This window comes from Perca flavescens, chromosome 9, assembly GCF_004354835.1.
Source record: "Perca flavescens isolate YP-PL-M2 chromosome 9, PFLA_1.0, whole genome shotgun sequence".
NCBI lineage: Eukaryota > Metazoa > Chordata > Actinopteri > Perciformes > Percidae > Perca > Perca flavescens.
The window spans coordinates 20424458-20568636 of record NC_041339.1 but is presented as its reverse complement, the minus strand read 5'-3'; the positions used below and the strand labels follow the sequence as shown (position 1 = coordinate 20568636).

Here is a 144179-nt window from a genome sequence, read left to right as displayed (position 1 = left end):
GATGTAAAAATGTTTGCATGAAGTAAATGTTGATCAAACATGACAACCAAGCAGAGAATATCAACATCAATCTCTTTACCTACTCTGTAGTTTACTATTTTTGAATTTTAAAGGTGCAAAAGCATTTACTCAAGAAATTCCACTTAAGCACTAAATTGTGGTTGAGCATGAGATTGGATTTCATTCAGCATAGATTTCCTCTCAGGTAATGTAGCATGGTTCAGCCCTACTTAAGAGCACAGTTAACACAACTTGGTGTGTGGCTGAGGTTTGTGTTTATGTGCTCAGACAAGGTACGGTTTGTGGTGCCTCCTAAAGGAGGCTCAGCACTGTGGATTATAAGCAAGGCCATTTAGCTGCCACCACAGAAAACATGACTCGTAAGCTCTAAAGAGCTGCATATGTCTGCATCATAAGTCCATTTGTGATATGACAACATGACCTTTGGATTCAGACCCATTTTGCCTCAAATGTTTACATAAGAGCGAAGAAGTGCTTTGTATTTGCAGAGACTGGAGGTTTAGAAAACATGCTCCACAAACAAACCATTTTAAATAAATGTTGTCCTCAGTTCTGGCTGTAACAAGCAGTGAACTCAAGAACTGTCACTATTAGAAAGCTGCATCACACTTTTTCCCGATGTGTTTGTTATTCCTACATTGTTACATCATAACACTTAACACTTCCAGTATAGTTTTTCTCTCAGAATAATGCTGGATTGAAATGATGGCCATGAATGCAGTGAGGAAGTCATTGTGATCCAAATTATATTTGTTCATTTCAAAGGACAGCAATGTTGGAAATTAATTTTAAACCTGCATTAACTTTATTTGACACTTTCAAACACAACCCTGTACAGTTACCTATTTACACATCCAGCAGACACGGAGCGTTGGTATTCATTTAGAATTGTGTTTCAGTTCACCTGGTGAATCTAAGTCTAATAGTTACTCCTCTTTAAGCTATGTTTTTGTCTTCACCAATTTCCTTAAGTAAATATCTGGCTCTGGCAGCTAAATGCTCAGCTAGGCGCTAACTTGTCTGTCTGCAGTTTAGTGCTGGGCAGGAAGCGTACAATGGATTTCTGAGAGCATTTATGAGTCCATAATCAAAGGTAACGTGTAAGAAAGCTGCGCAAAGTGTAGCTCGACCTTTTGTTTTTGCACAATTTGGAAATGTTCAATTGAAAATCTTTAGATAACACAAAGCTAAGCTTTCTGTACTCCAAAACAAACTCCTCTCTCCTCACTCATCTTCCACACTATAAACATCCATGGCTCCACACCACTGTCCTCTGGCAAGTCACCTCGTGAGAAGACAAAACCAGACTTCATCATCTCTCCATAATCTAATCTGACACTTATATTAACAATCTGAGCCTGTCTGTGGCAAAAACAAGCACTTTTAGTGGACGGACATTAACAGTCACTATTGCCCCATAGGATTACATTGCAGCCCGGTTTACGGCTTCCGGTTCCAGCGTTCTTGCTCAATACTGGACCAATTTCATAGACTTTTGTTCACATCAGTCACTTAGACACAAATGTACGGGAAAATAGGGTTGAAAAATACTGAAATTCTCCATTAACTCCTGTGAATGATCTTTTAATAATCCGATGGTTTTAACATTAATCTTAGAATTCTGAATAATCTCCATTCATTCTCCCTCCGTCACATGACTCTTACATCACAAATGAGTTCAACAAATGAAAAGAGAATTTTTTAATCAAGCTACAGTAAATGAATAAGTTGCACATTTGTCATACTTTTCTCTTCTCCTTGCCTTGATGTCCACCAAGCCCCCATGTGCTTTTTCGAAATAAATGGCCCAAACAAAATCAACAGACATCAACTATTCTAATTAGAATTACGGTCTCTGTGGATCAAGTATAAAATTGCTTTCTCCTCCTCTGTGTTGACTGGCAGGCCAGGTCATTACTGTAATTCCATTGTGAACATATTTGGCTGCAAATCAACTTAGAAACTGTGGAAATTAACAAATGAGTGTTATATGAAGAGTACAAAGATTGTCTAAAACAAATGATAATTAAGGTGAAGCCAACCAATAAGCCTGAAAAAAAGGTTACAGTCTAATTTTATTCCACATAAAAAATACCCTTTTACTGCTTGTTACTGCCATCACTGCTTGCTACTGTTTACCTACAATATGCGTATCATGTAACACAAAGAACAGTATATATTACATTATTTAAAAGCAGTCAGTCCAATCTTCCAGATGGGGTCTGTGTATCGTCCTTGTTTTGACATTTGACATAAAGACTACACAAATTAAAGCCTTGTATATCACTCATTAGCACCATTAATCAAACGTGTAAAAAGGTTTAAATATACAACACTGCTGACATGTGAAACTAGCTGTTGACATAGCTCAGATACATTAGGCCCTTAAACAAACCATTCCTTGGGAAATCATCTGTTAACGTCATGCTTTTGGCAGAAATGTGCTTGTGTTTTTAGTGTCAGAGGGTGCTCTGCTGTTAAATCAATTCGTGACCATCATTATTCTTAACTATGCTAAAAGGGAACGATATTTGTTCTTGCCAGATGTGTATATATTTCTCATAAACCACAGCAAAAAAAATGTATTCAAATTTTTCATCCTGAAGAGTTTTGTAGTAAATGATTTCACATTTACCACCTCATTTTCTGATTTGTTAGCATCCATTTAAGCTTGATATTGCCATAACACTATAAAACAGTAGTTAACTTTCCCATTCCTTTTCAGAGATATTTTAAGTTTATGCTTTGAAATGCACAGCAACACTAAGACAATAACAGTTAATCAGCCAGCAGAAGCTGCCTCCCACTGACAAACATCTCAACAAGTAGTAGAATGGCAAACAAACCTGCAAGGAGCCCATCCTGCTATATCACTGGCTTGTCAGTCGGAGTCATCACAGTTTATGTGTAACGTTTATCTTACTGAGGAAACTGATAAGTAAATAAGTCACAGGGGAACAAGTCCTCTGATAATGTAGGAGAAGGACTGGTAATGGTTTTGAATCCTTATTGGATAGTTTGTTTTTGGCCAGGAAGTGGCCCCCGTCCTGGAGAAATTTGACCTGGGCATGGGGGTCAGCAGCTTGTCGCAATTATCCTAGAGGTCCTTTAACTTCCAGATTGGGAAGAGAGAAAAAAAGAGGTGGTGTCTCGCAGAGCTCTGGCCAATCAGGAATGTCACAGGAAAGGAAGAATCCACTTGGCAAAACCTTTATCAGGCCATCAGCACCACTGCATGACATGGGAAAACAGCCAGACATTCTTCTCACAGGAGATCCGTTTCTTTGCTCTGCCTGTGTTTAAGTAGGTCCTCTGCCACTTTACTGTTGCTGATAGTAACCCATTTGGCAGCCAGACATGACTCGGCTGCTTGGAGGATGGCTGAGGTGGAGGCAATAAGCAGACCCAGTCACTGTAAACTTCTCTGAAGTCTTTCTAGGAATGTTCTTTACATCTCTCTGAGAGATGATGTAGAGCTATGCATTTTAACAGAGGGATCAGAAGGTTCAGTGTGTTAGCTGAAGGACACTGTGTGAGAGGGTGCCATTGCTTCTGCCGGGTGCTGTCACTGCCAAGTTAGATAGGTGTAAACAAAGAACAAATTCATGGTAAATCCTGGCTTTACTGTGAGTATTTCTACCTCGAATCTAGCACATCAATTTCTTAGAATTCATTAAACTAAGGTACTTAAACTAAGCTACAATCTAAAGTATAGCAAATATGTGATGAATTTAACACGTGAATGTAAATATTGTTAGTATCTTAAGGAAATAAGTGGGTTGGTTTCTCTTGTGTAAGTTTGGGTTTTAGATATCTGATATGAGAGCATCATAGAAAATTTTTTTGTATTTATATTTTTCTTTATCCCTACAGGATTTCTTTGCATCTTTTTTCAAATCTATATTATTTTGCCTACTGAGTACAGATATTTCACAGATATATATTCACATAGGAGGGGCTGTTGCTCAGGTGGTAGAGTGGTGGTTCAATTCCTTAAATTTTAAATTTAAATGTGGATGAATGTTTATCTGATGAGCGGGTGGCACCTTGTATGGCCCTATGACTGTATTGAACTGTACTGTGTACTGTTAAAAGTGCTTTATGTAATTAAAGCTAGAAAAGCCCTAATAAATGCAGTCTATTTACATAATGCTAAACTAGACTGGGTAAACCCAGCCCGATCTGCCGGCGATTTGATTTCACCCTGCAGCTCAGGCTGGAAACCTGTACGTTTATCTATCCTGCTTCCGTTACAATTTTTGCAGGGACCAATCACAAACTGGCTTATCCACCTGGCGCACTATTGGCGGGTTTAACACGATGACGATAGAGAAGCGACCAAGCACTTTTTGTTTACATTCAACATAGCGGCCACCAAACCGCAGCAACCTGTTGATGCCGCTGTCGCTGTTACGTCACCCGGATTGTTGGTCTTATTGGTTGAAGGACTTTCCAATTGCGTACGGAGTTATTTGAACTATGCCCATTGATCACGCCTCTTGTGCAGTAGAAAATACGCAGCAGACTCCCCAGACTAATGTTCAATCTTAGAAGATTGAGCTTGGTCTGGTGATAGCCAGACTAATGCAAAACAATACTTTTTATTGCTTTTGATACACTGATTTTAAAGGATCTACTGATTTCTTTCTACAGTAATTGATTAATCATTTGGTCTATAAAAGCTCAAATTTCAAGACATACTTTCCAGTGGTGAATAAATGTGTAGAACACTTTTCAAACACACATCAGTTTCTTGAAATAAGAATGTAAGTGAGATGACCTCTGCCAAAATACTGACATTTCTACCAAGCTATTTCCCACTTTGTAGCGAATAAGCCAACAAGTGATCAATAGTCATTCACTTAACAATAAAGTATTTCTACGAGCTTTCTGTTATATGAAGTGGGTCACACATGAAGCACATCATTCACTCTCTGACAAGGCCATGAGTATGCATGGCACAGCACTCAATCATTGTTAATCAATTGAAAATGTGAAACAATGATAATTGTTTAATTGTGGGTAATGCATATGATGTGATATCTGTCTGAATTTTCTTTTTTACGCAGGTCACGTCAGTTTTTTACCATGCAGCATCTGTTCAATGCATGCTGGGAACGATCCAGGCAGGTAATGGAGATATTGACTCTTTACTTATTGCTTTATTTGAATGAATGACTGTGTGTGTCTGTGTGTGAGCGAGAGAAAGAGAGAAATTGACTAAAAAGACTATACAAACATACATATATCAGGATGGGGCCTAGTGCCAAGAGTTTAAGTCTTTGTTCTTGTTTGTTCTTTTTTTCACCATGGGCTTGAGCAGGATTTGTCACGTCCAAAACCTGTTTGCTGGTTCAAAGCCTCAATCCAGCAAAGTACATCTCATTTTAATTTCCACCTATTTGCAACCATTGACCACTAATCAATAGACTTTTGCCATTTTTCATGGGAGTGGCAGCAGTTTCCTTTGAGGATGCAGTTGAGGCATTTAGAAAATCAGCACTTTGTTTGCTTAACAATTTGTGGGCAGCCTTTGTTTATATGCACTCGTGTGAGTAAGGGAGCTGTTTGCTACTGTGATTGGTCTGGATCAGTTTAGACCGAGGATGGGAGTCTTACTGGTCCAGACCACAATGAAGTTTAGAAAGCTGTCTCAAAGACAAATGTACCAGTCTAATGAATCACAGCATACAAATCGCTGGCTATGTCAAATGAGTGAATAACAATTAGGAGGGGAGATTCAGTGTACCTCTTCCACCCTGCTCTACCTCTGTGTCTCTCTTGGCTTCACTTAGCCACCATATTGTTGTTCCTCTGCCACTCTGCTGCAGCTCCAGTGCCATCCTGCATCCTGCCTCTTTCCACTTCTCTGTCAGTGAAGTAATTATAGCCAGAATGGTGGGAGGGAGTCAGTGCTGGAGTGTTAGCCTCGGACCTTTGAGCCACATCACCTTCTCCATGTCCAGGGCTTTATAAATGACCCTGCCACTGGTCTTTTAAAAACAATGGAACAACCCAAAAGTGTGCCAAAGTGCCACGTCACAAGCTGTAAAATGAATATTTCTCTGAGCACCAAATGTTGTAATTGGCTCGAATAGTAAGTCATTTGCCTAATTTTCTCCTTGGATGTTTTTTTTTTTTTAATTGTAAGTAAAAATGAACTAAAATGCATTATTGTGCAGTTTTCCCAAGAAAGACAACCTGAGTGTTTAAAAGAGCAAATGTCAAAGCTTCATTAACTGGATATATGTAGGTAGAATTACTAATATGTTATGTAATTTCCTGATAGACTGCAGCTAAATTCAGTTATATGAGAATTTCACAAATTATTTGTTTGCCTCGCATCAGGTGATTGTGGGTGAAATCTCGGAAGCCATCGGCTGACGACGATTTAGTCTTTAGGAGCAACGAACTGACAATATTTTGGGGGTTCCAGCATAGCCAGCAGATATCCCGGCCAAGACTTCCTCTCCTCTGTGCACCAGTCATTGTTAACAGTCTGATTACCAACCAGATCTAGGTCAAGACGACATTTCAGCTAATCTCTTTAAACGTATGTCTGCATATGAATGAAGATGAATGTAAAAAAAAGCTAAAACCTAAATCGTCATCAGACAATGGCCAGTGGGTTCCGAGATTGCATTTCGGAATGACTTCCGCCTCTTTTGCTCTCTACGCAGACTGTTTACTTGCATGCAACCAAAGACCGCTCAAACGTGATTGGACAATACTACTCGGACTACAAACGGAAACCAGAACGCTTCTGGTTTCAAAGGAACCAAAATCTTGTCCCAATGTCTACAGATTCTCTTTTCATATGCAGATATCTGTTCATAGAGATTATTTTGGGTGTTAAATCATTCCCCATACATTTTATAGTGCTGTGATTAATAAACCATTCAACAATATGGAGATTTTTTTAATCAGCATTTTTATGTGCAAAGAATGTTCTAGGTAGTAGTGCAGGCAAAGTGGTAGATGCTTTAACAAAACTAGTAAAAATACTGAATCCTTTCACTATTTGCGAGATATCCTTATTCTGATTCAAAATTGATTGTCTTTTATGAAGACAAACAATACAATAATAGGAATAGAAATAAACAAAAATAGTAGTGAAATGATTGCTGCACTACTTTGCTCAGTGGCAGATATATCCAATATTGTGTGAAAATTGCACTGTTATGGTCTAGCAGTCCCAGGATTTAGTTACATAGCAAATTGGACAAAACCAAGCTAATAATTTTAAAGGTAAAATAATATTAAAGACAGAATCAGTATTTTGTCATTATTTAAATATATTTGAGCAGTAAAATGAAACAGGAAGGAAGGGAATGTTTACCTATTTCAACTTTAATTGAGGACAAAATCCATTAATTCTTGTCCCCACAGAACCAAGGTACTATAATGTTCTGCTACTTTCATGACAAGTTTAGATCCGGGGCCTCTAGATCTTAAACCAATATATAGCTTATTAATAAAATTTATGTGCCATATACCGTCTTTTCAGGGACAGGCTGCCTAATTATCCCACAAGCTGAATGATATTGGTGTGCTTTATTAATGTTCCATGGTATTGCCAGGGACAACCAATAAATTCGGCACTGGGGATTCCACCAAATGAAATGGGAATATTTCAGTCTTTTAATGAAGCACTGTCAATACCCACCACAAATAGGCCTACCCTTATTTAAATATGCACATGATCCTTCAAAGACGTATTATACAAAGGATGAGTAAGTGATGGTAGCTGACTTGCCTTTAACAACCGAAGAGCTGCTTTGAACCGCCTTGGGTCTTTCCTCATAAGAAAAACAACAGCATAGCATACAGATAAGATTCACCGCATCCTTTTTATTATTATGATATTGCTTGCTAGGTGGACTTAATGAGCACCTCGGGGGGCTGGCATGTCTTCTTTTTTAGGGCATCTAATCCTGTTGGAACTAATGGGAAAAGTTTACATTATGGACATGGGCATTTACAGCAGTGGGTCAGGACATCAAAGTACCAGCCTTTGTTTCTTTCACCTTTCATTGCAACATAATGGAAAATCAAACATCATTATCAGCACATCGAGCCATAAAAGACAAATGTGTGTGTTACTGCTCACACTCTGTTTTCCTCAGTGTTTTATGTGCTCCCTTAGGAGATGTTAAGGCCGGTTGCAGATCAACTATAAATCCCAAACTTAGTCTTTTTTTTATCGCAAAGGCAGGTTGCTGTGTGGCTGAAGATTGACCATGGCTCAGGGCTGGATAGAGACCTATATGACAGGCCCCACTGAGGACTGAATGGACAGCAGTGTCTGATGAATTGCCTGCCTCCTTCTTAATCACAAAGCACTCGCACCAAGTGAGACACCAACAAAGGCGAGTGTGGCAGCGCTAGGCAAGGTTCTTAATATACCTTTGTTGACACACTCAACCCTTTTTGTAATATATCAACATAGCAGTCAGTTTAACAACTGGCAAAGTTGTTGGCTGATAATATTAAAAAATTCTTATTAAAATTTCTTCTTAATTTCTTATTGTCAAAAAGTCCCATGAAAGCACCAAAACCATAGGCCTCTATTGTTGTCTAAAAACTATTTTCAAAAACAAAACATAATGAGCTACACCTGGTTCCTTGCGATGAACATGGGCACTGTAGTGTCTTTTGAGTCAGTTCCACACAAAGTACACCGCCACGCTGCTGTAAATACTCTCTAAAAGCACCAAATGTGTATTAATCCACTTCTGAAAATAGTCCCCAACAAATGCATGTTTTATTTATAATGTTTGCTATAAGCTACAGTGACCAGCTGGTTTAGGAAATACCTTTTTTTACTGTTTTTTTTAGATAAAAAGTATATTTGTTTACTTCTTCAATAGAAAGGCTAACACGTTTTTGGTTTTGGTCTTTTCACGAGATTTGTTGACATTAAGAATATAGACTTACGGTGTGAACTAAATTTCAGAAAAAACATACAGTATGTGTTATTTCTTCCACCAAAGTATGTTTTATGTATTATGAGTCCCAATTGCAAAACGTAAATCCTAAAAGTCAGAATAAAGGCTTGTGTCACTGGAAAAAGGTGACCCTAAATACATCCCTCGCTGTCTGCACATTGATGAGTGGAAGGAAGCAAAATTGTCCTTCAGATTATTATTTGAGCAAGCTATTGCAATGCACGGTGCACAGTGAGCCTGGAGCATAGGTTGCATTTTGCTGTACACTCCACTGCAAAATGAGACTAGTCAAGCCCTAATGTAACCAGCAAAAGCTGGATAAAATCTATAGAAACTCAATTATGAATCAATTTGAGTTTGTGTCAGACAGTCTGGTGCCAACAGAGTGGATTTTTTATTAACTTATGGTCTGGGAAGAATGAAACACTTTTCATTTGTGTACTTCAGTATGTTGCTTCATGATTCAGAGGAAGGGTGTTCACACTTTGTCTTAGAGGGACTTACCTCTCATGGTGGACCGGGGTTGCGAGGCACGGCGTTTTGTGTCCTAATTGTGAAATTTGTTTTTTAGTTTGTTACTTCACTGCTCAAGAATGTCAAATTATAAAGATGTAAAGAGATAGAGAACCCCTTTTGCAAAGCAGAAGGTAGCTCAACAGTTGATTGAGTAATTAAAATGAAATCCCTCCCACATTGATTCGTATTAACACATTGCTGTAGTACATTTGAGTTCAGATTTTTTTTTTCCTGCACCCCACTGTCCTGCTCTAGCGTATCAAACTAGGTCACAGGCTTGAATATTCATGATCCTCTATGACAACTCCCCACTATTCCATGTCAAGACCTATGTTAATTCTGAGATTTGCACATTTGAGCCTGCTTGAAACTCTTTAACTTCACTACCTTAGATTTTGAGTACTCAGAGAGCCAGTTTGACAACCTTAAAGAAAAAAAAAATACTGTGCTGCAAAAAGACTCATCTAATATACCTTATATACATCCAGAGTTTGGTGTACATTTAAGCAAGTTGATATTTTTTTCCTTTACTGGACATATGGCTGCCATTTTGAAGGGTCACTCAGGATACAGCTGTGATAGCTTGAGATGTTATTGATTTGAACAAGATAGCCATGTGGCCAATGGGATTTCCAGAGAATGCTATTGTTTTGCACATTGATAGATTGTGCTCCAGTTCTCATGTGTCACTGGAGAAATGACAGTTGCTACTTGAATATTCTGAAATTGTAATGGTCAGTTAGACCCACCGCTCATCAGCATTACAATCCATCTGTCAATCATTGTCCGTCACGTCGTTATCATCAGCCAGTTGCCGTCTCTATTATAATGTCATGTGTGTGCGAACATGCAGGGACAAAGCATTCGCGTGTGCACATAAACACTCACGGGTCCCATTGGTTCCATTAAAAGTTGCCCTACAGTAGTTTGTCCTTTTTTGCCCCTAACTCATACACCTGACACTTGCCAGGAATACCTGGTCTGTCCCTTAAGGTCAATAAAGCACTAATGAATTGCCCAACAGAAATGACAGCATTTCCCCCTGACATTTACACCCAGTGTGTGATGACCTCTCATTAGTAAGAAAGTGGGTTGTATAGGATCTAGTAGTTATCAATTCCTGAGTGAGAAACGGAAGCTGTGTATACTTCCTCTTGGGAAATAAAACAACCCTCTTGGTAGTCATTTACTACTTTGCTGCCAAGAGCAGCATCATTAATTGGAAATGGTGTGGAATGCTTGGCATGGTCCTTTTCTAACAAGTTGACTGAGAACTGAGGCTTTCACAGCCAAACTGTGGGTGCGTTCAGCACAGAACCAGTAGGGAGGAAGGCAAATGTAATGGGATCATGCAATGTTTGATGAAAAAGGAAACATGTTTCAAGGAAAGATAGTTAGGAGAACCATAATTCTACATACAGTAGCTAGCTGTCTTGAAATATACTGTCCTGTTATCTCCTTGCTTTTTTTTTCTAGCTTTGCTTTTTTTCATGTGTCTCTTCATGTGTCTCTTCATGTGTGTCGTCCCCCCCACCCCACCAGTCGTTCAAAATTACAACCACCCTGTTGATGTATCTTGAAAATGATTATCCACTGAGATTGGGCTTCTGTAGCTGAACACGCCCAGGGGAGCCTCATCACCCCTGCTGTAATAGACAAGAACAAAAGGAGTGGAGAGGAAAGGAGAGGAGAGAGGCAAGAATTCCACTGAGCTACAACAAAGAACACAGTCAAATCTTCACCCCACTCACACCGTCTACGGCAGCCGCTCAACCTGCTTGCCGTGAAGATAGCTCGATCCTCGTCTCACCCTGGGAGAGAGATGAGGCATATTGATCATAGTCTGCTTACAGCTGTCATTAATTCAGACAACTCTGAGCTTAATGAGAAGTTTTCTGCATTCTGAGTTCCTTTGTTACTCAGTGGCATTAGATGCCCCCTCCCCTCCCCAACCCCCATCCTACTTAGTGACATAGATGCTGCCCCTCTCCACCACCCCTGCCAAATCCAACATTCAAAGATTTATCTCTTAAATGAGAACCTGTGGTAAACAGGCTAATCTGTTTGGCAGCACTCACGGTCATGGCTGAATAAAACATTTGACAACGCTAAGCTCCTGAATCTTCCTATCTCTCTCTGGCAAAAGGCCTCTCTCTGCCTCCCTTCAGGGCTCCTTTATTGTTAATCCTACGGATCGCATTCTTCTAGCTTTTTGCCTGTGCTGCAGGGGTGTGGCCGGACTTTTGTCTCGTCTGACAGAGAGTTCATTATGTGATTGGCGAGGAGCTAATGCAATAACGCTCATCACGTGCCGCTACCGGGGCCAAGTCCAGCCATTCAAGCAGCACTCTGTTCTTCTTCCTCTCCTCTCTCCCCTTGTCTTGTGGAGGCAGCCTGTTACCTCTCCTGTGGTGACAGGTTCCCTCTGAGGCATTTAACCACTTGTCTTGCAAAACCTCTTTTAATTGAAATTACCCATTGGCTGATAAGCTTCTAAAGCCTTATCAGGGAGGAGATATAGTGGTTAGGGTCTTTCATGCTGGAAGGTTCTGCTGTTGCGCTTCTCGCTCTTTTTCTTTTTGTTTTTCTCCCTCTTCAGTTCTTACCTTCGGTCTGTCTCTCTTTTTTGTTTTTCCAAATGGACAATCTTTTATTTCTGTTTATTTTCTATCTGTTGCTCACTTTGTTTCCTGCTTTTTGCTTCTTCACCTTTTCCAGGTTTGAAAGGTGCCCAGTCAAGCATCCTGTCTTAAGTGCTGTTGTTGTGGCTTCGTAGCATGCAATACACTACATGATCCAGTAAGCACTTTGGTTCTTATCTGACGTATACAGACCTATGAACCACAATGACACGCCTCCCCTGTTGTGAGCTGTGAGGAGTCGCCGGTTGACAAAGCTAATGCTGCTCTAGCCAAAGTCACTATCCTTGTGTGTTTCCAAATCGAAAAGCTTTGCAGCAGTCTCATCAGTCACCACAGAAACTGCTAATTTATCATTCTACTGGTTCAGGCACATTACACACAAATGCAGAAGTACCATAATTAGGTCAGTGACAATCTGTTATTTAAATTCTGTCACAGTCAAAACTTTACAACTTCCCTCCCACACTCCTAGTGAGACAGCAGAATCAGCAGCAGATATAGCTTCTTCTTTTTAAAAGTGACAGGGGGAATTTAGTGATGACATCATTTCTATTAAACAACTCATCGTGTTTTTTCTTTTTCATACGGCTTCTGCCTGGCTGAAGCCGTCTCTAAACAATGATCTTCTTGGATTGGGTACCGTGGAGCATGCAGACTTCTTTTGTATAGCAAATAGAAAGAAGAATGATGTTATCACGTCAAAGACTGCTACAGTCCGTTGGCTTGCCAATAGAAAAATGCACAATAGCTTGGTTCAGTATCCTCTTTTTTCTAGTTGTAGCACAGCACACTGCACTTTTGAATGGGCTCCAACTCAGCAGGCTAAATTCAATATGAAAATGCAATTGGCATAAAGCAAGGTAAACAACCACAAACGTATCCTTACTTTTACAATGATGTCTTGAATACATGCACGGCAGGACAGGCTTATGAGTACACAGCTCAAATGGCTTCATGTATGTTTAACAAAACACATCGCAGCTACCTGGAAAGGATATTTTTAGTTTGTTTGATATTCAAATACATTTCTTGTGAGTCAGTAAATAAACTTCAGCCTCGGCCCTGTTGAATACAATTTAAAGGCTATGCCCTGCCGAATCTAATTTGATGAGTACTTACTATGCTGAAACCCACATCACTTTTCAGGCATGACACAAATGAGTAATTCAGTGGTCATTTATTATGAAGAGGCTGTTTTTATCACAACTCTTGCTATGAACAAATCAATGTGACACCAGTGTTACATCTGAATAATTCATCAGTGGTTATTAGGCCCTTTAATTTACATGTACTAATTGGAAGTACTGCTGCACACGGGCCTGTATGATAATAGTTATGCTTAAGCTGTCAAGTGCATATAAAGACCAATATATCTCTCATCCTTTTTGCTCAACTATTTGATTGCTGAAAAGATGTATCCAAGTAGAGGATGTTTGATTAGCAAGCAACACATGGCTAATATAATAATAATGGTTTTTCTTTTCTTTCAGATTTCTTCCACTTTCTTTCAGAACATTACATACAAACTTGATTCAGCTTGAGTTAAGTCAATCTCAAGACTACTCTGACAATGAATATATATATATATATATATATATATATATATATATATATATATATATATATAAGAATTGCACAATTTAGATGTAGAGATATAAGAACCTCCAGTTTCTCACACATCATGGGGTTGCCTGGTCTCATAGAAATTATGTTATATAAAACTAATTTGCAACAGCAAATATGTTTTGACAGAAATTAATGATTACATCTTCTATCAGCACAAGGAGGAAAATGTTGTTAAATAGCATATTTGAACTGTTATTACTGAATGTATAAGCAAAGTGTTCACTGACAATGTATTTCAGTTTTTTCCCTATAGAACTTTATTAACATTTAACAAAGCTATATATCCTAGCCTTAACCGAAGTGTTTGTTTCTCCTCAAAACCTAAGTATTTAACAGTATATAAACATTATTTCTAAAAGACAGTTGCTCTGGTTACATGGAGAATATTTCTTTAACCCGAATGAAATCACTCGATTAGAGATTACAACTAAACTGTTTACATGGGCACTAAATAAATTGATCTGATTAGATGTGCTCATAGGGTTTTTGAACCATTCTTTGTCTGGCTCCTCACCTGAGACCACTTTGCCTTGGGAGACACTACCAGGAGCACAAAGCTCCAGACAACACAGCCCTCAGGTTCATAGGGACACACAAACCTCTCCACCACGATAAAGTGATGGTTCCAGGAGAGGAAAAACCCTATGAGTGACCGAGGAAGAGATAGAGTGACCCTGCCCGGAGGAAGCCCAGGGCCCCTGTCTGGAGCCAGGCCCAGATGGAGGGCTTTGTCAGCGAGCGTCTGGTGGCCGGGTTTGCCACGGAGCCCGGCCGGGCACAGCCCGAAAAAGCTACATGGCACCTATCTCTCCATCCCATGGGCCCACCACCTGTGGGACGAACCGCTGGGGTTGGGTGCGCTGCCACACGGGTGGCAGTGAAGGTCAGGGGCCTCAACGGACCAACAGACGCTGGCTCTGGTGATGTGGAATGTCACCTCTCTGTGGGGGAAGGAGCCGGAACTGGTGCGGGAGGTGGAGCGCTACTTGTTAGATCTGGTGGGGCTTACCTCTACGCACAGTCTCGGTTCTGGAACCTTACTCCTGGATAGGGGTTGGACTCTTTTCTTCTCCGGAGTTGCCCAGGGTGTGAGGCACCGGCGGGTGTGGGGATACTCACAAGCTCCCGGCTGAGCGCCACTACGTTGGAGTTTACCCCGGTGGACGAGAGGGTCGCCTCCCTACGCCTGCGGGTTGTGGGGGGGAAAACTCTGACTGTTGTTTGTGCATATGCACCAAACAAGAGTTTGGAGTATTCGGCCTTCTTGGAGACCTTGAGTGGAGTCCTGCATGGGGCTCCAGTGGGGGACTCCATAGTTCTGCTGGGGGTCTTCAACGCGCACATGGGCAATGATGGAGACACATGGTGAGGCGTGATTGGGAGGAACGGCCTCCCTGATCTAAACCAGAGTGATTGTTTTTTGTTGGACTTCTGTGCTAGTCATGGATTGTCTATAATGAACACCATGTTCGAACATAGGGATGCTCATAAGTGTACTTGGTACCAGAGCACCCTAGGCCAAAGGTCAATGATCGATTTTATAATCGTTTCATCTGATCTGAGGCTGTGTGTTTTGGACACTCGGGTGAAGAGAGGGGCGGAGCTGTCAATCGATCAGCATCTGGTGGTGAGTTGGGTCAGGGGGTGGGGGAAGACTCTGGACAGACCTGGTGAGCCCAAACGGGTAGTGCGGGTAAATTGGGAACGTCTGGAGGAGGCCCCTGTCCGACAGACTTTCAATTCACACCTCCGGCAGAGCTTTTCGTGCATCCCTGTGGAGGCTGGGGGCATTGAACCCGAGTGGACAATGTTCAAAGTTTCCATTGCTGAAGCTGCGGTGAGGAGCTGTGGTCTTAGGTGCCTCAAGGGGCGGTAACCCACAAACACCGTGGTGGACACTGGTGATCAGCGAAGCCGTCCGACTGAAGAATGAGTCTTTCCGGGATATGTTATCCCAGAGGACTCCGGAGGCGGTTGCAGGGTACCGAAGGGCCCAAAGGGCTGCAGCCTCTGCCGTGAAAGAGGCAAAGCAGCGGGTGTGGGAGAAGTTTGGAGAAGACATGGAGAAGGACTTTCGGTCGGCGCCAAGGTGCTTCTGGAAAACCGTTCACCACCTAAGGAGGGGGAAGCCGGGAACCATCCAAGCTGTGTACAGTAAGGATGGGACACTGTTGACCTCAACTGAGGAGGTAATAGGGCGGTGGAAGGAGCACTTTGAGGAACTCCTGAATCCGACTAATACGCCCTCTATGTTAGAGGCAGAGCTGGAGGATGATGGGGGATTGTTGTCAATTTCCCAGGTGGAAGTCACTGATGTAGTCAAACAACTCCACAGTGGCAAAGCCCCTGGGATTGATGAGATCTGTCCAGAAATGCTCAAGGCTCTGGGTGTGGAGGGGCTGTCTTGGTTGACACACCTCTTAAACATTGCGTGGAAGTCTGGGACGGTGCCAAAGAAGTGGCAGACTGGGGTGGTGGTTCCCCTTTTCAAAAAGGGGGACCAGAGGGTGTGTGCCAATTACAGGGGTATCACACTTCTCAGCCTCCCTGGTAAAGTCTACTCCAAGGTGCTGGAAAGGAGGGTTCGGCCAATAGTCAAATCTCAGATTGCAGAGGAACAATGTGGATTCCGTCTTGGTCATGGAACAATGGACCAGATCTTCACTCTCACAAGGATCCTGGAGGGAGCCTGGGAGTATGCCCATCCGGTCTACGTGTGTTTCGTGGATTTGGAGAAGGCGTATGACCGGGTCCCCCGGAAGATACTGTGGGAGGTGCTTCGGGAGTATGGGGTGAGGGGGTCTCTTCTCAGGGCTATCCAATCTCTGTATGACCAAAGTGAGAGCTGTGTCCGGGTTCTCGGCAGTAAGTTGGACTCGTTTCAGGTGAGGGTTGGCCTCCGCCAGGGCTGCGCTTTGTCACCAATCCTGTTTGTAATATTTATGGACAGGATATCAAGGCGTAGTCGGGGTGGGGAGGGGTTGCAATTTGGTGGGCTGGGGATCTCATCGCTGCTCTTTGCAGATGATGTGGTCCTGATGGCATCATCGGCCTGTGACCTTCAGCACTCACTGGATCGGTTTGCAGCCCAGTGTGAAGTGGCTGGGATGAGGATCCGCACCTCTAAATCTGAGGCCATGGTTCTCAGCAGGAAACCGATGGAGTGCCTACTCCAGGTAGGGAATGAGTCCTTACCCCAAGTGAAGGAGTTAAAATACCTTTGTGTCTTGTTCGTGAGTGAGGGGACAATGGAGCGGGAGATTGGTCGGAGAATTGGCGCAGCAGGTGCGGTATTACATTAAATTTATCACACCGTTGTGACGAAAAGAGAGCTGAGCCAGAAGGCAAAGCTCTCGATCTACCGGTCAGTTTTCGTTCCTACCCTCAATAATCGTCATGAAGGCTGGGTCATGACCGAAAGAACGAGATCCAGGGTACAAGCGGACAAAATGGGTTTCCTCAGGAGAGTGGCTGGCGTCTCCCTTAGAGATAGGGTGAGAAGCTCAGTCAGCCGTGAGGAGCTCGGAGTAGAGCCGCTGCTCCTTCACGTCGAAAGGAGCCAGTTGAGGTGGTTCGGCCATCTGGTAAGGATGCCCCCTGGGCGCCTCCCTAGGGAGGTGTTCCAGGCACGTCCAGCTGGGAGGAGGCCTCGGGGAAGACCCAGGACTAGGTGGAGGGATTATATCTCCAACCTGGCCTGGGAACGCCTCGGGATCCCCCAGTCGGAGCTGGTTAATGTGGCTCGGGAAAGGGAAGTTTGGGGTCCCGCTGCTGGAGCTGCTCCCCCCGCAACCTGACACCAGATAAGTGGACAAAGATGGATGGATGGATGATTAGATGTGTGTTTACATTCCCCAACGCATTTCATCAGAATATAACGTTTTTGACTTGTGCAAAGTGGTTCCGCCCAATGTGAAGCATCTAATCTGCCGTAAATGTAACAGAATACGTTTTTTTCCCTAACTTCATTGAGATGATTCGGTGGATTCCAGCTTTTCTTTATTTATTTCTAATGTCTTTCTTTATTAGCAAATTAAATTGTAATCTTTATTTTGCATTTTGAAAAGCCAATAAATCATAGATTTTCCTAGTTACTTGTGTTTTCGAACCATGAAAAACACAAGTAACTAGCAGTTTTAGTTTTAGGCTACTTTTATAACTAGTAGCAAGTGTAAAAGGTTGGATCATAAATCAATGACTAAGGATCATAAAATTAAATATCCTGTTAAGGTTTTATGACTAATCAGGGTTTTCCCATTAGGAGGAGCAGCTTGTTACTAACAAGACCCAAGCTGTTTGCTAAAGTAAAGGGGGTTAGCCACGGACCTAGCAACAGGTTCAGCTCAAGCTTACAAACTTAAGATGGGCTGGCTTTAAGGTGGACCAGCTATTCTCATTTAAGTGACCGTTTTATACAGTCTATGCTTCAACCTTGCAAGTATTGCATCCTGCAATTCTTGTCTTTTTTTCACCATGAAAAACCTCCAGACCACAGACATTACATTGTCTTCAGCATGCAAATCCTGTGCTGCATGACAAACTCTGCGTTGCCAAAAAAATTAAAAACAACCCACACACACACACCAGCAATGCCCTGACACACACGACAGCTAGGAAGAAATAATTATTGGTTGTTCACATCGGACTAGTTTTGCTCATCAGACCGATGACCAACATCATCTGTACCGATATGATTGGCAATATATCGTGCATCCCTAAGTAATTTATCAACAGGAGCCATTTTTCTGCAGAACTGCTTTTACTTTTGATAATTTAAGTACATTTTGCTGATAATAACATGGTAGTTTTACTTAAGTAAGATATTGAATGCAATTGTAATGGAGTATTTTTACTTTTTCGATTCTTACTGTTACTTAAGAATATTATCTGAATACTTCTTCTACCACTGAATATATCGCACCACATATTTAAAAATCAGATTCTGTATTTTCTACCTGACTTGCATACAGCATAGTTGAAGCTGCAGTGGAAAACAGTATTTTTGGGTGTGACCAACAAGCTAAATGAAAGCCTTGGGTTATTCATATTTGAGCCCAACTCAAGAGTTTAGGAGGGTAAAATGAGCAGATTAAAGAGGCTAGTAAATACAGGGAAAGAGAGGGAGCACTGTGCAGCAGATGGAGTGTGGAAAAGTGCCAGTGCTCCGGACGGGCGTGACCTGAGAAACACCATGTGGAGGTAGAAGGGCCTGCTGGAGCCACCTGAGCCTTGACTCTGTCTGAAACAGGAGTGCTTCGTTGACAAGCCATCACTCAGAGACTCCGACAGGGCTTTCAGCAGACCCCCGTCCTCCCTGGCCCTTCTACCCTCACCAGCCCTCTGACACACACGCTCGAACCCTACACCACAATGTATGTCAGCACTGTCATTAGGGTAATTGCTGATTATGTGCACAATTGTCTCACCCAACTCTGCCAGACGTCCATCAGTCCACAACTAGGTTTTTGTCTGAAAGAAGATTGTTCAGGATGTTTACTTCTTATTTCTCTAACAAACTGTGTCCTGGAGAAATTTCTCTTTTTATGGACATCATTTCTGACTCAGTTTTAGTCTAATATTTACACTCTTTTGTCTCTTACAGACCGAACAGTCGAGTGAGATATGACTGGCCAGACGGCACAGGCACAAGATGAAAACTCACGGCAAATGCTTTCGTTTTGAGGCCTGCTGATGGATAAGTGGACAATGTGTCACAGACAGGTAGCTGTGAAAAATTGCCCTTGTTATGCCTGTAGACATTGAAGGTATCAGTGGAATTCAAAGTGTTGAAAGTGCTTGTAGGCTTTTTTGACAGTCTGTCCCCCTTAGTGGAGGTAACATTTATATATATTAAGTGTGCTGTTTTTTTGTTTATTTTTTACATGCACTATCATAGTCTGAACTGTCAGAGAACAACCAACTGTCCAATCGTAAATCAATCTCCTTTTTACAGCCCTAATATCAAATTGGTCAAACTACAATTTTATTTATATCTTTATTTTGTTCCTGAATCCATTTTAAAATGTTTAAACCAGAGCTTTGTCGAGGCTTAGTGTTGAATGATTGGGATTAAAATCATAAGAGCCCCTGTTCAATCAAACTACAGTTGTACATGTACATTTACGGCTGATGCTTATGCATTGAGACTTACAGCTAAGAAGCAAGTAGAAATGCTGTGCCTTTCTAAAGGAAACTTTGAAAGAACAAGTTTTGGGATTGCATGCATATGTGACCTTACTATTACAGGACAATCTCTTCTCATGAAGTCCTCTCTTATGGAGAAAAGGTTTGCCTGTGGAATTAAAACAGCAGCTGCTTACACTCCCAAAACCAAAATATCTTTTTTTAAGGCTGGCGCAGACATACTGATGAATATTTCAATTTGTATTTGAAGACTAAAATCAGCTCTCCTTGTTAAAAATGCATGATTTCATAACAGCTCCATCATAACAATATTAACCCATTCAAACAAAGGCCCACCTTTGCAATTACACCAATCAGGAGTAATATCAAAGAGAGGGCATGCTGATGCTGGCCCTCTGTATTCAGGTGACGTCTCCATTTCCTTATCATGTTAGATTTCAGGTGATCACACTGAGTTTCCTTCAAATGTGTTATTTATGGCTGTTTGTGAACATTACTTGAGTAGAAAATTGCTCCTGCCTCATACCTTGGGCTCGTCTGTGTGGCAAGGACATAAACTGGTGGACGTGGTGAGGGCGGACAGATAGAGATGGCGGTTTAGGTGAGTGGCCCTCCATCAGTACCAGGTGATGAGTTTATGCGTCCTCACTCCCCAGAGGCCCCGATGCCATGACCTGCCATCCATCCCCTTACGCTCTCATTCATTTCACTTTCATAAGCACCAGTAATGACTTCGCTCCAGTGAAAGGGAGAGAGAGGAGGCTGAGACACTTGTTGGGGAGTGGAATCTTCTTCCTGCAATGGCAATTGGTTGTGCTCTTAGAAAATGCTGCTAGGGGATATATAGCTATTACTGAGGTCACGTAAGACTCAAACAACAATCATTTTCGCCTTCTCATGTATACACGCTGCTTTATGCAGCTGGCACTCAAACAGATTGACACATGCCTAAACGTACACATGCATGCACATAGACTGATAGCACACAGTCACACACACACTCACACAGTGGCTGATGGGCCGTCGGCTCTGTGCATTGTAATATGCTTGGGAGCCTGTACAGGGATTAGCAGCTCATTTCTGTGGCTGCACAGTTGGCCTTCACAGTCTCCCAGAGGAGGGAGACAGCTGAGGGGGGGTGCTGTTTGGAGAGCGGTTAGTGTGTGTGTGTGTGTGTGTGTGTGTGTGTGTGTGTGTGTGTGTGTGTGCGTGCGTGTGTGTGTGTGTGAGGGGGGGACACCAAGGGGCAAATTTGAGATGGTCCAATACCAGCTTAACCAATACACACCACTGCACTTAACTGAAATGGGACCAAGCAGCTGACTCCCAACTCTCGGGAGATGTCTTATCATATTGCTCCTCACTTTAAACAAACTACAAGTTTGTGAGGATTTAGAAAGGCTTCAGCACAGGCATGTGATGAAGCATGAACTCATGTGTAAGAGAGGATTTGTGATGATTAAAAAAAAAGACCCTCTGAGATCCAAGTTAATTTTAAAGTCGGTTCCAGCTAATTCGAAAAGATAAACACAAACATTGGTTTCTTTTTACATCCAAGTACTCAGGGCGCAGAAGGCCCCAACTTTGTTGTGATAATTACAAACCACTAACTTTAATTACATTTTGCCCAGACAAACTGCTCTGGTGATGGTATCCAGGTGGACCTTGTTATGAAAATGTAAGAAAGGTCTTAAGTGATGAGGGGTCATGTGAAGATGTGCAGTTGTGATCTCACACAAGCCTTGTCTCTGCAGACACCAACAGTAAATGCAAATAAATATCTAAGTGGAAGTTAGCTCGCCTTTCAGCTGGAGACTAGGTTTCTTGACTTGGCGAGGTGTGAATTCTTGGATTTGATGACTTGCACGTGAGCCTCTTTGGCTCTTCCTGAACCCATTCTCTTTGTTTATGTAGCTTCTTTTTGCAATATTTGCATTCCATGTCTGTTTTTAAAGCCATGCATTGGACAATACTGCTACAAAATACTTTCGTGATGAGGTTTAAAGACAAGTTTAAACTGCCAAAATGTTTGTAGCATTCATGGGCCAGGTTGTCATTGTTCCCATTAGTGTAAATGCTGATCATAGCGACTTTGTTGTTACAGGTTAAGATTTCATGCCTGCTGGTGGGTCGGCTTCCGTAATCCTAAAACATCAACTGTCAGCTCCAAAGCAAACACCGCTGACTCCAGGACGGAAAGGAAAAAGGAAACAGAGAACGAATCCAGAGTTCAGCGCTCCAAGACAACCTCTCGCAGAGTAATACACTATCACATGAGTCAGGGACTCGCTCCTCTGGTTATTTCCCAGGCGCTGTGAGAGCTTTTACAAAAGTGAACAAAAAAAGAAAAAGATCACACCAACTGATGTCACTGTCTGTAATTTTGCAGACAAAGGAACCTTTTACTGTGTTTTATCCATTCTATTATGGAGAGCACCATGAACTGTTGTGGCATTTACATGAGAAATGGGACTGGTGGTGAACCTGGGCTCCATCTCACAGTTAGTTGTCTCTCTAATCCAATCTAGTGCAATGATGTTGGCATTGCAGTACTAAGGCTGCAGCAGCAGGGGACTGCTTTGTGAAGAGAGGAAGGGTGTTATAATTTTGAGACCCCCAAACCATGGAGAGGTCACTGGCTTTGCTTTTCTGGCTTCCTCTTACTGTGTCGACATGAGGCGAGTGGGATTTTGAATTAAAAAGCAAGGTAAGCTTTGACTCACTTGAGATATCCAGATGGGAAATAAGACTAGCAACTAAAAATATAAAATAGTAAAATTGGATTGTGTACTTTGTCCAACAAAAAAGAAACAATTTCATGCATTGGACAAGTGGACGCCTTTTCAAAAAAGACTTTCCCGTTTCTAATATCTCTCAAACTAGTCCTGGGTGGTATGTACATTTGTATCACAGTATTTTTTTAGGATTCTGGCGGCTTCAAGTGTATCACTATATTCTTTTTTTTTTTTTTTTTTTGCATGACGCCTTATTCTAGGTTTATAGTGTCTTATTCTACTGTCAGAAGAAAATAGAATATAAAAACATGGCGTTCAGCGGTGTAATTTTGTAAATGTACAATTATTAGTGTTAGAATTGTTTGTGTGTCACACATTGTTGTGTGCCATGGTGTTTTAAGAGAGTTAGTTGTAAGTTATTAATTGTGTGTCAAAAGTAATAACCAGTAGTAAGAAAGGTATGCAGTTAATAGGGGCACATCTTGCAACGCGCTTTGCGGTGAACAATATTATAGATTTTGCTGCCTATTGAAGAGTTACAGCAATTGTTTCAGCTACGCACCGGTATGGCGGTATATGAAACGTTCATATTATACAGAAAATTAAAACTGGTATATGCCCAGTACTATCTCAAAATTGAACACAAAAACTTATAAATATTTACTTAGTCCCTTAGAGACAAAGTTAAGATAAAATGATCCCCTCCACCCACACACACACACACACACACACACACACACACACACACACACACACACACACACACACACACACACACTACAGCACATCTTCTGCTGAGGTTTTGGTGTTTGGGTGCTGTAGAGGTTTGAGAAGAGTCCCAGCTTTATTGTTCCTAACACAACAGCTGTGACTTAATGAGTCCATTCCAGAGTACTCACCCTTTGCCCAAGTCTGAGCTGCTTCCACTGCTGCCTCCTCATTGACCACATGACCATTGTCTCCATGTATTCACTGGGTCTTAATGGTAAGACACACAAGAATGCAGCAGTGGCTGAGCCTTTGCCACCTCAGAGCGATGGTGGGAAAGCTCCTGAACTCAATTCCAACGGCTTATGTTTACCATGACAAACCAGTGACCTATGGGTTCACTCTAGTAATTTGGGGAGAACCTCCCACATACACAAACACAGACATACCCATCTCTCTCTCTGCAGCTCCATCTGCCTCGCTGTGTTTCTGTCTCTGTATCCTAACGAGGTTCATTTTGAGAGATAAACGTATCTGAAATGTAAAATTCAACATTCACAAATAATAAGAAAGACATTTTTGGCTCTTTTTCTGTCAATGACATAATATCCTTACCTGAAAAACGCACTGGTTTGTAATTGAAACCAGGTCTTTTGTGATCTTAGCGGCGGCAGTTTGTGTGAAGCTGAAAAGGAGCAAGACGTGATGTATAAACCTGCATCCTGGCAAGGGAAGTTAGGATGTTGCCATAGCAATTGAGATGAAGCAGCCATAATATTAAAATTCCATCAGTAGACTATTCTTGTGGAACCATGCAAGCATATTCATTTTACTTCCACACTGAGGCGATTTGACCAGGACTGCTTAAAACAAGCTTTTTATGAATGAATCATTCACACGTGATGATCTTGGCTCATAGCATAGTTTCAAAAAAAGTCTTACGTGACCATGAACCCTTCTTACTGTCTTTTATTTCACATTCACTGAGTTATACTTATGTTACGAGGCTAATAACATTCACTGAGTTATACTTATGTTAGGAGACTAATCATGTTGAGTGTTTGGTTCCTGTTTATCCTGGAGGAGGGAAAGAGTGGCTGTCAGTCCGCCGCAAATGCATACAGAGTGGTGTGCTTCTTTAATAAGGACTATACAAACAAGGCTGAATTAAGAGCTGTGAGCAAAGATGGTGCTGAAGAGCCTGGAGTTACACACCCTTAACCCCAGGAATAACACAGCATGGAGCTGTCATTCCAGTCAGGTATCATTATCGCGGCAGGTCTGAGTTCTTAGTGAAGGCTGACAGCTTTATGATTTGATTCACTTGTGCTGTGAAGTAATTAAAAAGGAGGGTAGCATTGGAAACTTGAATGTGTGCCTTGAATCTGTTCTGTTACACCTCCCTAACAGCATGCTTAAACAATATTCATAATTACATTTTTATTAACCTCTTCTAGCACCGCTATCATTTGAGATCATGCTGTGAATTGAATTCCAGCCATGTGTCCTCCAAACACAACTCTGAATCAGCCGGGCCAGAAGTCAGGGTGTTTGACCCTGGACATGAACCTCAGGGAGAAAAACCTTGTTGAAAACCAGACGGGAAAAATTCATGATAACCTTTCCGACCCCCACCCCACCGAGGTTGTGATAGTGAGGTACTTCTCCCCCTTCTCCTCCGCCCGTCTCCGGGACATGCCATGCAAAGTGAATGGCATGATATTAAAGCACTTCCTCATCAAGTTTGAAAGGCGTACATTCTTTTTTTGCCTCCAAGCAGTCAATTATTTGACAAGTACACATAATGAACAATGCAAGACTAGTCAAATTTAATCAAAAGGCAGAGACAGGGGCTCAGTGCAGATGGGAAATGATTAACACAGTTAATCAAACATCCCAGCGCTAGGTTAAACATGGCAAGCCTATCCCATCATCTGAAAAAAGGATGGGATCCATTGCACATTTCCATTTTTCCATTTCCTTTTGCCTCTGGAACATGCATTGCATTTGTTATGTTGATCCCTATTTATTCAGCTTCTTTCATAAAGGTATTTTATGTTAGTCCTGGTATCTTTGTCTAATTTCCTCTCTTTGGTGAAGCCTAATGCAGAAGAATTTGAGGTAGCTAGCTTTCAAGAGCTTGACAAATGCAGTCTAATCCAAGTGGTATTTATGTAGAGGTTATTTTGTTGGGTTGCTATTGAGCAAATGTTGAGAAAAATCCAATGCACCAAGCAGGTCAAAGCATAATTGTTAGAAACTGCACAGACTCTAAGACATTTGTCGTTGAGCCATAGTTTTTCTTATATATATATATATATATATATATATATATATATATATATATATATATATATATCATAATAGAAACTTATAACAAAAAGGGGTCATCTTTGTCTGATGAGCCAAAAACTCATTTATCTCGTCACTTTTTCACACTGGCTGTGGTTTGACTGCAAGTTCATATACCATACACTCAAGTACACATTTGAGGGACTTGTACTTTACTTGTGTGTTTCCATTTCTTGCTACTTTATACTTTATATCCACTGTTTTAGTTACTAATTAGAATACTTTACAAATTTTACACACAACATATGATCCTAAAGAAGAAGACATACACTTGTAATGATCCCCAAGGGGAAATTACATTTTTACACACTGTTGTTACATTACAGACAGGCAAACATGCACAAACAGGACCTTATACATGCACTAAGTGGAGAGATGTCAGAGTGAGGGGGTTGCCCATTTAAGGCACCCCGAGCAGTTGGGGGTTCAGTGCCTTGCTCAAGGGCACATCAGCAGTACCCAGGAGGTGAACTGGCACCTCTCCAGCTACCAGTCCACACTGCGTACTTGGTCCGTATGGTAAATGCTGTTTTATATAATAGTATATTAAATAGTCCAACACCACAATCAACTCCAACGATAAATGCCATTTACATGTTAATGGATCAGTAAGAACACAGGAGTCCTTTTACTTTTGATACTTTAATATTTTGCTACTAATAATTGTGTACTTTATCTTCTCCATGCAGGGCCCTTACATGTAATGAAGTGTTTTATATTGCAGTATTGCCACTAGTTCTTAAGTAAAGCATGTGATAATACTTCCTCCACCACTGCACACAGGTATATTTAATCTGTACTAATGAATGTGTGTCTGACAAACTCCTGAGGGAGAACTGTGTGCAGTGTGTTTGTAATATTAAAGGTTGAGTAAAATTAACAAATCAATAGATCTGTTTTTAAATGTTTCAAATTTGATCTCAAAGCCCCTCATGTGTTTGACTTCTTTTTAATTGCGTACTGTCTGTTGGGTCAATTATAAAAGTCTTGGGGCCTTCAGGGGGGACCGACTATAGCAGCATTTTTGGACAGACGGAGTGATTAAATAACTGAAATTTGAGCAGAATGATGAGATCACTCATTGGGACTTGATTTGATCATATTTTACTTGGTGTGCCAGCTCATAGCATACATTGATTTACGTTTAGACTGAAGTTGACTGCTTGGGCTGCCCATCTTAAGTCACACAGGTATATTTAATCTGTACTAATGAATGTGTGTCTGACAAACTCCTGAGGTAGAACTGTGTGCAGTGTTTTTGTAAAGGTTGAGTAAAATAAACAAATCAATAGAGTAGAGTTTTGAATTGTGTACTCTGCAGTGTTGAACTTGTCTCAGGTGTGCAGTAATGGAACATTGTACATTTGCAAAATATAGTTCTTAATTTTGCAAACTCGTGGAAAGTCTGGAACAACGACTATTGTTCCTTTCCCACTTTACCATGCAACAGTAATTAGCTGTGATTACAAAGTATCTCTTGAGAAATTGGGACAGAACAATTTAGTTCATTGTCCTCAGAATTGGAGTCTCCCTTCCTTTCCTTGTCTTTTCCCCTTATTGGATTCATCTGTACTTCAGTGTGCCAGAAACTACACACCACTAATCAAGCAAACTATTTGATTGGCTTAAAAAGATTTCATTCAGACTAATTTGGCTTAATACATAGTTTTGTCAAATGATTTGGACGAGTGCAATTCCAGACCTATTAAAGGATGTGTATTAAATAATGTGCTTTTGGTATTGGCGGTATTTACATACGACCTTGCACATTTGCAAAAGCATTTGCTTCCTGAGGCTTGTGACTGGAAACACACCTTTAACATTAAAAAAAAGTAATCAGCCCTCAGGAACAAGTTGTTTAGTCATATGTGCAAGTTTTGACAAATTGAAAGACCTTCAAAGATTGTTGTTGACTTGGTAATAAGCATCTGCAGCAATAGCCAGCATAAATTTGACCGTTTTTTATGCCTTGGTGAGCAGCCTCTGTATTTAGAACAGTAATGTTTTATGGAAATAAGCTATATGTATTTAAAACTTATAATTGTGTTCCTTTATACTGGCACAAAGCGGTTACTTTTAAATTAGTGGAATTATCGGAATGCAAAATTGAAGGGAGGAATGTCTGTCCACAATGATGAATGCTTAAGTAAGATTTTGCTTCAATTAAAATTTCAGGCAATTATTGTAAAAGATTATTGACCTCTAAAGGGACTGGTGGGGTCACATATTTCCCTCTGTCTTTGCGGTATAGTATTCATCTTCATTAGAGAGAACAATTGAAGGCGTTTTCCTCTCGTACTAGAGGGTATTAACGCAGACAGATTATCCTCTGCACACTTCACTAATAAAGTTGATTTCTATTATTGTCTGTCCAGGTGAAGGCAGATTTTGAAGCATTGTCTTCTTCACACTGACCTGCTCCGCCTCTTCATCAGTGCTTTGGAGACTTCCTTGTCCTTTCAGCAGGCTTAGGAAAGTCATTTTTGTTTTGATTACCTGTATAGTTGTTGTTTTGTCATTGGGATTCAGACTGGGAACTTTGTTAGAGGCCAAATCCATGTATCTGCATGCATTCAAATGCTGTCTTGGTTTAATATGAGTTGATGTTGGGTTCCATTCAAAATATGTGAAACTTAATAATGCTTTGAAGCCTTATTTTCACTTTTATTTTAACTGGAGAACCAGATATATTTGTTTCATTTTAAAAATAAAAAAATAACGACGATGCAAAAAAAAAATGTTAGCTTATTATTTCAGAGTTCCTTGAAAAATTTCAAAGTGAAAAAAATATCACAGATGTTCTCTGTTGCCAAACAACTCTGTTTTCGGATTATAATTCATCAACTTGATGAATTATAATTGTGATAACATTGCGCTTGACAGAAAACCTCTTTAGTTTCAAATGTGTTGCGATCATGAATAAATGGATCTGTCTTTCAACCCAGTCATTTCGAAGTATACTGAGCATTCACTTGGTTTACAGTGAAAATGCCACATCTTTTGTTTAAAAAAAATATGTCCACATTTACACAACACAGAGCACAACGCGGCAAAGTGAAGCAAATTGGAACCGTTGGCCTCTGCTGAACTTTATTACTTCTGACCATATATCATTTTTTTATAGGTCACAAGTGAGGCACATCTGTTTCCACTTGGCTAAGTTTCCATACAAAACATTTGAATAGAGATTCTTCACCTATAGTTGCTCCCCTTTGCTCATTTAAACCAACATGTGTCTCATGCATCAAACCTCAGAAAGAGCAAAAGTCTGTTTTGTACCAGAAAGTGTATATCTGAAAATGGTTTGATTATAGAACACCCTTTAGAAGATTCTTTAATGTTTACTCCGTGACACAGTTTTCTTTAAAGGATTTGTTTATGTAGCGTGGTCTTTTAACACTCAACTTATTTGACAGTTGTGCAAACCAGAGCCCAACATGCCCACACTGGACCTTGCTTTTTTCAAATTTGATCTCAAAGCCCCTCATGTGTTTGACTTCTTTTTAATTGCTTCCTGTCTGCTGGGTCAATTATAAAAGTCTTGGGGCCTTCAGGGGGGACCGACTATAGCAGCATTTTTGGACAGACGGAGTGATTAAATAACTGAAATTTGAGCAGAATGATGAGATCACTCATTGGGACTTGATTTGATCATATTTTACTTGGTGTGCCAGCTCACAGCATACACATGTTGATTTACGTTTCGACTGAAGTTGACTGCTTGGGCTGCCCATCTTAAGTCGGTTTAATGAGAAACAAAGGGAGACAAATGAAGACAATCTAACTCTATTATCCCTTATTGATTATAGGTCAGGTGTATGCTGGAGTAAATACCCCAATGATATTGAATTTAACTCAAAAATGAGCCTTGAGAAAAACGCTCAAAAGATTAACCAGTAGTCAGCCAGCAAATCAAAAACACATAAAACAGGTTTTCATTAACATATGGTAATCCATTCATTTTTAATTAACCCCAAAAGCAAAGTAATGTCAGTGTCAACCTGTACTGTCTAGTTTCACATACTTCTGAAAAGGGTTGATGATAATAGTTTCAATACAGCTCAGATAACATTCTCTTAGAATACAACTGGTAACATATTCATGTCAAAGTATTAAAAGTCTCCATTAATAAAGCCTATTGAATGAAGGTCGTATTCAGATGTCAAAATCCATATTTATAAGAATGACAAAGAATCAAATTAGAGTAGAGAGCTTCAAATTCTATAGTATTTATTGCCAGCCACAGGTTGAAATTCAACACCCTCATACAAAACTTACAGAAAAACGTTGGTAGTATTCAAACTTCCAAAAATAACATTATGCACAATGATACCTCTTTTTCTTTAATAAGCCCCATTGCTTCTCTCAATTAGCTCTGTGCCCAGTTCAACCAGTGCAGCAACAGGGCCGTGCCTCGAGGTGCTGCAGAAGTGAGGTAAAAACTCCATGCTGCATGGTTGCCCATGGCTACATAAATATTAACCAAGTGTCCACTGTGTAGAGAGGCCTTCTTTGATTATGACTACTCCAAGAGTTTGATATCCAAGGAGACCACCACAGCCAGCTTGACTAAATTGATGAGAGAATACGGAGTGAGTCGGTGTAGTTGTGATGTTGCGGCGTTTCACTCGGTTCGCAACAGATCAAGCTGCTGGATTTCATGAAAAAAAGAAGCAGGGAAAGAAACATTACTAGTTCGCAGTTCACATACTCGAAGCTTCACTTTGAACTTTTGCTCTGGTGGCTGGGAAAGATGTGACAAGAGGAAAATAGGAAAAGTGGATTCTCTGCGATTTGCACAGTACAGTTGAGTAAACCGTAAGCTTAAACAACATGAATTACAGTTCAACACATTTTGATTACTTCGGTCACGTCAATAACATAAGTACATGACACAAGCGAACTCTGTCTGTGTATGGCTAGGTCAAAGCCCAGTAAAATGTAACGGAACTTCAAAATAAAGTTCAAAAACACTTAATGAACAAATGATTGAGTGATCAAGTTTGACATGGCTTTGTTAATTGTGCTCTGAAGCATACAACCTGGCCAAATCTTTGTCCGTCATCAAGCGAAAGGATGATTTGTTGGAGGTCAGCAACAGTCCTGTGACTGGTCATGTGTGCCTGAAATGTCAATCATGTGCAAATATTTTGGGAAGGAACCAATAAGCATTGTTAGGCGAACAATTGAAGGGTAAGAGGCAGGCTCAGAGCCACATGGGAAATGGGGAGACATGTTTGCTCTCACCATGGATGATTGAGGTCTGTCCAAAGCATCTGCCATCCTTTTTAACTGATATGAAAACAGAAAAACACTGCGGTAACATCTTTACTGCCCTCAAACACACATTTGAAATGGTAAAAATGTTGGAGTATATATTTACTTTAAATGCTGCCATTATTTCTGTCCTTGTTTTTCACCTTCTGAATGTTTTTCGGGCTGCGCAAAGGAGCCAGCATTTGTCATGCACCATTTGGTAAGTGATTACGTGCAATAATGTACCGCCTTTGCAAGATATGATATCACAGTTTATCATAAACACTTGCACATAAACAATTTATGTGCCACTGCTGTGACTCGTCAAAGAAATGACTGCACAAGCCGGGGTCACACACACACAAGGTGGCCTTTAATTAGCAAAATAATTGTAATCACTGAACTGATATCGCTGTCTTCACCTGTTTATATTGAATGTGCCTATGAATTTTACAGTTTACTGTTTTTAGTTCATTCAGAAGAATGGCAATACAAGTCTAATGCCCTCTGTTGACAATCTGAGGAAGCAGATTCAAATGAATTCATGCAAAATGGCAGTTTAAGCTGTTCAACGCTGCAGCCATAGAGACACCACATGTGTTTTTAGTCTCGGCTTATAAATAAACATTTCTCCAGATATGGATGCCTGCCACTGGGTGACCTTTTATTACATCTGTTTTCTCTTTTTTGTCCCTTGCAAAATCTGTATTATTATGTAAAATTATGCTTATGAAAACATAAGTCTGCCCCTCTGCTGCGTTCACCTTCACCTGGCAAGCATGACTCAACTTCACATTTCCACATCGTGAGTAAAAGACAGTTTTTATTGAAGCCAGGTGTGTACCCACGTCCTGCCTGATAATGTTTCTGGACAGAATTCCTCAACTAGATCCTAACATGCTCCAAGTCTTTACCAAATACAGAAAGAAACCTGCATGGTTTGTTTATTTCTAGATATTCTGATTTTAAAGATAGAGGCCCCAATGAATATATGGAGAGAAAAAAAAAGCAGCTGTGTTGAAAATGAGATTTCTAACTTGGAGAAAAATACTTCATGAGGGTTTTATAAAACTTTAAACCATATATTACAACTGGGAATGTCCCGTCGAAATCTTACCCAGTGCACGTACAGTGAATATGAATTGTGGACCACCAACATAACATGCAGCTTACAGTAATGAGTCAAAGGGTCAAATCCACAGCAGCCTGACAAAAATCCCCTTGACTGCCGAATAGTGTCATGAATCATGTAGAAGAAAAGTGCAGGGGGGAAAAATACACACACACACACACACCCACAATTGAGGAGAAATTCTCAGTTTGAAAAACATACACTTGGTTCCACACACCAGCAGCAGCTTGACCGCTGCTGTCCGGGCCAGTGTGTTACCCTGTGGGTCCAGTTGGGGTGAGGAGAGGTGGGGGGGAGGTCTGTGTGTACTTCAAGCTTGTTCCTTTTGATGCTTGATAGTATTACAGTAGAATAAGTCCTCTGTCATTGGTTGAATAGGCTGGACTGCCTACTGTGACAGTGTGGGCCTTGCATACCCAAAAGGAAGGCAGTGTTGCATCTCTAAGCAGAAAGGGGTTAAAAACGAGGGCACATATATTGGTAACCTTTCTTTCTATATGACGTAGCTGAATCTTCTGTTAGTTTATAAAAAAAAAAAAAAAAAAAAAAAGGCTGAGCTGATTCCTGTCGGGCATGATAATAAGTTGATGTGATTAGTCTCCTGCAAAGAACTCGACTCCGAGTCAGCGCGGATGCGGAGTCCATGTCAGGTTTTAGTGGAGCCCTCCGCTCAGACAGCTCGTGCAGACGGCAGCCTGCTCTCCGCTGCACCGGCGCTGTTTACTGGAAGCTCGCTCCGCGCTGCTTCCACCAACTGGCTCAACACTGTGAGCGCTGTCTTTCTCCAGAGGCGAGCCGCTGAAACTTGCCCAGTCTTCCCAGTCTCATTCAGAGGAGCCGGGAGAGCAGCGCAGTCGGTCAAAGTGGCGGAGATCGGTCTTCTCCCCTTCAACAGACACTGAAAGCCCCACACTCTGTCCCTCTCAGTCACTCTTGTCTTTTCTTTCTTCTTTTTCTTCGGGTCCCCGAGCTCCGCTCCGCTTCTCTTCTCTTCTTGTTTGTTGTCGCTGCGTCGGGGAGTGAAAGGCGCCCAGGAGAGCCGAGAATAGACGAGCCGCTCCGAGGTGCACGAGGTGTTGATGAGTCAGGACAGCGCAGAGCAACACCTTGCTGGCCATGGAAGTGTGTGTCCGGTGCAGGGGAATGTACGGGCTGAGAGGGGGACCTGCCGCCTGATAGCCAGCCTCTCTCCCAGATAAGGGGAGCATGCAGCAGACCTGCAGACTCATTCTCTTCGCTGCAGAGGAGTTCTCATCAGACCGCCTTTCCACAATCTGACTTTTTATTTTTTTATTTTGCAATTCACATCCATACTGACTTCATTTCAGCCAGTTTGTTGCTTCACTGCTTTTTTAACAAAGGTAAGAGTAGTTTGTTCTTTCTTTTGCAATTTATTAGTCTCATCATCCCTTTTTATAAATACGACCCTAAGCAGTATTTTGACATGTTGTGGAGGAGTGTAAGAACTTTTCTTCATTGCCCGGTCACTTCAGAGCCTTGCATTTGCTTTCGCCACTGGTTTTTAAATAATACCGAGACATTACTCAAGTCTCGCAGTGTAGTTCAGCTACTTTTTAAAAGTAGGAAAGGTCAGATTTCATACGGAGAAAAATAATTTGGTTTGATCAATGGTTAAGGCTTTAAAGCGCGACACCTGTTTTTGTAGTAAATTAAAAGGTCCGAGATGTACCGTGGTTAATTGAAAAATGGTTAATTAAAACATAACCAGATGTGGATTGATTTGTTCAGTTGCCGAGTTTGGCTGAATGGAAACTATTAAAAAGTGGGGGAGCAGCGCATATATGCGAACCAGAACATGTAACGCACCATTTAATTGGAATTTATGCCTCCAGAGTTTAGTTTGTTGGTGGTGCTGGTCACCGAGGCTTTTTATTGTAATCCACTGATGGTCTTGTTGGTTTGAATAGGGATTTATGCTGGAAGCTGTGACCTGAAAGGCGACGTGTGATTCTTGAGAGCATTCACAAGCTAATCCATTATAATTGGGACTAGGCTATTTGTCCAAAGAAAGAAAAGAAACAAGAAAACCAGTCAAGGCTCGCCTACCAATGTAATAATTAGGCTACTTTTAGTCAAAAAAGAGAGTTTGTGATGCAACGGGGGTACACGTATAGGACATGAAATGGAAATCAATCAAAGGGAGAAATCGAAATGAAATGGAAACATACAAAAAAGGGGGATATTTGGCTGCTTAGACTTAACTCAAACCCAGTTGGCGCAGAGTGGCAGTAAAATTAGATCCTTTTACTGCGCATTTATTATTTAGGCCTACCTTCCGAACGCGACTTGTCAACCATGTGTTAAAGAGGAGGCAGCAGGAGCGCACATGCGGTGCGGTGTGTGTGTGTATGTCTCATGGCCCGAGAAACGCACCTCGGCCAGCCGGTGATGCATGGCAGCCCGGAGCACAACAGTAATCTTCAGTGATCGCCCTCCCTTATCTTTTTTTTTGTTGGTTGTGTCTGATTTTAAGAGAGAGGGAGCTACGAATTCCTGTCTGGATTACAGTCCATGAATGTGTCTCATTGGTCTCTAATATCTCTGTAGAACACATTCATCATAGCTGTTCGTCAGAGGAATATACATTTACTGTTAAATGTGACATTTCTTTAATCAAATATGAATTTAGATGCAGGCCAGTTGGAATGGTCACAATCTTAGAAGATAGAAAACAAAAGATTGGTGTGTGGAGTCTAAAGTGGCTTTATCTCCCTAGCCATACATAAAAACTGAAGTGACATTCACCTAAATACAAAGGTGGCCTATTTCTGAGTAAGTTTTGAGATTTCAGGAATGGGTTAGAAATAAGCTAATACACGCTTTAATCAGGCTTCAGGAGCTACACTTCTTATTCAAGCCTCTTCAGGGGAATAGGGAACTCTATTTTCATGTGATTTTGCATTTAAAAAAAAGTTTGAATTAATGAAAGTGCAAATTCCAGCTGTTTGGAAGGAACACATTAGCATATCAAAGTGGTCAGAGGAGCCCTTACACAATGGAAGGAGTCGTATTTTCTGCCACTGGTTTTGGCTGAGCCTGAAAGGCTTGAGAATGAGTGTGTGAGCTGGTAAAAGTGAAAGACTTGTGTATCTCCACCTTTTCTTGTAAGTATGACATCTTGTGTATAACATAATCTCACTTGTATTTGTTGGTGTGTGCTGTGTGGTATAACATAATCTTACTTGTATTTGTTGGTGTGAGAGAATATGTCAAAGCTTTCACACAACAGGATAATTATACAGTGACTCAAAATCGTAAGTAGTGCAATGTTTGGGAAAGAACCATTTGGAGCTTAGAGGAAAAATAGATTCTTAAACATATTGAAAAGTGAAACATTTTTGAATTCTTAATTAATACAGTAGCACATTTTTTAGTTTGTCAGCGCCTGTAAAAACAGATACTCATTGGAAATAATACAACTTGTATGTAGAGTAACTTGAATGCAGATTTAAAAAGGAAACTATCTTCTCGGATGTCTCAGTATTTGATATCTTCAGCTTGAGCATACCATTATGAGCATTTTACCGTTGAGTCTAGAGAGAGTAGCTTTTTCAGTCTTTAGCCTTGTTTCAGTGGAAGTGCGTCCGGTTTCAAAGAACTGCAGCTGCTCTTGATCTGCCAAAGCACCAGATTGCCCCTCTTTGCTTCTGTTTTCACCTCTCCTCGTAGATCAATACAGCCCAGCACACTTCTATATGAGTTTGGGGGAGACAGAGTGCTATATATAACTCTATTCGCAACTCTTTATGTGACACTCTCGCAGCACATGAGACTCCTAAGGCTCAGTGAGTGTGATTGGGTGAGTGGGTTTTGAACGCATCAAAATTTGTGACATTATGGACTGTTGCTACATTTTCTGCTGCCATAATTTTCCCCAACCAGAACTGCAGCTGAGGTTTTTTTTTTGTGCTATCTACGGATATCTGACTGGTGCATTAAACAGATCATAATGCTGCTTTCATAGTTAAATTATAACAACAAGTCAGGCACTTCCACCCTGGCTTTATTAAGGTAATTTGTTATTGATTTCATTCAATAAGAGCGCGCGCACACACTGACCAGTGGCAATTCACTTTGTTTTTGTCTCGCACTCTCTCACAAGCATAGATATCTGCCTGTTGTCTTTGTCTGAGCAGCGATGGCAAGTCCATATGACTGATTTAAAGGTTGTACTGTGGCTGAATGGATTGTCTGTGCTAGCGTTACACTATAGGGATGTGGTGCCTTTATTCACGGTGAACACCACCCTAGCTACTCCATTGAAAAATCAAGCAAATGATGTAGGGTTGTGAATACGTCAGAAGTAGAGGACTGCAGGGAGCTAAAGCATATAGATTTCCATCCAATTGCTTATTTGGCGTATAAATTGTGGGTTTGTGTTTTTTTAGATGCAATTTTTGCTGTTGCTAAACCACCTACATGGAGCCATACTGTGCGGATAACTGCTCGCCATTAAAGGGAAGAAACAAGGCTGTAAAAGAAAACTATGACAAATTTAATATAACGTGCAGGCCTTTGGTGGGCCAAGAAACCTCCCCTTTCATGACTGATTTTATTTTATGATTGGCAATCAGTAAAACGCTGTGCGCCAGCGTGTTCCCCTCCCTGCCATTTTGTGAAACATTTGTTTCCACTTGCCAAAGGCCTCTGGTGCAGCGGGGGATTTGGTGCCCCTGAAATGGCAGGTGAAACTTTCTGCTTGCCTAAATAATTTCCTAGCAGAACATTACACTGCAAGGACATAGGCGGTGGAACGTGAGGGTCAATTCAAGAAACAACATGGATATTAGCCGATGGCTCTCACATAGCTTCTGTGCACTGGTTAAGTGGCAGCCTCCCTGAGCCTATCTGGCATCTCGTTTTTGTGCTTCACTCATTTTGCGCTTCTTTAAAAGATATTGAGAAGAAAAGGAAGTGCAAAGTGCAAAACTGGGTCGTAAAAACTGTCCTCTGGTCATAAAACGATTGGTTGCAACATACTGGCCTGGTTTCTCATTGTAGCTCGTGTATTTTGTTATCATGTTGAAATATCGGATAAGATATGCTGTGTGCTATTAGCAGACTGTGTTTAGGTCACTCCCAATACATCTGTCAATAAAGCGCAAAAATATGTTTTTTTACATATTATTATTTTACAGATTAAAATTAGAGAAGTCACATCGGTTATAATTAGTTTGTACCGCTTGGATAATAAGGAATTTACAAAACATTTGTAATTATTGAAACATTTTATAATTATTTTTCATAATTTTGTATAATTATATTTTATACATGATAGGTGTTTTTTTGCTCCCATGTAATTTGTCACATTTATTCTTTTTATAATTAAGACTAACAATACACACACACACACACACACACACACACACACACACACACACACACACGCACGTATACACAATGACCCTGTCTCATTCTTTGTGCTATGTGAACAGAACTTATCTGTGCACAGCTGCAACACTATTTGGGAAAATATTCAATTTCTGTGTGACAGAGGAGAACCTAGGAGGCAAGGCTCTGAGCAAACAGCAGTTATTGCGGCTCTGCCATAGCAGCCGAGAGCAAGGCCTGGCTGGGAGAGAGGGGGATCTGCGGACGTCTGCCAGGGGAAGGAGTAATGTCTCTGCTGGATTATAGGAGAGCGAAGCACTTCCACACTTAAAAGCCCCTTTTTTCAACACGACAGGGCTGTTATTTAGGGATGGTGTAGGTAAACACACCAGAGCAATATATATTCTCTATATAGGCTGCTGTTGTCCTTGACAATTGTGACTCAATGCAAGTGAGATAAGATTTACTCCTTATGCTTTTTTTTTCTTCTTTTATTTAAAAAAAAATAATTTCATTTTGGGCTGTGGGCAATCTTCCGTATGTTGAGACTGACATTGTTCCAGTGACGTGCAAAACTGGTAAGCAGTGTTCTACATTAGAATATCATTTTACTTTTGTTATTTTTCATAATTCATGTTTCATTTGTCTTTACCGGTCCTGTACTGCTGTCTATCAAATGATTTACATATCTATTGTGTTGAGTTACTATTTAGCAATTAAGTGGACTATGACACTCTACCAGAATACTGAATGCAAAAGGAGGAAGTAGCAACGACCAACTAAATCTATTAAAAACAAAACAATAAAACATCAGTAGTATGTCTTCCAATGGGTGACATTGAAACGGGCTATGGTTTGCTAGTTCCTCTTATGTGTATGCATATTGATGTACTGAGAGCGCTTTAATTCAGAACGCTACAGTAGATGCCCATTGCCCGCCTATATTGAAGACTAGATATTGAAATGCCGATTTCAAAAAAACTTTTTGAATGATCAAATACACCAAACAGTAAAGTCAAACTGTAAGAAAAAAATATGATACAGGCAAGTAAATGCAGTGTCTACTTTGCAGTTGATATCCTGCCAGATGCATATTACATCTAACATTTGTGCTCGCTTTTTTAAGTGTATGCATCGCCGCTTATTTCATTCTATATGCTTATTTAGTTATTTGGTTAGTTTGGAAGTCTGAGGCTTTGATAAATGATATTTTACTGTACAGTGTTTAGTTGTGGGAGTGTGGAAGCTTTGTTCTTGTACTGTAGTTGCCAAGTCAGATGGAGTTGAGCGTCTGGTCTGGGAGTTTCAGAGGAATATCACAGGCATGGTAAGTTGCTAAAAACTAAGCTAATCAACAAAATAATTGTCTGTTCAATTGCTACCATGCCAGAGACATCAAACACAGCCGAGGTTGAAAAAAACAATCAAATTATCTCCTAATGATTGCTCACGCTGACAGATGAGTGCTTGTGAGTTGGTTTTGTTTGTATGCGACATATGTGAGGAAAAATGAACTTTGTGGTCGCTTGCTCATAAATTCTCTGCGCATTTTCATAATCTCCATGGATATCCATCATCACCTGTAATGAAAACAATTTTATCTTATTGTGTGGTTTTGGGCATTGGTACAGAGAGAACTGTATTAGTCTATTAATTTCCTGCAGTTAATCATGAATCCTGCTGCTTTTATCCTTGCAGTACCCTCCATGTGTGGTCCACAAAAAAAATATTTTCCGCTTCCTCTACAGACTAAAGTTTGGCCCCCATGTCTACTCTCGTATCTCTCTCTCTTTCTCTTTCTTTCTATCCCTCCCTCCCTCCCTCCCTCTCTCTTCCCCCCTCTCTCTTTCTCTTTCTTTCTCTCTCTGCGTAGATAATGTCTCTGCAAATGATTTAACCGCCCTCGTTGAGGCTCCTTCCAGTAATTGAACAAGTAGAGACTGGGTGCTTTACAGGAAAACAATGGTCATATTATCTCAGATCTCCACTACTCTGAGATTTAACAAAACACTACCTTGGATTGGACTTTGCGGACTACTTTGAGGGCCTGAATTGAAGAGAGGAATCAGGTTTGCTTTCTCTCCCTATACACACAAAAAAATACAAATGGATGCCATTCATTCTCTGTAGGCGCGATGTATTGAAAGTGTCGCATGATTGGAATGCATGTCTTGCAAGATGCACCTGGGGGTGAAGTGCATTCTTGGGTGTGAGTCGGTTGACTTAAGAAGCCTGCGCGTGAGAGAGGCTTGGTAATAATTAACCACAAATTTGTTTTTGACAAACAGTGACAATGCTTGTAGCAATAATTAGTACAGAAATGTGTGCTAATTATATAATTATATATTATTGGAATTATTAGATCATTTTAAATAAACACATTATGCGGCATTTACACACAACTATTATTATTATTATTAATATTATTATGCTTTGGACAGACAAATCACTTTACACGGAAATATGGCTCAAACCGCCATATATTTCAGCACAATTGATCCAGGTTGGAATTTGTTTTGTTTTTTGGCAGAGCAAGGGGGGCTTTGATTGTGTTGCTGTGGAGCAGAATTGACCTTGTGTGTCAGAATGAGGTTTTTCTACGCCTTGTTTCATACAGAGCAGTCTTAGACTGAAATGGCCTTAGGAGGAGCTGTTCTTGACAGAGATGCATTGTTTCAGGCAGCCAATAAACCACTGCACTGAGTGGCTACATCTGTGAACCTCATCTTGACTACAGTGTGGGGCTAGCAACAACACGGCAACTGTCACAGCTGCACCTGCTGCTGTCTCAGTACAGAGCCTCCCTCTCTGTTGCCCATACAACCGCATCACTCTCCTCTCTGTGACAAGCCAGAGGCAATGGTCTCAGTTTGGGTCAACTGGAGAGAAGCTTCTTGGGAAAACATTTCAAAACAGGGGACGGAATGTCAGTTCCGAAAAGAGATGTTAAAATAAAATTTCTGCCCCGAGGGCCAGGATTTGGTTCAGTTGGAGCTTGGGTATAAAATTTCTGTCTGTGAAACATAGTGGGGGTTTAAGTGCGCTGGCTCAGTAAAAACCTGACCACCACTTGAGTGTTCATTCTCCAGCGCATTTGTCCAGCTACAGTAACAGTCTGGGGTTAGATATGACAGCAAGTTGTCTCTCCCTAATATTGTAAATGATGAATAGAGATTAATGGAGCGGACTCTTCTGTACACAAACCGCTCTGCTTGTGTATTGAGGCCATTCAGAAGATGATCTGATCAGCTAAGAAGAGATTCAGTAGCATTAAAGGCTTTTAAATCTCATATGGACTCATATTTGCTATGCTGCTGTTAGAAGTCACAGAGCTAGGATCTAGTATTGGAATTACTAAACCTCCATTTTTGCACACACTTTATTTGGTTCAGTGAATACCTGAAAGAGAAAACAAGAAATATCTTGCAGGAAAAAAAGACTATTGAAATGTCATGCTGTCTAAGAAAAATATTATTAGAGGAGAACAATGCCGAGAGCATTTTTAGCCAGCTGAGTGATGCAACATGTCTACTTTCCTGCCAAATTGAACTTAAAAGTGTGAAAAGCAATGCAGGGACACGAGGAGTGGGGCTGACGTGAATGCAGATAGTGTGGGATTAACACAGGGGAAGATTGAGCGACAGTGGCCGCTGACGTCTTTTTACAGCTTTGCTTGTACAGCTGTGCCAGGCCTGGCATTCACTGCTGCCTGTTGGATGCAACTCCTCCTGCATCAGGTTAGGTAATGAACATCTTAAATACTGCAGATAAGTTGAGCTCCTGTATGTGTGTGTGTCGATGGAGACATCAAATTATTCATGTGTTATAATGTTTAAAATTGACACATATTATTTGATCTTATTGGCATTTACACAGGAAAAATACCATATACCAGCAGCCCTATTAATTCATTATGCCTTTTTCTAAATGAGGTGTGAGGCGGCTCTTCTGTGTGAATTCTGCCATAAATCACACATACCCTGACTGCTTTATCCATTAGACCGACCCGTTTGTCTAACTCAGCTACTCAGTCCCTCGCTAACTGGTTTTAGTAATTAAGACGGGTGTGAGAACTGCCGCTTCTACATCACACCTGATATGTTACATAGATGTAGAGAAGTAAGAAAAAATGGAATTGGACACAAAATGACAATGCAGTTGAGTATAAGCTTCATTATGGATTCCACCAAATCAGGGCTCAAATCATTATGGTTATTATTTTTAAGTATTGAATCGCTGGTCACCTTTATTTAAAGTAATGGTAAGAATTTAAATGATATTCAATATCATTATTGCGTCAATATCCTATGAAGACCACGTATCTCCAAAACCTTTCTTTGAAAAGTGACAATGCATTTTTTCAGCTAAACCAATCCAATTACGGTAAATGGTTTTGTTTTCAGTCCATAAAGGAAACTTTGCTTTATCTGAAAATGTCAAAATCTATATCTCTAAAAAATAAATATTTAGAGATATAGTTTTCCTTGGACAGCTTCCTTGGATTTTTTTTTTTAGCTCATCACCGTTTATCAAACTATTATTAATAATGATTTTAGGTGGCCCGGATAGAGCGGGCGCACATATACAGAGGTTCATGCCTCGACGCAGAAGGTCGAGGTTTCGAGTCTGACCTGGGATGATTTCCTGCATGTCTCCCCCCTCTTTCTCCCCCTTTCGTTGCTATTTTCCTATCATTAACGGCGGAAAAATGCCCCAAAAATAATCTTTAAAAAAAAAGATTTTAGGTTTGTAATTGCCGCGCTACGCCGTGACCCATCTATTTAGCAATAGACAAAGTTCCTGGATTTACTCGGACTGTGAGAGTGTAATTGTAGTTTGTTTAAAAAGAGTCAGGTTTTACGGACTGTTTAATGTAGCTGACTACAACTACATAAAAACAGTCCATAAAACCCAAAATAACCTTCTGAAGAACCTTCCTAATTTGGAGATAGATGACACTGATTGGCCGACATTAATAAATCAAATCACATAAATCACAAACCGAAAAACCAAAATCGGCAAGCAAATATAATTTATATATATTCATAATATTCATGTTTATGCTCTCATAAGAAACAACAGAGCATTAAGCCAGACATGTCCCCTCACACGCGCCCTCCCCCCATGGATCACACGGTGATAAAATAAAAGCAAGGTTAAATGATGACCAGACAGAAAACTCTGAACAAGCTGCACAAATTCTCAAGTACTGCATCTATGCCTGGCAACACATGTTTCATTTTTAGCTTCAGCCTCAGCAGCTGAACCAATGTGATGAGTGCTATTCTGTAGTAGTTGATGGAAATAGAAAAAAAAAAGCAGCGTAAAGAGGACAGTCAAATGGGGGACAGAAACGGTTGCAAAAAGTGGAGCCAGTGGCAGTTCCATCATTCATCAGCCCGAGCTGATTACTAGTGAGTCTTGAGTGAGCTGACAGGATGCGGATCCTGCAGCCATCAACGTCACAAATAGGTCCAGCAGGCCCAGGGGTAGGCGTGGAGCTGCAGCTCCAAGAGGCCGAGACCGGCCTCAAGGATGGAAAAGTTTGCCACGTTTTCCCTGATAACATCGATCTACTCATTTTGTTAGGATATTTAGCATGGATCTAAAAGTTTAGTCGATGATGAGCCCCGGGAACCTTTGCTTCCTTAAACGGTGGTGTTGAAATGGAGAGTCTAACAATCAGCAAGAGATGGTGAATGTTGCGGACACCGCAACGCCTACTCACTTTACTGCAAAGGCGAAAAATGAGAAAAACTTTTATTGTCTCACCTGAAAGGGCTCGTAGGCTCCTGTGCATAATGGAAGCAGTGTAGCAAAGGGACGAGTGTGCTGACATCACTCTGGGACAATATTCTAGAAGTTGCTGCAACAAGACTCTCTCAGCTGAATACTTTTTAACAGCAGTTAAGCAGTTTTGTGCCAGGACAGACATGTAATGGAGCTTTCATAACACAATTCATACAACTGGAGCATGCAGTGATAGCCCCAAACAAAAGTGCTAATTGACACTGAAGATATTTTGGTATATAAAACATTGAAGAATGACCGAGATGGAAAACATTCACAGGACAGGGCTGTATAATTATTAGCTAGACAAGAATATCTCCTTTTGAAGTTACAGTAAATCACTGTTTTCAACCTGTGGTTGTTATTCACACGCTTTTTTTTGTTAAGTCACATTTTAGTAAAATTTGTGGAATGCAAATCAAGACATTGCTTTTAAGTGAATCATTAGTGTATGCATTTGTGTTAGAGAGTATAGTAATACACCTAACAATGACACTTAACAAGCTGGTGCTTTTCTGTGTTTTGCAATGATATATATTTTTTAAAGGGATACACTACCGTTTGTTGAAATAGGGCTTATCACGGTCTCCCCTAGCTGTAGATAGGTGGACCAATGCATTTTTTTAGTCCTGTGCAATACTGGCAGCGCCGCCGCTAGTTAGCTTAGCGTAGTGAATGGAATCCTATGTTGCCGGTTAGCATGTTGTGAGTAAAAGTTAGCCAACAAAAGACAAAAAAACAACCTAATTACTTGCACTGAGACAAAAAATGCGTTGGCCCACGTATATACAGCCAGGGTAGACCGTGATAAGTCCTATTTCAACAAACGGTGGCCTATTCCTTTAAATGTTGCAGCAGAGGGCAGCGATGGCAACACATTCAAATCTAAGGCTGCATTCAAACCAAATTAGGCATTGTGGGGATTAGCGCACAGCACAGGGCGGCGGTGTGGGAGTGTCACCTAATTGGTCCATTTGTGTCTCCGTTGTGTTCCCCACTCCATTGTGTTTTGTCTGATTGTCGGTAGGTTACAGGATTGGTCACTGCAGTGGGACATCAGGTTACGTTTCAACTTTTTGCTGCAGGGGCGCTGTGTTTTTTTTTCCGGCATCGCCGGTCGGTTTTATGCTGTTTCATACTCTGATCACGACAGCTTATACAGGACAATAATTGTTTATTATGTTGTGCAATATGTACAGAAAGAGGTCAAGAAAAGGTAAAAAATATTCTATTATATAATCTACCAGCCATTTTTGTCAAATAAAACATATTTTATCTACACTCTCTGAATAGTACATAATGTTAGGGAAACCACCTCACAGAGACGCTTGTTGTTGTTCAAAGAAGAGTTTTTCTCCCCAGCAAGAGCCCTTGTCAAAGTATTACCTTCTCTCCCGACATGGGACTTTGTTATCACACTCACTTCATATTCTCCTGTCATTATTTTGTGTAACATAGAGCTGTAGCAATTACACTTCAGTGGATTACCTATGCAGAGATACAGAGATTAAAATCTCTGCTGCATACTACCTCCAGCGCGGCGGTTCAAAGGTGCGACCCGTACTGCAATCCGCTATCGTTTGGCAGAGCACGAAATTGGTCAACCTTTCAGAGTTTGTTTGGGAATTTGAATCCCTTTGGTATTCAAAACAGGAGAGCCTTATGACAGGGAGATAATTTCCTAGTGAATGTTTTATCGCAGTCCGCTTGACAGTCTCCTGTATCTGTCTGCATGCTCTCTCTCTCCTTGTGTTTTTAGTTTCCCTGACTTTGGTCCAGCTAATCAGAGAGAGAAAAAAAGAACAAAAAAAGAAAACCCTGTTTGTTTCCCCCCTCCTCCTGTTTTGTTATCACAAAAGAGCAAACACATATTAAACACACACAAGGTGTAGAAGCAGTGATTGCTGTATCTGCTGTCCTACTGTGGGTTGGCAGGGGACGATAACATAAGCCACATCCCATTTACATACAGTATATTTTTTAATCATGTCCAGCCTGAATCATGTTCAGCTGGAACCAGGGCATATTCTTAAAAAGAGATCTTTTTGCCTATAATTAACAAACCATTACATTTTTTTTAACCTACTGTTTTAATCATCTTTCTCCTGTGGTATGCCGTAGATTTGTGAAAAGGCAAAATACAGCAGCTCTTATATATTGAATGCAAGCTAAGTGTTTGCTTGATAACATCTCTGACATCCAAATTGAAGTTTGAGACTTTCTCTTTGTCTCAGTCCCAAAGAGGCTAATCCATTGTACAGTGAGCAGGCAGGAGTGAGATCCTGTAACACCTTAGTTATTATAAGAGGGGTTTGGAATGAGCCAATCTGAGCTTGTTTGCATCACAATCCCCCACACAGCGATGATGTTATGCTAATGAACCCTGTGGAGAAGGCTCAGCCCTAAAACTGTCCTCTCTCTTTCACAGCTGAAAGTGGGGAGAGGGCAGTGACACTGAAACTGCACGAGGAAATCTAATGATGCAGCCTAAAAATTCAAAGCAACTTAAATGATTCTATTTTCTCATGTTGCTGTGTATAAATGTGGAATTAGATTTTTTTTTTTACCTTTTTTTCGTTGAAAAAAATACGTTTCATGTTATTGTGCGGCTGAGCGTGTAAAGCATTCATTTCTGAGCAGCAGGTAAATGCCTTTTAGACATTTACTCTGTCTTTGAAAAAAAACAATGCCAATATAGCATCATCAGGTTGAACAAGGACCATTACCTGTCAGGGCAGTACTGAGTGAAGATTTAGGGCTGACAAGTGATTGCATTCAAGAAAAGACTACACCCACTTCTTTTGTCTGCGCTTCCTGACGAGACACAGTGCTTTACCTTGTTTTAGGTTGACATACGCCGCTTCCCCTGTCTGACAAAAGGCATTCATGCCATCTTTTAGATTGAAAATAGATACGGCAGCGCTGGGATAGAAATGTGCTAGGATGAAGTAGGCTACAGTAGATCCACTTCACTGCGGAAATAATTTGTGTAGTATTGCTTCTGCTGTAAGGGTAAGGTCCTTGTGCTGTTTTCTATTTTGGTGAGGACTGAGATTATGTGGTGTCCCTTATTTTGGCTGTGTTTGTCCTTCCTCTGAGCCACAGAAAGGTTAAAAGCCTCAATTAGACACTGAGCCAAGGTCGGCCACATAATGCTTGTGCCTCTAATCTGAAAGAATTAGCACCCTTCAAAAATCAAAATATCCAGCACTTTAGAAAACGCAATGACTGTTTTCCAAGCTTTCACATGTTAAGCATTCCCGAGTGATTTAAAGACGGAGCCTCTTTCTTGATGCTTTCTTAAGCAAATGTGTATCGAAAGAAAAATATATTACGGGTGCTCAATCGCAATGATGTGAATCCAGGTAAAAGCTAGTATTTAGCCATTGTTAAATATACCAGTCACAAAGGAGGAGATATAGCTCAACAAGCATGGCAAATAAAGTAGAGAAGGAGCTTTTAGACAATTGAGATGTGGATTGTGCAAAATAGACTATGACTCAATATTGGGATTGTGCATTCTGTGTAAACCAGGGATTTACTTAATAACACATCTTTAATTCAAGGTGGAGTTAAAACACGTTTGGTCCCAGAGATAATTGCTCCCTTTCTTTTTTGTTTCTCATTTCTACAACGAGTAAAGACATGAGTAAATGGCTTGTTTTTCTTCTTGCTCCGCTCCCATTTCAAACGTGTCTCTCACACGTCATCTTCTCTGTTACCTTCATGTTGTGTGTTGCTGCCCACTACCTTAAAAATTAATCATCCTGTTTAATAACGCCTCACGATCACAGTGCATTATTGATGGTGAGGTCCTTAATAGAAGGATGGAGCAGGGTTTTAACCATTCAGCTGCTCACTTTGAAGGGAGGGGAAGAAAGGAGGCTCACAAAAGCTGCTTAGTGGTGCGTATCTGAGTAAATACAGCACATTATTATTATAAACCAAAACCAGGCCCTGTGCATCCAAAAGGACTCTGCCCTTTTTCTGCAAACAAACATGTTGTTTTTAGATGAGTGGCAACACTAAAAGTAAATAAGTGACACAAGCTGCCCTACTAAATAACAGTGTTCAATGAATGTGACCTCAATGAGCAAATCTCTGACCTCAACTGTTTATTTGCTCACCAGTTTCAAGCATGCAAGCAACATGAATGACTCGGACACTTTTTACCGGACACTTGTTAGTTGTGTTTTGCTGTGAATGTGCAGTTGTTCATTGTCCCCACTGCTTGACTTTGCCGGGCCGCATTGTATTATTTTTGCATAAACGCAACACTGATCATACTCGTGCTGAAATCGAGAAGATGATTTTGGGAGTCTGTGTGGGCCAACTGCCGTGCTCATTTTGTATAATCCCTGATTTGTTTTGACTAATTTAGCCATGGCAAACTGGATCACACAACAAATGTTTCTTTTCTGGTGTCCAAATGTGCTCTCCCCGACCAACAACCCTGCAAAGTATTTTTGTGCACGTACTAATTAGATTGGGTTTCTGGACTGGGGAGTATACACACTACATATTGCATGCGCTCAGTGTATTGCAAGGTGAACCGTGCCGTGTCAAGGACTTATTGGACTTGATTGGCAGGTACTATCACCATGAGATGCCCATATAATGGCAGGGCTCCCATTCCTGACCTTCCTATTTATCTAGCTGTATTAATGTCAGCCTATTAATTCCTAAGCGGAGGAACATTTGGCAAAGACACCGTTTAACAGCCCAGGCTGAATCATTCTTATCTCAGCAGACCTGAAACGAATAGTTTTGTGCTATCAGCAAGTGGAAATGACATTTTGAAATTTCATTTGAGATAATCCACTTCACTTCCCAGTAAAACATCAAAATTACAACTAAAAATGTATGGAACCTGTATTAAAACTTTGTTACCGGGGCAAATCATCTGGCTATAATACATGTGGACAGACAGGTGTCGGTATCTTTCAACGCTAATAGGATTTTTGTGCATTGCTAAAGTGATTATGAGGCTATGGATTTAATATACATTCAGGAAGAGGGCAATGTAGCACTGAGCGCCTAGGGATACAGTTGAAATCACATGTAAGACTTTAAAAAAAACACATTATATATTGACATTTTAAAATTAGTGAATACTCACTGATAAACGTTTTTTTTTTTTTACAATGCTTCTATCTTTGTCTCCATAACTCTATGATGAGTTGGAGTGTTCCAGCGTTTGGCTTGTGATTACTTTATTTAGTAGCCATATGTCCTGACCAGTGGGGAGTACTCTAATCGATTAATTGAGTGGCTCATAAAAATGATTAATGGTGCAAACACTAAGAGCAATGAGCATGACAAGCGCCACGCTTACTGTATGTCACACGCTCCGGCTCCCTTGCATGCTACTGTATGTTCTGTGGAATTGTGGCTTGCATAAGATCTAGCTATTGATAATTTATTCCACACATTATGATCTACAGATTCAAAAAAAATGTTTATGTAGTCTCAGATGATGAAATGGGTTGGGTAATACATGAAAATGAGTGAGCCTGCAATACAGTGTAACTACAAGGGATGTTTGCCCTAATCTCTGGCCATACTATGTTTAAACTATCTGAGATATTATTTTTTGCAGATGATGTTCTGATAAAATGTTATGTAACAGCTTTAACAGAGAAGCCCTCCAACCAGATAAACCCCTCATGCAAAGCTTTGTTTGCCTCTTCTCCGTCCTTTACCCCCTACATTACCTGAGCCCTCAGCTCCCCTCACCCCCCCCAAACTAGCTGTGCCATGCTGTTGCGCACCATGCATGTTTGACCTGGTATTTCTCTGGCTGAGCTCCCTTCAGGGTCAGGGTCTGCATTTGGGGCACCAGCAGTCACACAGTTTGGTTGGGTGTCATTCAGCTCCTCTTGGCCTGTGCTGCTCTCAATCATTCCCTCAGCAGAGGGGTCTCCCTGCCCCACATCTGACTCAGTGGGGCTCCATGCTCATCCGATCACAAGCCCAATCTCTCCCCTCTGGAGTGCGAATTTTCTGATTTACGCTTGCAAATTGTACATCTTCAGCAGTGTCAAAGCAGGAGCACAATTTCTTTTGGGAATATATTTCTTCCACAGCTGAGGCTGTGTGTTCTGCGACTGAGCCCTGTGTCCCCAGGTATTTCAGTTTTCTCCTTTTAAAGTGGGTAAAAGAAACACGGATAAGAGGAGTCTTATAGTATGTATGAATTCATGTATGAGGATGCTGTTGGGAAAACCCAATAGGAACCAAATGTGTTCCCTCCATTCAACATGTGGTGGTCTGTTGGTTCTGATTTACATTTCAGTGAATCTCCGGCCCCATATTTCCCTTTCTTTGCATCCCTGTGATGTTCCATGACAATTAACATCCCAACTCTTTCTTGAGGTTTGTTGAAAGCTCAGGGGCTAATTCAAGGGTCAAGCAAGACTTGCAAGCTGTCAATCTTTCATTGTAACTGGACGCCCCCTCCCCCACTCAGGTTCTTTATTCTTGTCCCCCCCCCCTCCATTCCCTCGGACCTTGTTTTATAGAATGGCCCAACTCTTCTTCTATTCTCCTGTGGCCTTCTAACAGCTAGAGAGGGACAACCAGGAGCTTTGTCTAAGGAGCCCGGCATTCTTTGACATCTGCCTCTTGTTTTCAGACCCCCTCTGCATTCAAATTTCAAACTGTCCTTTTCAATCAGCCCCCCTCCCCTCCCCTCCATTCTAATAACCCCCTTCCTCCCAGCTCCTAAGCCTTTTTTTCTTTTCTTAAGAAGGCCAACTGGGATCCTGCAATGCACAATTTTGTCACTCAGTTGTCGATTTATAAAGCATTCTGTTGTATTGTGAATATATCAAACACACATATGTTTAAAGCCCCTGGGCCCATGCCCCTGTGGCTTCCCATTTCTCAGAGTACTTAAACACATGTCTGCAATGACTTCATATTTAGTCGAAACAGTGCGATGCCTGTTGACATTTAAGCAATCTGTGCTTAACAATCACAGAAAATTGCCTGTGTCTGGTTCATTAGAAGCAGCCATGTTGATCATGACGCTCTTCATCATCTATCCACCCCCACCGTATAAACTCTAAACCCCAGCACAACAACACTTCGTAGCAGATGCTAAAACCTGTTCTGAGATCACACCCAAGTCGAGGGCTATTTAAGAAAACATTCAAGGTATGATCGCCGTCGGTTTCTGTTTCAAGGCGGAGAGAGAAAAGAAACCCCCAGCTGAGAGGGGAGACCTCAGCACATTTAATGAGAACGGCAGCCTCCCTCTACTCTGCGCCTTTGGTGTCTCAGCATGTTAAACACTCACAGCATGATACAAAATATATTAAAGTATAGGACTGTTATCATCGATTTACAGAACACCCATCCCCATGTACTAGGGATCTACATTCTAGTTTTTTTTTCGTGGCAGGGGATCTCGACTGCCTTGGAGGCAAAACTGTAAATTCTGTCTTTGTCTCCACATTCTGACACAGGAGGTCTGTTGAGCATGCTGCCTCTTTTTTTACAGTAAGCAATGATGACAGGGAAGCAAGAATAATCATATTGATTCAACACTGTTATCTCAGGCTCTGAGACTTATAATATTTTTTTTACATATGCAAGCAAAAGCACCTGCAGCCACTAAAAAGACACAAATGTACTGAAATTCACACGCTTAACCTGTTCCAGATACGTAATTAATGTTGTACTCAGGTATATGGTATTTCATTTGCAAAACTGAGGACTAAAATACAACCCTGTGTTAATTGTTTTGGGGTTAAGGAGACAATGTGGTTTGACAGAATACTTTTAAGTGTTTAACAGGTTTTGGGTCCAGCACTTAATCCACTGCATTAATCTGAATTGGGACAATCAGTGTGTGCCTGTGCACTCCAATCATTAGATTACAACCAAAGTAAGGCAACACACCAATTATTGCAACTACCATGTAAAGACCATAACCAGGTTATCTTACTTGCGCCAAGGTCGTAAGCCGAGTAGGCATGGCATCAGTCTTTAAAATTGCACTTGGCAGGTGTATCCCATAGTGTCTGTGTTTTGATTCTGTGCACGCACCACAGAGGTCACGGAGTGAACCAGATGTAAAGTGGTACTATATTTGATAAATAAGTGACAAGGCTAGGGATGGTGGGAAAATAAAACTAATATTTTTGAGTGACAGTGAAACGAATTTAATGCTGCAACTCACACCTCAAGTGATAGTGCCTGTGGGAATCTGCTTTGTAAAAATTTCATGTTAAAACAATTATCACCAAAGATGTCTCTCCATTTTTGGCTATATTACTATTACTGGGGAAATTGGGTTGAACCACACAAAAACCATTGTCAAACTGTTACTTTAAACTGATTGTTTACAGTAAATTATTTTGTGCATGACAATATAATGATTGAATGGGATTAGCATCACTCATATGTAAATGTGTGTGTGATCAAAGTATTGTCTGTCTCACTAAGAGGACAAAACAGTAAGAGCTGAGACTGAAGCCTATATGCTTACTATACAGCTTTATTGTGAAGACAATCTGCTTAAGGCCTTATAATACTGTATGGACCTTGAGTTTAGGCTGATTATTTGTAGCCACTTGCCCGTATAAACTTAATTGGTGCCACATATACTGATCAGCTCAAAGACAAGGGTTAGGGTTTTATTGGAATCCAATATGTTTGGTCTCCATGATCAACTTTTGTTTGTCGAGTCTCATGACTGCATATTATTCCATTGAAACTAAATACACTGTGGCTGTGTGTAGTCTGCTCCTGTTAACCTCTTTTAAATGGCTCTAAAATTAGAGGTCTCAGGTGAAGCGTAATGTCATACTAGATGAGCTGATTATGGCTGGCTTAATTATAACTTTGTTGGCTAATGTGTGCGCTCCGCATGTTTTCTCTGGGATGAATTATTACACTGTCTGAGAACTCAGACAAAACAGATCAAAGACTCTTCAGGCTGTGGATACTCTCCAGAGTGGAGAAGCAAGCCGAAGCTGATTTGTGCAGCTCTGACTGTATGTGACACAACAGAATTCTTCACTGTCTTTTCAGAGTTCTCTTGTTAGCTGCTGGTATGATGGATAACACTCTGTTCCTTGAATCTTAACAAACAATTGCAGGCTGTCTATGCAGAAGAAAATGGCATGTTGTTTTTGAATGTCTTAAAAAAGAAAAGAAAAAGGTTTTCTAATGGGCTCCTATGTGCCTTGTTGCCACAGTGATGCCGTGTCCCATGGTGAATGTGCTAATGGTTCATGGGAGTGAGAGGACTGAGTTTAGCCCAGCAGTGTAAACACACAGACAAAAGGGAGCCGTTAGTAGTGTGAAACGCATGCCTGGGCGCACAGGTAGGCATTAGGTTTCACCCTACACGGCCCCAGCACTGTATCCATGACAGGGAGGAGGCCATTTTCTTTTGTAGCGAAAAGAGAGCAAAAACAAACATTCAAACCGACTAGTACTAGAGGGACAGGTACGGATGAGGTGGGGAGACAGGAATTTGTAGAGATGTAAGGGAGGGGGTGAGGAGAGAAGGGGTGAGGGAGATAAGGCTGTTTGTGGTCAGTCACAGCAGAGAGACATGACCATTTGCTCGGTAGTGTTTCTTTATTTGTTTGTTTGGCTAGGGCGCGGGGGTGGAAAGAGTCACAAAACATCAGTGAAATAGAAGTACTGTTACATTTGAACCTCTGCTGAACTAGAAGTGAAACGGCAGTGGGAGGACATTCTACATAAAAAACACTGTAATGTAGCTAATAAAAATGTGGGCATTCTAAAAATAACTAAACTACTGAAATGACATCCCTATATGACCAAACAAGACATAGTTTACATCCACCTCTATTATAAAATAGTTTTTCCATGTATTACTCAGACACCAACCAAGCTAATGCAAACCAATATGACCTTAGCAGGATGAAAAGCTTTTTGGCTAATGTTCACCACGCTATTACCATGGATATTTTTAGTATTTAATGTTACTGTCAGTTAATTTAACATTTCCGCCATGTGGTTGCAGAGTTTTAATGCCGTGTCAATTTACAGTTGGTCGGTTTCTGATGCAACTCTTCTGGAGAATTAACAGAAGTTTTTTTTTTTATTGTAGGGCGGATTAGAATTTTCAATCTGTGGAAAGTTTTGTTCCACAACAGAGTGAATCTTTAGAAATGACAAGTCTCAGCACAAAAGGTTTATAAATATGTTCTTTGTAATAGGTACAGAAAATATAATTTGACACAGCACTGATAAGGTTAGCAATCACGAGGAGATGGACAGGGTGGGCCTTATCTGATTGATGACAGCGCTGGTCCCACCCCTCCCTAACAGTGAAATGGTTAGCATTCAGCAGCCATTAAGGGATTTCCCTTCTCAGGATTATTGACCTTTTGGACCTTTTATTTTTAGTGGCTTTGCGTGGTTTCGTAGCATTTCACAGCTTAAGGTTTGTCACATTTCTGCTGTGGAATGTAAATGCAGCTTCAAGTGTCTTGTGGCAAGAGTGTGACAGGGTGAATTTTCCTGTGAAATCACACAGGGACAGAGCTCACGTGGAATACATTTCATCCCTGAACTGAACATCTCTCTTGGTGTGCTCCACAGGTGAGATGATCAATGATGAGCATCTCTGAGACCAGTTGGCTTGGACTTTTTTAATCAGAACCTTTTTAGTCACAACACAAACCTGCCACAAACCATCAACACTGGGCGCCATGGCATGCTCCCTGCGGAAACTTCACACCTTCTGCTGGTTTCTCATCACACTAGCCCAAGTGCACTCCACAGAGGGTAAGTACAAATGAAACAGTCGTCTTTGTTTTCTCTAAAAACTGATTTATTCTCATGCCAGTATTCTTATAGCATATTTTCTGATTCAGGAATAAAGCATGAGCAGTGACATTGTGACTTAAGCCAAAGCTACTCCTCTGAGTGCAGGCAGTGCTTGTTTAAGTAATGCAGCTCTGAGGACAGTGGGCACAGGCGGATGGGGGATAATCTTGAGTGGTTTCATTAGTTGGTAAATTGTGATTTGTCTGAGATTTTCTGCTTGAGAGCGTCTGTTGTTCCCAGTGGCATCAGAGCTGGATCCATTTGTAAATTCCCCGCTAAAATGTTCTGTCTCATGGCAGACACACACAGATTTCACACCTCAAAAAATATAAAGCTTGAATGTGTTTTAATCATAGTGCATTTAGTTTTGATTAAATCACTCTCAGCTGTCTCGTAATTACAAGAATTTATGCATCCAAACCGTATCTCATAAACTGTATCCTGTACATGTTAGTGTTTAATCATGTGAATAGAAGTGCATCAATTTTGATGTTTGATGATTGGAATTAGAATAAACTGAAGTTGGCATCTTTGCAGTGCAATATATCAAAAGAGCCACTGCAGATTTTGTTTGTTGGTGCCAACTGTAGCCAACTATTCACTATACCTGCTTTACTGATTTTTAAAACACTCAATAATGTAGGATTAGTAGTATTCAAGTTTGGAAGGTAATGATATATCAAGATGCTTAATTTACACTGTACCGAGTCACACAACCACAACATATGTTATCATGTGTGTTGCTCATGTATCATCTGGCTTGGATTTGATCTCATAAGAAGTGTGAGCGTGTGTTCTCTAGAGGCTGATAGTCAAAGAAAATCCCTTTAAAAGTGGCTACACATAATCATATGTCTTCCGTATATAATGGATCTCTGACATAGCGTTTCAGAAACCTCATGCAAAGATAAGAGTTTGCAATTTCAAGGCTTATGTTATAGAAGTAAACCTATTCAGGGGATGGGAAAGATAGTCCCCACCCCAGAGAGTTTCTGTTACCCTGTTAACCCTGGTTGCGGTGAATCTGGTTTTACCAGGCGCACCACAGAACTCAGTAATGTGTTTGAAAGGTGGGAAGCTTAGTAAGGGATCTTGATGCTCCGCTACCAACTGCTAATAGTTGGTCAGGCTGCATCTGCCAAAGGGAATATAATAAAGGGAATCTTATGCCGTGTTCTCCCTGCATGGCACAGCTCTGCTTGACTACTCTTTTGCTACCAGTGCTCTTCTCTTTTCATTTTCCACTGCTGATAGTACTCCCTCAGTGTAGGCCAGATTCTCAGCTGATCACTGGCTGAATCCTTTCATCGACAACCCAACAGAATGTCTGTAGTTTTGCGCGCTGCCATATAAAAAAATAAAAATCTGAGTAAAGTGAATTCAAAAAATGCAGTCGTTATTGCCGGTAGCTTAGTTTTTAAATATTGCGAGTTAGTGCAAGATGTCCCATGTGACCCAGTGACGGTTATCTCTGACCAACCAGTGGTCTGCAGTGTTTCAACTTAACCCTTTAGCATCGGCTCAGCTCACTTGGAACACCGACCGAGATGGTACCAAAAAAAGTACCAGGGAACATTTGCTAATGGAAAACCAAAAAAGAGTGAGTCGACTTGAGTAGAGCCTTACCATGCAGTGGAAAAGCAGCATTAGTACATGTTATGACTCTTGCTGACAGGTGACCCAATGTGATTCGGAGGTGACACTCCCCAGGCAAACAGAGAGAGTAAGCAGTGACTGTAGATTAGGTTCAGCTTTATTGACATTGCACAGAGTACAGGTAGTACATGAGGAAAGGCTTATTCCAAATCAGGTAAAGAAGGAGTGAATGCAACACAGGAATACACCCATTTAATGATGATATTTGTCATTCACCTTTTTCTTTTGTTGTTTCCTCTCTGCCCTCACCTCCCTCCCATTTCCCATCCCAACTGCACAGATCAGACCAGAAACAGTTCATTACAAACAATATCCCCAAGTAAACATGCTTCATTAAACTGCGTCTACCCCTAATATCTTTTTAATGCATTTTTATAATTGAATTAAATGGGTTAGTGGAATGCTGTAAATAGTCTTAAGTTTGGTTCCTTTTCCCCTTATATTTGTGTGTTTGAAGGAAGCAATACCCACAGCCAAGATTGAAACTGTAGCTGTGGGGCTGTGTGACCTCCTTCTGCACAATACATGTTCCATCCTCCACATTTTACACCATCAGTTCCACAAGTATACATAACTGTGATCTGTATTTGGTCCGCTGACTCACTGCCATTCCAGGCCTTTCATCTCACATTTCCCTTATTTCATTCACATCTGAAAAAATAGTTTGTATGCATCCACAACCCCAGTAGCCTAGTCAGTGACATTACTTTCTGAAATTGATTTGGCTTATTATTTTAATTATGCTATATATATATGGCCTAGTGTTATACATATCAAAGGAGCCCTATGGCCTAGCGCTTCCAACCTAATGACATGGATATAGAATTAACCATGCTATACTTGAGATATCTTTTTTTTTTTTTTTTTTTTTTTCTTTTGTGAACAGCTTCTCTTTAAGTGCAGTCTTGTTTACAGTCATGGTACAACTGCTAAAACTATAATTATATAATAATTATTTTGTTATAATACAGGTAGTTTTATACACTGATTGTTTTACGATCTTGGAACAAACATTTGAGCCAGTGCTCTTGAAGTATGTCCATAATTCTACAAAAACCCAGGAGGGCCTTGTTGTGACATAGATACTGTAATCAATATCAATATCAGTATGGACATAAGGATATCAGACTAAAAATCATCTGGGATTTTAACATAAAGCTTTATGCCTAGTTTTAAAGGGTCAAGTTCAGTTTACTCCTGACATGGAGTTCCACCCAGCCTGTTAAAACAGTTGCATCATGTCTTCTGTGGCTCTGGAGTGAGCTTTTCAAAGTCTGATGATGCCATCAGGGGTTATCTCAACTTGGTCTTGAGACTTGATTTTTTTTGAGGCTCTTTTCTTGGCCATTTTTGTAACCAAGTTAAATCTGCATTGCAAACTGGGAATGTGGAGTTGGAAAGAAATGGGTATTTACCAGCAAGCAGGGTCTAACAAAAGATATTAATGAGCTGCATTAGGGAAGGGGTAGGAGCCTGTGATGGAAGAGCTGACCCGTATTAGGGACTAAAAGACACAATGTCTTGGCCTCTGCTGCACCTTCTTCTTTTTTTAAACCGTGTCAAGCTTCTCAAATTTATGGATGTGAAATGGAAAAAAAAATTGCTGATCTCAGTACACAGTATTCATGTATTGAGTGATTTTGAACACACATTTTAAGGTAGGTGAGGGAAGTGCCAGACATCTCTGTCTTTCATTTTAATCAGTATCCTTTCCTCTGACCTTACCTCCTTTTTTCCTATTGGTGTCCTCTGCGGATGCCACCATAGCAACCCACCAGAAATGAGATATGAAGTAATAATGTTTTTTTGCTAAATGTAAAAAACTTTGATTCCCCCCTTGCAACACATGGGTTAAATTGGCTCACATGTCTTCCAAAATAATTTAGTCAAGTCTGGTGGGGTTGAAGGGATTTGTCTGTATCAGCGACAGAATAACAATTCACACCTAGCTCAGCCACAAGGCTTTGCCGAAGAGTGTTAGAATTACAGTGCGCCAGAATTAGAGAGCAGAGCAAAGATTCTGTGTCAAGAGGTAGGAACGGCAAAGTTTGCAACATGCAAGACAGAGTGGCAAGTATATATCGGTAGAAAATGTGTCGGTTACATTTTCTGGATTTGATGCACACCACCTTATTGTGATCAACTGTTTTGAAATGGCCAATGTTAAGTAGGTCATGGAGACTTTATGTAACAATGATTTTACAACGGTTGTGTGGTCTCCAGATGTTATCATTCCATTACTATGGGGCCTGTGGTGGTTGTGTCTGTGAGGTTAAGGGTACATAAAGAGTTGGCAATGATGTAAATGCTGCGTTTCACTGGCAGAACTTGTTTGAACAAGTCTGACACAGAGAATTTCTGTTCCCTCCGTACACCCTGAAACCACACTATTGTTTCTCCTCAAAGCTTGAAATGTTTGAAGTACTTGAGATTTCTCAAGGGCAACAGGGAAGGGCACCTTTAAAAGTCGTCTTTTTGTACCATGTGAAAGGAAAAGAGAAAAGACTTAAAGCCTTCATCTCAAAGTGAATGGAGTGAAATAGACAATCAAGGTGTTCTGAAATGTAATTATTGGAAGTAAAAGCCCAGGGCTTATTGTGAGACAGGAACTACAAGAACAGGATCCATCACCTCCCAGTGCTGTGCCACCACCTATTTGCTCCGGTTAACCTCTTTTTGTAACCATGAAAGCATATTTATATAATTTTAAAAATTTCTGAAAATGGCCATTCCTTCTTTTCTTTTTTACACACTTTTCCTGCCCTCATGTCACACTTAACTCTATTGGGGCAGGCTGTTAGGGCCCATGGGAAGAAGATTAGTATCTAGCAGGTAAATCCAATCAGATAAACATTTGTTGTTTGTGCATGTTATCTTAAAAAGAAAAACATCAAAATACTATCTGTCAATGTGTGAAGCCACGGACAGTAGGCCTGTTCTTTTGAAGTACTAATTTGTTGCAGAGTTGTGTCCGTGGAAAATATTAGTACCCCACTGTGGCGCCGCACTCCAGTTCCCTGACCACTTAATTTGATAATTAAGATACTTTGAAAAGGCCGGCCCATAGCTAATTTGTTAAAAGAAACAAATAATTTCTTAGGTAATTACTATATGAAACACTTATTTGCCTATTAAGCTTGGTTTTTACAGCTTCCAATTTATTTCATGTTTGAGACAGCACTAAAACAGTTAAGGCTAAAGGGGCGAATCTATCCTTTGTCTCGTGTGTCTTTTGTAAACAACTTCTGTCGGTTTTGTCTTTCCACCTCGCGCTTGATGTCATCCTGGTTGTTTGCGGCAGACTGTGGAATCTGGCTTCCCATGGAGCCAGGCAGGCGTGGGGCCTGTGTACGAAGGCCCACCATGCTGTCATGTCTCTTTCATCGCCAGCCAGGCTTGGCCAATAAGGAGATAAGGAGACAATGACTGGGAGAGCAAGCAGTGGCAAGGTGTAACCACAGCCCCTGGGTCTCCTCCCTGCCGAGCACTTCAAATCCTCATTAGGATTTTCAGCAAAGGAAGGAGGGATTTTCTGGATTAGGGCTGTGTCACCGGTGGCTCCAGGTTGGTGTTTGTCATGCAAGAGCATAGCGGAGCTCCTGACATCTTGCCACCCTCCTCCCTCCACCCAAACACAGACCCTTCCTTCACCTGGCTACTGAGGCATTTAAAAGATGTTCCACTAACCCAGAATGAATGAAGCTCATAATTATTAACTCACTGCCCTTGCCAAAGGTTTTTAACACCATCCTAGTGGCCTATGTTAGGTGTCTGTGGGTTTGGGCTGCTGCATCAGCATTCTTTTTATTGGTTATTTATGCAGAAATAACCTTGAGAAGCATCATTAGTTTGTTGTGTGCTGTCGCCGTCCATAACTCATGCTGGGATCTCGGCCGTGACACCGATGCGGCAGTTCAGACAGGAGACACGGTGCGTTGTTTAAACTCCACTTGCTCTCCTCCATGTTTTAGTTATAGCAGGGACACTGTATATAGTATTTGATGAGGCTATTTATCCCTTAACTTCTAACCTCTTTAAGGTTCCTGAGCTGTATGTTTTTTTTTTTTCTCTTGCAAGGATGTGACTATTCGTTTAATTAAGTCATGAGTCTTGCAGACTTCTCATACAAAACAACAGGACTGTGTTGCTTGACATGGTGCTCAACCTCTAACATGGTCCTTAATTGAGTTTCAGACATGTCTAGGAGAGTGGTTCAGCGTGACAGAGCCTCAGACTTAGTGTGAAACCTACCTTCTCCCATCATTCTCGGTGCTGATCTTTGTGGATAATGGGCATTCACATGGATCTCACGAGGCCCTTGCTGGGTGGGATCTCAGGCACCCTAGATTAGTCATCTACCCACATGTCCCTGTCTGCCTTGTATTTTACCGTCATGCTTTGTCTCACTTTGTTCTTGCTCAGGTAAAAACATGTGGGCCCCTAACAAGTATATCCCAAACAATCTACAAAATATGTTCTGATAACCCATCGAGTCTCTTCTCTGAATCACAAATACGGGAAAACTTATCAATCTCCAGTTCAGTGGTCTATAACCAAAGACCTAATATTCATGGAACATTTATTGTGTTGTTCTTTTGTTGGGTGTCTCTGATCGGGCCATGGCAGATGCGACTAGCAGTATGTGGGCATCTTTGTATAAGAGGCTTCAATTTGTCAGAGATATGCCTCCAGTTTTAAAGTTGTAGTTTGCTTCTGTGTGTAGCGCAAAAGGCATGTGGATTGAGAATATACAATACCTGTATGAAAACAGAAATAGCACAGGCTCTTTAGTTGTGTAATATTTTTATGTTGCTAAAGCCTGTGTAGTGGACATCAAGGACTGCAGACAGACCTCACGCAAGGACTGCTGATGAAGTCTGCAAGTGGCAGACGAGGAGAATGTTTTTGATTATCCAGTGTAGATGGTATTTCAAACAGGAACCAGCATGGGCACCTCGCGCCAGACGAATGAGCCAGCTCAGCCGGTCAAAGGGCAAATGTAGCCTGGTTTCCTGTTTGCTACTGTAATACTGTGGAATTTTAAGGTGATTAGACTGCAGCGTTCAGGTCACATGGAGTGCAGCATTGCAGTATTTACTAGTTACCTAAATAGGCCTCAGCTTTTTCTGTGAATTAAACTAGAGACTGATGTCAACTGTTATGAATGAACTGTTACTGTGCATGCCGTGTCATACTGTGAATTACATGTTTTTAACAATGTGAGCAATTTAGTCCCTCTGCACCATCTGATTTGAGCAATAGGAGCAACCAAGGGATGAATGCATTGAAGCGGTCTTATGAGAACAGCTATTTATGAAACCATTGACTCATGCCTGTGAGTTTTCCATCCCATATCAGGTGAAATACCTTATGTAAACAACAACAATCTGCAGGTGTTCAAGGGGTATGTAATCACGTTTTCATTGTGAGGATGCTGTTGAAAGGCATGTTCACTGAAGCACAGGAATGTGTGGTTATAGTTCGGATGTCATGCAATGAAAACTGATTGCAGAACTAGTAATGACAGATTCTGTTAAGAGAACTTAATTTATCCAAAGGCTTAAGATTTCACAGATTTTACAGTTCACGCCCGAGAGTCAGATGCAAGATATCCCTGCTTGCCCTTAGCAGAATCCTCTTTGTCCTCTTGCTTTCAGTCCTGATTTAGAGCAGCTATAAATCCTGAAGAGGCTCCTGTAAACGAGGGGTGGTGAAACTACGCCCATAAATAAAAAGGATTTAGAACCATGGCCTTTTTAAGGAACTCTGAGTGCCCATTTATGAAGCTTGTTAACTTACAGAGTTTCACTGGTACATTTAGTGTTTTCCCCTTTTGTTCAAACTTCTTATAGCCTTTTCTTTATTGTTGATTGTCCAAAACCTGCTTGACCAAAACCAGGCTGCTAAAATATGCTTTGAGTCAATAATAAAGTTGTTTTGGCTCATTAGGTCATTAGAGCGAAGAAGTCATTAAGTGCGGGTTTACTTGGCTATCAAACATAACACACGTCAGGTCAGGCCATCTGTGCTCTGGTAGATCACTACAACTTGACCGCGTGTGGCTCGGCTTTTGACCTTCTGAGTCATAATGACCCCTGAGTGCATCCGTATGTCAAGGGTGTGGGCCTCTGCTCTTAAGTCCCCCCTCTCAAGGGAATGATGGGCTGAGGAAAATAGTCACCAAAGACAGATTTCCCACGTGGAGAGGTTGCAAATCAAACATTAAATGACATAAGTCATTTTGAATCAACCCCAGCGTTCTTTATAATACTGACTCAGCCCATTGGACCATTGCCTCTTGCTTAATAGTTGCTCTTGTACCCTAATTTCCATCACACACATACACTCAAACCAACAAGTCCCCAAATTGTTTTTAAATAGCCAACAAGCAATAATTAAGGCTGAGATGCATGAGAGACATCTGATAAATCCTTAAGTGAGAACTTCAAAGTGCCCCTGCTGTGACATGTAAGGGCTGGAAACAGATGGAGGAGTGAAGCAGTCTGTGGACTTGATTCAAAGGAGGTTAATCCAAATTTGTAAGTTTCTAGTAAAAGAAAATGTTGGGGGGGAACCTTCTTTTGAATGTTATAACAATCCGTTCACTGAAGGGGAAAAAAAGTGCATAGGAGATGGAAGGTCATCGAGATAATATTCAGCTCTAGATTATAATGAATAGCAGCCAATAAATCCTTGATGAATTGAAACAAGAGTAAAATTCAATTTTCGCTTGGCCAGCTTTCTCTTATAAGATTGAATCCTTGAATAGCAGGAAATCTAAAGATAATAGTAAAAATAAATAAATAAATAAATAAATACTACTGTTTCCTTTGTGTTGCATTTGTCAGAGAAGTACTCTGTAGGTGTGCAGAATATGTGCATAACCTTGAGTGAGTGTGCTGAAGAGACAAAAGCCTTGGAGGCCAGTGTGAGTAAAATAGCATTCTGCCACATAACAATCCACCTAACCAAGAAGCCGGCAAGTCTGCATTCTAGTCTGAATAAGAGCTGCATAAAGAATTCAGTTGGAGCAGCAGTCGTGTCATCAGGGCATGACTACCCGGTTGGTCAGGGAATTTAAATGCCAGGTGGGGGTCAGTTGAAGCACTAGCTGAATAATGTGGCACAAATGCATACACATGAGAGCCGAGTCTCGGGAAGAGGAACCACTGCTGTGGTCTGCTTGAGGAAGTGCACTTTGGGAATGCAAACCAAGCAGATGGACCCTTCCCATTTGTGTGTGTACTGCCACTGGTGACCCAGTGGGAAATGCTTCCTTATTGAATCGAGGAGCATCAAACGCTTCATTGGAGCAGAGAAGGAAGTCTATCAAATGTATCTGAGTCCATCTTTTTTTCATTGTTTGTAATGGAAGCTGTGAACATAATATGGACCAAAGGAAGAGCTGACAAGCACATAGCAAATCCAGTCTGAAATGTCTTTGGCAACAAAAAAAATATGACTCACATTTTCATCATGTTTAAATTCTGGATCATTTGATATCTTCTGAAAAAAGGTCACTGATAAGGCTGAGTAATGAGGTCCAAAGAGCTCACTGTGGCTAAAAGGCGCCGTGACTCTTAGCAGGGACTGCACTTTATCAATTCTCCTTGGTAATGACTCACAGGATCAGTCTACTACTAATTAAACAAAACACATTTAAAGTGCAGCCAGCCCACTTTCAATTTGCAGAATTTAAACTGTAGGGTTATATAATTTCTTAATTTAGTGTGGGTTTGAAAGATGCTCACTTCCTGAATTTTTGGATAGGGACCAAATTTACCCCAATGCTGTTATAATGAAATGAGCACAAAGCCTTGACCTATCCTTGAAAATTTGAAAATGTATTGTAATTTAAGTCTCAAATCTACCAGTGACTATTTGTTAAGAACAGAATTTACTGTTTGATGGTGATTGCAGCCATTTCATTACCAGAATATGTCCTTGCTTTTTTGTGTGACCTAAAAAAAAAAGCACTCCCCCATTCTCTCTCTCACATACACAAATACACACACACGCCGCCTAGCCCCAGGGCTATCCGATATTAGACAGTGAGATGACATTGTGTGCTTGTGCGAGTGCAGTCAGCCGACATGTGCAGATGATATGAAGTCAATAATGCATTATGAAAAAAAAGTGGATTTATGACCTTGATGAGCCCCATAGAGCTTAATTAGGCCTTAAGGTTGATTTACATACAAGTGTACATGGAATTTGATGAGGCTGTGTTTTCCTGCTGGTGCAGTGCATTTTCATTTTGTCTTGCGGCACCACTTGATGCCTTGTATTTGTTCAAATTTTTCCAGATTAGAAAGACAAAACATAAACCTTTCTTGGCTAGTAGACTTTTCTTGTGTCCATGTTTTTTTGTTTTTTCTGAACACAGTAAAATCAAGTACTAAGCTACTGGATCATATTTCTTTTCTGTGCGGTGATGGCATTTTCTGTGCAGTCTTATGTGTCTACAAGTGCTGGTTGAGGATGAGGAATAGAGTGAAGGTTAAAAAAAAGTCTCTGACAGGGTGAAAAAGGCTTTAAGAAGCTCTCTTTTATACCAAAAGGCTGGAATAAAATCTCCTTTTTTATGCTGTCTATTCAGAGAGAAATGACAAGATCTTTTCCAGTCATGTACCTATATCAAAGATGCTCCTGATAGCCCCCCTGCTGTTGCTATGGAAGTAGCGGAGATGTAAATGAACTGGAGTGAATTGGATGGTGGAGAATACAAATGAGGTTGGAATGCTCATTCCCCTGCTGCTCTTTGCCTCTTCTTCTCCCAATATCTCTCTCTCTCTCTCTCTCTCTCTCTCTCTCTCTCTCTCTCTCTCTCTCTCTCTCTGTTCCTGTCTCCCTGTCTCTGTGCAATTTGGTTTCAAAGACCTAACATTAACAAGTATTCCACATATTGTGACACAACATAATGATATGGGATCTTCTTTATTTATGTCTTTTTTTTAATGGCTTCAGATCATTTTCCTTTTAAAAAAATGTTTCAAGCAAGACCTCTATGGCTTTGTCCAAATTCCTTTTTTTCAGTCTGGCACTGTGCATCGTGCCGATGGATGGATGAAATAAGAACAGAAAAATCTATTGTTTTTCCCTACAGAATAACTTTTCCCCTACAGAATAACTCACTGATCATCTCTGATGTAAATACAAGCTAAGATGTCATGTCAGTGTAATCAGCACCACATAAGTCATAGTTTCAACATCAGTTGTCAAAGAGTTTAATAATCTACAGATGTTATGGGCTGAATTACAGAGGAGAAACAAACCTCTACATAAGTGACTGTCGTATGCTGTTAGCCATGGCCAAAAAATGACATCAGCTTTCAACACACAAAGTGGAAAAAAAAATAGAAACACAGGCTTCAGTTAAAGTTAAAGTTAAGAAATTCAAAAGAATAATATCTGTCAAACCAGTAGTGTAATTCTTTTTCAGAATGGCCACACAAAGTCAGCAGTCTACCTCGTACCCTGCTGTTTGCAGGATATATGCAATATTTTCTTTCTTCTCCTCCTCTGTGTGGACCCGACTTCTTAAGAATACATGCTGTCGTAAAGGATATCTCTGGATTATAGAATCAGCACTGTGGGAAGAGTCTTGACTTAAAGGTTTCTTTTCCTTCACAGACTTCCTTTGCTTGTACCATAGCGAGGAGGGGGAAGGGCTGGGGGTGGCAGAACCTGGAAGACTCGAGCTGCGTTTCCTGTGGCTCCAAGCTAATGCTATAGGCCACACTTTTCTTTCACCCTAAATCCCCCCCAGCAAGCGACCTTGTCGGCTCAGGAGTGCATAATAATGGCGGGCCAAACAGAGATGCTAGCTCATTTACAAGCAGCTGTTTAGTTCTCGTCAGAACAAAGGAAAATCAAAGGTGTGCGTTAATAGTAGTCGACAAGCATCGGGAGCGTCCCCGTCACATTTCTCATCAGCTCTCGACAGAAAAATTATCTGGTTTCACATCAAAATAATCTGGAGACCTCTTTTGTGCTCTGGCCACAATGATGGCAGCATGAGTGGCTGAATAGGCCTTTTGATCAGCCTCTGCTTTGCCCCTGGACTAACTCTGGAAGATGTGTAACTCAAGTTACAAAGAGTCATTTTAATATGAAAGCCATTTACTGGAGGCAAGACAGTTCTGATGAAAAGCAGAATAGTTTTTTATGCTGCATAATCAGCCCTAGACAACAGTGAAGTACTTTTATTTAATTGAGAAAGACTCAAGGTTGTTTCCCTCATTAAACATACAGCTGCATTTAGTTGTGTATACTCTACATTTTCTTTATGTCTGTAGTGTATGTTACTTTGTGGTTTGATCATGGTAATGGCTAGTTTCATGGGACTACATGGGAGAAGCTCCCTACCTACATGGCTCATGAAGATCCTAATGACTCCTCGTTTGTGTGAAATAGGAAGACATTTTGTTCATTACCTCTGCTTCAGTGGCACTCATATCCTACCAGATGGTCACTTTCCAATTGATTTGGCTCATCTGTGGAAAAAAATGAATTAAAACATTACAGCACCAAAGAGACGGTGCATAATGGATCCACTTTACATATGGGAGTTTCTTGCAGTTCTTCAGCTGCAGATACTGTATGGGCCTAATGTAATCACAAAGGTTACGTATGGTAGTAAATGCCAGTCTGGGAAGCCTTGAATAGAGGTTCCTCATTGGTGTAATAAAGTGTTATAACCCATGGAAATAGAGGTCCTGTGCACCAATCAATGTCAATTACGAGCACGTGATAACAGCATGTACAAGAAACATGTGTCAAAAGGTTGAGTAATAATGTGCTTTAAAGAAACCAAACCGCTGCTTTCTAGTGGACAAAACAAAAATTGGCTCTAATTCTAATTTCAGTGTGTAGGTTGTAAAATATGCAGTGTTTTCTTTCAATGTAATTTTAGTCTGTGGGTGGAAAGAAAGAAAATGGGCCTGACTGCTTTGCTATTGTGCAATGGCACTGATCATTGCTCAGCTCAATGCTTGATACATAGCTGATGAAGAGGAATTTAAATGCGTTTCTGGTGGTAATGGTGATAGTGGGTGGGATGGGTGACCAGAATGCCTGATAAGTGTCAGTATGGCCATGATAAGGATCTGACCAGTAATGTCTCCGTTGCACCATGTTGCCATTTTCACAAGATTGAGCTTTCCACATGATATTTTATTGACCATGCCCTGATCTTTTGATCCCTGGCGTTTAATTAGTGCAGAGAATGTACAACTCCTTTTCTGGGTGTTTGATTGATACGCATCTGTCTTTCCAGGCCTCATCATTGGTTTGGATATACCATCACAGAGTGAAGGTATATCAAAGCTTGTAAAATAACATCCCATATTTCGAGGAGGTGTCTGAAGTATGTGCTACCTGCGACGAGGAGGGTGCTGAATTTCCCTTTGAGTCCATGTGTATGTGTGAGACAACCTCAAACGAACACAAGTAAAAAATCCTCTCAGTTGCAGGCATGTGATTCTGTTTTTGCACCCATGTGTGGTGCCATTTTGTTTGCTCAGCAGCCTTTTCCCAATGGTAGAAGTAAAAAAGCTCCTTGAAACACGATATAGCAACAAGAGCTCCAAAAAACTGTTGAGATCTTTCTCTGGGAGATTTTATAAGACTTATCAGAAAAAGGGAAAAGGAACATCCAGCACATATTGATATTCTCGACATGGTTTATTGTTACCATATGGAAAGCAAATAATTTTCATATCATGCATTCCCTAAATAATTATGCTCATGACGCCATGAGCATGATAATGATTACTTTTCTGGCTCATCTGAATAATGAATTTATGTAGTTAACTGAGACAGTAAACATTGAATTTTGTCTATGTTAGATTCACTGTGATCACATTATTCTGTTGTAATTGCAATGCATCACCGTGCCAGAACATGATCAATGGTGTTTTGGTGGCTTCATAATATCTTAATGGCAACTGAGGAAGAGGATTTATTTGAAGTGGTCACATAAACCACTCCATTATACGCACATTATAAAAGAGTTTATACAAAAAGCTGATTTTGATTTGTCAGTATAGCAGTGTAAATCATTCTTTTCTTTAGCCTGTTTTGACCAATGGATATGTCTGTACGTGAATGTTGCAGATGAAACAAAATTTGTTGGGTATCACAAAATATTTTCTGATCAATCTGCAAAATGAAATTGAATACTTGTACAAAACATTAGAGAAAACACCCAAACATTGCTGACCGAATTGTAGACATTGAAATAAGGACTTGCATCTATTGTTTGCTGGACTATTGTGTGTCCCTGTATAGATTTGTCTGTCACTCATCTCACCATGTACCAAAAATACCATCTGACACCAGGGTGAAAAGTAGTCCAGCCTCGGGCCTAATCAATGGAGAGAGGCTTTTTGGAGGTTGTTTACGAGTGTGCTTTTGGTCCATGATGCACAAACCCAGCTGGCAAATAAAGTGTGCTAAGAGGATGGCAATTTAGTTTGATTTCCAGATATTTTACCATGAAAATGTACCGTATTACATGGTCTGTCATCAGCATGGTTGAAAAATTGCTAGTGCATTTCAGTAGGAGTCTTACAGTATTCTTGAGCATACATTTATCTCCTCATTGCTCCAGTATCTGTTTTCTATTAAGCAGAGAGACTGCATCAGTTCTAAATCATAAAACCAGAAACTGAGATTGTAAAGACTCTGCAGAGGGATTTCAGTGTTATAACAGTGTTCCTGGGACACAGAGCATCAGTGGGGTTGGCTGTGGATTTGGAGATCAAACCAGTTTACTTCCAGCCACAAAATAGGCCAGTGCAAGAAAATGTATCCCACCTAGCCATACGTAACGGCTACCCAATTGATCCATGTGAGGTCTATTTTTCCTCTATAGTAAGTCAAGCTCGGATTCAGATGATTTAAAGAAATGTACATTTTTTCAAGAGTTGAAGATACTCGTATATGAATAATATATGCAATGGATGTGTCTCCATTATAAGTCTGCCATTTTCACGTCATGTTTTGAGAATATAAATTTTAATGTGGCATTGACATTAATGTGTTTTACATAGATTCTTATAGCTAATACACATTGTATGGCTGACTTTTGATGGAGATATGCTGAAGTGCACTGACATGAACTCAAGATTGGTTGTCAAGTCCTGTTCCTAACGTGCCATGTTTTCATTTTTTTCCCCCCACTTGGGCTTTTTCTTTCAAGCCAACATCACTGATAAATTGTTTATCACCTTAAGCATTTCTTTTTGACTCCAGAGAGAAAAGGGTCTGCAAAAATGAAATATAGCTGAAACCTATCATAATTTAAAGCCTTTCCTTTTTCATGCTTATTGGTCACATGAGAAAGTTTGCTGTCAAAAAGAGCAAGTAGAGGAAAAAAGATCCATCCCTGGTGATTGTATGCACCCAAACAACTAAAGTCTTATTATAGAGGTTAGATGGGCAAGCTGCCCTCCTCCATACAGATATTTCCTTTGTTTACCCTGAGCTCCTAAGAAGTCAGACTTTCACCTGATTGGTGCACAAACGGAGGATCAGGCAATACAAACTGACATTTATCTTTCTTTGTAAAATACCACAGAAGTATTTGCTGGCGAGGCACACAATACAGAATGCTAATTTCTTGCCATTATAGCATAGCATTTAATCAGACAAAGATAATTATATTGGTAGTTAATTGATGAAGCGTCCAATAGGGTAAAATGAACTTGGCTTTTCAAGGCCAATTTAGCAGAGCTGATGTCAATGGCTTTAAGTAAACCGTTGCCACACAAAGAATATCTCACAGGATGACTCATAAAAAGAAAAAGTGCTTTGTAATTATAAACAACTCTGCATATGGATTGGTCCGACTTGTCCAGTTGCCAAACAAATTAGCGCATGAAAAGTAGGAGCGACACACTTTTTTTTCTTCTTTCTCCTGTGACTGTGAACTAAACCTCATTAGGGAAGTAGAGGCTTTGGAAACACTAACAACAGCCATCAACCAAGTTGCAGGTAGCAACACCATTATTTAAGAGGCTCAAAGAGGTGACAGAGTGAGCACTGCATGCAAGGAAGCTGTGGTTATTATTCAGTGCCGCCAGTGGTTTAGTCAAAGTCCTCAGAGAGGCAGCTGGCAATATTTTTAAGCTCTATCCTCTATGCCGTTCTTGCCAATACTTGCCATGTCGCTCTGACCAAAAATATCCCGTATTGGGATTGCTAAAGTCTATATATGTAGTTCACTTTACTTTTGGCATCGCAGAAAGCCACAATATTGATTTATTTTCTATTTTTCCTACCCCCACACCCCCCTGACAGACACACACCCTCCTTGACACACACACACACACACACACACACACACACACACACACACACACACACACACACACACACACACACACACACACACACACACACGCACGCACAGACGCACATGCACACACACTCCCTCACTCACTCACTCACTCCCCCCCCAGCCTCTCAATAGCCCGCCCTTTGATTGTCAGTACTGTAAAGTGGATTAAATTACAGTTATGTTGTACAGATGCTTGTTGTACTTTTTATTTTGGTTAGAAAAATGAGTCACCACAAGGCGCTAGTGATAGACTGTTCCTATACTGAAATAATACACAGGACAGCAGTATGACAAAGAAAAAACTAAAAAGCATTACAAAATGAGTCCTTAATGGAGTTATATTTTTTACCATCACATCAGCTGTTGGGTTTGGTGTTTAGTGTATCAGTGTGCTTACTGTACCTAGACAGTCATGGGGGGTTACCATGCTCCAGACATTTTAGCTGACAAACTAGACTTTTATGACAATTATCGATTTTCTGCAGGACCGGTTAGGCATGGGGATGACATACTAACACCATTAGCCCACTGGTGCGGTGGAGATCTGAAATGTTCACTCAATATACTGATCTATGTCAGGATAGTAGTCCAATCCTCAATTCACTATCCACATATCAGTGTGATTCATCTTGCTAAACAGTTACAGATTTTTCAATAAAACGGAATGAACATGCACATAAATGCTGCTTTTATGTATATCCAGCACATCCAGCTCTGATATCCTGTGTCTTCTGCCTTCATACTGTCTTCCTCTGTGTCAGCTCATCTACACATCTCCCTTCGATTTGAACTGATAGAGCTCTTTCTGTTTCTCTTCTCCCTCAGGGTTTAGTCGAGCCGCCCTGCCATTTGGCTTAGTACGGAGAGAGCTGTCTTGTGAGGGTTACCCCATCGATCTGCGGTGTCCAGGAAGTGATGTCATAATGATCGAAAGTGCCAACTATGGCCGAACAGATGATAAGATCTGCGACGCTGACCCTTTCCAGATGGAGAACATCAACTGCTATCTTCCGGATGCCTACAAGATCATGTCACAAAGGTAAAACTGCAGACATCTCTGTGCAACACCAAAACAAACGATTACAAAATGAGGTTGCCAGGGCTCAATAGTAGCAGTTGCCAAGTTGCCCTGAGCAACCAGATATACACCTCTGTCAACCATTTCAGTTTTTTTTGGTTGCCCCTGTTGGCACCTATTTTTCTTGTGCTTAAAAAAATCCTGTGCATCCCTTGGCTTTGGACTAAAATCTTTCACCAAGGAGAATAACACGGGCTGCCGTCGGATTGATTTACTCCATCGAATGTAGCAAAAGTGAATCTAAGTGTGGAGCAAAAGAGAGAAAAAGGCAATAGTAGCCTGTCAGCATCAATAACCTACATTACATTAATGTAAGCACCTACTGAGACAGCCAAACCTGAACAAAAGAAAATGAGAAACTTCACCAGAACTTGGGAGGTAAGCAAGGCTGATAAATAGAAGAAATTAAGAAAACTAAAGTAAGCAGGGTCAGAGAGCAAAGCAAAAAGCTCACTATGGACACCAAATTCATATTACAAAATGTGAAAATAACAAATTAACCTTTCAGTGACATTCACAAAAACAAAAAACTGACTGACAAACTGCAGATCTGATCCGGCTTGCGGAGGGAATTATTTTATCTATTGTAATTTACTCTGTTGAATACATTACCTTGCAAACGTGCATTCTAGATTAAGTACGTATGCTAACATTAAACTATCACTGTTAGCTTTGCTTTGCCTTATTAGAGAAGCTGAGCCACTTGCTCCTACCAAAATCCATTTTGTGTGTGTGTGTGTGTGTGTGTGTGATCATAAATTATTATAATACAGCAACCATCCTCTCAAATTTGGCCACCATAAACTAATGGCGGTGTGCCATCTGCATATACCTTCTGGATTCTGATATAAAAAGTTGACTTATTGTGGTCATGTTGAAAGGATAGGTGGCAATCTGCTATAGTTTTTATAGATTAGGAGATCAAACTCAGAGGAATACATTTTAGGCATTGTCTTGTTTAATGCAGAACATTTACAAAAAATAAGTTTTATTAAACATCAACTATTTGGATTCCAGATGCAGTGTCATACCTACATCTTGCCGTTCAGTGCAAAATGTGCTTCCATCAGAGCATTTCCCTGTGGTGGTAAATAATAATTACAATCATAAGTACATTGACTCAAATACTGTAGATAAGTACAATTTTAAGTAATTTTACCGTTACTCCACGACAATTCAGTATTCAAGTATTTTACTTTTTCCTATTAATTATTTAAAAGCTATAGTTCTTTTTCTTGTTTAGATTTTACTTACAAACCTTTGGATCATTTTATAAAATACATTGCACTGTTAAAGATTAAACTACCCTGCAGTGTATAAAATAATAATAATAAACTTGCTCCAGCTTGACCGACTACAACATTAGTTGTGTTACCGCTTACATGTTAATGCATTAATTATAATATGTAATGATATGATGTAATAATTATTTTAAAATAAAGCAAATGACTACTTTTAAATTTGAGACTTCAAGTAAATGATGTTGAGAAAACTTCTGTACTTTTACTTAAGTCAAATGTTGAATGCAGTACTTGATTGAGTACTTTTATCCTGTTGTATTGCTACTTTTATTTAAGTAAAAATCTGAATACTTCTTCCACTACTGGCATTTTCTTAACTTTAAGATACTTAACCTTTGGTAAATCCTGTGGTCAGATTAGGGGAAGGCCTGATTTAGAGATTGATCACTGTCACTGACCACCGAGATGTCAGAGACATTTTAAAGCCACTGTCTCTGTAGCTATCATCCATTTGCAAAGAAGGATGATTTATTGTGGAAAACAAACCCACACAGGTGCACGGCACACACACAACTCGGTAGGGTTCCACTGGTAACACCGTATACATGAGACCAGTTGTCACATAGGGATGCCATGTGAGCTGGTGCAGTGTACGGGATGGAATGACATATGAATGCCACAGAGAGAGAAATTGGATGGTATGAGACCGTCAGCAACTCTGGCAAGCCGCCTTGGGAAATAAAAAAAATAATGAAATAAAACAGTAGAGCCCTTGTATTCAGGGGGTTTATTGTCAAGCCCTGTTTGATGAAGTCAGATAGCTGACTCACATTGTCTGTCTTGAAAGGCTGCAGCCTGCCTGCTCCCCCGCTTGTGGCCCTGTGTATTACGCTGCCCTCAGCCTCGCTCGTACAAAAACAGTCCACTGGAGCACAAATACTGACCCAGCAGGAGCCACCTGACAACAATCCAAAACAGTCTCGTAGACACGCACTCCACCAGCGTCTGTAGAGGACTCTGGTTCATTCCTCATATGCATATCCTGAGAGTGCCAGAAGCCATAGTTCAGATGTTATTTTAAATGTGTTTTTAGCATTTCAGTCACTGCTGAGCTATTGTACTCAGAGCAAAGAGAGAAATGTGTGTGTTCCAAGAAAATGTCTTTTGTGATACAAAAGTCAGACGTGTGGGTTAAAAAATCAAACAAAAAAGAACCTCACAAGAGTTCACATTTGATACCGCAGAAAGAAATCCAAAAGACATCTACTGATAAAAAAAAAGTGATTGGCATATATTTACATAAAGTGGCAAACATAGATAATTTCTTTGTCAGTGTAAAAGTTCTTGTGAAATATCTCACCAAGTGTGAGAGCAGATTAATGTTATTATTGATGTGAACTTATAGATGTTAGATATTTTACATATATAATATATAGATATGTTATGTATCTATATCATAAAAACAGTGTTTGTGTAATCAGTGCAGAAATTTAAAACGGTCCACTGTCATGGAAATAGATTCAAGGACAGTTTGACAAATGTCCAAGATTGCATATGGGACTAATTAGTGATTTTTTTCATCATCTCTTGTCTATTTATTTACAGAAATAGACTAAATAGGAAGCAAATGTAATACCTCTGCTGCCAAAAATAATTATCCTCCAACGAGAAATGTGGTGAACTTTTTTGTGTGTCTACTTGGAATGTAATGTTTGTCTCAAGGTCTGAGCCCTTCACTTCTCCACAAGACTCATGGTCTGCACTCTGGCTGCTGCTGAGGCTAACCCAGCTGAAAATTTCCATATGTGTGGCAACCCACTACACACCCTATGCAAGGAGAGAAAAAAAAGTATTTCCTCCTGTACAGTCCACTAAGATAAGATTGAAGAGACAAAATTATTTGTTGCCCTAATTAGCCTGTCCTACTAATTTAAGTGTGTGGGGAAAAATCACATTAGCACTTGGGTGGAAAACTGCTCACTTTTTAAACATCCGAAATTAATGTGATCCTCAAGTGTGGAGAATTGGATTGAGGCTTCACTGAGTTTGATAGATCCTGTTGGCACTCCAAATTGTTTTTATATCTGGCTGGCATTTTATATTCATGAGCACAATGATTTTATGAAAATAGCCTTAGGATTGTTGTGGCTCAATTAGAACATTCAGCTGCAAGCAATTAGTCGACTCAAGTGGGTGATAATCTGTACAGGAATTTTTCACATGGACACCTCTCCAGCAGATGTGAAACTGCATGGCAGTACAGTTTGAAATAATTAATTAATTGATAATATCCAGTGAGTTTTTTTTTTATTTTCTTCAGGAATGTATTTCTTAATAATTACATTTCGTCATCTGCACTGATGATAATGATGACGATTGCAACCACAACAATTACCACACGTGACATCTTCGTTAAAACTGTAATTTAAATCACATTTCAATAATATTGTGTAATACATTTAGTTGTACATGCACTAGTAACCATCTGGTGCTTACTTGCTATTGATTTAAATCTGACCACCATTCCTTATCACAGTAGCTTGAGGAGTAGTAAGACACATCTTGACCAATCATTGTCACAAAAAGAACATATTAAGATATGCAGTATGAATAAGTGGCTTACATCTATTGATTTGTCCTTGACTAATGAGCTTCATTGTAAGTATTTGATAACAAGGTCATTGATTGCTGTAACATAACATGGCTGGGCCCTGCCGTGCATGTGGATCATGGGTTTTCCAAGGAGCACATCATTGACAAGAAAGCAGATAGCTCTCTAACAGACGATGTGAAATTCATTAGTGGTGGGATTAGAGGACAGCTAGTTAGTTAATAATTATCATTAAAATGATCATCACCCTTGGGTATTTGAAAGTTTTTATTTTGTAATGACATAATCAGCTTGACTGTGGCAGATTTTTTTACAAACATTATTAAGTTAATAGAGTTGTTAACAGCTGATTTGTAATGTTAAAATGACCCAGCAATATTAGCATGCAATTGTCAATAAATGTGAGGCAGTTCTGGAGACTAAATGATGCTGCTCACACTATTTATATCAGTGACAGGACTGCTTGCAAGGCTCTCCGAGGAGCTCCATTGCTGCCGCCTGACAGCACACTGCCTTGTTCTTCCTCTACAGAGTTGGTGTTTATTTAAAGCGCAGCAGATTAAGATGTCATAAAGATCACGATTCAGCTTGGGGTGTACATGAGTTCATAAGCCACGAAACTGCTCTCTACTCAAGACTATGTTGGTAATGATGTGCCAAATTTAAAAGTGTATCAACTGTCATATTGGTTGTCATTAGCCAAACAGCTGTTTATACCAACAAATACAAATGCTATGAAGTAATATAAATAAAACCCTTTTTCTCTTATTAAAATGTGGGGAAATGGATTTTGGTTGGCTTACCAACAGTCATACCATACTTGCCATAGCTTATTTACCGTGGTAGCTATCATTTTAACAATTCTGGATGTACTAGACCATTGTGGGCAAAGTCAGTGTGCAGGACTGCTTTATGGTCATATTATATTTTTGCATCAATGTGATAATTTACCTAGATTTGTCAGATTTTAATTTAATTGACTAGATTTGCCCAAAACAGACACTTCTGTGTGGTTATTTGTATCCATAAACTCATTTAAGTTTCCTAACAATTTGTCATGATATAAATCAATATCGTAATACAAAACATGTGCTATGACATTTTTTAACCATACGTCCCACCCATATTTAACAATATTAATAGTATTAATAATGTAGGCCTATGTGAGATGCAATTTCTTTCACCAATGTTTTAAGTAATACCCTTTTAAAACTTTGAATTTCAGATGAATCAAACATGTAAAATCATTATTTAAATGTCCTCAATCCTGCCCGTCTTATAAAAAGGTCCCATATAGTATTTGTCTAAAGTATTAACCCCCTTTGGAGTTTTCATGTTTTATTGTTTTCAAATTAGATTTGATTTGGCTTATTTTGTTTTTACATCTGATCAACAGAAAATGATGATTTCATGTCAAAGTGAAAACAGATCTCTACAAATTGATCTGAATTAATAACAAACATAAACTGTTAAATATGTGTTGGCATAAGCATTCACCCCTTTCATGTCAGTTTTTAATGGATGCACCTTTAGCAGCAATTACACTCTTGAGTCTCCATGTCAGCTTTGGTCAATTTTCCCCCATTCTTCTTCGCTAAACTGCTCAAGCTCTGTCCGTTTGCATGAGGATCATTAGCACCCAGCCTTTTTTAAATCCAGCCACAAGTTCTTGATCTGGAATCTGACTCGGCCACTCCAGGACAATAAAACAGTTGTTTTTAAGCCTTCTAGCTTTATGCGTGGGTGTGGTAGCATTGCATTCTGCCGTCTTATAAAGGTCATATTTAGACCTGCAAAATGTCACAATAGTATTTCCATTGACTTTAGTGCATGGCAATGTACCTTTGTTGGTTTAAAAATCAATAGGTGAGATGGACGGATGTGAGTCAGACAGCCTTCCTCCTGAGTCTGTAAGAGCCTGGAATCCCCCCGTTGAGCACCATTGGCAGCTCCAGTAAATATAGCATAAACACAAGCATATGACAGTAATTACAAGTTTCTGGGATGTCTTATCCGGATATTGGGTCAGACCTGAAGTTGAAAGCAGGAGGCTAATGGTTAATTTATAACGACCTATTTCCTGAAACATTATTGGGCCACCCCTTTAGAAAATGGTCTAAATATACTGATATTGGAGGTGATTATACATCCAGCATGTGTGTGTTTTTGCAACAGATTGTTTCTTTCGCTGCCATTTTGTGGCCCTGGAAATTATTTAATTTTTCAATGGCCTGTCTGCTATCAACAGGCTTGCCTCTTGAGAAAGATGTCTGCCTTGATAATTGTGCCATGAACCTCATCAGCATTTCAGATGAAATGGAGCTAGACGGGTCACTTTGAGTTTAAGAGACACTAATTTGATTGAAATTCAAACTGGGAGCATCAGGAAGTAGATTGTGCCTTTTCTGTAATATGCTCCCCTCACTCATGTCGCTTTTCTCCTCCAGTTACACGTCGATTGTTTTCTCGCTGCTGATGCTATTTTTTATATTCTGAATTACAAATGGCTGCTTAGGCTTCCTGAACGCTATGGAGTGTTGAGGGATAGCAAATTGAGCAGTGGGGGCAAAACAATTTAAGGATTCAGCAATTAAGGAGCATCTTGCCCGGAGTCTAAACTGGCCGTGCCACATGAGCAGTGCATGACGTGTCACATCATGAGAGACTGTCTGCACTACATCAATTTAAAAGCAGTGTTTTCAAACGTATAAAGACAAGACTACATTATTCTCAATGATTATTTTGTAAAGTACCAACCCTTGCCTTGGTAGACCAAGCCTATTGCCTACTAAAGGATATTTAGCCTGAGTTTTGAGGCCAAAACTGATATTGATATTTGAGAGTTTTAAAATTCAATAGATACATGTTTATATTGGCCAATTCTAACCAAGATGTGTACTGAGCATTTTACAGAAATATAATACATATATGAGATATAAAAAACTGGTGGGCAAACCATGTAATGGTGACACTGTTTCTAAATTCAGATTCCTCAAACATATATTTTACCTGACATATCTGCTGATAACAATATATTTGTGATAAACTAATACTCACCAGTGTGGCTGCTTCACTAAATAATGTACATTTGTTCATTTTTGTTAAATGTAGGGAGGTGCATATAGAGTAATTGTAAATGAAATATATTTCAAGCTTAAATTTACACAGGTTTGTCTGTCCAAGCAAAGCTGATCTGTACACAGCAGCATTTGTTAAAATGACATTATTTGTATCCATTCTTGGACATGGATTAGTAAAAAACAAATTACAGTCTTTTATGGTTTAGGCAGGCTTTAGACTTCAGTAACGGCTTTTACTACATTTGTTAGTGGAAACAGAGTTTGTAGAATTCTACTCAAGTCAATTTATTATTCATTTAGCACATTATCTTCATGTCCAATTATTCCTCTGACATACTTTATGATGGCAGTGGAAGAGGTTAAATTGCATTGTGGATACATGGTATCAGGAGTGCTATCACTTACACCTTGTTGGCATCTTATTGCACCCCTTCCCGCTGTCAGCAGGGAGTGCTCATTTTTAAAGGAGATTTGCATCAAATCTAAGAAGCATTTTCTGTGACATTCTAATTGTACTGATATCTGCCTCTCCCAAAAGGTCAGAGATGTGATGGGATTACATTTGGGATACTTCAGTGTGATTAACTGGCTGGTAGAGGGAATGGAGGCAATCAGCGCAGAAAGTAGCTCCATCCTTCCCTTATTTTAAATAAAAAAAAGAAAATTGGCTATTTTTGAAACTGAAAAATCTGACTATAGTTTAATTTTAAATAAATGAATCTTAAAGCAATTGATGGGTAGATATAGCTTTAGAATTTAAAACTCCAGTGAAATTCGAAGTGTAGAGTTCTGGAAACCATAGCTGTTTTTGTTGCTTTTTAAACTGGACAACTCATTGTTAAATCATACCACAAATGTGTTAAACATGGTTGTACCAGTTTGTAAAAAAATAAAAATAGTGCACTATATTTTTCGTTGATATAAGCCAATACAGAAACATTACCAAACAACTGGGTAATGTCGCTCCTAAAAAAGGCACCTCGCCTCTTTACTTTATATAGATCCCTTTTCCAAATGGCTAATTATTTTTTCTATTGCATTACAAGATAAAATAAATTAGCACTCTTTCCACTTTTTCTTCAGTAAAATTCTGTTGAGCAGTCAAGGTATTTATAGAGATAGAATGTTTCACTCTGGAGGAAAGTGGAGAAAAGCTTCCTTTAACTTAATATTCATTATGTACATGATTAATTACTATATAGCCTCAGACTATCAAAAGATAGTCAGAGATATCATATTTTACATGTATTTAATTAGTGTGCACTTTGAGACCTGTGCCCTGGTAGGCCCAAATACTGAACTTTTTATGGGAGGAATTTCAATTACACGCTCTCTCTCAAATTGAGGGCTAGGACTATGCATAGAAGAAGTCATTAGGGCTTTTTCAATTGGTCTCAGGAGATGCCCGAGGTTTCACAGATGAGAAGGAATCAGAGTCACACAATCCCATAGATCAGGGTGCTCCTGCTACACAGCTCTAAAATTAGGGCAATATATCAGAAAGAGCTATCAACACTTATGTCAACATTGTTTCAAAAGAAATATGAGGTGTTTTTTTCCCAAGTGCTTATGTCCTGTTGTTAAATACATTTGCCTGAGAAACGATGGCAGGTCTATGTCTCATTGGTGTCATGAATTTTATTTTTGATATCATTCTGTTCCATATGCCTAATATAAACCAGGCAGTCATTTCCTGGTCTCATTGGAATCTGTTAGATAAAGTGCTGTAATATATATTGCTCCTGCATGATATGCTTATGCATGAGCAAGGGGACAGAATCATCAAAGTGACCATATAATATATGGAAAGTGCTGCAGAGTCATGAAATATTACCCACAAAAACAAGCAGCGTATTATGGGCCCAGCATGAGGTGCATGTTTTAATTCTAAAACAGTAATTCATTTCCATAAAAACAAATACAATATGCTGCGATTTTCATAGGTTATTATCACACATGAAGGTCATTAATAAAGTGAAATGCCCCTTGAGACCTCCACTAAACACAGATATAGACCCAAATATGTGTCATTATGGCTCTGTGATATAAAACACTGCTCCAACATTGGAAAAAGTAAAAAAAAAAAATCCCTTTTATTTATTTTGGTGGGGGGAAAAAAGTGTGTCTGAAGTATTTTAATTGGCATGCATGCTAAGGAGAAATAAAACAAGAGGAAGAGGGAGATATTTGTGCTTGAAAAAAAGAAAAAAGTAATGACTAATTCTGTACTGTACAGTACTGCCGTTATTGTGATTTATTGGTTTTTTTAAGGAACCATTTGTTTAAGTTGCTGAATAATGTTTTTTGTGCTGTAAACTATAAAACCCTGCAGCTACATGGTATGCAGCTAAAATGTGTGTTGTTTTTCAATCTGAAACCTAAACAATTCCCTCACCTGCATCTGTTCAATGCTATACATCCCGACGGTAAGCAACTCTCCACTGTTTTACTGCGCTACATAATATTATATTAATAACATTTGGACACAGAGCAGTGATTACCTCAGTGGCCCAAAACAAAACTAAAGCACAATGCAATGCAACCAGTAATACATTTTCCAATGATCTGCTGTAAATGGGCGCACTGGTCTGTGATAAGAAGAAAGAAAATATTATCTCTGGTCCTTGCTAAATCAGCAGAACAGAGTTATTGATCTGGACCCGCACGTTGCCAATATAATTTGAAGTCCCCTTGGTAGCAAAGCTGGCTTGCTGGGGGTATAGATGTCATTATCATGATTTCAGTACAGTGAAAGGGCGGTCACCTGCAATTCCCCGGGCTTCAGAGCACACCACAGGCTCAATTAGAATGTCTGCTCTCCAGATGTTAAAGGCAGTGACTGAAATAACCTTTTATACTGCTTTGCATGGCTGGTGAAATAGAAAACAAAATGTATATATGTGATAGCTAATAATCCTTAGGTCCTCCATGTGATTTCTCATAATTATATTTAGGGTTGGTTCTTAATGTGTAAAAAAAAAAAAAAAAAAAAAAAAAAAAAAAGCTAAATGCATTTAGCTATGCACAGAACTCATTCTGGTCATTTAAAAAATGTTTGTGGAAAGATGCATTAATTAGTATTTTGGTATTTCTGTTTCCGGTTCAAGAATTGGAGGCTGAAGTAGAAATCATTAATGAGACCTTTTATGGCATTTTAGTTGCAAATTCAAGAGCCTCATCTAGCCACTCAGCATGTAGACCCATTCAGAGAAGGAGCAAGCTCAAATCAATAAGTCGGGACATTTGAATGAAACACAGATTGTTTATTCCGTCCAAATGCGCCCCACCAAATAGATGTGGGGGGTCAAATTCCCAAATCACACGAGGTCCCCATGCAATTGTAGTCTGATGTGAATAAGTCATCTCTTATACAAAGATATTTGTCGTATTGATTCCTGCTGTTCATGTACATTTCAATTTAATTTCACATTTTATTTTATTCACAGATTTCCAATTGCAAGAGAGTAGTTACATCTACAACAATGCGCACACGCACACACACACACACACACACACACACACACACACACACACACACACACACACACACACACACACACACACACACACTATCAGGGACGAAATTAAAGAACTGTATTACTGCGAGATTCATTCAGTAAACCAGGAATGTAATACACTTTTGGCCAGTTATTGACTAGACAGGTAATATTTCATTATGGCAAAGTCTTTTGTGGAATCTTTCATTGGCCTTAACACATTCAAACACACAGCTCTTAAAAAAGACACACAGAATAGCACAGCGCACAAAGGACCTCTTTTGCATTATACACATAGCGGAGAAGACCCAGACATGTATACAGTACTAGAGACCCAGACTTGAGTAAAAGTACAAGTGCTCTATCAAAAAAGTGACTTGAGTAGAAGTTGAAGTGCTCTTTAAACCTACATTGTGTAATTTTTTGAGTTGATTCTTAGCAACAACCCATTTGTTCTTTCACAAATATGTGCTCATTCATGTGTAATTACTTCCACCAACTAATCAAAGTATTCTTGTAAGCATAGAATCTGCCATTTAGAATCATTCAGAATACATACGAGCGAGTCGCTCGAATGACGGCAGCCATGTTGCACCTCCATCTTTAAAATACATTAGCCAAAGAGGGACATACATCCGCCTTTTGCGCTTTTCCCGGTAGATGTTTTGGTCACACTCCGCCGCTGATCACACCTATTCTCTTTCTCGAGGACAAGTAACGGAGTTGCCAAGGAAGCGAAAAAGAGAATTAAAACGACAACGCCACAGGCAAAGCAACATGATCAAAGTTCATATTGGAGTGGCTAGAACAACTGTGTGTAAGGCGCTGACACACTTACCCGATAATCGGCCGTTGGACAGTCTGGCGAGGTTGGTGACTCGAGTCTGTTCCGTGTGTTCCATGCCGTCGTCCGTCTGAGGGGCCGTCGGCCTTCATTTTGGCCGACCTGACATGTTCAGTCGGAGACAGGGCAGTCGGGACTCACCCGGAAATGGCGAGCGGAATGAGCGTGACTAGAGTCTCTCAAAATCTGACGGACCTTTGTTGATCTGAAATGAAGACAGATTCAGCAACTGCATGGCCTATTTCTTGCTTAAAATGTTTTTAGAACCACGTTTCAGTGAACTATTTTAGTACAATATGATATACCGCCTGCTGTTATGGAGATGTATTACGTCTCGTCTCTTCAGTTTGTTCTGTGACACTTTTTGGACCAACTCCGGGAGACTGATCAGTCCAACTGGCTTTTCTGCATACGGTTGGCTGTCTGGTTGGTGTGTAACTGCCTTAAACGATGGAGATACTAAGAGCTCATTTCGGGTTCGGCCACCGTAGGAGTTAAAACGCGCTCGGAATGGAAGGGCTAGAAAGTAATATTCAATTGGTTGTCATATACAATTTCACCGCTAGATGGGAGAAATTTTTACGCAATGTAGCTTTAAGCACCACACTTAAGTGGAAGTACTAAAGTATTAAAAAAATGTTGACGTAGCGGTAACTAACGTAGTGGTAACTAACGTAGTGGTAACTAACTTAGCCGTAACTAACATAGTTGTAACTACACACACTGTAACCTACAGTCTCCGTAGCGTGAGGAATTCACAACAGCAACGAGTAACGATGCAGTACATAAAAAATTTATCGGAGTAAAAGTATTAATCTCGTCGAAAATATGTACTGAAGTAAAAGTGGAAGTAGGAGAAAAAAATAATACTCCAGTAGAGTACAGCCTTTTAGTACTTGAGTACAGTAGTGAAGAAGTTCTACTTCGTAACTATACAGCTCAGAGAAGACCTAATAGGCAAGCACTGAGTGAAAAGCAATGGAGTTGGTCATTGAATAGCATTGCTATGTGGTAACGGCAGTACTTCTTTGTTGGGGAATTTTGAATATTTTCCATCCTGAGCATGAGTCAAGAACAGATGTTTTTGCATTTCTGTGCGCCACTATCACACTCCACTGTGTTTTAACATTTATGCATTTAATTTCTGTGACTATTTTCTTTGTTTAAAAAAAAGACTAGCATGGATGTATTTAGGCAAATTATTCATTGTTGCTAAATTAGTTTCCATCTCTTTGTTTCCCCCTTGTCAGATGCAACAATCGGACCCAGTGCATTGTGATCACGGGTTCTGATGTCTTCCCTGACCCCTGTCCAGGGACCTACAAGTACCTGGAGGTCCAGTATGAGTGTGTGCCCTACAGTAAGTCTGACCCTTCTGCCAGGAATTGAAAACTCCCCCTCCCCCCCACGCTTCCATCCCCTTCTATCCCCTCTCTTCTCTTCTGTTTCATACCATAGCCTGTCTCATTTCTTCTTCTTGCCTTGTCCGGACAGTCTGTTCTTTTTGTGTGCAACACCTTCCAGCACCATTTTCCTCAATCTCTTCTTCCATCTGTGTCACACCATGAACTTTTCATGAAATATGACCTGTAAAACCCTTTGGTCTTCTTTCTGTACTGCCTTTATTATTGATGGTTCACCGTGTTTCCACCCGTTCGACGAGTCTGGTTATGAGGTAACAAAATAGAGGGAGGGTAGAGGAAGTCATGCTGACTCTCCATAATGGGAAGCAAGTGTTTCATTACTCAAGTCTATCAGACGCAAAACACCGCTCACCTTGATGGCTTAATATACATCCATACAACAGGTGTTGAAATATGTTAACAGATGCTTCATTATGTAACAGAACAGAAGGTAATATTTCATCTAAAGAGATAGTGTTAACATTTTGTCTGTTCCTTGGATGCTAAAATATTCATTGCTCCCTAACAATCTTTAGATTGCCCTTTGAATATAAATTCCCCATTTGTTCTTTAAGCCATGTTCATTTGCAATTTGTGAAGGAAATTCCGCCACATAACCTTTACTAACTGATTAATGAGAAAGATTTAGATGAATTGCCAGAATCACTAATCAGGTGGAACTGCAATAATTAGAGTGGGAGTGATGGTAAGATAGTATTTGCCAGCTCTAGATTCAAATTAGTATTTTGTACACTGATGTTTTTAGATTTGTTTCACTTTTGAATCAACTCAAAAGGGAAGTTTAGCCATAAATATATATAATTCATCTTTATTCTACAGTACTTTTTATATTCAACATATTTCTTCGACATTGCTCATTACCAGTATACCTGTCCGAGCTGTTTCCCTCAGTGTTGAATCCGAATGCATTAGTGAACATCATTAGATGGTGAAACTCATTACAACTTAAAGGTTAACCTCTCCGAGGCTTTGAGGACCTGCAATTAAAAATGAAATAAGCAATAATGAGTATTTGAGTCCGCCTTATTGAGCAAAGCCAAATCCTATAGTTTTTTACCCTAAACTGCTTGTATTGTTTTTTGTTTTTATTCAGCTTATAGTCAAGTGACATATTGATCCCATGTCTTGCTGTGTTACCTCAAACCGCAATAGTAGGATTAGCCTCATGGTGCACTCATGTCCACCCACTGTTATGATTGTCTTTTGCCTCCTTCTTGCAACAAGGAAAGACTGGCTTGATGTGGTAAAAAATAAATTTCTACCCAAGAACTCTCAGTTCTGGCAAAGTCTATCTAACAGAAATTCCAAATGGGTCCTTTACTCTAAGCAGTTTCAAACATGCATGTCTGTAGCCCCATCTTTTTGCTTCTCAAGGTCCATGCCCAACCAGAATAGGACCAAGAACACAGAATGTGTCCTATCGCAACTGCCCTGGTAAGTGCTTAGTGTTCTCCCAGTCTGACCCAGTCCACACAAGCCCAGCCCAGCCTTTCCCACTCAAATCCTGTTGTAAAATGTGATAGATTGTGATTTATAGGCAAGTTTCTTGTTATGTTTTTTCCCTCTTACCAGTCCTTTGTCTGCTCTTCCCCAAAACAAAATCCATATACCCTATAGATCATTTTGTAGAGTCAGAGAAAGGCAATCATAGGAGGACATTTACTGAGCTGTTCCACACCAGAGCAAACCCTTACTAGAGTTTTCAGATGGGATAGCAAAGACTTTACCACAGTTTTCTAGTTTTTAGATAGAATAGATCATATGCCAAATACCAAGATTTGTGATTAAAAACCATTGCAGTGGTTCAGGAGCTTAGGATCCCATGGATTTGCTGGGATACAAGACTTGAGAAGTTGTTTTGCAAGACAACGTATTAAATCCCCATTAAGCGGATCAGCGACGGGACCGCAGACAGTGTCCTCATTTTGACCAGTAACTGCTGCCCCTCAAAGTCTATCTGTGCCATGGAAATATAACCAGCAGTTTAATAACATAATATGATAAAAAGTTGTTTTCCGTCTCAATCATTGACTGAATGTAATGTGGTACTTAATTAATTTGTTCTGTTGTCTAAGTCTTTGCATTTTTTTGCACACAAGCAATTTGGGATTTTTCACTTCTGTGCAAGTGGCCTTTGCAACAAGTTGCCTACATTTCCACCATTTTCATCCTTTTGGCTTCATAATTTGGTTCTTGTCACAAACTGCCCTCATTAGCAACTTTTCTTCATGTTCCAGCCAAGGATGTAAATTGTTCCTTCACCTGGCAATGAGTCACCCTCTGAATTGGCACTAGTAATTGCTTGAATCAGGCAACATAAAAGCAGACATTTCTTTATTAAGACTGCTTTGTGCAAACTATTTTGAAAAAAGCTAGAGAAAAAAGAAAGAAAGAATTCTACACTTGCAAAACTGTAGAGTTGCAGTGGGCATAAACAGTCTTCAATGCTAATATTTTCATATTTTTTATTTCATCTAATTCCAGTAAACCCCCTGCTCCACGTGACACTGATGGCCAGATTATGAAAATTGAAGTTAAGCTGTAACAGCATGATTTTGGGTCCCCTTTGGTGCTTTTGTTTTTGTGTTCAGTTGTTCCCCCTTATTTATTCAGTGTAGCTTACATGATGCTTTGATTTAAATTAAACACTGGACCCACTCGCTCGGTCTGCTCTTGATAGCAGACATCCATTCATATCAAGATGGAACACCTGATTATTAATAGTCATTACGATTTGATTAGTGATAGTTCATAGAAAGCAGGAATTCTCTAGAAAGCCTGTAAAGTCTAGTGGAGACAGTTTAGGATGTTTGGGGTTAGTGTGGGTTGGCATGTGTCTCGTGTTTGTTGGTTTTAATGTTGCTATATTAAAAGTGACTGACTCTCTTCCCTTCCCCTGTGCAATCTGCAGGAAACCTCATCGGCTATCTGACTCACTCTCTTCATCCACTGACTGATTTCTGATCACACTGATTGCTATTTCTATTTTTTACATTTCTACTAACGTCATCAGGGGTTCCGTCATGTGTTCTTCCGTCATGTGTTCTTCTTTTCTTTCCAGGTTTCCTTCACGCCATCTCTCTCTCTCTCTCTCTCTCTCTCTCTCTCTCTCTCTCTCTCTCTCTCTCTCTCTCTCTCTCTCTCTCTCTCTCTCTCTCTCTCTCTCTCCCCTTCTCTACTCCTCTGTTTTATGTGGCTGAGGTGGCTTCTGAGACCTCAACTGTTGTTAATTTGTTTGCTTCCTACCCGTGTTCGATCTCTTAGTTAGCTGCAACACAATTGAATTTCTTCCGCAGAATGGCGTGCATTCATTTACGGATTTTTCTGATTATCTAGTTTCCACTGCTTTTTTTTGTTGCCACTGAAGCCTAGATCAGACTCAACAATTATAGCATGTTCAGACTGTAATATGAACCTGCACTAATTGGAGCTGGATGGTTGCAGGAATCAAGGCAAACATAGTTTATGATTGCTATACATTATCCCACAGTGCAAACTGGCCCAAAATGAGTTCATTTAGTATTCCAACATTGATCCTCAGGCCCTCTGTGTTTGAGCCTTTGTATTGTGAAGCCACCTGAGACTGAAACCTGAGAAAGACAAAAACCAATAGAAGTGTAGATCAAGGGCAAAAGAATTGATGCATGCAGTCTGTACTTGGAAGATTAACATCTCCATTAGTAAACAGTTGCTATGTTGTTGAAAGAATACATTTGAAATTATATTATATATAATATTTAAAATCAATCAGCCTGAATCAGTCAAACTTAATAGAAATTACTCTTTTAAGTAAAAAAAAAGTTAGCTGTAGCTTCAGTACCATATAATAAGCAGTGGTTGAGCATTTTGCTGAGCTTTTCTGGACACAGTTAGAGAAAGTCTCTTTGAATGACTGTATTTTTCTTTTCTTTGATGCCCTTCTTTGTCCCCTCACATTTGGCCAACGACCTCCTGATTGAACAGGAAGCGGTTTATCTGAACTGTCCCAGTTGGGAAATGCATGACTTGAACAGTCTTATAGTCTGACCTAGGCTTTAGACTGAGAAATGTCTTTTCTAAAGAATTTATGTAAATTTGTTATCAATATGTCAGTCTTGTTGTTGCAGTTTAAACTAAGCTAGTGATTTTCATGCAATGCAAGTCCCATGATATGTTTCATAAATCAGCTATTGGACTGGGTAATGCTTCTTAGCCCAGGTGCCTTGTTTGAATGTGCACATATTGGCAAATTTATAGCAGACTTTTATCGGAAAGCACAAAATAACAAATTAAGTGCAGTGTTGTTTTGTAGAATTAAATACATGTTTCAACAGTGAGTGCACAAAAGCTATATCAATGTATTTTGCACCAGTGACTTACACTGAATACCTGCTTTCTTGATAAGGCCACAGTACGTTTGTTTTCTGTGTACATATGGTTTCATAATTGTAAAAGTGGTGAAGTAAGATTAGAGTGTTACGCAGAGACTTTTGTTATTGAGGTATAAGTTAGGTGTAACATTGTCCAGAATGGTAAAATTACATCTTAATTGTATTCAAATCTACATGGATTTTAAAGATATAGCAAAGGGTTATCTACTACTCTATATTTAACTTTCTTTAGAAAAATAAAAGACACCTTTTCTTTTTTGTGGATTTGGGTTTGGTTTATGGTGGTGGGTGGATTAAAACAGACCACAGCAACAAAAACCAAATTATAATTAACATAAATCAATAAATAGATGCCATTAATGACACTTTTCTGTATAGTATCCACAGGATGGCTTTATTAACGTATTTTTACAGGGTTTCCACGGGGTCTTAAAAAGTCTAAAATTTCAAAATCAAAATTTTAGGCCTTAAAAAGTCTTAAATTCATTGAAGTATTGTGTTCTACCTCTTTTTGAATTCCGTGATGTTGTAGTTCTTTCTTTTGCTTGTCCAAATATAATTTCGCTGTATTATGATTACAAATGAGACCAACATGCAAATTTTATTGCAGCCAATCAGCTTTCGTGTTATTGGCGCAAGTCTCTTTTGGATTGTACCACAGACATAAAACAGATTTTATTCTTCAGCTATGGGGAAGTGCAAGTTTAACAATACTAGAGTTGAAAAAACTGAATTTAGGAATTTAATTGATGTTATGATAAAGGCCTTAAATTTCATTCATAATGGTCTTAAATTGGTCTTAAAAAGTCTTAAATTTGACTTGGTAAAACCTGCAGAAACTAAAGGGAGATCATTCTCAATATGTCATTTATTTTCAATGTGAATCTCAAAATGTCTTACTATGTGGCAAACAACAAATCTAAGATTTTTTACTGAGTGTCATTAGTTATGCCATTTGCAATAGCACATACTTACAGGCAGTTGACAGTCTGTCAAAGATAAAATCCATCCACCACTATGCCTTATACCAATTGTGACGATTGGTCATTTTCGATGTTCTAATCCAACTCCTTTTCTAAGACAGGACCTTGACGGCTGTATGTCACTTTTCTCACAACTTTCCTGTTTTCTCTGAATAGGTCTACCCGTTTTTGTCAATGTCTCATAATGTGTTTCTGCATATGTAATCATAGCGATGCCAGTTAATTCATATTAATCTCTTTTTTTCCCCTTGCACCCCTTTCATTCTCTCTTCCAACGCTTAAAATAGAAGTGGAGCAAAAAGGTAAATAACAGACACGATCCAAACCCTAGCTCCTTGTTTTGTGGCATCTGGTTGTAAACTACCTATTTTTCCATGGTGGCCTCTACAAACCCATCGCAGACGTTATCTTCAGGAATCTCCCACCCCCTAACTGTAATGTTAACGGCCAGTGTTGTGCAATAAGGGGAGTGAGGCTGGCCATAAAAAAAAAAAAACTGCACACAAGCAGCCAAAAGATGTAAATGGGGGCGTATTGGCTGCAGTCAATAGGGGCTTCCTCTCCCCATTCTCCCTGGGTGCTTTTGCTACTCAGCAGAATCTCATATTGCCTGGCTTCCGAACCCTTTTCCATAGCATGCCATGGTAACAGTGTTTCTTGGCCCTTTTTTTAAAGCTATTGCTTACAACTGTCCATTTTATCTCTGAGCCCTCCCCTCTCTCACTCTTCTTGCCATTATTCTCACCTGACCACTTGCTGCTCTTTTCTCTGTTGATTCTTATGCCTCGTATGCCTCAGAGCACCAACCAAAACACCTCAAGAGACCCTTACTAAAAAGTTTTTTTTAAATTTTAATGGTTGTGACATTTGCACCACTTCGTAATGACAAGCCTCTCAGGAATATACCGTAGAATAGGTGGTGTAAGTGAGATACGTCTAAGTACACACAAACATTTTGCAGACTGTGCTGACTCCTGCTCTCTCATAACCTCTCCCGTCTGTTGCCAAGTGACTTTAGTTGGCTGCATTTTTTTTGTTTACAGGACCAATTGTTTCGTTAAGTTTTGTTTCTGTTCTATTTCCCCTCATTTGTGTTCTACTCCCAACAGTAAATGTGTCTGTGAGGCCAAGCTTCTTTTTGTTTCAGACTACTTTATATATTTAAACATTATGCTTAATAACTTTCCTATTTCTTTTTTTCTTTCTATGCACAAAACCAAAATCCTTATATTGCTTGTGAATATTGGCTATAGCTGTTAGTTGTGTTTTGGCCACTCTTTAATGTATGTCTGCCTCCACTCCTTGTGGACAATTTGTAAAACAAAACGAAGACACTAGAGATTCTATGGATATTACATATAGTTTTTTTATGGTTTTATTTTTCACATGTTAACCTGTGTCTGTTTCTTATTCTACTCTTCTCCCATTACTAGTTTTTCTTTGTCCTGGGACTCTGAAAGCTGTCGGTGATCCTTCCTTTCTATTTGAAGCGGAGCAACAAGCTGGTGCCTGGTGCAAAGACCCACTGCAAGCTGGTGACAAAATCTACTTCATGCCTTGGACTCCTTATAGGACAGACACTCTCATTGAGTATTCCTCCCTGGATGACTTCCAAAATGCCCGGCAAACCATCACCTACAAGCTGCCCCACCGGGTGGATGGGACTGGATTTGTGGTCTACGACGGGGCCGTGTTTTTCAACAAGGAGCGTACCCGCAACATTGTGAAGTTTGACCTGCGGACTCGAATCAAAAGTGGTGAGGCGATCATCAATAATGCCAACTACCATGACACGTCGCCCTACAAGTGGGGTGGTAAAACAGACATTGACCTGGCGGTAGACGAGAATGGGCTGTGGGTGATCTACGCCACTGAGCAGAACAACGGCATGATCGTAATCAGCCAGTTGAACCCCTACACTCTACGATTTGAGGCTACCTGGGACACCACCTATGATAAGCGCTCAGCCTCCAATGCCTTCATGGTTTGTGGAGTACTCTATGTGGTCCGCTCCACCTATGAAGACAATGAAAGCGAGGTCAGCAAGAGCCTGATCGATTACATTTACAATACCAAACAGAACCGTGGGGAATACGTTGATATCCACTTTCCCAACCAGTACCAGTACATTGCAGCTGTGGAATACAATCCGCGAGATAACCAGCTCTATGTGTGGAATAATTTTTACATCCTGAGATACAACCTAGAGTTTGGCCCACCTGATCCAGCACATGGTAAGGAACCCCCCCATCCCCGCCCCCCCCACACACACACAATCATTTCCTCTCCAGACAATATTTTTTAAACTGCATTGCTGAAATTGTGATTTTAGTTGCTGTCAAGTGCACTTTGATATTCCTTTGGTATTCCCAATCTATGTATCAAGTGTCACAGCTGACTGATTTTTAATTTAGAATCTAATATGTGCTAGATATGTTACGGAAGCTTTGGAGTGTAGGAAAGCATCTCGGGGGGGGGGAGAGAGAGTAGGGCTCTGTGGTAAACAACACCTCGAAGCCAGTTACCATATCATAAGGGATCAGTATCTAGGGGATTTGGGGAGGTTTACCATCCGGGCGTTCCCTGAGTCCCTAGTGCTAAGGCTCAAGGGACCTCTGCTAGCATAACCCTTTTTCTTTTTTTTAGAGAGAGTATGACAGGGAGAGAGAGATATACTTTCACCCCTGGAAACATACATGCCCGGACAGGTGCAAAGTCTTGCCTGGGGCAAGGTTAGATCATTCCCCAAGTGATGCTGAAACTCCAAATCTCCATTGGCCTTTAAAAGCAACTACTTCCCACCCTGCCTACAGAGTGTGAGGATTCAATGTTCTGTCTAAGAAAGAAAGAGATGGTAGACACAAGGGAGAAGGATCAATGACCCAGGGTCACATCAGTAGCGTATGTTTTTAATTTAGCTGTCAAGAGCTGAGGGGAAGCTAGCCTAGGCCTGCGATAGTCCTTACACCGAGAATATAATAACCGTAATTATCCTAATCCCCTGCACACCCAGAGTCCTAAGTCCACGTAATGCTCAACGCAGTCAGTGATGAGCCACCGAGGTCAAGCAACTTTTCCACAGATTATCCGAGAGCTCAATATTTATTAATGTCTTTGCTCGTCCACTTTTGTATTGATAGGACATGAGCTGGGGCTGCTAAATTGGGTTCAGCCAGTGGAACAGCATCAATCTAGCCTGACCAAGGCAAGTCTCATTGTAACAAAGAAAGTAGTCCAGGTTGGAAAGCAAAATTAATATGCAGAGGGGGGGATTGAGTAGAATACTGCAACAATCATGGGGAACAAGATAAAACACTTTTTTATTTTTTTATTTTTCCAACTCTGAATAACATGTTTGAAGTTTCTCCATTGCTAATAAGACAGATACCAGACAGATTTTTTTAAATTAAATATTTGCATATCACAAGTACATTCAGAGCAATTGAGGAATATGCTACAGCCAAAAGGTGTTTCCTAATTTTAGTCATGCCCGAAACATTATGTTGCACGGTGAGAATTCAAATGAGCTGATTCTAAGCAGTGCCTTGCATTTGCAGACAGCTGCTATAAAAGTGGCCATGATATCACCCCTTCTGCTATCTAATCAAAACAAATTGGAGCATGTCTTTACATACCATCATGTGTTTATATACAGTGAACTGATTATTAAGCAGTCGAGCAACAGCCTCCACAACAGCCTTTATTTTCAGCTTAACTGTTATGGATTCTTGGAATAAACTGTTTATAGACAGGCTGCATGCTCAATTGATTTATTCATTTGCTGAATGGACACTGATTACTGATAGAGAAATCAGAGGCTTTAACAGGATCCGCCTAGCCTGACAAGCCAGACCCACATCAAGATGTTGGGTCTGGGAACTCACCATTGACAGGGCTCAATCCGAGGGGCGAGATAAACAGTTGTCTTTCAAATTCCTTCTGCACGCAATAGGATAGCGCTACAACCAGGCAGAGCAACGAAGAAAGTAGCAGAGCTAGTTAATAGATTAAACTTTTGCCGTATCTGGTTGGTAAAACTCCGAACACATTTTCCTTTTTTAAGAATGACTTCAGTGCCGTTCTTTGTTTATTTCTCAAAGAAAAGTTTAACTCCAAGTCTTCCAGAGTCACGGCCAAAGCCAATTCGACAGCAGCAGCAGCCATAAGCCCGCCCACCGACTCTATACACAATGTGATTGGCCCGGCCAGAGTTTGTTTTTTCCAGCTCGCAAGCTAACGGAGAGTTGCTAGACCCCCTGGCTGCAAATTACATTTGCTGCCGCTAAGGTGCATCTAGATTTCTAGGCTAGGATCCGCCCTGAAATAAGACTACACGTGTGTGTGTGTGTGTGTGTGTGTGTGTGTGTGTGTGTGTGTGTGTGTGTGTGTGTGTGTGTGTGTGTCTGTCTGTCTGTCTGTCTGTCTGTCTGTCTGTCTGTCTGTCTGTCTGTCTGTCTGTCTGTCTGTCTGTCTGTCTGTCTGTCTGTCTGTCTGTCTTTATTCACACAGTCAGACCTCCCAAGCAACCAAAGGAACTCTTCATGTAGATTATGTTTAGAAACATACGCTGCCTGACATACTGTATGTGCTCCTCGGGGCTTCCGTATTCACACATCTTTATTTTAACGCCAACAAGGACTCCGTTCTTTCTTCTTGACAAATGAGACATAAGCCTGGCCCTGCTGCTGTGCTGACTAATGTATGTTGAGTTCCAGTCGATGAGTGCATGGCAGAATGGTCCAGGATGATCATCAAGATGTCAATAAACTTGTCCTCCCACATGGCTGATGTTGACACATAAATGATGGCACTTTTTTCTGGCAGTCACTAGATGCCCTCTCTGGGATATCTTGATGCTTGTTTCAATGCCTCACCGGGCACTGAAACAAGCCATCAGAATGCTTTTGTAGTGTTAAAGGTTGAAGGTACGTGTTTTGAGCAGCACTTGGCGAAAGAAAAATGAAAAACACAAAACGGCTTTGCTCAAATAATTGCAAGCATGAAAGCTTAGCACATGCTGAAAGCATCGTTTGTACAACAGAGAGATCTAATATACAACAGTACATGTGGCTGTCCACTGCAGATGATGCTCCCAACCCCCCCCACCCCAAAATTTCTCAAGTGCGCAAACAACTCTGTCACATGATTCGCTCCGTCATGAATTGCAATCACATCAAAGTGATGTTGGGACCCTGTGTGGCAGACAGTTGGGTTCCTGTCAAGTCCAATAACGTTGCTCGTGTCGAGGCAAGATCATCTCTTGTAGGATTATGGGGGAGTGGATGGGGTCACATCCAACATGCGGCTCCAATGAAAGTGGACATTAAATGGGTCAGTAAGTCCCACTTTTGGCTTTGACCACCAGCACCATAATCCACTCATTTAACCACGGCTGAATGCCTGTTCTCCTTTTTACATATAGGAGCTCATAAAAAGACATATTCCTTTGTCCCATCTTGTAAGTGAGATGATTAAATTGATTTAAATGAGGTATTCCCAGAGAAAACTCATTATGCACCCATTTCTATGGACCGTTTATTTATGCCAAGCATCTGATATTTGGCCTCAAACCACTGAGTAAGCATATCAAAATCTTTTTCTTACCAGAAGTATGCACAGACAGACTCTATTCACTGCCACAATGGTACAGAGGTGAGCCTTGGAAACCTTTTATTTATCCCCTGTCGCAAAATTAAATTCTGAATCACTTCCGTATAAAAGCCCCCGACGCTGCAGTTAACACCCACACAAAATCTAGACCTGCTTTTTAATTGTTGAAATGTCAATACATTTGCATACAATTTCAATCTTTGCTGCACCCTCAAATTATAAATTTGCGAGTGGGGATCGTAAGGAAGCAAACGACCCAATTTGTTTGAAATTATAAGGTAGGGCTCACTGACACGACTTGCCAATTAGCTTACAAAACTCTGCATGTGGTCAAAACAATGCCCTGTAGTTTGTGTGTTATGAAAGTGCTTTGCAATGCAAAAATGCTCAGCTGTTACAGATGCTCGTGAGTCATATGCATTAGCAGTCACCCCAGAGAACCTACCTCTTATAGTCTGATAAATATACAGCTCACTAATAAGCACCACTATGATTCATTCCTGTCTTCTGCAGTGCTTACATAGAGGTCAACTTGTGCATGGCATCATTTAGAGAGGCAGGGAACACAGAGAGAGGAGGAGAGGTAGGATATTTTAAACGTCAACATCAAGTTTTCACAGCCATCTGAGGTGCTGGGGTAAAGCAGCAGAGACTTTGTCCTCCTATATGCTCACCAGTGGTGCAGGAGCTGGGATCAGGATGTGTTAAAAACGGCCAATTTGTTTGTTTGCCTTGACAACAACTCCCCCCCCCCACTCCCTCTCCTCAACCCCCTGTCAGCTGTCCAAGTGGACACAGCAGTGTGAAAAGAGACTGTATTGATGTGGAAAATCACCCTTTTTGTTTTGTTTTTCTGTCCTCCTGTCATATTATCGTTGTTTCTTTCCCTGTCTGCCTCCAATCTTATTGTCTCTCTCTTTCATTATCTCTCTATTGCATTCAGTCTTGCTGCTTGCGTGTCTGTCTTGCCCTCTCTCTCTCTCTCTCTCTCTCTCTCTCTTTTCTCTCTCTCTCTCTTTCTCTCTCTCTCTCTCTCTCTCTCTCTCTCTCTCTCTCGTATTTTTATCATTTTTTTTTTACTCTTCATCTGCCTGTAGACTTTAGTCGTCGTCCTCCATTATCATCCATGAACTCTGCCTTACATCTGGATATTTGCATTTGTGTGCATTCCGGTCTGCACATATAGTACATACGTCTGTTTGGCTTCTCTCCTAAAGTCAAGCTAAAGACTGTTCAAATCATGCCCAACGAGAGCAGTGCACACTTAATGACAGGATTTGAGTAAATCCTTAGCTGTGCCTTCTGGGAAACTGTACAGTAAACAGGACGAAGACAGCCATCAAGATCAGGGATCACTCGCTACCCAGTTTTGTTATTTAGAAATATGTGTTCACTAGGGAAACAGTTTATAACAGTGTTTAGATTTAAGTGACATTATTCCATTTAAATATTTAGCATTAAGCTTATTTTAAGTTGTGATTACACACATTTATAATTGATCCAGATCCTACTACTAAACTACCTATTTAAGTGAAAGTTGATGTGTTAAGCAACTTCTCTCTGGTTCTTTCTCACGTTCATTCCTGTTGACTCCTGTTGGATTCACACTGGTGTTAACTGACTATACAATCCTGGCCAGCCAGAACCAGGCCAAATCTAACACCTCACTGAACACAACAATCTGCAGAAAACAGCCCAGAATTTGTGCAGAAATCCCCTAAAGTGACATGTAGCCTTAAATCTGTGTATTGGTAGCAGTGATGGGTTAATTCAACAAGACCCTTATGTTTTATAGCACCTAAAGGCGTGCCTAAATCCCAGAATTATGTCAATTTTACTGATAATGTTTTGAACTGTGTAAACTGGGAGAATTTCTGGGATGTTAGGGCACTTTTGGGGAGTGTATCTTTAGCAAAAGGCCTCCTTCTTTACTGCCGGACTACAGAATCTCCGTATATGCCAGTTTCCATTCTTTATTCCTCCCATGTAACCACCATTTTATGACACACTGTGACGTTATTCCATCTACATCGTGACCCACTGGTCTCATTCTTGGTTACGATATGAGGGTGAATTTAACTGGGGGGAAATCCCACGACGGGGATTTACAGTCTTGTTCACAACGTCTCTGATATTACATTGTGGGATTATACCTAACCACCCAGTGTCTGGTGGCAGTAAAGGCCATACAGCACATGAGGTCAGGAAGTCACCTGTTTTTCTTCTGAAATCTGATCACGATCTCTGCTGCTCCTTGTAAGACACAAGGACCAGTTGTTGCCAGAGAAGGAGGAGCATTTAACCCCTTATCCAAAAACACACCTCAAGATAATGTTTTCTCATATTCCCAAACTGCTTGTCACCGCTTCTACTGGAATGTCTTACCCGCTGATGTAAAACTACTGCACACAACGCGGCCAAATGATTTTCACTGACAGCGTGCAACTATGTGGGCAACAGCAAACCCGGGGTTATGATTTAAAATGTCACAAAGAGTTGTTTTACATAAAAGAGAATGGGGTGTGTGGGGGGGGGGGGGGTGATTATGGTTACACTGAGCCCTATAGCCAAGGGGACCCACAGTCTCTTGTTTGATTACAGTCTGACTGTGAAACAAGGCGTATTAAAAGAATTATTACTCCGACATCACAATGGTCTCCCATCACTCCCTGACACACGCCTTTGAGGAGATTTATTTCACACAGGCCTGATTATTGTGTCTATGTGTGTTTCTCTAATCTGTGTATATGCGGGTATGCTTGCTTTTCACGTGACACAGCTGTGTGCATGCTTATGTATGTGTGTGTGTGTGTGTGTGTGTGTGTGTGTGTGTGTGTGTGTGTGTGTGTGTGCGTGTGTGTGTGTTTATACGAACATCTCTGTAACAGACATCCTCCTGTGCGCATGGCATTAAATATCAGTCTGCTTGGCACACTTAGAGTTAATGGTTGAAATTTGAGGCACGTACAGTACAGAGAAAGCTGCAAGGAGGAAAAAAAGCAGGCTGTAGTCTGGCAGCTGCTGTGTCTGTTCTCTATACTTTGGTGTCATTCTGTGTGTCAGGGTGTATATGAATGGGTACATGTGTTTATAAGCGTGTCTGTGCTTGTGCGTGTGTGCGTGTGTGTGTGTGTGTGTGCACTCTGCCTGCATGCCTGTGTCCATATGAGCCAATGCGTTTGTATTGTGGGAAAGAGAAATATTGGAGACAGCAGTAAATAACGTAATCCAGCTATTAGGTTCCGTTCCCTAAGACATGGACGTATACTGTACACATCCTCACAAAGACATGACTCATGGGAAATTATAAGAATTTTCACTCATCTTTCTTCACATTTACTGCTGATACACAACCAATCATACGGCATGTTCCCCTCCACAGCTACAAATGCAGCGCAGAGTGAAAGACGTGTAATCCAATTTCCTTTGTGTATTATTGTTATTATTGGTAGATATCAAAATGCATCACACACGTGTAATAAATAATCACACTATTTCATACTCCAGAACAGCTCCATTTCCATATGAACTCAGAAGCAAGGCCACATCTAGAGAGGAATGAGTAAAATGCATGTTTGAAAATGAGATATTTCAACGGCAGCATTAGCACAGAAAATAATTTACGCTTAGTTTTTTCACAGTTCGACACCTTATTTCAATTAATCTACACTTTGTGCCGAACGAATTAAAAGCTGATGGGTTATTCATTTATTTTCCATCCACTAAATTCTCTTGGACCCCTGAGCGTGGCCCCCTTCTGATGGCAGAAACAGACTAAATTGTTTGAGGCTCGACTGACTTGTTAACTTTTGCGATTCCTCTTCCATTAGGAGGCGATTACCACCCAGGAGCCACATTTCACAGTGTACAAAAGACAAAATTCGTTTTACCTTAGCAAGGAGTAGGTCTCCTACTAAATGGGAACAAAGAGGTGAATCTCCTAAGCAGTCTCGTTTCACATCGTTATGAGATTAGTGTGAGATCTAATATTTCTTTGAACTTTTTTATGTGGCAAATTAGCTGAAACACATGCTAAATGTTTGTTCCTTTACCCTTTTTCCCTAACACCGCAAGATAAACAGCACCTGCTAATGTCTATGAAACATTACCCTGATGAACAACCATGCGGTGCCTACTGAAAGTGAAGCCATTAAGCATAATAAAAAAGACACACGCTGTCGGTTTTCATTTGTCACCACGGCCTGACTACGGAGGTCTGGTAAAGTCGTGTGTGTGTGTGTGTGTGTGTGTGTGTGTGTGTGTGTGTGTGTGTGTGTGTGTGTGTGTGTGTGTGTGTGTGTGTGTGTGTGTGTGTGTGTGTGTGTGTGTGTGTGTGTGTGTGTGTGTGTGTGTGTGTATTTTGTATTTGTATTTATTATAAGGATCCCCATTGGCTGACGCCTAGACGACCAGCTAGTCTTCCTGGGGTCCAAAACAACATTTAATCAGACAACATATACTGAAAATAAAAAATAAAATAAAAAAACAACTAAATACCACAATATCTGATTACAAAACTAAATAACAAAGAAGAAAAATTACAATTAAAATTAAATGAAAACAATAACAAACCAAGCAAATAAAGAAATATCTTGAAAACGAAGTTATATATTGCAGTATGTTACATGGCAAACATTAATATGTGTGTGTGTGTGTGTGTGTGTGTGTGTGTGTGTGTGTGTGTGTGTGTGTGTGTGTGTGTGTGTGTGTGTGTGTGTGTGTGTGTGTTCCTGAGTGCTTACATGTATGCATATGCTCTGAAAAACACTTGGCACGCCGTGCTCCCTTTGCCTTTTCCTCTTCTGGATTCCTGTCTCATTGTCTGTCATCAATCCCGGACCTATAACCCCAGCGGTGATAACAGAGCCACTGAGATACATTCAAGAGCAACAATGTGTGGGCGACGAATCACACAAAGAGGTTATGAATAAGTCTGCCCCGACTATTGGCGGTACTTTGGAGAATATCACTCCACACGCTCACACTCTGTGACAGCTAATTGAAGGTTCCCCTTGGGCTGAGTGCAGCAGAGACAAAATAATCAGGGATCCTGTCCTGGTTTTGCTATATAACCCAAGCGTGGGATTTGCTTCTCATAATCAAAGGAATATTGCACAGGGAAGGTATTCAGTGGTGTCAGGTGCGTGTTGCCACAGTGCAAAACAGAAATATTTGGTCCACTCCATGCTATAAATCACAAAAGGTTTGGAAAAGGCTGCTGCAGCACTACCAACAGATCAATACCCATCCCTCACAGTGGCTGCTTAAAAACTTATCCACTTAGACATCTCTGTGAAGAAGTGACTGCCTGAGAGGAGTGTCCATTTTAATACCTATGGGTTAATTCCTCCCAGCTTTCATTGGATCAAATTAAATCAAGCTATGGCATAAAGGTAATAAGATTATTGTGTCTCTGGCAGGATTACAGGCTGACACGCTATGTACACAGGAACAGCAGTGGTCAGAGAGGCTGCATTGTTTATGCACAAATTTCCCTGGGAAGTATAGCCTACATTCACATTAGCCTCTTTTTCACACAGGAAAGAGGATTAGTGTGCATCATAGACATGAAATGAAACCTCCCAACAGGATTATTTTAGCCCTTTTACTTGTGTCCTTTTCATAATATTTCTTGTTAATGAAGCTCTTTAATATATTGCTGTATTCTATGACGGTGCTCGCTGACATTTTTGTTTTAGCAATGCCAGCACAGCTTTTCTGTATCGCGCAGCTCAGCAAATCCAGCTCACACCACTTTCCCAAAGCCAAACCTATCCAGTTTGCTACGGAGCAGTCCCTCTCCAATGGAACGCTTTAGGAAAGCCAAACACATTAGTTCTATATAAACTACACCTAACATTAATTACCCCCACAGTTTCACCACTGATTGCAGGTAGCAACAAAATAAATAAAAAAACTTCAAATAGATTTAATTTTAAATGTTGTAAGTAGAGCATGGAGCTCAACATCCCAGCGAGCCATGACTTGAGTAAGGGGTGTAGTCAAGATACAGTTGTTAGTTGACATGCTAAAGGAATGTGCTTGGATTTCAGCAGATGCCTCTTTGATTTATTGGCTGTAGTTGCGAGCCTTTTTTTAATCTTAAATCATGCTGTCGAGCAGCAATTCATTTTCATTTTATTTCTGTCTGCATTCTAAACTCCCCATCCACGGAGACTGGGATCTTATCTTTATCATCTTTCATACTTTAGAAATAAGAAACTTATAAAGGGCCCCAAAGTTTCTTGAGAAGAATCTTCTGGAAGTTTGCCAAGCAACCCAGACCCAGATGTTTAAAAAGACACAATGATAATTATTTACACACTATGTCGACACATATTCATTATCTTTAGGCCAAGCTGCAACATTACATACTGGAGTGTCTAAACTTAACTGAAAAAATGCTAAGCATTTTTTTTTTTTTCACGGTGGCTATTACTCTCACCTTTGTGAGACTTCTCAGTGAGTCATGAAAAAACAAGGGCTATAGCAATAAAAGGGTATTGGTGCAGAATAGAGAATAGAGTCATTTCTCCTAGCCAGCTAAATGCTAGTGCTGAAAGGACACTAAGCACAGGTTGTCTCTCAACCGCTGTGACAGGCCGTGCAGCCGTGAATTTCACTGTTGAGTAAAAGGATACAGGTAGGGAAGGAGGGACAAGAGAGAGGAGGCTGAGGTGAAGCTAGCCAGCCAGATCTGCCTTCAGCTCAGTGTCAAAACTGTGTGTGTGTGTGTGTGTGTGTGTGTGTGTGGAGTTCTAAAGCCCCCAACAGGAGGGAGCACAGAGTCATCTCCTCTGGTCAATAGAGCCTAATTCGCCACATGTAGCAGCCAGCCTCAAAGGTGATTTCCCTTCAGCTGAACTGTGCTGAAGCCTCTCATCCACACCATGGGGCCTATTGGTGATAGTAGGGGTGGTGTGTGTGTGTGTGTGTGTGTGTGTGTGTGTGTGTGTGTGTGTGTGTGTGTGTGTGTGTGTGTGTGTGTGTGTGTGTGTGTGTGTGTGTGTGTGTGTGTGTTTGCCTCCGTTATCCAATGGAGGCAATAGTTATGGAGGTGTTGCTGCCATTTCTCCCTCAATTCACTGGAAGACAGAAACTTTCTTTTACTTCTCCAGCTTAGCCCCATTGTTTCTGAATCTTCCTGTCATCATCTTCTATGCGTGCCTCTATTTTCCGCCATCATCCCCCCTCTCTCTTTATTTCCCCTGTCCTGCCTCAGACTCCCTACTCTCTTTCACTCTGTTGCTCTGTCTCGGATGTCTCTCAGTACTGGTTTACTACTGAGTACGACTCAGCTCAAGCAGTGTAACAGCACCTCTTCACATTCTCTGCATGCTCTACAGGCAGCCTAATGGAGGAAATCAAAGTACTCAAATGCGATTAGATTCAGTATGCACATTGCATTCCAATCAGAGGTCCTTTAAAATTCAACCAACAAATACTTTCTTCAGAGGGGGTTTATGTTTTCTTTTTGTACTTGGAGATCTGGAGCAGATTTATATCTAATAGTTAGTGTTTATCAACATTTCATCGATTAAACTTTTATGTTCGACTTTTATGAAATGTAATTACAGTGCTACCTACACTTCTCTGGTGTATCACATGAAAAATGTCTTCATAGTTTTTCCTTAGTGGCTCATGTTAAATGTAAGGAGTGCACTATTTTCTGCTTTCCCGGGACTGAAACATATTGTTTTTGCCCGAGGCGTTGCATGAGTTACTGCACACCTGCTTTATCAGAGTATGAGTTGTAGCAAGAAACAACTACAAAATGAATGCTCAGGCACCATGGCTACATATACAGGTTTTGTGTTACTCTAGTGAAATTTAATCAGCCATGCCACAAAATCTCCAAGGCAAGAATGATTGCCAGGCAGGAGGATGTTACTGTAATTATTGTCTTATTCACTGCAGAGTGCCTTGGATAAGCCTTAGTCAACGGGACTGCAACACGCTTGTTGCACAAAGCACTTAGCAGCAATTCACACAACAGGACACTTGGATGTATAAGCATGACAATATTGAACATGTTGGGGATTTTTTTTTTTTTAGGAATGTTAGTTACAGGGGACACCGTTAAGGTTTAGAGGTACATGAGGGCATCTGCCCACCAGAAGGTCAAGGTTCGTATAACTGACAAAGTATTCTTAGCAAAAAACACAATACTATAGTCGACATTATGCTCCCTGGGGTTGCCACACTAATTAGCAAACTTCACACTGCAACCGCAGGTCAAACTATAATTTGGTTTGTATTTCTATGTTTGAATCCACAGCACTGCATCAATATTTTTCATAAAGACTGAAAATAAATTAAAAAAATGTGCACTAGTGAGAATCACACTCCATAAATCATGGAGGCGATAATGTTTTCCTCACTGGGCTGCACACCATCACATATCAGTGGCCCACCCTAAACATAATGCCTCTGTACCCTCTGTCTCTTCACAGCTCCACCACTGTCAGAAGTCACCACGTACCCTCAGCCTCAGAAATCGACAACCACCACCACAACAACCACAGTGCACTGGGGTGTGGCCAACACTACCACCACAACAGGGCTCAAGGAGGGCAGCAGGGGAACGCCCAAGCCGCCTCCTGTGATTCCACAGACTACTTCCCCTCCGCCCCTCGAGTCCTTCCCTTTACCCGAGCGCTTCTGCGCGGCCACAGAGAACAGAGACATAACGTGGCCTCAGACCCAGAGGGGCATGCTCGTGGAGCGCCCTTGCCCCAAGGGAACACGAGGTAAACAGGACTCCCTCTCACCTCAGGGCCATGTGCTTGCTGCTTTCAATGTGACCTAAAGCATGACCTTTTTTTTTTTTTTTTTTTATCTATAAAGAGCATCAGTTGAAGTAGGTGTTCAGAGAATCAGTGAAGGCAGTTGATAATGGTGTTTTAGCTGTGTCATTCCAGGTTGAAGCATGATTATAATGGCTGGGTTGCAGAGGATCCGGCTCAGCTGTTTCTCCTGCAGCTTGCATCGAGACGTGCATCCCTCATTTGATTGTGTGTGAAATTGTGTTAGCACTCAGAGTTCATCAGACGCAGGGATAATTAGGACAGGGAAAAAACAGGAGCCAGCTGTTGATAATATTTTCAAAAATTATTTTCAAAATTGGCAACTTTATATGTTTGGGGTTTACTGTATTGAACTATTTCAGTTTAATTTGTCCTTTGACAGCATAAAAAACAAACTTCATGGCTGATATTTCTGTGTGCACACACAAGCAGACATTTTCTGGCTTCGTATTTGTATGAATTTGCATGTTTGTAAATGTCTTGTTTGTGTGCTCTTATTGTATCAGTGCCCTTGTCCTTTGTTGCCTTGTAAAGGACTTACTGGGAAAATACATTTGATTTGACTTGATTAAACTTGACTATTCTGTTCTTGTTTTCCCTGTTAGGCACAGCCTCTTATTTATGTGTCCTATCCACTGGGGCCTGGCACCCGAAGGGCCCTGATCTCAGCAACTGTACCTCCCACTGGGTCAACCAAGTAGCCCAAAAGGTTTGTATGAGCTCTGCCTCACTGTTTTCCTTCTAAGTGGAATGTGTTTCTTAAAAACATAGAGGAGGTAGACAAAATAATGGAAATGTCCTCGTTACAAAGATGGCTGCAAAGCTGGGTGAAATTAGCTGGAAAGCTGCATTTGTAAGCTACAAAAGAGGTATGGAAATGAGGACTTTGATAAGTGTTTTCTGAAAACAAAAAACAAAACAAAAAACTGCAAAGTTGAAGACTGTTAAAATTGCGGGTGCATCATTCAAAATAATTGCAATATGATACGTAAGGGGAAATTATGACGGACAAATCAGCACAAATAAGGTATAGCATAAAGCACAGACAGAGATACGACAGGTATAAACTGTGTATATTTGTCAAAGCAAGCATTTGTTACTGTGTGGCACACAGTAAAAAAACTGCCACCATGGCAACTTCTCCCACGTGAAGAAAACCTTTTCATAACTGGCATTTCAAGGACTCATTGGAGTGTGTGATATCAAAAACCGGGCTGTAAAGAAACCCTCCAAGTCTGTCTTCTTGCATTCTTGTGAACATTATTCACTCTCTTTCCCCCTGCAGATCCGCAGCGGTGAAAATGCAGCTAACTTGGCCAACGAGTTAGCCAAGCACACCAAAGGCCCCATCTATGCAGGGGACGTCAGCTCCTCGGTGCGCCTGATGGAGCAGCTGGTTGACATCCTGGATGCTCAGCTGCAGGAGCTCAGACCCAGCGAGAAGGATTCTGCAGGACGGAGCTTCAACAAGGTAACCACATTGACCAGAAAAAAAAAATCCTGTATCACCTAAGGCACTATATATTTAACATATATACTGGAAGCATTTTTCACCATTTCTCTCTTGTTGCATCACTTTTCACTGACACGTTAATAATGACCAATGCAGAAGGGATTACAGTGTTTCCCAAAATAATGCAGGGATATGTACAGTAGTTGTTATTTTTTGTCAAGCGCAGTCCATCTTTCCTTCTCTTTCTTTTGAAGTGCAGGAAAGCTGGCATGTACCAGAGATCTGTATTCATGGCAGTGTTTGTACATTTATGTTATTGGCCAAAATGTGTCTCTGCCAAGCGTGCTACTTCTATGATGTGTCAGGAGGCTTTGAGGGGAAAATACAGCATCATAAATGTGAGCTGAAGCACTTTACACTTTGACCTCCAGGTAAGCAGGTCAATGGCACGAGATAGGGAATGGATGGATCAGTCTTTCAGTAGTTACTTTGTATATTGACCACTCAGTCAGGGCCTTGTTTCTAGAAAGCCTTTGGTTTAGCTCATGAACATGTGCAAATTATGTGTCTCTATTTTTTATCTGTTCTTTTTCTTTTCTAATAAAAAAGCTTCAAAAACGAGAAAGGACATGCAGGGCATACATGAAGGTACTGGAGCAATGCCTCTGTCCACTCTGCTTGCTGCCGTCCCCTCCTCTATCCTTGTGCTACAACTGTATATGCCCCAGCCCAAGTTCAGCAGCATGTAACCTCTGCACTGTCATGTACTCCCTCCTCCCTGTGCTTTCTGCTTTTTGAGTAATTGCCTTACACACAGACACAATCGTACCCAAAGTGCTTTCTAAAGTCAAAGAGAAGTCATCTCCAATTACCGAGGTGGCTTCTTTACGTGGATGTGTCTCTGTGTTTTGTTCCCCCCCCCTTTATGCGTTGATAGCGATGGTGTATTTTGTTTTTCATCCTGTTTTCCCTATTGTATGTTTTCTAAGTGTTTACTCAAGATTGCACGTCTGGATGCATAACACCACAACTCAAACAAAAATCCTGCTCTTACATTCCTCTCATTATTCATTTGCTAAAAGGATTTGCTGCTTTGTGACATTTTTTGCTTTTTATACGAGAGCTCCACGACATATAAAACCCTACTGAATATTGCATCAAACACAGTTCACTTGTGATTTATTTCAATCTTTTTCAAGGACCATCACCCGACCTTTCACCGCATGTAAAGTAAAAACTGTAGCTCTTGCTTCACAAGGACACAGGTTTTAGGTCATAGAAGTCATTTGTTTCATAAATTAAAAGAGCAAATCTTCAGCTCTATCTAGTTAATAGGGTTAGCCAGGTCAAACCATTTTTTTTCCCTTTCTTTGAATGCTATCAGGTTGGGGTCATACATCAAAGTATTTTGGCCACATATATCCCTCAACCATTAGGGAGATCAGTGTCCTCCACCTGCCACCAAAGTCACCCCCCGCAATCCAAATCTCTCCTTCGGGAGGGTATTAAAATGGATCGAGCTAATTAGCCAGTCAATGGCCGTGCGCTCATAAAAAGAAAGGAGGAAAAAAAAAAAAAAAATGTATGTATGTAGTTACTCCACCTCCCCAAAAATGCATCATCATTTGTTTTTTTAATGTCACAACATGTAGATGTTGAAGGAAGCGACCGTGTTAGAGAAGTTTTGTCTTGATGTAAATTACATAATTTATTCGACTAATGACAGCATAAGAGGATTTGGGACAGAGCTCGTTGAGTCTGCAGTATCTGAGATCTGCCACACTTGACGTAACATCACTATAGCTGCCCCCCAACCTTTCCACCATGTCGCCAGCATTGATTACCTGATTAGAAACATTGATTTGATTATTTCCTGAAGAAAACTCGCGTCATATGCATCCCACGCCCAATTTATCTGCTGTCTGTTCTGAGCTGTTCAGGTGGCAGAAAGTGTGAAGCTGGAAAAATATATAAGGATACAATTTTATTACACTGTTTAACATATCATAATCATTCTATTCCTTAGTAATACTAAGTGCTTTTTGCAGGGTGACTGCATGACTTATTGTACAGTCCAGTATTTTAACTAGAGGACAAGTTGACTGCAGGTCAAAAGATAAAGAAAAATAAAGATTTTACATGCAGAAACTTTGCAATAGAGACTTTTAATTGAGGACAGCTTTTGTTACTTTGACTTTAATCAGGCCAACACTTGATATCCTGCTATTGGACAGACCTGATAGGCTCAATACACTCACCCTGTGTGAAGTGTCTGCCCTGATGCAGCGTCCTTGACAAAGAAACTGAATCCGCACCATCTCCAGTGATGCTCCTGTTCCTCTCGACCCTCTGCAGTTTATCCTTCATGATCAATACAATTGCAAAAACAATGTCTTTCTTATTCTGTAAATGTCTGTAATTAATCAATCTTGTCATATATGCAACCAAAATATAGATTACCACCCCCCCCCCAATCATTTTAATTTTAATCCTCACAGATGTGATGCTTCAGCACAGCATTTCATCCATTTCAGTGTCTGCATGCCACTGCTAATGCTTGCAAACAAATCCAATTTTTTTTTCTGAGTTACTCAAGTACCTTTTGTTTTTGTCTGTGTGTGTGTGTGTGTGTGTGTGTGTGTGTGTGTGTGTGTGTGTGTGTGTGTGTGTGTATGTATCTGTGTGTCTGCTTCAACACAGGCCATTGTGGACACGGTAGATAACCTTCTGCGACCAGCGGCCTTGAAGTCCTGGCAAGACATGAACAGCACAGAGCAAACACATGCAGCCACCATGTTACTGGATACTTTGGAGGAAGGGGCCTTTGTCCTCGCCGACAACCTCATGGAACCTGCCATTGTCAAAGTTCCCGCAGACAATATAAGTAAGTAAAACAAGAGTTTGTGGTGAGCAAATGACAAGAGTTTGTGATTGATGTGAGCTCAGTTAATTTGATTACTTTCAATTCATTGAGAGAGGAACTCTGTGATAGGAAAACAAGGCCGCCACATAAAAAAGGACTTTGTTTTCATAATAAGCGTTTAAACCTCGGGGGAAAAGAAAAACAACGCATATTAGGTTTAACGAGTCGCTTACTGACAAAGTGATGAATATCAGACAATTAAATAGACTGGATTCTCTGATTGCGCACGCTTAGTTTATAAATGTATGCGTCTAGACCTTGTAACTCTATACATTAATGTGAACATTAGCCTGCTGTGGAGTCAGAAAAAGTACATTGTTTATTCACAGCCTCATTCTCTCATTTTCTTCTGCTGTTAGACCATATAAGGAAGGCTTCTCCTTAGTTGTTCTATGTTTCCTCTGCAGTGTTGTTTTATTCATATTAGTAAGAGTCTCACAGGGATTAAATGATTCCTTTGTAACTGGCGTTTTTTATTGTGCAGCCCATTGTCACAAAGATGTAGCGTTTGAGTCATTGATATGTCGTTTGGTCTGTGCCAACAGTTTGTGTAGAAATGTCAGGAAGAAAGCTTTGGGATCAATATTGTCCACTGTTTTGTTTGTAGGCCCTTGTGTTTCAGTTAAACAGCCTGCAATGACCATTGTCTCATTCTCTTGTCCTTTCTCTTTTCCCTTTGAACCAATCCTCTGCCTTTCTGCACCGGGCAGTCCTGGATGTGTATGTACTCAGCACCGATGGCCAGGTGCAGGATTTTAAATTTCCACAATCCAGCGAAGGCAGTATCTCAATCCAGCTGTCGGCCAACACCGTCAAACTCAACAGTCGGAATGGTAAGCTCTCTTAAACCTAGCAGGAGAAATGAGAGACACTTGTCAAGATCCTTCTGCTTACTTTAAGAGAAATTAAGTGCTTATTCATTGTGCATGTGTGTTTGCCTTTGGCTCCCATTTTTGTTCCTGTGAAAAGGTGAAGAGTCTGTACTAGTGTAGGAGCACAACAAAGGAGTTAATCTAAAAAACTCCAAACCCTGAATAATGAGAGGCTGTTAAAAGCTCTCTGTCTTTATCTCTCACTCATCTTTCACTCTTCCTTGCAGTTCCTTTGTTGAACATTTTAAATGGAATTACATTGGAATGAATTGGAGTGTTTAAATATTTTTAGTCCTCTTTTTGTCACCACAGTTTTGTTTTTTCTTCATACATTGTCGAAATTCTTCTGGAAGCTTGATTTTATTTCTCTCATCCTCTGAGGTCTGTCTACGTCTTTCACTTTACAGGAGTTGCTAAGCTGGTTTTCGTGCTCTACAAAAATCTGGGCCAATTCCTCAGCGCAGAAAACGCCACCATCAAGATGGCCAATGAGGCTTACGGCCGCAACGTGTCGGTGGCTGTCAACTCTGACATCATCGCCGCCTCAATCAACAAAGAGTCCAGCCGTGTATTCATTAATGACCCGGTGATTTTTACCCTGAAGCACATCAATGTGAGTCTCCCTGCTGGAGTGAATGGACAGGTAATATTAAAAAACACCAGGAGGGAACATCCAGAGTAGACAGAGATCTGTGATTTGAATTGTAAATGTCTGGCTAGGTCAGTCGGCAGTTTATTTAAGTCATTGAACATCAAATTAAAGGAGTCTTTAGAACCTAAGTGAATTCTTAATGAAAACTAATTCTTTAATCAACATTGGGATATAAATGATACCCATTTTCTTTTATAGTGGGGGAAATTAACTCCTAGATTAGCCGTACAATCTAGGATGAAATTACTGGAGCACCAATTATCTTTCGTCTTTTAAAGTTGTCACTAGAGTTCCCAGAGGGCCATGTGGGACTCCATTCTTTATCAGAGAAATTGTGCAATTCCAAAGACATGCCGTCAAACAATTATGCTTCTCTGTTATTAAGGCCTCAAATACCCAACTATGCTTCGGTTGACTTGGCAAGCATGTGCCAAATGAGATACAACATATGAATTGCTTCATAAGAGCTATAAAGTGAAAAATCATCCTCCATAACCATGCGGAAAAAAATCCTTTGTATGAGTAGGGGGTAAATGGCCTTTGTGTTCTACATGTACTTCAATTTCAGGCAGTCAATTATTTGGACACTTAACCATATCTCTTGTTATCTGCAGATGGAGCACTACTTCAACTCCAATTGCTCCTTCTGGAATTACTCTGAGAGGAGTATGATGGGGTACTGGTCCACCCAAGGCTGCAAACTCCTGGACTCCAATAAAACACACACCACCTGCTCTTGCAGCCATCTCACCAACTTTGCCATCCTCATGGCGCACCGTGAAATCCCAGTATGTCACGTCCATTTTCTTTATATCCATCTCTAACTGAGGTTTTCTTTAAACTCACCTGTAGTATTTAAGACTTTTTCCTATTTCATAAGAAAACCCCAAACCCCCAAACATCCTCGTTTAAATAGCAATCTTACAAGATTACAATAATCACAACGAGGTTCAGAGCGAAGACACGTGTATACTGTTGTTGCAGTGTGTTGCAGTCACTCTACTGCTTTCTTCATTCGCGGCTTAATTTTCTGTAACACACACACATTGCATTTTCCACCTCAACAAACTAGAGGCATTTCCTAAAAATTACAAACCCCACAGGAACCCTCGCCTTACAAAAAGGTCCTACAGGAATCCTGTAGACAAGTGTGTACACTTAATTAAAATGTAAAGACTGAAAGTAACGTTTTCTAGCTTTGTGGTTCCCGACACTTTTGGCTTGCGATTCCCTAAAATAAAGGAAAGTCTACTTGTGACCCTCCATTACAAGTAATGACCTCAGTATAAACATGAGCTGGGACCAGTTCTCATGTTGATTTGTAGGGCCTGAAGAGGTGAACGTATCCAGTACTTAACAAGAAAAATATAGAAAGAAGTCAGAATAAAATACACATCATTTTATTTAATCAATTTGTGGCCACCTCAGATATATCTTAGGTCCCCTTTTTGGTTTTGGGAACCTGTTTTGTACACATACAGTAGAAGGCTTTTCCTCTCTCGTCAGTCTCAGTGGTAGAAGATTCAGAGGACAGGGAGATTGCAAGTAGATACGCAATTTTAAGGTAACATAAATTAGGTAATGTTTTTGGCCAATATTACTTCCCCCAGTTGTTCTTAATCAATATAATGTATAAATGAAGTTTAATTAGCGATTTTAGACATACAATGTTTCAAACGTTCCTCGCAGAAGAGAAAGAAAAACAGGTTTGCTTCTCTCTTTTCACAAAGTAATTCCCTGTTAATGTTTTATTTCTTCCAGATTTCAGATTTGCCTGACCTGATTCTGACCATCATCACTCGAGTTGGGATCGTGGTGTCCCTCGTCTGTCTCGCCATCAGCATCTTCACCTTCTGCTTCTTCCGGGGCCTGCAGAGTGATCGCAACACCATCCACAAGAACTTGTGCATCAATCTCTTCATCGCAGAGTTAATATTCCTAATTGGTATCGATATGACGGAACTCGGGGTAAGCTGGAACGATTGCACCCCATTGATTTGGTTGTGATTCATTCTCTCTCACTTTATCTCCTTTCAACTCCAAAACAAAAGACCCTTTCAGAGTAAAATGGATGACACGTTAAGCATTGTTTGTTTCTAACCTTCTCTGCTTGTCTCCGACATGACATGAGTGGGACGGCACCATTAATATAGATTACTAAGGGGCCATGTCTTCCGCTTGACAGGTCTTTTTTCCTCTTTCCCTTAAAGCCACTGTTGCCATGGCTCAGCCTGCGTCCACAACATCTTTATCTTTTTTTTTCACCTACATTTTTTCTAGAACCACAAATCGTTTTCCTGCGTACAGCTGAACTGTATGATTAGATCTACTAACTCTAACCTTACAATACAAATGGTATTTAAATCTCTGCCGTGCTGATAGAAAGCTAAACCTGCTCATAGTCAGAGCCCATGTGGTGGATGAATATTCATTACTTTTTTCATCAATTTCCCTGAATGGGTGAGGCAGCAGCGGTGTCTTTTCAGTGGGTTTTTAATAAAAGATAGGATATGTGATATACAATTTTCAAAAAAGAAAGTGCTATGGAGATTCCTCTTGTCATGTTTAAATTATTTTTGTACTACAAGTTAATTTAAAATCTTCCCATTTTATGGAAACTGTGATTGCATTGTTTATTCTTATTTTTCCTGAATACTTATTCTTTGATTGTCTAAATCGGTTATTTTTCTCACTCAGATTGGATGTGCCATCATTGCGGGGATCCTCCACTTCTTCTTCTTGGCTTCCTTCTCCTGGATGTGTCTCGAGGGGGTCCAGCTGTACCTCATGCTTGTGGAGGTCTTTGAGAGCGAATATTCACGTAAAAAGTACTACTACGTGTCAGGTTACCTCTTTCCAGCCATCGTGGTCGGTGTCTCCGCAGCTATTGACTACGGGAGCTACGGGAAAGGGAAAGCGTGAGTGCAGCTTTCTGAAGAAATCCTTAGAAATCCAGAGCAGATACGCTGGATGCTACACTGTGTGGGCTTACCTGCTGTGACTGTATGTGGCAGCTTTTGTAAATAAATCTACTCATCATTTCTGCTAGGGCTGTATGTGCATCCCTGGAGACTACACCAAAACATTTGAACTCCTTTTGCCAGGGATGGGCAGCTGTTCAATTTTTTATGTCATTTGAAAGTGGCTGACAGACTCAACACTGTGGTTTCAGGGGGGCCGCAGCTACATTAATGCCTTTCTGCTTAAAGACCCTCCTGTGACCTCTTGTTTGTAAATGCTTTCTTAAAGAGAAGAGCACTGTGCCAAAAAAGCCTTTTACGTAGATTAATGGCCACATCTCAGCTAAGAACAAGCTATCAAGAGGGGCTACTTGGGGTCTTCCCTCTGTTTTGTACAACTGTTTTAATGTTCAACCTGTGAAAGGAGAATTTGAACGCACTCCAAGTTAAATATTGACAAGAAATTACACACTCAATCTCAACTTTTAAATGTGTTTGTTTTCATTATATTTGCCTTTTTAACTGTATTTTTGCTTGTTTTAACTATAAGTTGTCCTTGAGTGCTATGAAAGGCGCCCATAAATAAAATGTATTTTGATTATTATTCAATGTCATCAGCCCATGTAACCAAAAATGAAGACATTAAGGAAAGTTGATATTGTTTTTGTAGTGCGTGCTGCCCCAAGCTGAAGTGTGTGTTTCTTTGTCATAGGTGCTGGCTAAGTGTGGACAATCATTTCATATGGAGTTTTATAGGACCTGTCACCTTTATCATCATGGTAAGCTGTTTTATACTTCTTTGAATACTGCAACTGACAGAGTAAGGAAGGCACTGAGAGGGTGAGATGAAAGAGATGAAGGAGAGAGAGAAAGGAAGTGAGAGGGTTGAACTGAAGGAAAAGTCAGCAGGATTTTTGCTCCTCTGTCTTGTTTTGCGGCAAAGACAGATTTCGAGGCATCCGACAATTCTCTCTGCCTCATACCACCTGACAAAGATCAGGATTTGTTAGTGTACTTTAACCTCACGTTCACACAATTCCCATGAAGTCTCACATTACAGGCATCACTTAATGGCCTTCCAGTTACACTTTTTATGATAAAGGAACAAAAAAAAGATTAAAACTGGCCTCAAGTTGTGCATACTGTCAGACGGCACTATTTTTACAGCTCCATTTTTCCTCCTCTGCATCAGCCTCCTTGTGTGTTTGTCTGCCTTCAGTAAATAGCAGATGACAGTGTTGTGGAGGAGAAGAAAAGCAAAGGCACCTCTCTGTTTGGTCAAGGACTGTCAGGGGTGGAGGACATATAGCATCATAATGACATATGTCCCATTGAGCCATGCAATTATTTACTGGTCATGACATTATTATCTCCCGCTCCATCAGAGAGGCTCAGAAGAATGAGACCTTAGGGAGTCTCCCCTCCCTGCACAAAAAAAAGAAATAGCAGGTGGTATTCCTAAGATATATCCTCTCAGGTACCGCACCATGTATTGCTTTGCCCTCATGCACACCAAGGGATGTGGGAGCTCTGCAAACTTGTCTTGCTTCTGTGCAGGAGGACATGTGGTATTTGTTCAGCATGTTCCTTATCCAGCATAATGGTTGGTACTGTATCTACAGATGCAGTGACCTCTGTTGAACATCAAACTGACACTGAAAATATACTGGAGAGAGGGGGCATCCGTGTCAAATTCCAGCAAGTCTCTGCACACCATTGGCAGTAGCTTTCAAAGTAAAGATATAGCACAGCTCTGTGTCTGTGTAGTAACAGAATAGATAAAAGACCAATCTGCTCACTGGACTGCATTTCACAGTTTTCTCAAAAAGAGACGTTGCCACTCATTTTAAAATGGAGAAAGAAGAAGTGCACAGAGTTCTGTGTTGGATTGAAGCATCTTTGAGCTAATGGTAAAATGCCTTTCTTTTTTGTTTACATTGATTTATTTTTGCTCTCAGCACCCGCTTTGAATGTGTGAGCTTATAATTGAGGGAAAGCAAACATTGTATTTTTAAACAAACATACATTTCTCCCTGTCTCAGCATATGCTCTATCAGCCACACAGGAATATGTTTCCTTCCCCTAAATTGGGCACTCATTGTTTTCCAATCGTGTGTAGCTTCCATAATGATTTGCATGAAAAATGCATCTGCAGTGGAAATGATGATCAGGATCCCGGTGGTGATGACCGGAGAGATAGAATCATGACCCTGTGAGGAGCTAATGTATTGTAGCAGAGCTAATGTGTGACAGGAATGAGGTTTTTGCAGCACTGGCTCAGGCATCGCACACTGCTCCTCTGATTTTGTGCAACAATTGACTCAAAAAGACAAAGTACTGTGGAAAGGGGCATCTCAGGGGAGCATGCAGGAGCAAGGTTTGTCTACACCATCCGTGACCCTGGTTTCTCTACAAATTGGCTTTGTCCTAGTCAATGAGGGAGAGGGAGAGGAGGAGAAAAGGCACACGAGCAAGAGAAAAGGAGAGAAAACAGTGCTGCTTTGGCTCATGTCTGGATCCCCACCCGCCACCCAAGTCATCTTCGTGCCAAATAACATTGGTTTTGACCTCGGGTGGTCATGCTTTTTTTTCTCATCCTTTTGTTTCCTGTCGCTTTCTTCTTGCTTTTCCTGTTTTTATTTTTGTTCCTGGCTGAAACAGGCCCTAAATACTGACTTAAAACAAAAGCTGGTGGAAGGCATTTAGATCCTTGTTCTTTGGCAGAGGTTGCCCTGTCTCTGGGCACAGGGGGTATTAGCTCCATGAAAGGGGAACATGGAAGTAATGAGTGGTGGGAGGCAGCCATTAGTATGCTTGAGATAGCTTCAACACAAGGCCTCTTGGATCATGACACGTCGGGAGCAGTTCTTATCATCTGGACAGCTCCATCTGCACCTTTAATATTTTATCCCCAGCAGTTCATTTAGAGTTCAGTGTGTACACACACAGTCCACTTCAGTTAAAAAAAAGAAAGAAAAAAAAAGAAAAAGCTTTCTCCTCAGTCCCAGTGTGGCGAGGTGCTTCTGCATGGCTTGCAATGATGATTCAGAGACAGAGTGAAGGATAGAAGCAAGGCAGCCTCGCTTTAGCAAGGAGGATCCCCCAGGAGAGGCTGCGAAAGCATGTCGGTGGGGGTGGGAACATGTGCCATGCTGCTAGGTTACTTTAAAGTACTCCGTCCCTCGCCTCTGTCTCATTGGATCCATGTCACCACTCCAGGCTGTGTGAAAGGGTTTTTCAAAAGTTCTGTCCCTCGTCCCCTCCCCCACTGTCTGACTCATGCAGGCGGCTGATAGAAATAATAGCTGATAGCTGCGAAACAAAACATAGTTTCAGTGCCGTCTGTGATATAAAAGAAGGTTCACGATTCAGGATTTTTATCTCTCTCATTCATCCCTCTCCTTTTACTGCCTGGGTTATTGTGAGCGGCTCCGTGAGTTGATTGCATGTGGAGGTGAGATGTATTGATCACAGGCCCTCTTTTGATAGCAGCGTGCACCAGAACACAGACCATTTTTGTTCAAGAGTGAATGGCCGAGGTCTGAGTCCAGCTCACAAAGGTCATTTATTTATTTCATACTGGCATGGCATCTGCCTTTTTTATCTATATCTCTAAATATAACAAGATAACAGGCTCACCTGGAGAAAAAAAAGCTTTGGTTAATGCAAATGTGTTCATTTGTATGTTGTTTTTGTGTTACTCGCATGCCCCTGATGGCGTAGCTGCTGTGTTTTGGTGTGTTTCTGATCCTTTGACATGCACTATTGGAGATACACATTTAAATTTCTGTTTCTTAGATATTTTTTGACATTATTTATACATGCCTGGCTTGCAGTACAAACACAGTCTGGTTCCTCTGCTTCGAGTGCATGTTCATGCTGTGTCAGAAACTAGTTTGCCCAAGAATAAATGTTTTTGAAGTAAATTATTTGGAGTGGCTCCTTGCTGGCCCATCCAGCCTTTGTGTCTCTAAATCACAGTATTGATTTTTAAGATACCGTATAAATGCGCTCAGAAACACAGCACATAACATCCTTGTCTCAACCCGATATGTGCCACTGGCTCCCTTAAGATTTAATACATTAAAACAAGCAAGCAAACGCCATCTCCTTCTCTTCCTCTCCTCTCCTCTCCTCTCCTCTCCTCTCCTGTCCTCTCCTCTCCTCTCCTCTCCTCTCCTCTCTTCTCCTCTCCTCTCCTCCGCTTTTCCTATCTCTCTCTCTCTTTTCATCTGTCCACACGCAAGAATCGAACAAAATATACCATGTTCCCTCAAGCCTTTTGTAGCTGGTTACACCTTATAATATTTCACTATGTGCATAAAATGATATGGAGTTGTTTTGTACAACAAAAGGGTCTCTTATTTCTCCTGCTACTTTTCATTCCCTTCTGACTTTGCCAGACTTCTGCTGTGTGGCTGTTTCTTTCTTTTCTTTCTTTCTTTCTTTCTTTTTTTTTACTGTGATGGATTTTAATGCGTTTCCATGTTCTTATTGATATAGAATGACACTAAATTTGGCGCCAGTCGGCCCGGCTGAGCCTGGCTGGAACGATAGATGTTTATTGGATTAGTCTGTGGACATGCAGAGATTTGAAGGCTCTCCTCTTTTAATACTTATAGACAAATTAACAGTTTTTTTTCTCTGTCTGCTATATCTCGCATCATACATCTTCATGTATTAACACTGCCATTATGTTTTGACAGCTCAATCTCATCTTCCTGGTCATCACAATGTACAAAATGGTGAAGCACACTACCACCCTGAAACCAGACTCTAGCCGACTGGAGAATATAAAGTAAGTAAAGGGTCGTATGCTGAACCCCCACATTCTGCTGCTTATCAGCAATTTAACACTGGTGCTATGCTACCTTCAGGAAAACTAAGGCTCTTTTACTCTTGAGGTAATGCTATTGTTTTTGTATTTAATAATGTTTCATGGGAAAATGCATCACCTCTCCCACATCCAAGCCTAATTTCAGTACTGGACTAGCAAGGGACATAAGAATACATTACACACAATACATTTTTAACTTTTTAAGTCTGAAATTATCCAGATCATATGTAACTTTTACCAGAGGGATTCATTATTTTGACTCTGTAATGTTAATGTTACACAGTTCAATGAGACTTTTTGGCATGATTTAGCTGTCATGACGACTACAGAGACTTTGTGAGTCGTCTTTTCGTCCTTTGTTGTTTCGCTCCAAGCCACTAGCCACAGAATCACACTGGCATAACACACACACACAAACACACCCACACACACATGCACACACATCACTCTACGGTTGCACCCTAACTGCCGTTAGCTCTGCAAGGGTGGGGTACAGTGGAACCATGTGTGTGTTTTCCGCTGGAACATGTCAAACCTTTTTTTTTTATAAATCCCAGAATCTAATCCCATGAAAGAAAGAAAAATACGTCCCTACAAAACCACACCACCATCTCCTTCAAGTTAAAGCTTTCTGAGTTGCTTCAACATTTATGACGTGTTTTGCTTTGGGAAGGAAAATAACGTTTTTCTGAAGCACTTATTGTTGGCTTGGTTTTTTTGCACTTCTGTGAAAACAATATATATTGCAGGCTGAATGTCAGTGTCTTGTATGGTTTAGTTGCATGCAGTAGTACAGGCCCATGTCAGTTTGCACCATCATATATTTTAACTTCCACCACTGTGTTTAGGAGCAGTGTTTGTTATTTTTGTCCTTAAAGAATGTGTGCAATATTACAGCACTGTGGTAAAACTGTAATCAAAAGAACAGTCAGAAAAGGGGTTTATTTAGACTTCTGGTTTTATTTGAGGTGGACTACTCCCTTATCAAGGGAACCACAACAGAACACATTTACTGAACATGGCTCCACTCAACACGGTGGGCATTTGTACTTGGATGTTAGAAATTATTTGTCTTAAGCTTGTTTATACTGCAGATATACATTGTGTATTGATAGCTGTTTTCTTGTGGTCTCTTTCTTTGTTGTTTTTTGTGCCAACGTTTGGTCTGAAAGTCAGTTTAGCACCAGTGTCCCTGCATGTTGCATGTGAAGGCAAAGTTAACGCACACCCTTCTCCTTTCTCTTCTCCTATTATTCTCTTCCTCTCTCTGTTCTGCAATCCGCACCAGTAATTATCGCGTTTGTGACGGCTACTATAATACCGATTTGCCTGGGTAAGCTTTTACTATATACAGTATACCTCAGATAATTTCACCCACACAACACCACCTACGCATACAATAGCAGAAATGCAAATCCAACCACAGACATGGTGTTCTGACCAAATGCTTTACACAGACTGTTGTAATTGAATCATCAACAGCAAAACATACAACTCTCAGTTCTTGTTAGACATTACCTCTCGTGATTTCCCCTTGGATCAAAGTTGAAGATATCTTACTCAAATGACGACTAACCCACGCTGTGATGCGCTCTGATCTAATTGTGTTTCTCTCTTCCTGCTTATCATGCTCTCTAGCTATGAAGATAATAAACGGTTTATCAAGTAAGGACATGTTGCCCAGAAGTCTCCTCTTCAGCTTGTAGATTATCCCCTCTATCTCTCTCTCTCTCTCCTCGTTTATTCTTTCTTTTCTTTTCTGTCTTTCTTTTTTCCCGCTGGTTCATCCTCTCCCAAACTGCAGCTTCAAAGCTACTCATCCACTGCCCTTGTGACTGTTCTCTTTCGTGTCCACCATCTTGAATTACAGTGTTGTTGTTGTTGTTGTTGTTGTTGTTTTTGAGCGCTGAACTGTGTCCGCTGCTGGTGTCTGAAGGCTCCATAGGACCTTCACACACAAGGCAGGGAATCTCCTTTTTTCCTTGAACCTTTTCCACATCTGCCTAGTTCTCCAGCTCTGATAACACACTCACTAGATAACTATTTAGTACATGGTAGTTTTAAACAAGATGTGCTTCTGAATATGATGTTCTGTATGTTCTAACACACAAAAGTTATTTACAGAAAACCAGATCAAGCTTTTTGTCTGTTTGACGGCAGGAACTGCATTCGAGTTTGGGCTGAGAGTGTGTGTGCGGATGGAGGGGTGGGGACAGTGGGGAAATGGGTTGTGAGGATAGCATAGGTGTCGTTTGTCATTTTATTGTTTTTCTCTCACCTAGTTTACAGCGTTTTTCCTAGTTTTTCATCGTTCTAGTAATTGCAAATCCCACTCATCATCCTCGCAGATCACTGAACGCCTCTAATGGATTCGTCCACTCCTTGTGTTTGTTTTTTTTGTTGCTGTCCTTCAGATCCTGGGTCATGGGCGCCTTCGCTTTGCTGTGTCTGCTGGGTCTCACGTGGTCCTTCGGTCTCTTCTTCATCAATGAATCCTCGATTGTCATGGCATACCTCTTCACCATATTCAACACCTTACAAGGAATGTTTATCTTCATCTTCCACTGCCTTCTCCAGAAAAAAGTAAGTTTCCCGTCCACCGCAGTCCTGAAAGACAAGTAATTTTTCCTTTCAAGGTGAAACGCTCCTGAATTTGAACAGACCTTTGCACCAGAATTTTTCCTTTCAAGGTGAAACACTCCTGAATTTGAACAGACCTTTGCACCAGAATGCAGAATTCACAGAGCACCACATGCTGATATGAAAAAAACAAACACTGCTTGTTTTCTTCTGCTCTGCCCCTTTAGATCTTGGCTTTTTCTCAAGTCATATGTTAAGTCAACAATGTAAAGCCAAAGTAGGGTAAAAAGTGTTTGCACCCTTCAGTTCTGTTTTGCTCACGTCAGGTCCAAAATGCAAAAATGAAGGTGTTTACAGGAGAAAAAAAATCAAACCATCATGGCCCTGCTTCCGCCACCCTTACACGCAACCAAGCGTATAACTGCTGCGGAGGGTTGCCAACTGAGAGCTCACACGGTTCTGCAAAGACTTCAACCACACGGACCAGCGCACGCTACTCCTCTGGTACACAGGTAGACCAGCAGCTTCATACAGTCCAAGACTCACCGAGTGTCACAACACAGAAGAATACTTCTACACACACACTCTCACCATACAGCTCATTTACATTGTTATGAAGTGACACAACCATTAGGCTACATTTTACAAGCAGCATCTGCTGTACTGCATGAGTACCTTTCTTCTGCTCTGCCCCCTTTAGCACTTGCTTTTATCTTTTTTCTCACTAACGTCATGTGCATGGGAAATAGTACTGCACTCTTTAAAGAGCATTGCAAGCACATTTTACTAATGGCTAACTGTGGTTCGCTGGATTGCAAATGGCTTTAAAAAGACTGAGATCTCACATAGTTGCTCTATCCTTTATCTTATTTAAGGCTAATAGTCCTTATTAGACAATACATCCAGATGTACTGTGCTTATAGAGAAACATCCCTATTATGCTTTAACCTCCAGCCTTATTCAAGATACTCTTAACTGGAGCTGAAGTCGTTCAAAAGTTGACTTACATTAAGTAGTTTTTAAGGACACACACAGAGAAAGTGTGCATTAGTGCTACCCTTGCCTCACTGCATACTAGTATGCATTTGAGGAGTGGTAAAATCAGTGGTATGTACATAGAAAATAAATGAAAGTTAATCTGAAAGGTGAGCGGGCTTGTTTAAAGTCCTAATGACTGTCCCTTGTTGACCTGACAGAGTCGTATCAGGAGAATGTGGAATGACACCGTAAGAAAGCAATCTGAGTCCTCCTTTATCTCAGGTGACATCAACAGCACCTCCACCCTTAACCAAGGTCAGTTCACACCTCATTTCTCTCCACATGCACACCTATGCACACATTTCATCATCCAGCTAAAAATACCTCCTTCAAGTTCCAATGATCTCACACCACCGTAGAGGATTCTAATCAGAATAAATGCCCTAGCTTGAAAAGACCAAGAAGTACGGTTTAAAAAAGAAAAGAAAAGATGTGGGCCTTTAGTCTAGTCTTCCTGTTCTGCCAATGAAGGATTACAGAAATCCGTCCTCAAATACTCTATGCGCTGACATTCTGGCTGCTAACGTCAGTCTTAAATGGGGCAAGGCTAGAAGAGCGTTTTTTATTTAAGTGCTGGCTGCCCAAAGTTCATACCCAGGCTCAGGGGAAACGGAGACAAAACTAAAAACGGGGAGGGAAAAAAAAGTTTTATTTCAGGAAAATCTTATCACGCAAAGAGATGCCATTGGTTGCCTGGCAAGTAAGGTGACCTCTGTTACTTTACAGGGGGATTTATGAGGGAGGGAGGGGAAAAAACTGTCATTTATTATTTAGCTTGAGCACAAATATGATGATGAGAAGATGATGTTCAACTCTGACTGACCTGGAGTGCTTAGTGTGTTGTTAGGCTTTCTGCTGCCTCTGAAATGGCTTTCCAAGCATGCGAGGGAACAGAGGGTTTACACCGAGGTGGTTTAACTTTACTCCCTCCTCTACCCTCTTCTGACTCTTGTCGCTGCTGCTCTTTGCCTTACTTTTCTTTTTTTTTATCACTCCACACAAGGTAAAACATTACACAGAAGGCTTTGAATCAAATTTTGACTCGCCAATACAACGGCTGTAACAATATAGAAGTACTGTAGGACTTGTTTTTTTTTCTACAGTGCCGTTTCCTGGAGATGTTAATGTAAAGGTTGGGTATTGATCACTCCGGGGTGTAGCCTAGTTACCCTGGAGAGTTAGTGCACTAAAAGAGGGCTCTATCTCCTGGAAGCACTTCCCTGTCATTAAAAACATCCCTGGAGACCTTCCAACATGACAGATGGCATTTAACACAGGTGATAAATGGCAATGGAAATACCTCAGATCCTTAAAACATACCTCAAGCTGAGGGAAAAACTGAAAGTAACATTAGATTTGGAAGGAATTGGCCAAGTTTAAGTCTAAATAAAGATTTTGACATGAAAACTTGGAAGGGCTTTGCTCTTTGTCTTAGGGGAGATTTTATATCTGGACCTGATTCAAACAGTAAAACGTTTGCCCAAGGTTTGTGCTATTTTTGAAAAATTATATTTTCTCAAAATAATAAATAAACATGACTTATTACTGTATGCAGTAATGAGCACAATGGGTTGAAAATTGGTTTAAAAAATGAATGGGTTATGAATGATCCACAACACGTATAAGAAATGAACTTGAAACTTGAAAAGAAATAACCTAAAAGTTGTTAAATGTGAGGAAGAAAAAGTTGAATATCTTTTGGCACAGGCAGAAGTAGATGGTTTCTTGCTTCTCCCCAGTTGCTTTTCAAACTTTAATCCACATTCTAAACACCCTAGTTTCAGATTTTGGGTGACACCACATGCCGCGAAAGACAAACTTGCTCAAAATGTCTTCATTTTTCTCTCTCCATGAAACTTTCAATCACTGTCAGCTGACTGCGCCAAACTTAACTCCTCTTCTGTCTTGCCACTCCAGGAATGACCGGGAATTATCTACTAACAAATCCTCTCCTTCGACCGCAAGGCACTAACAACCCTTATAACACCTTACTGGCCGAGACAGTCGTATGTAACACTCCCACGGCTCCAGTGTTTAACTCGCCAGGTGTGCTCACTTAATACTTTCACCTGCATTCAGGCTTTTCTTCTCTCTTTGCCTCCTTTCTTTCTCTTCCTCTTTGTTTCTTTAGTTGAGTATACAGCAGGCCAAATGAAACGCAGGATGTTCTGCAGTATCGCCTTTCCTTCTGAATCATTGTCTCCCAAAAATGCTTGATACAGTGCATACTGTGTGCACACATGTTTTGTGGCTGGTCTCGACCCACCCTCTGTGTTCTCATATTTCGCTTATCCAAACTCTGAAAGGGACATAATGATTAAGATGGGAAAGAGATACTACATGTTCTGCCTTGAGATAATGTAAACAATGATGTAGACCTAAAGCTGTAGTATAAACTGCATGCTTATTAAGATTTATGCTTCTGAATTTGTCAGGTGATTTGTTATTTTTTTTCTGTTTTAGAGGGACCTTCCCTAAACACATGTTAAAGTGCAAGCAAAATCTATGTTGCTTAATGCAAATCGACTTAAAGGGGCGCTATGCAGTTTTGGCTTTTTGCTCGCAGGTTTCTCTATAGAGCTCCCCCCACAGCTTCAGAATAGATATTTGGCAGCTCCTACGTTTACTTGTGTCTGACTCCTCGCTCGGTGTCACTGCCCGATGTGAGTCCAGCGCAGATTTGAGTTGCGCATGCGGCACTTTGCGACAAGTAGCTAGCCTCCAAGATCCTAACGGCTTTTTGAGCTAACGCACAGTCTATGAGCTAACGTTAGCAATCAAACAATCATACCTAAAACATTTTTGAAATGACTGCTGTTGCTGGCTACAAGTTAGCAATCAAACACAACAAAGGCTGTCACTGGCGTTTTGAGCTAAAGAGAAAAGTTTATTATTTTATGGATTTCACAAATTTCAGTAAGACACATTATGCAGTAAACCGTTTAAATCAGAGCATTCGCGACTCGGTCAGTCTGCCGTTTCCTCTTTCTCTGTTCATCCGACAATGCTTTCCTAGCTTTCTGCTTCTTTTTTGCGGGCTCAGCCATGACGATAGTGTGAAAAACTTCATTGCTACATTGCTAGCCAGTTCCTGAATGGGCGTATGTGTGCAGTGCCGTGTAGCAATTTGTTACATCGCGAGACCTGATATCACGCGGTACTTCCTGATGCTGAGCCCGGCGGCTCGCCAGCCGAAAGTTGCAAGGGTGGTTTTTCCGGTCACAGGCGCTATGGGGGGAGCGAGACAACCACGTAAGGTAAATTAGGTAAATTAAGGTAAAAAAACTGCATAGTTCCCCTTTAATTCAACTTTTGCATTACTTTGCATTCTGTGTATAGATATATTTGGTAATATCTGATACCCATAAAAACATTTTAAAAATCACTATATCTCAATTGCACATGGCATTTAAGCATATATCGCACTGTAAAGACTGCTGCAATTATGTGTGCTATTCTGTTTTGAAACTGAAATGGCATCTTTTGTCATGTTTTGTGCTTTTCCCCTGTGCTTCCCTCTAGTGACCTACAGAGAGACAAGTATGGGAGTAAAACTTAACTTTGCCTATCAAATGTAAATTTTTTCAGCATGCTTATTAAAAACAACCAAAACCCTGGCACAATCACTTGGTTTACTTTAGGCCATTAACACACACTCAGTGAGCAAGTGGTTCACAAAATTATCCACCCAAATTCTACTCTAATCTGAAAAGAAATAAAAGATTTCTCTAGTCATTTGAAGAAATCCTCCAAGATCTGACAGCTTTATTGCAAATGCCCATTACTCTGCTTCTCTCTCTTCTGCTTAATTTGTGATTTTAACCGACCAAAAATGTGTCGCTTTTTTTCTGGCAGAAAGGAGCATTTTTTAAGATGGGTTTCTTTTTCTTTCTTTCTTTCTTTTTTATGTCTTTTCTTTTCTCCCAAAATGTCTGTCGTCCTGTGGCATTCGGCAGTCTCAGTGTCCAGTAGTATTCCCCTCACACCTTTCCAAACAAACACCTGTCTGGACACTAAATTACCTCCTAGCAGGCACAAACACATGGATGTCATGGCAGCAGCTGTTTAATTTTTCCTTATTCTCTTTTTTACCCCCACAACGTTGTTGTCGTTTTCTTTCATTGCCAGTAGGCTCTGTAAAACTACACTTTTAACATGCCTCCTACAATAACAATCACTCCCTTTTTATTTTTTGGGACAAAGACAAATGTTGCTGTAAAATATCCCATTAGTCTTCTAATTTAATATTTTTTATATCTGTTGTTCTACGAGGAGGCATGTTAGCCATAGCAGAGCACATTTCTCCTTTATCTCCTCTCTCAATCATGGCATAGCTAATATTTATCTTTTTCTCTGCTGTTTTCCATGACCTCCATGCTTTGAGAAATTCCTAACATGACTGCGTCTGACCTCTGCAGCGGCTGTGTTATTCTTAAGCTGTTCTGCTAGTGACCGGGGTCTCACTGGGAACTGTCACTGTGACGGATGCCAAGTGCTGGGCTGCGGGCAAGCTCTGACCTTTGCCAGCTTTGGGTACACAAGCTGCCAACTAATAGACAGAAAGTGTACCAACACAAGCAAAACAAATGAAAAAAAAAAAAACATCTACAAAGAAGTAGCTGTTGTCATGTAATTTATAAAAATAAAAGCTATTTAATGCTTGTTTGTATTATTTGCTGAACCCTTGCTCTTGCTAAGTTGCAGTTAAGACTTTTACTTTACGTTTTGTTGTTCTTTTGAGTGATTCTTCTTCATGTTACAATAAATCATTTTACTTTCTTTTGTACATCAGCTGCTCTTAGACCAGATAGCCTGAGCAGACAGACATGATGTGAGTTGTCTAAAGTGAGTCTTTTCACCTGCTGTGTGTGGTGATGGTGGAGTGCTGCTTGTGGGCTCCCCTTGTAGTGAGAACAAAGATGGCTGTCCCATGTTGATACATGACTACTTCCCCTCTCTGTCTATGTCATCTTTTCCCATCTCTGTCCTTTTCTTTCCCTCGGCACATCCAACCTATTAGTTGCTAGAAAACCTCTAAGTGTTGTAGCTTGCCCGTTTGTGGCTTCATACTTGTGGACATCTACTTTTGCCCGGTGTGTTGTGATGGTGATTACTGTTCCAGTTTGTTTGTTAATGTTGTTTGGGATCCTTTTCATTGCTTTGTCACTTTTGTGGCAGACTAAAAACACACAATGCTCTGCTTATTATGAAGCAATTTCTAAATGGGAAAGTCAAAATGTATATGTAAGAAAGTAAAATGATTTCTCATTGCAAATAATGCATGCATATATATGTATCGTATGTTGAGGATTGTGCCTAACTAACAGATTTAAGGCATGGCTTAATTTGACTTGAGTCTTCTCTGTGAAACTGCATCCTAAACAGCATTAAACCTTTGTTCCTTTGTTTTATGGTTATTGGTGTTGACTAATGTAAAATCCCCTCACATGTCCCATCTCTTTCCAGGGCACTCACTGAACAATGTGGTGAGGGATACAAGTGCAATGGATACTCTACCGCTCAATGGTAACTTTAACAATAGCTACTCGCTCCGCAATGGGGACTTTAGCAACAGTGTGCAGGTAGTAGACTGCGGCCTCAGTCTGGACGATGCTGCCTTCGAGAAAATGATCATCTCCGAGCTAGTACACAACAACCTGCGTGCCTGTAACAAAAGCCACCATCAGCAACAGCAGCAGCAGCAGCACCACAGTTTACATCATCCTCCCCACCACCAGCAGCCCCCGCAGTACCACCATCACCACCACACGGAGCGGGCTCCGCCCAAGGTGACGGTGGTAGGCGGCAGCAGCAGCGAAGACGACGCCATCGTAGCCGACGCTTCGTCTTTGGTGCACGTGGGCGACACAGTGGGCCTTGAGCTGCACCATCAGCAGGAGCTGGAGGCGCCACTCATCCCCCAGCGGACTCACTCGCTTCTGTACGCACCGCAGAAGAAGGTGAGGACCGATGGGGGAGTTGAAACCTTTGTCAGCCAGCTGACACCCACCAACCCCGACGATAGTCTGCAGTCCCCAAACAGAGACTCCTTGTACACTAGTATGCCTAATCTTAGGGACTCTCCATCCCCCGAGAGCAGCCCCGACGTGGTGGAGGACCTGTCCCCCTGCAAGGGGAGCGAGAATGAGGACGTTTACTACAAGAGCATGCCTAACTTAGGGTCTGGCCACCAGCTCCAAGCCTATTACCAGATAGGCCGAGCGGGCAGTGATGGCTACATTATTCCTATAACTAAAGATGGCAGCATCCCTGAAGGCGATGTACGGGAAGGACAAATGCAGTTAGTGACAAGCCTTTAAATGTATTTAAATCATCCCCAAACCTCTTCCTGCTATTTTGCATCCCTGACCTCTTGGAGGACACCCTCAAGAAGGAAAAGGAAGTGTTTTATTTTTGAATAGAGCCTAGAAGCCCCGTCATGCACCCTCGCCATTTACAAGCGCTCCTCCTCCAGCTGCATTGCCATCTCCTATTCCCCAGACATGCCACTCTTCCTTCCTTCCCTGTAGACAAACTTGGTGCACAGCGAATGGCAGTGCAAAGTTTTAATGAGACTGTACATAAAATGCAGAGTCAAATTTCAATTTTAAAAGACAAGCCAACTATGTATTTAAATGTGCTGCTGCTGTTGAATAATTGAGAAAAATTTAAGGTACAAAAATAAAAAAAAGACAAAAAAAAACATTACTGGCTACATCATATCAGCAATTTCCCAGTCAGAAGGTTGTACATACACTCCCCAACATCCTTGTTGAAGCCTGTTTTTTCTTAATGTAAACAAAACAACACCACTGGACCAAGACGTGGACTCTCTTTGTAAAATATTCCTGATCAGACTGTTGGAAAAGGAATATAAGGTCCTGGTTGCCCAGAGTTGCTCTCCGTCACCATGAAGTTTGGATTGTATAACCACTAGCAATCAAGCCCCTGGCCTTATATTTTCTCAACTGTACATTGAACTGTTGTCAAGGAAAATGGCTAAAATATATATTTTGTTGTATTGCTAGTGTAAAAATAAAAAATCATGGGAGACCGTAAATATGAAGAAACCTTTTAATTGCAAAATGTAATGTTTGAGAGACTATTGTGTAGAAGTTGCACATATGTGATACAGTGTGTTTATGGTTCCAACACTTCATTCATGGTAGTATCTTTGAACATAAAGGCTTATGAAAAGAAGGGAGGATTCAACAAATTACAAAGATGCATTATCACTTTTTTGTGAACAGTGTTTTTTGAGTTCCATTGATATTTGATTTGATTTTGCCAAAGTGGCATTACCTTAGGAGAATGGGAATGCAAAAACCCAGTGAAAGTGATTTATGCATTGCACATTTTCATGTAATTCTGAATGAAATAGATCCTTTCGAGTGGTGGGCAAGCGCAACTGAAATGAAACCAACTTTTGACAATAAAGTTTCTATCATAAATGTAGTTCTTCCGCCTGGGTTTGGACATTTTATTTATTAAAACCTTTCCAAAAAATAAATGGGAAATGTGTGAATATTTTCCAGCACTGGTATACATGCTCTACTGTAGCTCATGTTTTTATGTAAACATGTTACCAAGGGGCTCATCACTTAAGACTGATGTAAAGTTCAACACTTGTATAACAAATAAATAAATGTGAGAAATTTTGTCAAATGCCAGTTGCTTTTTAATGGTTTGTTTTTTGGTAATATTTGAGAAAACAGGTTTAATTGTTTTGCTATGGGCAAAATACACTTTTGACTCAGGTTATAAGTAAGTCCCAAGCACCTTGAAAGGTAAAATTGGTGAATCTGTTTTCTGGGGGATTTATTTGCTTTCTGTTCTGCTTTTTTCTTCAATCGCTGCAGAGTAGAGAGCGAGCTCATTTCACCGTATGTGTTAGAGAAGTAAATCTTTCCATGTGATTCAAAGATGAGATACTCAGGTAGGAAAATTGCATTGTAAATGTTCCTCTGTGTGGTTGTAACACTAATAAAGGATCGAAAATGACACTGGTTCACAGCATTGTCCACTTAGTATATTATTGAATGAGCACTATAGTCCTGGCACCATTAAAAAGCCCGGCACTACAGACATCTTGTAAGATGTTGGCTTTAATGCCGCGTGGGAGTGGAAATATGTCCACGGACCTAACAAGGGGTCAATGTTACACTTGGCAGTGGTTGTAGCAATATATATCACATAATATGTCCGAGTATGACACATATTTGCTCTAATTAATGTATTCTGCTCTGCTGCTGAAGCCCACAGTCAGCTCCTGTACAATTTATGCCTCAGGTTATGCTAATTTACGAAGCATTTTAATATAACACCAGTTGAGGCAGAGTGACAGCTCTCAGCGGGGTAGCTGGAAATTGCACTTTTTACCATTTGGCATTGAAGGAAATGACTCAGAACTTAGCAAAAATGCACTTTATGTCAGAGCCAGTGCACATAATGCTGTGTGGGCTGCGTGTTGTTTTGACTTTTTCCACAATTATGTGACATTTTGTGCAATTATCTGAGGCTACATATTGTCAGAGAAGAATTATGTTCTTTTTCTTGTGATCTCTTGTACAGACCCCTTGAATGTTAGTTAGGAATCAAGTGTTGAGGTGATTGTTGACTGTTGAAATGGCAAACATAATGATGTGCATAACAATGAGAAAGAAAATCATTGTTTTAAATTCTGCATTATTAAACGTGCAGCACCATTTTAAGTGTTTATCTGAATATATAATGTCTTTTTCAAAAAGAATCCATTTGAAATAATTACAAATATAAAAAAAAAATTGACAGAGACACATTGTACTGTAAATAGGGACAAAAATAATTAGAAAGAGCCAAATCACGTTAACAAATAACCTGAGAGGGCTCATTTTCAGAAAAGAAATAGCCTGTTTGTGTACATAATGATGTGGTAAACTTTAAAATCTTCACTGCAGTAAACACTAAAAGAAATATGTCATTGTCGAAAGTTATTCTAACCTCAGAGTTTGTCTGTGTTCATTGTTTTTAAGAGTACAGATCACAAACATTACCTCTCACCAGCATTTTCTGTTTACCTGAAATACAAAAGACAACTCCTCAGTTCAGGATTTCACATTAACAGCAGAATCTAACATTTCTACACCATGCGTAGGTAGTCACTCTCCTCAAATATAGACAAACAAATAATTGCCAACCCTTTCCTCACCCCTCTCTCCAACTGCAGTTTGTTTATCCTAAAACCGTGACCTTAGACATGGATAAACCCGGCTGGTAAGCAGGTTTATTTTCATTATTAAGGGCCAGGAAATAGGAGCTTGGATTGGCTATTTGTCTGTGACAGGGAATGTGGACTCTGCACCCTCTAGCTTTGCGTGTGGCCTTCTCACCAGGCAAGAGCCTCTCTAATTCCCCGTCTTTTGCTCAGGGAGAGACTCGCCCTTTGTCAAACAATGATTCAGAAGTAGGCCAGGAGCCGAGGGGCTGAGAGCTCGGCTGCTCACACAGAGGAGTGAGTCGGCCCCTGGAAACCGAGGTAGGGAATACTGTCAGCAGAATGGGGGTGAAACTGCTAAAGACAGATGTGTTGTTGATTAAACTGAGGCATGAGACTAATGTGTGACCAAACACTGATATTTGTGAATGTCGGAGGTAATTTTCATGATCTAAGGCATTTTGGTAGGATATGATGCAATTGCATGAAAGAGATTTTCCTGTTGATGAAATCACATGTGTCTGTGTCCTCTCAGGGAGACAGAAAATAACGAGACTTTTTCCTAAAAGCACTTGGTGTTTTGGTCACACAGAGATTTAAGAAACATTTAATGAACTAATCATCTGTTTAAGATCAACTGTGACAAGCTTCATCAACTTAAATTAAATAATAATTATGTGCACATCTTCCCAACTTCCTGACTTCTTGAGTCAATATCCCTACATTAAACAACAAAACATGAATATTTATATATATTTAGTAAGCCTATAGTCCAGAGTTAAATCAATATTTCATTCAAAATGTCTTTGGCCATATTTTGCAGTCTATATTCATGTATTTGTTGAAAGTTGAGAAGTTAAGAAGTTCCATTTCAGACCCTTGAGGATTTCTGTGAGGTTATCAATAGTGGCTGCAATAGCAACTGCTGCAGTAACTCCTGTGAGCAGGAAACACAGTGCCAATTATAGATGCCATCAATGTGGATGAAAGTGATTGTGTACAAGCAAAGGAAAACCTCTCAAGCCACAAACAGTAACTGGCAGCGCAAAAGTAACTTCCCAAACTCTTGAAGTCAAAGGGGACCCTTTAACGGCTCACTCTTTTCTTCCCCCCTTCTTTTGTCCTGTCCCCAACTTCAAATGTGCAGATTTGCGGCCCATGGGCGACTTAGATCTGGTCTCGTCGAGGTGAAAAATCCAATTAACCTGCAGCTCCAGCTGCCTTCAGTATAATTCCCTCCCATAATTATGAAATTACCAGATGCAGGATTTCAAATGAAAAAAGGATGAGAGTGACTGGCTAAAAAAAAAAAAAAAAGATGAAATAAACCGTTCACTGCCAGTATACAGAGTTCCAATTTATCTCAAGGGGGAACAGCTAATTCTGATGACTGGGTTTGAAGGTGAGACCTGCAGAAGCCCTTGTAATCAGAAAAAGAAACTAACAAAAACATGAAGATGGTTGGATCTTGAACTAGCCATTAATAGACTCTTGCATGTTATGCATGTAGACATTGGAGGTGACAGTATATAAATACATCATACAAGTCTGGATCATAGGAATGTATCAAAAAACGGTGGCACTGTGAGCACTTTGGGATACAGACGCTTAATTCTGGAAGACTGTAAGTATTAAAACCATTTTTTTTAAGAGGTGAAGATGAAACAAAACACCTACACCCTTCAGGGTGTTCTAACTACAACAAAATAATGAGCAGCACTGATATAAAGTATATGGTAATGTATGATTTATGTTTTTAAATGGTGAAAAAATGAATGAGGTTCAATGCATTAATTGCTCATCCATTCACAAGTGAATGTTGCTCCAGCCTTTCAGCCAAAGATCTGAGAAAGATAAACTCCATTTGTTCTGCAAAACAACACACATCACATGGGGATGTCACCCACTCATCCCTGGTTTTCATATTTTTCAGAGAGCTTCTGTGTCTTACCTTGCCCTTAGTGCAGGCCCTTTCATCGCAATACTTCAATGGTTCACACAAACGTTAAAACCCTGAGCTAGTGTAGCACACAAACAAACGTCATTGCATCCTTTTCTATTAATTCAGATTCTGGTATCCGGCAAACACAAAAATAAATCATCCTGTAAGACAAATATACATTGTCATCTTGTGACTAATTGAGACACATGATGATTCAAGTGGCTGTGCTGTCTGACGAAACACATTTTAGAGACCTGCATAACTCACTGTTTATTTTTAGATCACATAATTAGTCACATCTAATCTTTTAAACTTGCTCCTTCTGTCTAATATCTATTGACGCATTTGTCTGGAATATTTCTAATTAATGCATGCAGTAAAGTTTGTATGTCAGAAACATCCAATAGCGTTTCATGAATGGTAAAACACAATTTCTCAATTATTCTCAGTAAATAGGCACAATGCATTCTTTACTTGGTATTCAGTTCCTTCGCAGCAGAGAGAGACTCTGTCTTATCAGTAAATCTAACATCCGTCTGATAAACTCATTGGCACTCGCTGGAGGGAAGCCTCGAGCAACAACTACAGGAACTCCTGCCGTGTACAAGCTTCTGCAGGCCAATATAGATAACCCCCACTGAGACAGCACCTATGCTGAGACTTGTGCGAACGAATCCATTATGCTGCTGTATTGCACAGCATCAACGTCTCCATTCATCATTCAGAAAGAATAGAAGGAACACGTAGCAACTTAGTGGCTGCTCACCTACACTATTTGTGTATAATAAGGTTAAGTACTTCCATCTTTCCATTAAAAGTGATAGTGTTATTATAATAAGCAAATTCAGAGATATGAGAAAACTCACTTTAGCTCTCAATTTGAAACAGGCCAGCAATCTCAGATATCTACATTTGAACAAAACCCTCTCACAACACAACAGAAATGTGGGACTCTTCCTCGCATGAAGATATGAGTGTTTCAGTTTTCAGAATAGATTAAATGGAAGTGACTGTCCAGCGATTTTTCCTATCAAAGAAACGTTGAGCACAATGCTGAGCCTCTGCCTGTTCTCTCTATGAACTGAAAGCCTCCATAAGAGCAGGTAATGCTTAGAATATTTATAAAATGATTAAATATAACTATCAGCAATCATATACGGATTATGTAAACAAAGCAACCACACTGTAGAGTTCCTACTAGCAGCCATTACCCACCATTTGGTTTGTCCTGAAGAAAAACTCTTACTTTGAAGGTCACTTGCTAAATTTAAATCATCAGAGAAACACTTCAGATTTCCCCTGCTCGCTGCTGTGCATCTTGTCTTACGCTTTAGCCAAACTAACTTTACTACTAAACTAGTATTTTAATACTGCATGCTTGTATAAAGGCGTCAAGATGTATTGATTGCACTGTGGCCATGTCTAAAACACCTTGCCTGGGAACCACAATCATTCGCAGAGGGACATAAATGAGATCCATAAAGCCGGTACTGTGTTTATAATTGATAAGTAGAGGGAAATCAGTTACCTTGAGTACAGGTGTGCATTGCAACTGAATATTGATTCTAAGTTTCCTTGCTGGTGGCAAAGGTGCAAGGAGACTATGAAGACAAGATGTAAAATATATTATGAATGTCTCTGTTGGACTGTTTCTCATTAAGATTCAGGTGAGCCTTTGCAGGAGGAAGCTTGTCATGCTAATCCTGGCCAAGTGGTCCCACAGGGTCCCAGCAACAGTGAGTGAGCATACATCTCAAAGAACAGTTTTTTGTCTCTGATCTATGTCATATTGCTTCCATTGCCGTAGTGTTGTCAGTGTCCAATTTGTGTAGTAGTTTTAGTGGTCAAATAATTGGTTAAGACACCAAATGCACAGCTTGCTCCACTTCTTCTCTTCTCAGTTAAAAGAGCACCGAAACGGAAGGGATTGTCCAAACAAACATATATTCTTTTTAGAATTAGTATTCAACAGGTGTTTAATGACAGCTCCATTTGGTTATGAAATAATTTGGGTTCAGGTTTTCTTTTTATTAATAAATAATCATCTAGTTCACATGCTCAAATACCTCTACCTAAAGCAATGAAACGGTGACAGATGAACCCATCTGAGCAATACTCAGAGAGGAATATACTGTATGCTGTATAATTTAATGTCTACTGAACTGTGGGTCACTTTCAATATAGCATGAGTGAAGTGTTGTGAGGTCTAATCTGATTTCATTTTATTAAAATAAGAATGCATTTCAAGGAATCAATTGCACTTTTTTTTATTCATATCAACACTTTATTTCACCCATGGCCAGCAGTACTAGCACACAGCACCGCTCTGTTGCATGATTTGTAAATATAGATTTGATTGAAGCTCTGCAGATTTGATTTAAATAACCAATTTGGAAAAATATGGAAACAAGAAGCAGCTTCAAGTAAGGATTAAACACTGATCATTTACTGAAGCTCCTGTATTGTGAAATCAGTCCAAGGGGCTTCTAAGTATGATGGTGAGTCCGATACAGTTTGTGTATTATATGCTAAATCATCCTGGAAATATGACTGCAAAAGTGGTAAGATGGTGCTCCAGAAGAGAATGACATGAGTGCAGTGCCATTGTTTCATTGTTAGAGGCAAGCACTCAAATCAATTGACAGTAAATTTCTTAGCTGATGAAATTACTGGCATGACCTTTAAAGCTTCCTCTTTAAACTTTTTGTCTGATGTCTTCCAAATGACAATAAGTTGTCTTGCCAATCATGTAAATTACATCTCAGATTCAATGGATCACATTGCAGATAGGAAGATGGGGAAAAGCATTATGTTGACTGAAAAAGGGAGGACAAGCAATTAATGATATCTGAGCTGGGGTTTCATATCTCCAACAATCAAAAATAGATTTAAATGATCAGATGGTCTAATGTCAGACATGGGTCCGCCTTCCCAGACATTTCTCTGTTAATACAGAAGGTTAAATTGCTTTGAGCTTATTTGTGATAATCATAGTATTGACACTCAGAACTATGAATGGTGCCCATTACATGTTTGAGCAGAAGCCCTGGAAATAGACTTTTAATTTGAATGTATTTCAATAACGTTGAGTGTAATGGATTATGGAAGCGCTGCCGCCTGATTGATTAGATTCCCCCTTTATGTACAGCACAAGTCGGGCCACAACTGCAGATGTCCTTCCTGGGATAGCATTTTAATGACAGTCTGTGGCCTGACTTTGCAACTGGATGCATGAGCCTACGGTGCAGTGCAATCATTATGCTAAATGCTCATTGTGCTGTCTGTCTTGTGGGGACCTACAATATTTCCTCCCTGCACATACACTGTTGCATTAAAGCAGAGCCAGGGGGATCCCAACAGATGTTGAATGGTTGTTTTGTCTTGAGTACATCGGGGGCTTTTCAGCTTGAAGGTGATATCAAGTAGGAGCCACATTACGACTCACTTTGATGTTATAGCTCACAGCTGTGGCTGGCAGATCAGTGGAATTCGATTCTGAGTAGATATTTGGAAGGACCATAGGGTGGCCATATTTTGTCTGTTTTAAATTATGTTGTTGTTGTTGTTGTTGTTGTAAGAGAATTGGGATTGGGCAGGAACAAAGTGGGAAAAAAGACTAACATACAGCTTTTTAGCCCAGTAGGCACACAAGGTTAAGCACCTAAATTCCAGAGGCCATAGAGGCCAAAAACCAGATGCTATCACTAACCACACTGAAAAGTAATGACTGATGGGCATAGACTGTTCGCTGGGTGATTGTGAACTGTGCTTTCAATGGGGCCATTTTGTAGCACAACTGTCAATGCACCTTCGGCATTACGTTGGTAGAGTGGCTGATGTCATGTTGAGATTTTTCCTGGGATGGAAAAGCTCAGCCCCTTATATTTGTATTCACAGGGCAGCTCCAGTATCTGCAGGGTCTGTCTTTATGGGGCCAGCGTGCCAGCAGCATTGGAGGACAACCAGATGCAGAGAATCCTAAGTTGAACCAAGGCCACAGCCAAGGTATCAACATGTGTCATCTGGATAGACGTGTCAATTTAAGTGTGCCGCATGCGATGTGTTGTGCCTTGAGCTGCGCTCCCTGCATTAATTTCCTGTTGTCTGAGTTCAAAGTGTTTGTCACCCGGTGTCATTCACATCGCCAGCTTCTCTCTCTCTGTTCAGGGACCTCGCCGCAATTGCAGGAAATGTTGTTTTCCCTTAACAGTACACTGGGTCACTTGGTCGATAGTGGCAGAGGTCCGCTGGGGTCAGGGCAGCTGACAGGGCTGCCCACTGTTGCCACTGCCTGATAAAATGCTCAGAGGAATTACAACTCTTAGTCTTAATGCGCCTGGAGGAAGGAAAGATGTGGAGACAGATGAGTGAGGGAGGAGGTAAATAGCAAGTGAAGTTTAATGAATTTCTTTTCTGCAGAATTTCTCACTCTGCTGTAATCAATACATAATGGCCATGTGAAAGTGCAAGGCTGGTGGGCAAAAAGATTCCTGGACAAAACAAAGGTCCACTTGATTAAAACAGCACTGCAGAATAACCAGACCCTACATATTTGCTCAGAGGCATTAATCAGCAGTGGATAGACTACTCTGAATAATAAGCAAGGTGATTATACAGCATTGAAATGCTGCTCTTGTTAGTGATTCTTGGCATAAGCTGGTTTACAAGCCACTTGTTGGTTGAAAGTGATATAACAACACCAATTGTGAAACACAATAGTAAATCAGTGAACAATCAGTGTGTTTCATTTACCTTGAGTTTTGCCTTACATGAAAACATGATTTGATTAATGGCTTCATTTAGCATCTGTGAGAAAACCCGAGATTGCTAAAAACGAAAACGAAAAATGAATCTAAAGGAAAACATTTTAGTATTTCATTCATTGTGTGCTGAATTTTAACTTAATCAACAAATATGTCCAAATTGCTGTGCCATTAACTTTTTTTCTTAAATAAATAAATATCTCAGATCTAAAAACACAATTTTTCAGCTGAATGGTTTAGCAGCAGCATTACTGTGCACCACAAACTACGATTATCATTGCCTAATTTATGAAATTTGTTATTTTCCTAAGTGCCAATTGTATAAATGATTTCATGCCTGACGTTGCTGATATTATTCAGCCACTGAAAAAGCTCGGCAGTTGAAAGTCAGTATTATGAATGACTGTGTATTTACCTTTAGCCAACAGCTGTCCCAGCCACCCAATGCAATCTGATTCACAGTGAAGGTAAACAGTAAATAAAAAAACTCTCTGACTGCAGACTCAAAACAATTTAGTGTAAAGCACAACAGTTCAATAACAGCACAAACCTGCCATCCTGAGAAAAAGCATTGACTTGTAATATCTATATAATTGGCACTGATTTGTATTCTGACACCTTTCAGTGCTATTTGCTATTGACAGTGGGCATGATAATGAACAGGTATATCATTTTAGCACATCCTGTAATTAACTTCATGAATATATATTGGTTTGTTAGTTATTTTCCCCAGCATCTTAGATTTTCACCTTTGCATCTAATCAACACCCTCAGCAGCAACTCAGTGGTGTTATTAAGCCACAACCCAGGAAAAGAAACTGCTGACTTATCCTTTCATAGTAACACCACATTTCTCAGTATGCAAAAATGACTTTTTATTACGAGTAAGCCATACCTCTCAAGATAAAGTTGACAGACTGAGACAGTGTCATTCTCAAAGTTCTTCGACGTCTCATACTGACTGACAATGATCGTTTAAAATCCTCCTCACGGGATTGCAGCGCTCAAAGTAATGGAGATAAGCGCTAATTGGGGTCATATACTCCATGCTTAATTCCCCAGCCTTTATAATATCATATGGTATCATGAGTCTGCTCAGAGTCAACCTGGAGAATCCATTACATCATTTAGGAAAAGTTGACAGCAGTCAATTAATATTAGAACAGCCATGCAGTGTGCTAGCCACTTAAAAATGTTTGCAAGTGAAAGTATTAGCAGGGATTAGGAAATTAATCTTGTAACAGTGCAAAAAGGTGACATGGTGCTCCTACTCATACTGCTCCCACTCATTCCTAAAACATTTTAACTGGTCATTAAAAGAAATTTGTGGGTTTCGGTGTACTTGGCACATAACATTTCTGCTTATCATCCTGTCTGTCTTCCTGTGATGTACAAATGTATGATGGATGTTTATTTTACACAAAAGGGACAAGAAGGGCAAGTTTGTGAATCCAGCTATCTCTGGAGCAAGCACTCACTCGCTGTTGTTTCGGAAACTCTTTGTATTAATTTGACATTTTAATTTAATAGTTGAGTGGGGAATTATCAACACCTGGCACTGGAAAAATGTGCTGACCAATGGGGCAGATATACAACATCTAAACTTTAGACGATTAATGCAAAGGCCTTCAAACTTGTGATTGTGTGTTCTGATCCATCGTTGTGAGGACCAATGAGTTTTAGACCAACAAAGTAAGAATATTTTGTATTTCATTCAGCTGCATAACGCTATCTAACTTTATGTTAAGACTTAGGGAGAGATTTAAGGTTTTGAGTTATTTTACTGCCTTTGGCTGCAACTTTATTTGGTTTTTGTGTGTTCGTTGGCTCCTTGAATGTGGACAAAAGAAGGCAGACGGCCTATTTTTGGCTATGAATTACCTCTCTATGGATTCTGATTCTGATGATGTTGATGTTGATTTTAAGACATTTTTAAGACACAACTAAAGACAAAAATGTAGTTTAATGGCCTTTGGTTGCTCCTAGTGGTTTTAATATTCTAGTATTTCATTGATCTTTTATTTTTAAATTAACCTTACAAGTGTTATTTTGTTTTTGTTTTATTTTGTGCACATATGATTCTACACACTCCAATACAGTAGGTGGTGGGATACACCTTCAAAGTTGGTTTGCGGTGCGCCAATAAACACAGAAGAAGAAGAAGAAGAAGAAGAAGAAGAAGAAGAAGAAGAAGAAGAAGAGTGACCTTTTGAAAGTGGAGAACAAGTGTGCTAAAATTTCAACTCTTCCTCAGATGTCTACCTGTAAGCCAGCACATTAGAAGAGGTTTGTGTCAACTCTTTTGTTAGTTTAGTTTAGTTTTGATGTCATATTTTCCTATAGCATTATTCATTGTATCCATCCTAGACCCTAAACCAAAATATAAACATTGACAAACTGAAAACTTTTCAGTTCACTTTCCTTCAGATTTGGCTGAAAATCTAAACCTCCCTAGGTAGCTCCTTGGGGTCATTCAGCGTCCATCTATTCCCGCTGCGTGTCCAAAACCTCCAGATTCTCCTTTGTGCCTTTCAATCACTGTCTTATCATGTTATCATAGACCTATGGCTATGTGGATAGTGCTGTAGCTCCAAGCAGGTTATGCTTACACACATCATGAAAACTCTCTCTTCACAAGGTATAGAAGCAGAATCTAAAATAAAACGGGCCAGGAATGAGAATGACAACACGTTTGGAATAATACATTTGTTTCATAAAATATTATTTCATTATTAGAAATACCTGTGGCTTTAATTTTAAAATATAGTATTGAGAGGAGCCATTCATTTGTGTTGAAAGGTAAGTCTGGTGATATTATGTATTTTTCTCATAAACAAATCCAACAATGATTTGATCCTACTAAGAAGTATGTGATAAGCGTGATACAGTAAAGCTTATTCTGTGCTTTCTGATGAATATCAAAAACACATCCGTGAGCCGCAGCGTTGTGATGTTTGTTCACGTGTGTTCGTTTGTTTATTGCTTTATTAAATCCCACATAGATTGTCCTGCTGCCAAAAATACTCCCTAGAACACCAGATACATGGCTGAAAATAGTCCCTTACAAATGCACTATTTACTCCTGTTTAGAGAAACTAAAAACTACAGTGCCCAGCTGTTGTACTGTAGGAAATGATTGTCCTTTTTTATTTAAATTAAGGTCATCCATGACATTTGTTGACAGTTGCAAACAAATACAGGATGTCGCCAGCCTTACATTATCTTTAAGGTGGAATAGACATCCAGGCTGATCACAACATTTTGCATACCTTCAAAATGTACGATACAAAAAAAAGCTGATGTGTCTGGGTAAGTCGACAAAATGTGACCAAGTCCAAACTACCCCTTTAACGTTACAATTAACATTAGGTAAGATTAGCCACGTGTGAAAATGTCACATGTGGCATGATGCAGCTTTGATACTTTAAGTTGCATTGCTGTTAGAAAATGGCTTGCACTGTTACACTGCCACAAGCCAATCACAGCACAACCTGAAAGCAAAGATAATACTGTTTTTAAAATTCAAGAGAAAGTCATTGACGCTTGAAGGATGTGACTTGTTGTTTGCAATGCATTTCGGCTGCAAATGTCTGCAGATGCTGGATAGAGAATACAGCCAGTCCTTATAAGTATATTAATGAAAACATCAGCATGTGTATGTGAGCCTGTCACAGGACACAGATGAGCGGGGAGGATCGGGTCACTGTGAACCCACAGAGAAAAGTGAGGAGAGGAAAGGGGGGAGGCTAATGTGGAAATGAAGTGTCATTGTGTTTCACCTTCATTAGCCAGAGTCACCACACGTTCTCACCCGGCCTTCGTGTAGTTAACCATCTCAGCTGCTGCCTTGCATAATGACTAAGTGCAGTAAATGGAGAGAGACACAGGGTGACACTCGCCTTGGGAGGGAGTGACTGTTGGAGAATATCGTCCCTCATCAGTCATTTATTAGCCATTTTATCACTGCTGTCACAGGAGGAAAAAAAAAACTACAGTAATTTTGGTTCTTAGTTTTTGTGTTCTGATTCAGACAAGGATTAAGGTCACAGTGTACTCGCTGCAGTAAAATATTTGTTCAAATAATAAAGCAGAACTTTGGTTTGGAATAGGATCCGAAATATAATGTGATTGTTGGCTCAGTGGTTAACACTGTTCCCTCACAAACATCCAGGGTTTGAATATGTTCTGTGTGTGCGTTCACACATTTCCACATTTGAAAGTGACTTTCCTTCTTGTCCACTCATACTCCAAGGATATGAACTCCTGGTGAAATTAATAACTAGCCAGTAGATATGACTTCAAATGTGTCTGTCTGTTGTAGGTGTTAGCCCTGCAATGAACTGGCAACTGGTCCGAGGTGTTTTCCTTTCTCCGGCTGAACGTGGATTGAGATAGACGCACAATAAATAAACCCTGATGAGGCATAAGCAGGTAGAGAAAATGTATGATTGGAAAGATGGTTGTGTGCAGACACCTCATGGTCACACTTTTCTTCTTGACCTATCAAATGCTTGCAAGATTTTCAAATTCCTTCATCTTTCCTTGTCATCCTTTTACTACAACTGTGTTTTTTTGATATAGGCCTATTTCTGCCTTTGGACAGTGGTCCTTGACAGGAAGGCTATAATAGACAACGTGTACCGTAGCATCATTACGTAGCTGGCTGAGCCCAAAATCCATGGTTAGATTTCAAAAGGCCCATGAATGAGCAATAGATTCATTACTTTTATAAGAAATTCAAACTACTATTGAATGTGAATGTCAGACATATAAAACATAAACACTGTTAAACAGTACTTCACAGAGGGCTTTTTTTTTACTTTTCCAAGTGTCCACTTGTCCACATCCTAGCCTTTAGACAGTCAAGCATAACATAACTGAAGTCTTCATTTGCAGTTCTGTTGTCATATTGTATGGACTTGTTTCAGTCTCTGAGTCCATTAAGTTTGCGGCGGCAAAAGCGCTTTCCTCCAATTTACAGTTATTGTTTTTCTAACAATCAGTTGAAGTATGCGTAGTGTAACTTTGGTCTTTGCCCATTACAATTTGGAGTAGTTTTCCAAGTTATCATTATACATTATACATACTATTATTTTCTCAATCTCCTCTATTATATCTTGCCAAAATCCCTGCAGTACTGGACTGTCCCAGAAGGTATGTGAATTGTCTCCAGTCAGCCTAAACTACTGTTTAAAAATGGCAAAAAGTGGTGCATTCAGTGGCTTAGTGGTTAAGATGCATACAACCGCAACTTCCCCGGTTAGATACTGGCCAGGGTCATTCCTCTCTTCCTCTCTCCATGTTTTCTGTCCTTATCTACACTGTAGCTGTCCAATAAAAGAAGAATCACCCCCAAAAAAGATGGAAAAAAAATTATTGTTGGGTAATTATGTCGGAAGTGAAAGAAGTTCAACAACTGCACTGTCACTATGTGCCCTGTTGCCCTCAACAAATAATGTTATTGTTTTTCTCTTTAACCCATTTGTAAAATGGAGGAAACGTGCAAGACGTGCTGAATCAGGCACAAAAGCATTTCATTTTACCACAACAACAAACAGTGTACATTTTACATAGAAGAAAGTCCAAGAAAGTGACAGCCCTATAGAGGACCTACATTTCTTTCGAAACTCTTCTTACTAAAAATAGGCTTCCATCTGCTAGCAGCGTGTGGTAAACTATTAAGCCAATGTGTCTTTCTTAGTGTATCTGGGAATATGCTGTTCATGAAAATGCCATCATTATTAAAATGTGTCATGTTATGACACCTGGATGCTTGAGAAATATGAAGCTGTCACATAATGCAGTGCATCTTGTTGACTCACCACTATCAAGATGCTGAAGTCTTCTTCAGTCACTTTGGGTTGTACAGTAACTCACCACAAGGAAAGGTAAGAAGAAGAAAAAACACTTGTTTTACAGACATGGAAACAATAACAATTAAAATCCAATAAGATAAACATAAAGATGGCATGAATGAGACAAATGAATTAGCCAATTGAGAACACAAGACCGAAACAAGCAAATACAACTATAAAACAGGCATCAAGTCATTGAGATGACATTGAGATACTCGCAGACATGTTTGATGATGAGCCCCGGCTTTTCCTTTTTGTACATTTATTTATCCTTCTTTTATGGCAGAGCGTTTTATTGCTGCAGCTGTTGTTTTCCGTGTCATTTGTATTAAGGAATGAGGAAGCATCCTCTCCCATCATTGGAAACACTGACACTGCCGTGATTTATAATCCCTGTGAATAATTTGCAAAACATTCAATCTCTCTCTCTCCCTGTACAAGATTCACTGATATAAACCACCTCATTTAAGACGACCCGTGGGATGTTTAGGACAGAATCTCTTTCAACACGGTTGAAAGGCTGGAGGCACAGTCGGCTGCTTCAAATTCGTTTGAGCATTGTCATTAGTTGTTAACTTTATTTAGAAAAAAAATCAGCCATTCTGGTGGTAAAGTTATGTTTCCAATAGTTATACAAATTAGGGTTTTTTGCTTGGTTCAGTGCTATGTATCATGAAACTGTCATAGAAAGTGTATTTCAAAATGACATAGAAATGTTTGCGTGGACAGATATGCAGACCTCGTCCTCAAGCTGTTGGGTATGTTTTTCTTTATTTGCATTGCCGCATCGATAAATCACTTGACACCTTTACAGTTTGTGCTATTGGACTACAGAGAATTGCTTTTCCTGGAGAAATTCAGTACCTTTGTGTACATAACGGTGTGTTAGTCGATTTATCATCAGACAGTAATTCAAGTAATTAGGGCAGTTCTAAATCTATTTTTTTAAGGGTTCAGGGACAGTTGTGCTTTTGAATAGCAATTCAAATAGTGTTTTAAACTAAGAACAACAGTATATGCAAGGCATAAATGCTATATATCTTTTATTTATCCTTTTTTTAAATTTTTTTATCAAAATTTCTGAAAAAAATATTTAAATTTACATAGCTCCTTTTATTTGTGGCTCTTTCTGTTCAAGCAAATGAGTAACTATTTAGTTTACTATACTGAAGAAAGATACATCAGCTCAAGTGTTGTATCTAATGTGGCCTTTTTCTCCTACCTTATATTTTGGAGGCAATTCGTAGATAGAACACTCCTGATGTCCTCTGAGGCGTGCCCTAGATGAAACAAAGCATACACCTCAATAGGTCTCCACGGGACTGGCGGCTATCTGACTGGCTCTTGAAGATTGACAAGTGAGCATTATTTTTCACAGGAAAGTGGCAGGCAGTCCCTTATGTGATATGGAGGCATGTGGAGGGCTGCTCTCTATCTTTCTCTCCATGTGTCTTTTTTTTTTTAACACCTCTGCTATTCAAGCAGGCCTCTGAGCATTTAAATGATCAGAATTCTGCAACATGGCTGTC

The 144179-nt window shown here is 40.4% G+C and overlaps 1 protein-coding gene across 1 annotated transcript; it reads left to right on the top strand.

Moving 5' to 3' along the window:
• The first annotated feature begins 32679 nt into the window (after positions 1–32679).
• On the top strand, positions 32680–128567 carry adgrl2a (adhesion G protein-coupled receptor L2a). The gene is made up of 23 exons (XM_028586725.1): positions 32680–33441; positions 53810–53995; positions 70863–71076; positions 83639–83748; positions 90599–91399; positions 103229–103525; positions 104188–104291; positions 104868–105053; positions 105645–105683; positions 107736–107919; positions 108669–108791; positions 109238–109443; positions 110097–110270; positions 111244–111450; positions 112180–112400; positions 113155–113221; positions 117149–117240; positions 119694–119866; positions 120220–120371; positions 121056–121152; positions 122815–122943; positions 124420–124437; positions 126364–128567. Exons 2-23 carry the CDS (start codon positions 53920–53922, stop codon positions 127215–127217), a joined length of 4524 nt encoding a protein of 1507 aa, XP_028442526.1. The 5' UTR covers positions 32680–33441; positions 53810–53919; the 3' UTR covers positions 127218–128567.
• The last annotated feature ends 15612 nt before the right edge of the window (positions 128568–144179 follow it).

Excerpts from the sequence above, each read along its gene's own strand:
- adgrl2a (XM_028586725.1), top strand. The coding sequence starts at position 53,920 with ATGGCATGCTCCCTGCGGAAACTTCACACCTTCTGCTGGTTTCTCATC. Across the intron at positions 71,077-83,638 it reads TACAAGATCATGTCACAAAG|ATGCAACAATCGGACCCAGT; the intron begins GTAAAACTGCAG and ends CCCCCTTGTCAG. Across the intron at positions 117,241-119,693 it reads AGCCGACTGGAGAATATAAA|ATCCTGGGTCATGGGCGCCT; the intron begins GTAAGTAAAGGG and ends GCTGTCCTTCAG.